The following is a 144179-nucleotide window of genomic DNA, read 5'->3' as shown; positions in this document are numbered from 1 at the left end:
TTTTAAAACCTATTTACCTATTAATCACCGATTCTTTTTTGAAATTTATCTCCCAGATCTGCCAGACACCAGGCAGTACTACTCCAAAGGCTCAAATACTTCAGATCCTCCAACTCTTCTCTGGGGCTCCATTCTCGTTTCCTTTGGTTGTTTTGTAAGAACAGCTGCCTCCTATGGATGTGTGTTTCTTGCTTCAGTTTAGATCAACAAACAGGTTTACAGGCCTAAGTCACTTTAGTCACAGTGGATCCCATTTCCCTGCCCTACAAGGGAGACAGGGTTTTCTGCATGTGAATATCCAGCTGCCCCACATCATTTCTTATAAACTGTCCTTCCCCCATCTCGAGTTCTTGGCAACTTCATTGCCGATCAAGTGAATGTAAAGACATGCGTTTGCTTCTGCGCTTTCGATTCTGCTCCATTGTCCTGGGTGTCTGTTTTTAGGCTGGTACCATGCTGTTTTGATGACCACAGTGTATATCAAAGTCAGGTACTATGATTCCTCTAGATTTTTGCTCACGATTTCTTTGACAGTTCAGGATCATTGCTGACTTCCTACAAATTTTAGGATTTTAAAAATTTATGTGAAATGGACCATTAGAATTTTCATAAGAACTGCAGTGAATCTGTAGCTTTCTGTGGATTTCTTCAGGTAGCATGGACATTTTAAAAAAGACTTATTTTTTAGTTGTCATTGGACACAATACCTTTGTTTTATTTATTTATTTTTATGTGGTGCTGAGAATCAAACCCAGGGCCTTGCACATGCAAGGTGAGTGCTCTACCACTGAGCCCCAACCCCAGCCCATAGCATGGACATTTTAATATTGATTCTTCTAATCCACAAGCATGAGATTTCTTTTTTTTTAATTTTTATTGTTGGTTGTTCAAAACATTACATAGTTCTTGACATATGATATTTCACACTTTGATTCAAGTGGGTTATGAACTCCCATTTTTACCCCGTATACAGATTGCAGAATCACATCGGTTACACATCCACTGATTTACATATTGCCATACTAGTGTCTGTTGTATTCTGCTGCCTTTCCTATCCTCTACTATCCCCCCTTCCCTCCCATTCCCTCCCCTCTTCTCTCTCTACCCCATCTACTGTAATTCATTTCTCCCCCTTGTTTTTTTTCCCTTTCCCCTCACTTCCTCTTGTATGTAATTTTGTATAACCCTGAGGGTCTCCTTCCATTTCCATGCAATTTCCCTTCTCTCTTCTTTTCCCTCCCACCTCTCATCCCTTCTTTTTATTTATTTGTGTCTGTTCCAATTTCTTTCAGTAATGTCTTACAGTTTTCACATATAGGTCTTTCGCCTCTTTGGCTACACTTATTCCTAAGTGTTATTAAAGTTTTGGTAGCTATTGAAAATTAGATTTTTCATTTCTTTTTCTGGTAGTTCCTTATTAGTATATAAAAACACTATGGTTTGAGCTTGTTGATTATATACCCTCCAACTTCACTGACTTAATCTATCAGTTCTGATAGATTTGGGTGGGGTCATTAGGGTTTTCTGTATTAAGATGATTTTGTTTGCAAATGGGACAACTTAGTTGTCTTTTCCAATTCGGATGCCTTTTCTTTCTTTTTCTTGTCCAATTTTTCTGAATAAGACTTCCAGTATCATGTTGAATATAAGACTGGTCATTTTGTTCCTGATCTTAGAGGGAAAAACTTTCAACTTTTTACCATAGAGAATGACATTGGCTAGGGGCTTGTCCTGTAGGACCTTCATCGTGGTGACGGAGGTACATTTCTTCTATACCCAGTTTGTTCAAAGTTATTATTATCAAAGGATGTTGGATTTTGTTAAAAGATTGTGGGATTGTGTCTACTGAGATTAAATAAAGTTTCACCCTTCATTCCGTTAAAAAATTTTAATGCTTAAGTGGACAGGTAGGCAGGCTAGCTCTGAAGTCCTCAGGGTTGGGCCGAGAGCCTTGCTCCATGGCAGCAGACCAGGTCAGAGCCGCAGGGTTTGCTTGGAGCTTGGTCCCCAAGAGCAGGCCTTGGAGCCCACCTCTGTGGGAGCTTGCCTGAATCCTGCGTCCACAGGGGCTGCACTGGTGGGGCCAGAGCCTGCAGATTCTGAGGCAGGCAATAGCATTAGTCTTGCACCTGGGTCCCCTGGCATGGGGCTAGAGCCTGGCTCCCAGGAAACTGGCCTGACACCAGGTGGCCCTTCAAGCCTGAGTCTGTGGCGCATGCTTGAGTTCTGGGTCTGTGAGGACTGACTTGTCGCCTGGGTCCACAGTGATGTTTCTGCAGCCTCAGTCCAGAGGACATGGCCTGCCACCCAGCTCTGCCAGATTGGGCCTCAGCTCTGATCTGGCAGAATGCACGGCCTCAGGGCCCAGCCTCCTGGACATAGCTGGACCTCTGTCTGTCCTACTATGTTCTTATGTGTCAACGTGACAATGTCTTCTTAAATTTACTAGTAATCGTATATTAATAGGAGGTTGCACAGAAATCTACAAGGAAGTATATTTCTGTGCATGTTTTCCCCAGATTCCCTAATGTGAATGTCTTCTACAAATATAGTATAATCTCAATACCAAGAAACTCTCATTTGTACAATCCACAGGGCTTATTCAGATTTTGCCAGTTGGGTGTGCACTTATTTGCGTGTGTACGTATGCAGTTTATTTGAGTCTAGGGGCTGTATAACTACTGTGATGAAGTACTCCACAGCACCATTACAAGACTCTAGTCACCCAGGATAGCCACTGTCATCCCTTCTCCATCCCATCCCCAACCCTGATAGCAGTCGCTATCCTTCTCCACAGCCAGTCATTTCATGATATTCTATGTGGAGTTACCCGGTCTGTGTCACTTTGAGCTTGGCCTCTTTTTATTCAGCATAATTTCCCTGAGGCTCTTGTGACCTGTTGCAGCTAAGAAGCATTCCGTGGTGGATGTAGCACAGTTGGATCAATCATTCATCCATTTACATAGCATTTTAGTAGGCAGTTTGGGGATACCACTAGTAGAGTTCCTATGCATGTTTGTGAGGCAATTCTTGTATGAAAATAAATGTTCATTTCTCTGTGATGCATCATGCCCGAGGGTACCATGGCTGGGTCAGGTGGCAAGTCCTTTTTTAGTTCTGATGGGAGCTGCCAAACTGCTTTTCCTAGTGATAGTCCCTCTGCATGTTTCTGTAACCAACGCAGAGGCAGCTCCATGTCTCTGCACCTTAGCAGCGCTTGGTTTTCCCAGCACATTTTCCGTGTGGCCATCTGTGTGTACTGATGGGTCCTTCCAGTTTGCCTTTGCATGTCTCTCAATGCTAATGATGTCAAACTGGTTTTATGTGTTTGTCACCCATGTGTCTTCTTTGGTGAAATGCCTGTGCATGTCTTTTGCTGATTTTCTAATTAAATCGCTTGTTTTTTCACGTTGCGCATTGAGATTAATATTCTACATGCAAGGCCTTGGCTGGATCTGCGATTTGCAAATATTTTGTTCTGGTCTGTAATTTGTCTTCTCACCCTTGGGGTGGAGTCTCTTGCCAAACGCAAGTTTTAATTTCAGGGAGGTCCAGTCTATCAGTTTACCCTTTTACAGATCATGCTTCTGGTGTGAACTGTAAGAACTCTTAGCTTTTCTGAGATTTTGACGAATTTTTCTCCTATGTTCTTTTCTAGAAGTTTTAAGTTTCACGTTAAAGTCCATAACCTCTTTTGAGTTATATTTTGAGTAAAAGTGAAGTGCCGGTTAAGATCATTATGATTATTTTTCGAATGATGGTCCAGTTGTCCAATTTACTGAAAAGCCTATATTTCCTCTGTTAAATGACTTTGACTCCTTTGTCAAAAATGAATTGAAGGTATTGATGTGGGTGTATTTCTGGGGGACCTCTGTTGTCTTGCATTGTTCTGTGTCTGCTTTTCTGTCAGTATCAATTTCTTATTTCTGTGCCAATACCTTTTTAATCCTTTAACTGCTTTTTTTTTTCTTTTTTTTTATTGGTTGTTCAAAACATTACAAAGCTCATGACATATCATCTTCCATACATTTGATTCACGTGAGTTATGAACTCCCATTTTTTACCCCAAATACAAGTTGCAGAATCACATCGGTTACACATCCACATTTTTACATAATACCATATTAATGACTGTTGTATTCTGCTAACTGCTTTTTTAATGTTTTTTTTTTTTTAAGCAAGGATTCAGCAGACACTGTAAGTAAGTGCACAGGTTTGGTCTGCAATCTCTTATTTTATATATATATATATATATATATATATATATATATATATATATATATGATTGTGTACTATTATATATACATATATATAAAGAGAGAACTACCTGTGGTAAAATGTGTTAGTATTTTCTATTCATGAAGATATTTAATGTATATTTTAGTTTAAAAAGCAGGGTAAGATCTATATACATTTGAAAAGTGACAGGTATGTGGCAAGTGCCAAAATGGCACAGAGTAGTGTCAAGTCCCGGAGGAGATGAGGAGTTTGGGCAGGTGGGAGGTGGGGTTCAGAGGAGGAGGGTCAGAGGAAGTCAGCCCACAGACCGGACCAGAGCTGGACGTTCATTTCAAAATATAGCCCCAAAGACCCCTGAAGAAAGAGGTAAGGAAATCAATTCACCTAGCTGCCTGCAACTACCAGACACAAAACAATGTGTGACATAAAGACACAAGACACTGGGCATCTGGCCCTAAGGACAGTGGTGCCTCAGAATCCAGGAATACCTTGGGGCCTCTGTGGCCTGGAGGAGGCAGCCAGGGGGAGGAGATCCAGGCAGGCCCGGGGTCTGGCTGCTGGAAGAGACGCAGGGGCAACCCGGGTGTGTGCCCTCGGGGGAGGGAACCAGGGAACTGAGAGCCGGAGGGAAAGAAAACTCCAGAAATCTGCAGAGGGCCCTGGAGCTCCATAGACTGCTGACCAACACAGGAGCGCGTCCAAGCGGCGACTAGAGCGCCCAGCACTCGGACCACCTGGAACAGCGCAGCCCTCCCTGGGACAGCCAGCCCAGGCAAGTGCTTCCTCCAGGGGTGCCCGATGGTTCCGAGAAACTCGCCTGTCACTGGGGAAAGTATTATCCCCCCACCTAGCAAAGCTGAAAATAAGGGGGACCCAAGGATTAGACTGCTCCCAAGAAACCAGGGGCAGAACAAAGCCAAGAACGACCAGGAGCACAAACTCGCTGGACACCTGAGGGTCAGCGTCGCGATGTCTGCCAACCCGACCAGTGAACATCCCTCAACAAGAAAAGGCAACTCATGGGAGAGGGAACCATCCACCGAAGTGGACCCTGGATGAAGAGGGGCGGTAGGACGTGGCTGCCCTGTCTGCCGAGGTCTGAGTGCGGGCAATCGGGGTCCGGTGGGGAGGACGAGGCACAGAAGGGGCAGTGGAAGTGGGACTCCAGACCCTGCAGTGGCCCAGATGCGATCCACACTGGGTTTCCCGCCACAACAAGAGGACGCCTTGTTTAAATCCTGAGCATGCAGTAGCCCGGGAAGGGCAGACTGGGGTCCCCAGGTCCATGCTAGCAGGAAGAGCTTTCACCTTAGAAGGGAGCTAGGGAGAGGCTGGGGTCACTGTGCCCCGCATTTGCACAAATACCCTCCAGGGTGGCTTAGAATTATCTGAAGAATCCCAGGACCCCATCTTCACACCCTGATCAGTACTGGACACAAAGACTTGGTCCTGATGGGTCCAGCACTCAAGCCACTCTTCCTGATTTTTCTCTCTTCGCCCTTGCTTAAGGAACAGAGAGAGAGAGAATAGATTATAAATGTAGGCTCTGCTCTTTCATGACTAGAAAGCCGTAAATAGACATCAGCCTTCTGCTGGGAGACAGAGCCATGTCCCAAACTCCCCACTATCCAGGTTCACTTGGAAACGATGTTTTGAAACTAAAATATATCACATTAATAAGCCTACCAAGGTTTACAGGGGATTTGACCTTGGCTTTGACTTTGATTTTTGTGTATCTAAGAGGGCCCACTGTCCTTGCTGCTTTGCTTTGTGTGCTTCTACCAGCACTGACCTCCCCACAGGACCCAGCCCCCAGACCCCAGGCCAGACCCCAGACAGCAGCTCCCTGAGGCCATTCAGGACCTGCTGGGAAAGTAAATCAACACAAAATAAAACCAACTATAAAAGCTGATTAATTCCCTTAGTAGGAACCAATCCTTAAACAATTTTCCTTCATTTTAATGTTAATTTCAATTTCTATTAAAGACAGCACACCAGTTGCTGTCTTTCTTTTTTGAAGCTTGAGTTCTGTCCATGATAATAATAAAAATTGCTATTATTTTGAAGGCAGTGAAGCTGAAAGACTGGACTTAATTGATTGCAGCTGGGAATAACGTTTTACCCTTCCCTAAGCAATAGCAGGTGGAGCTGTGAGATCTTGGACAGGTCAAGATCAGCATGGAGACTAAGCCTGCTGGGCCCTTGCCCTTGCCCACCAGTCTGCAGGAGTACAGAGCAATTAAAGTCCCCTTCCTGAGAAGCGGTATATAGACAGCCCCTCTCTAGGATATGACCTTGAAAGGACTATTTTGTGAAGCTACTTCAAGGTTGACAGGTAAACCCAAGAGACCTTGCTGAAAATCCTGCTGAAACACAAACACAAAGCTTCCATTTGCCCAGTGGTGGGGTGGGTTGTGCGTTTGGTCACAGTGCATGAGAGCAGAGCCTCCACCAGCTCCTTTCTTAATTTCCTCTCCTAGAAGGTACCTGGCCTCACCTTTAGTTCTGTTGAGCAAATACTTAAGGGGAATCCCTGTGGAGAGGTACACCATATGTACCTGCTTGGTGCGCAGCGCCCTCAAGCTGACCTCCATTAGGGCCTTACCTTGTGCTTCTGCAATTCCAGCCTAGCACTAAAAGGTAGGAACGCTGGCAAGGCAGGAGACAGGCATCTTGTTTAGACAGATGAGGAACCGAGCACACCCGCAGGCTCCCCAGGCAGTGCACAGTGTTTACTTCTCAGGAGGTTCTTTCCACCAGACCTAAGTACCTTCTAACCCCACTGATAAGAGTCAGTAACATCGTCCTGTGCCTCCTGTTAGCACGTTGTTTCACTGCTGTTTGGGGTTGATCTGTAAATTGAGAAATATCTTAGAGTTAAGAAGTCACTAGAGAAGATGGCAAAACCTGCTGAGAGCCACAGCCGAGTGGGAATGGCCCCTGGCATTTTGCCAACAGTATTGGTTGACAGGCGAGGCATTACTATCCGCCTCGGCCGCTACTTTGGAGTTCTCGCACTACTTTGGAGTTCTCGTGGGGATTCCCGGGGATTCCCAGAGAGTTCCCATTGGTTGGGGAAGTGCAGGAGGAGGGATTTCCAGAGGAGATATTTCCGGTTGCTGGTTCCTGGAGGCGCCCCGTGGCGGTCAGCAGATTTCCCTGGAGCGTGTGTGGAGTGTGCTGGTAGAGTTCAGAAATAATGTTTGTTCCTGCTTCAGTGGCTCATGATTTGTGCCCAGCCAGACTGTGGCATTTGGTGGCCCGTACAGGGAGCCCCGGGACACTCCAGGGTAAGTGACGGAAAAAAGCTGCCCGTCCCTAGATAGGGCGAGAGGAAAAATAGCCATTTCGAAAAAATGGAGAGGATTGATGCAGTATGTTTGTGTCTTGTTTTGTCTCAGTGTATTGTATTGTCTTTGTGATGAAAATATGGAAGGGGTGAGAAGTAAATTACTAAGGGAAAGAGGCACCCCAGTGGAACCAAGAATAGTTAGGGCATGTGTTGATAAAAGCCCAGGAACTCTAGTCAGAAAGAAAAAGAAAGTTCAGAAGAAAAAGGATTATCAGGAGAAAAGTTGCAGTAAAAGGCTATTACTGAATACTTTTCATTACCGGAGGATGTGTGAAGCGGCGCGGCGGCTGCCACATGCGCGAGCCAGTCATGGCGCAGCAAGGACTTTCTAAGCGGTGGCAGCCGACTCTTCCCTGCCCCCCACCTGGGGAGCGGGACGCCACTTTGAGAGCCCAAATCCAAACCTGACCCGGAGGCACAGTCCGCAGGCTCTTGCTCCCTGTGCCCGGTGGCAGTTTGAGTCCGGAACACTCCCCGGACTCTCCCCGGGGCCATCTGGGGCTGCCTGGGACGCTGCAGGTGGAAGACAGCCCGTGTCCCTGAAGTTTGATCATTTCCAAGGCCAGTAACTACAATGGTTCTCCCACACCTGGAAGTTAATGAGTAGTAATACTACAGGATTTTCTTTAGCCAGCATTGCCGGAGTTCCTGCCTTTGTCCCAGTGCCAGTGAGGACGAGGGTGGAAAAATTTCCGGTGTTGCTGAGAACCGGACGAGACTTTGGATCAAGCTAGCTGCCTGCAGAACTTACCTGGACTGTGATCTACTTGGATGTGAGTTAATCTATTGAGACTCTGCTTTATCTGAACTGAGACAACAAACTGTATCTTTGCTAACGGTGTCATTGCTGGTATAATTTTTCCAAGGGCTTCTTGCATGGAGCCATCAATTGGCTTGGTATTGTGGCATTTTTGTATCCTCCCCTTCTGCTTGTAGCAGATTATTTATGGTGTTTGTGTAAAAACCACTATGGTCATTATTTAAATCAAACAAAAGAGGGAAATGTTAAGGTCTGTAAACAAGTCAGGATGGCGCCTGGCATTTTGCCAGAGGGAGTGGTTTGTGAAGTAATGCCAGCGAGCCATTAAGTGTAGAGATTCAATATTGGTTGAGTGCTGTATCTAGTTTATGTTAATTAAGATAAGCTGTGTGGAAAGTATATATACCCCTCCTGTCCTACAATAAAGGGCTCCCACTCCTGCTGTATCAATCTACACAAGTTCCTTGTCACCGCCCCCCCCCCCCCCCCCAGTTAGTTTGCTGCAGCCTCACTGCGGCAAAAACCAGATCTTATTTTCTGTGTCAATTGGGGAAATAATAGCTAAACAATCAACGTCTTAGAGTTCAAGAAGTCTTACTACATCGAAGGTGTTCATCCTCCCACTTGGTGTACAGTCCTATGGCACCAAGGTCTATATTCTAGGCATCAGCATTGTTCGTGGCACTGGGGAAATAACAAAGAAGAAAACAAAGTCTTGGCCTTGTGAAGATGTCTTTGTGGAGAGGACAGAGAGGGTATTCTATTAATTGTTCCATGTCCACTGACACTGAGGAACTTGGGGAAGGACAGGGGCAGATGAGGAGGGATGAGCTGTTGGGGGAACTTGGTGGAGTTGCTGTTTGATTTTTCATACAGTGACCTGGGAATGGATCACTCAAAAGGGAAGATGAAAGCAGATATTAGTGAGCAGAGATCAGTGAGCAGAGAAGGAAGGAGCATGCATTTATTCAGAGGAAGGATTTCAGGTAAGGAGGTGCAAGCACAGGAACTAGGGCATTGGTGCATTCAGCCAACAGGGGGAGAACCAATGTGTGTCACTGAGGTCATCAGAGCAAGGCGAGAGTCAGGGGAAGAGGCTGGGAGTTGGCAGAGCATCTGAGTGCTCATTGTGGGACTTTTCTCTCTGCTCTGAGAGAGAGGGGTGACCATGGGAGGGTTCTGGGCAGAGGAGTGATGTGACCTGACAAAAGTTTTTGAAGTTTGCTTTGCTTCTGTACGGAGATCACACAGGAGAAGAGGGACAGGAGAGACGCAGAGGCCAGAGAGGAGCTGGAGAAGGAAAGAGGACAGCACCCTGCGTTGAGGGGCCAGGGCCTGCATGTGGTCTAGGTGGCTGAGCTGCAGGGCCAAGGGAAGAGGAGGATCAGGAGAGGACAGACCCCAGCAGCAAAGGTGCACTTGCTGCTCACTCCAGTTGGCTCCTGCGTCTTAACTAGCCATCTAGTTAAAGGCTCCTGATGAAAATGATATATTTCTGTGGCCAATTCACCTTTGGAAAAAATCTGTGAAATTGTTGCTTAGATAATACTGGAGGAAAAAGAATCTGAAGTGTCTCCTAAAATATAAATGTAAACACATATTTTCATACCTAAAAGGCTTGGGACCACATCAAGCATTATTATTTCCATTATAACTTATAATAAAATACAGACTGAAATAGAACAAGAAAAAAAATTATATAGACCCAAAAGGTAAAAGACACAAGAAGAATTACATGCTTATATGACAATCCAGGGTAAAAGCAACATACAGTTCAAAACAAAAGCAGGCACAGAGATCATACTGAATATAGCATTATGCATGTCTAATTATTTAGTTACAAAGTGGCAAATCGATAAGACTATTCTCCAAGACTTTGTAGCGTGAAGGAATATATTATGATAATAAAAAATAAACAGTAAGTATGGCTAATGATACACCAACAACAAATAATGCTTTTCTCAGAATGCTATTTATGTCAGAAAAACATTGGCACCTCAGTGCACAGACACCTCCCTGGCAGGTACCTTCTCTTCAACATGGAACTTGTTGCTAGAGGGCCAGTTCTAGGTACCACTGTGCTCACCTTCTGTGAAATCCCTTCTGAGACCTGCTACAATTGATTTTATGGCTGAGATGTTATTAGTAATATTCCTTTTGGTAAGCTTCACATTCCAACTCCAAACACTTCAGAAACATTTGATTTGGGTATAAATGTAATAAATTTATGTATTTTCTACATGCAATGAAGTTGCCTTAATATATTTTTATGCTAAAGTACATGAGCGGGTACAACTAAATTTCAGTAATCAATGGTTGTGAACACATTAGATCAAATTTGGGGAAAGATACATTTCTTCAAGAAAGTGAAATGAGTGCTTTTGTATGTTTATGTATGATGCTGTTGCTTCATTTGAGTCAATTTAGGACTAAGGCCTGGTGTGTGCCAATGTCCAGAGGTCGTGGCTGGGGCTTCAATTTCGCATTTCCAATTAGGAGTGGAAGAAATTACATCCTGTTTCTTTCTCATTTTCTCAACCTATATGTGCACTGTTGGTGACACAATTTTGGGTGGTCTTAGACAAATCTGTATCACCTCTTGAGGCCATCTGATGTCCAATGACATCTGTCTTACCATGAATGTGGACCAAAGAGAGATTTCAAGCCAAAATAAAACCCACACAGTGTGGCTCTTTGGCAGCTTCTGTAGATGCAAAAGTTGAATATGCATTTTCCGCAGGAGAGCAAGTTTTGTTCCAGGTAATAGTTGCTTTTTCTTGCAATGACCACCACACTGAAAAACAAATTTCTCAGGATGCACCATTGTACTCTTCCAGTAGAAGCAGACTTTTGCCTGATCTGCTTCTGGAACACCTAGGTTTTCAATGGGGAGTGATGCATTCCCTCCCCAGTGTTGGACCACAGCCTCAGCCAAACAATGCAGTATAGAAATCAAGCATGTGTTTACCGTTCTTTGAGAAAAAAAAGACTACCCAAACACATTGTGAGAAATAAAGAAGTCATTGGGGAAGAAGCTAAATAATTTTGCTTGTAGAAAAACAGTCAGAACAAATGTTGGCTTATGTTTCAACCTTGAACTTAAAATGGTCATGGTTTTGAAATGACTCTTTTTGTTAACCAGAGGCCAAGTAAAAAGTATGATTCCATGGCTTCCTTTAAATTTCAGAAGGTTTCTGGGGAACTAATAAAAGTGGTCTCTGAATTGATATATGCAAGTTCTCGGAGAAGTAAAAAAAAGTGGTGTTGCTCACAGCAATGGGTATCATCCATTCTCTTTAAAAGTTTCATGTTCTTAACAGGAAGAATGAACACTCAGAAACAAGCAGCTCTGAGCATCATGTACATCATGGGTGACCTGAGATCAGTAAGGGGACAATGTTCATATCTGTGGCCATTTGGCTTTGACTATTTCCCCAAGGCCAATGCTGGGGGTAGTCCCTAGTCCCCCGCTTGGTGCTGTTGGGAGAGAATAGAACCTTGAAGAGGTGGACCCTGGTGAAGGTCTTAGGTCATTGTAGGAACATGTCTTCAAATGAATGGTGGGACCTAAACCTTCTTCTTTCTTTCTTTCACTTCCAGGCTATGAGGTGAGTGGTTTTACTGTGATGTGCCACCGTGGTGTGCCCCTACTGGGCCCAGGTACCAGTCAGGAGAACTGCTCTTAGCTGAAGGGAGCTGCCCTTCCCCAGGTAACCTGTGGCTGGCCTGTGCCTCCAACAGGGATGTGGCAGCCTCCCCACCAGCCTCCCTGCCAGGCCAACAGGGCAGTGCTGTAGCCCATATCCAGAACCCTCTGTGTGTCTCTACAGCACTGGGTTTCACCCAAGAACCCATCCTCCTGGTCCCCGTCCCCCAGAGGTTTTCCTGAGGCGCCGGCCCTCAGTACAGCCCCTGCACCCAGGCCCGGCTCTTTCCCTGGGGAGCCCAATGCGGACAGTCACCTGTAGCTGAGCTCCTTCCTTTGCTCCTGTAAGCACTCTCTCAGCCAGTTGCATCCCTGTCCAGGGCTCAGCATGGCTCTTGGCCTACATGGGCACCCTTACTTGTCTAGGTCAATATTCCCTCTACCATGGATGATTTTCATTTTCATGCTTCTTTCTTTTGCTTTCTCCTCCTTTGTCTTTTCTTTGGGCCTCCCTGGTATGGCAATTTAGAAACTCAAGTGGGCATTAAGTCCTTCAGGGAAGAGAACAGTTGATACATAGAGATCATCAGAACTACCAATCCCCTTCCTTCCTGCATTTGACTGGAGTCTCAGGCCTTCTCTGTAGAGAGAGCTTGGGCCACTTGAGACCTTCAATTACCTAGGAATTTGCATTACAATTTGATAGAAAAATTATAAGCACAGAAATTACTTTAAAAATGTTCCTGTTCTGCCAGTATTTATAATGTGCATAAATTTCAATCTAACAGTTTAATTCTTAGGCTATTTTACGAAAAAAAAAAAAAGAGTATTCAATGTGCATAAGAGTCAGATAAAAATGTTTACTGCAGCACTGTTTATATGGTAGAACCGCCCTTAAGACATATGTTCTACTGAAAAATTCGTCACAGAACATCGCAACAGAAATTATGAACCAAATTGTATAAAATAAGAATGTATATTATATAATTGAATATTTATACACCCATAGTCCAAAACACTTACATGTTAAATACGTAGACAAAGATTTGGGTAAAATTAATAAATAAACTTGGTTAGTTTAAATGAAAAGAGTAGAATTTGGACAGTCTGATAAAAGGAAATTTTATTATTTATGTTATATGCTTACATATTCCTTGAATGCTTTTTTTTCTACAAAGAAAATATATTTATACAGTATTTCTTATATGAAAAATACCTTAGAAATCTAGTCATAGGGAAAAAAGTAAAAGGAAAAATCTCACCATATTTAATGAGATATCCATCTCAAATATCACCACTTCGAACAGCCTACCTCTCCCTCCTTTAATTCCTCTGTACCTGAGTGTGTATCTTTCTTATGGTATTTAATCAGTTAAAACATTTACTAAGACTCTACTGAGAGTCAGTTGTGTCCCTACCTCTGGGAATTTATGGATAAAAGAAAGAAATGCATTTAACAGTAAAGAAGCGAGCACAATGCCAGCATTCAGCAAGTGTGAACCAAGTATTATGGACGTCAAGGAGGTAGAATTCCAAGACAGACCTGAGATTCCCATTTGGTTTGCTCCTGGCCTTGGCCAGTGGGGATCATAGGCAGGAGGTGTAGACCAAGAGGAAGGGTTCAGGTATTCTTTCTCCAACTCTGCTCTGCTCAGCCACCCTGATGGTACGTCTGTCTCAAGGTCAGGGCACTAATCTGAGCCTATTACACATTTTCACCTCAGTTAGTCCACATAACCTACAGTGGAGTGGAAATTACTGTTACTCCCATTCGTAAGATGAGGTTAAGTTAATTGTTGGGAGTCATGGAGAAAAAAAAAATGGAGTTCAAATTCTAACTCAGTCAAACCAGAGGCCCAGATCATAGCCACTATCATTTCCTAGACTTAGCCTTACCCAGAATCATCAATCACTTCATGGAGGAAATACAAGCTTCAGCCTTGACTATGCTCCCTGAGTTATTTAAACACTGACGGTGTCATCAATGTTGGATTGGTTCCTTGTCACAGGAGGAAAGAGATCATAGTATTGGCATACTTTAAAACTTACCCACTGTTGCAATACAAAAGGAAAATTGTGAGAGGGCTCTGTTTTATTCTATTTCCAACTTGTATATCCTTCAGTGGAATATATTTGTATCCTAGCTTCTTACATGGTACTGAAAATTAGTATGTGGTGACAAATTTCACTATAATTTCATTTGATCTAACTATATAAAGCAATCTCAGGGGCTCATAAAACATGCAGTGCTTATCACTGTGAATTGGGAGTTTCTAATTATTTTGATGGAAAGAGTTTCTAATTTCAAACAAAATTAAAAGAAAAATGGTAATATGAAATTTGGTTCTTGAATTCAAGTTCTCTATCTTCAAGGTCCATAGCTGTTTTTTTAGAAAAATAATACAGGTATCTTCCCTCTCATTGGCATTGCTTAACTTTTTTATTTAACAATTTGTGTTATTTGTTGAAGCTAATTTTCAAAATATTATGCTTTAATAATTGAATTTGTGATATGTATTTGAAAACAAATCACAATTCTGTGGTTTGGATATGGGTCAAAGGCCTGTTAATTAAAAGTGTGAACTGCCCTTTTATGGGCCAACTGGTGATTAAAACAAGCAAGCAGAAAAAAGTTTGGGCTCTCCTGGAATGAGCTCCAGTCTGCTCATTACCCAGATACTATCTCTCATGAGAACAAAATTAGGAGTCACTACTTTCACTTAGGAACCTACTCTATAATGTTGGGCATGACTGACAGTGAGAATAAAAGAAAAAAGTATCACTTATATCACAAGGTCCCTAGTCTCTTGGGGAAGACAATGGGGCATATTATCTGAGTGCCACGGAGAGGAGAGCATACAGACAGAAAAAAAAAAAAATGCTTGGAAGCTACAGGGTGAGACCTAATGAAAAAAGTCTGACACCTGTGTTGCATATGGAGAGATCAGTAGGAGTTTTACATTAACTAAAATAAATGTGTTTGACACAGAGGTAACAGCCTATGCAGAGCCAGAGAGCAGCATGGATATGATCCGTTTGGGGAATGGTTAGGATTTCTTCATGATTGGGCTATGGATTGTAAGGAAAGAGGTGAAGAGTCACATGACTGTACAGTCTTGCATCAGAGTGGGAAGAATCTTGCATTAGGCTATTTGAAATTCATCCTGGAAGCACCTGGAACCTTTGGAGAATATTAAATGCTACATGAGTTCTTTCAACTGCTTCATGATAAAAACACTGAAACTGGAAATAAATGAGAACTTCCTCAACTTAATAAAAGACCTAAGAAAAGGATCACACATAAGAGTGAATCCTTCCCTCTAAAGTCAGGAAGAGGACAGGATGTCCATTCTCACCATTTTTATTTAACATCATGTTAGAAGAACTGGCCAGGGAAATTAGGCAAGAAAAATAAATAAAAGCTATCTAGATTGGAGAGGAAGTAAATCAATCTCTAATTACATATGACATTATCTTCTATGCAGAAAATGGTACAAGATTAGTGAATTCAACAAGGTTGCAGGATACAAGAAAAGTACAAAGCAAATCAATGGTATTTCTTTATGCTAGCAATGAATTATCCAGAAGAGAAATTTGGGAACATAATTTCATTTACCATGATATCAAAACTATTACTTAAGAATACATGAAACAAAAGAAACACCAAATTTGTACATTGAAAACTACCAAATATCATTGAAAAAAATTAAAGAAGTATAAATGAATGAAAAGACATTTCATGTTCCTGTATTGGAAAACCTATCACTTCTAAAATAGCAATAAGGAAATAATTCATAACTGTCCTACTGACTCCAGACATTTCCTATCAAAATCCAGGTGACATTTTTGGAGAAATTCAGATCAAAGTGCAAAAGACTCAGAATGGTTAAAATCATCTTTCAAAAGGAGGAAAAATTTGGAGAAAGTCAAAAGTTACTCAAAGCAATAGTATGCAATAGTAGATTATGCAGTACTAACATAATAGGAATGTAGAACAATGAAGAAGAAAGGAGACATGGCATAAACCAAACATTTATGGGCAATTGATTTTTAACAAGAATGCTGAAATCATACAATGGAAAAAAGCATCTTTTCAATAAATGATCATAGAACAATCAAATAGTCACAATCAAAACAAGGAAGCTGGACTTCATCTCTCGCCATGTACAAAAATTAACTTAAAATGGATCAAAATCTAAAGTAGTTAAAACTATTAAACCCTTAGAAGAAAATGGAGAAGTAAACCTTTTTTTTAATCTTTGACTTGGTATTAGTTTCTTAGATGTGACTCTTAAAACAGAATTGGCAGGTTAAAAAATAAAATGAGCATAATCAAAATTTAAAACGTTATGCTCCAAGTGATGCTCTCCAGAAAGTGAAAAGAACACCCAAGAATGAGAGAAAACTGTTTTCACATCAGGTGATAAAGATCTGACATCCAGATATATAAACAACTCTTACAACCAAGCAATGCAGAGATAAGCCAATTCTTAAAAATAGCCAAACAACTTAAATAGATATTTCTCCAAAGGAACTATATAAGTAGTTGATAAACCCATGAAAAAGATGCTCATTATGATTAGCCCTTAGAAAAATAGAAGTCAAAACCATAATGAAATACATTTTTATTTACATAATGTATGGCTATAATCTAGAAAAACCAGACATCAATATTTATGAGCAGCATAATTCACAATGGCCAAGCTGTAGAACCAACCTAGTTGTCCATCAATAGAGGAACTGATAAAGAAAATATGGTACATACGTGCAATGGAATGTTACTCAGCCATAAAAAAAAAAAGAATTAAATCATGGCATTTGCCAGTAAATGGACAGAACTAGAGACCATCATGCTGAGGGAGATAAGCCAGACCCAGAAAGTCAAAGGTTGAATGTTTTCTCTGATATGTGAAAGCCAGACCAAAATAAGGGAGGAAAAAGAAAAGAAAAGAGGGATGAGATTCTATCAAAATAGAAGAAAGATCGGTGGACTAGAGAAAGGGTATTAAAGGGGAGGGAGGAAGGGAGGGATAAGGGAATAGCAGTGGAATGAATCTGACCTCACTTTCCTGTGTACATATATGAATCTACCACAGTGACTCGCCATCAGGTACAGCCACAAGACACTAATTTTAAAAAGAGAAAGCAAATAAGTAAATAGCAGAAGATCAGAAAAGTAGAGGGAAGAGAACTGGGGGTAGGAGAAGGAGAGGGAAAATGCAAGTTCTGGGGGGCTGGGGATGTGGCTCAAGCAGTAGCACGCTCGCCTGGCATGTGTGCGGCCCGGGTTCGATCCTCAGCACCACATACAAACAAAGATGTTGTATCTGCCAAAAACTAAAAAATAAATATTAAAAAATTCTCACTCTCTCTTTCACTCTCTCTCTCTCACTTTAAAAAAAAGAAAAGAAAATGCAAGTTGTGGGGACTGAATCAGAGAAGATTATATTCCATGTTTTTATAATTATGTCAAAATGAATCCTAATGTTATTTTAACTAAAAAGACAACTTAAAAAAAAAGACAGACAATACCAATGGTTGATGAGTATGCAGAAAAATGAGACCCTCATCCACTGGTAATAGAAATGCAAACTGGGGCACCTGCTTTGGGAACAGCAGGTTGTCCTCAGGAAAACACAGGAGCCACATGCCAATTGCTCCACCTAGCACGCACCCCAGAGACTGAAAATAGGCTGACATCAAAACAGAATATGCCAACAGCAGCTCAATCCACAGTCCAAACAAAGGAAATGTTCCATGTCCACAACCAATGAATCAATAAAGAAAATGTAATCTATTCACACAGGGGTTGGATTCAGCCATGAAGAAGTGGGGGCCAGCATGGGTTGCAATACACCTAGAAAACATCATCCCACGGGGAAGGAGCCAGACACCAAACACTGCCCATTGCATGATAAGATCTAGATGAAATTTTTGGAATGGGTAAGACCATAACACAGCAGATTGTCAGTGGTTAGGAACCAGGGGACAGGGAGGTAAGGAATAACTGCTCATTGGCTTGTGGTTTCTTTTCAGGGTGACAACATTCTGGAATCACATAGTGACCATTCTCCAGTCTTGTAAAGTATAAAAACCACCCAATTGCACACTGTGAAAGATTAACTTTATGGTGATGGGCTATCTCAATCGAAGAACACATTGTTTCAATTCCACAGGAGTGGTACTGACTTGTAAAGGAGCCATGTGAAGTATGTGCTGATGGACAGTAAAATCTAATGCACAGTAAGTCTGCTTAATGACAAATTATAGAAAGCCGTAATTCACCAAGTACACGTAGGAATTTAAATTAATCATAAGTAGACTAGATAGGAAAACTGAAAATTAGATTATTTATGTGTATGGCAATAAGTATTTTCTCTGGAAAAGGTATCAAGATGTGTAATTACTAAGGTGATATCTAAATATAGTGTTGCCAAAAAATTACTTGCTAAAGGTCATTCACAATGACACTGAGCAAATACCTTAAGATTCCAGTGAAGAACTGCGATTCTTGCAATGATTTCAAGTTAATATAAAATTTTAAAAGGCATTAATCAGCTCTGCTTTGTAGCAAAGAGTGTAATCATGCTAAGCTCTGACTCGTTCTCCAGCGTATTCAGCACCTAAAATTAATGAAAAGAATCTTTGTCTTTCACCTCTCAGTTAGGACACATATTTTAAAAGTTGGTTGTATTTCATCCGAACTTATTTAGCTAAAGATAGTGATCAATTTTTACTTCATTTAACATGAATATGACATAAAATGGAAACTTAGTAAAGTTTCTCTGGAACTATTTCATTCCTGGTCTCCTAAGTTCCTTTCAAAACTGCTCTATTTGGGGTATGTGTGTATGTGTCCCACCAAACCAGGGTATGCATACAAATTATCAAGTGCATATTTGCTGGTGTATTTTCAAACAATTACCAATTAATCATTCCAGTTATTATATATTTCAGAAGAAAGAAAATAAAATTTTAACCATACATTGAAGGATATGGCTAAAAAGAAAACAAAAAGATACCTATTTTTAGGCTATATGATGCTATTAGCTTAATCAGAGAATATTTCTGTGTTGAAATTCACACATAAGCTTGCTCAAGCTGTGAATATATATTCTAGTTAAGCTTAATGCTCTTGGTGGTGAAAGGTGCATCTTTTTGACCTATGCTAAGCAGCCCTGAGAGGCACCAATCCAATTGCTCTGGCTTAAATCTAATTTCAATACCAATGTCTTGCTTCATGAAGGAGGGAGAACAAATGAGCAGTCCCCATCTCACCGGGCTTTGGTCCTTTGCAGAGTGATTTCTGTAATTCATCTACCGTATTCACCCAGGTGTCTGCCAGATTTGCAAGTCTCCACATCATTTTGAGCTCCTGGGGATGGCATTCATGCTTTCTGTTAGGTCTTGCTTTCCTTGGTGACATCCTCACGGTTCAGGAAGCACAATCATTAACAGCATGACAGACGGTTTTTACCTAGTCATTTTACTTTCCTACAAAAAAGAAAGAATACAGCCATGCTGCCTTCAGAGGGCCACTGCAGCCTAGACACTAGCTTAACTGGAACAGCAAGAACCCACTGACATACCCATTGGACTTCCTCGGGGCTCTTCGTCAGACCCTTTCATTTCTCACCTCGGCCAAGTGAAGAGCAGGGAGACATGGCCCAGGCCACAGTGGTGGAGCCAGGACGGAGCCTGGGCTCCTGGTATCTGCTCCCCGCCTGTCCTGCCAGAGCAGGGTCCCAAGTGTGTGGCATATCTGTAGCCATCCTCTTAAATGTGCTGATAAGAACACCAGGAAGCTTCCCCTCTTTCCTGAAAGTGTTCCTGGTATTTGAATTTACTTTGTAACAACCTGCGCCTAACTTAAAGAAAGAGATACTTCTCTCACTGTCATGGCAACTAACAAAATCAACTGTTCTCATCTCTCCCTAAACACTTCTAGACTCTGGCAATAAGCAGGCTTCGTAAGTCACATAATTGTCATCTCAATGTGGCCACAGCTTTGACCTCTCTTTTCTTAGTTTAAACAATAGCACACAGGTACTTTCTATTGACTCACAAAAATTTATACATAAATTTCATATTTCTCTTCTTCAGAGGCTGCCTGTATTTTAATATTCTAACATTCCCGAAATAACTTAGCTATTTTTATATATGGACACTAAGTTCCTTACATTTTTCCATTTAAAAAAATAGTATTGCTATTAATATATTTTGGAGCTCTTCCTTCAATTTTTGCATTATTGCCTGGGCCAATACCCTGATATGCAGTTAAGCAGATGACACTATTTATAGTTTTTATTGTTCTTGATTCTTACTATCACATTGCTTCCCTGAAGGACCCTACCAATTAAAATGCTGATGATAACACATGACCATACCTTTTATTGCATCTTCGCCAACAACGGGAATTATTTTTTTTTTTTAAAGAGAGAGAGAGAGAGAGAGAGAGAGAGAGAGAGAGAGAGAGAGAGAATTTAATATTTATTTATTTTTTTTAGTTTTCGGCAGACACAACATCTTTGTTTTTATGTGGTGCTGAGGATCGAACCTGGGCCGCATGCATCCAGGCGAGCGCACTACCGCTTGAGCCACATCCCCAGCCCCATCAACGGGCATTATTACTGAAGACTTTTTTAAATAGTTCTGATGTTTTAATTTATACTTATTTGTTTTGTGTTTCACATTTTCCAGATAAGGTTGATTATTTTTCTGTATGTTTTATGTATTAAGGATTCATTATCTCCTAAATATCATTACCTCTTTCTTGATCCAGTTATAATTATGTATTTATTTTAATATCATGTTAGATTTTCTTTAAAATTTCATTAACCAATCAAATATTTGGCAAATGGTGCACCTATCTGGTCCTATGCTAAGGTGTGAGATTTTACAGCCCTTCCCCCAAAGAGCAAGCATGGGTCATGGAATACAGAGTGTGATTAGGAATCCGGGAAGGGACAGTTGTCACCACTGCTTAGAAAGCTCCTTTTAGGGCAAGCAAGCTAGATGCTGCCTACCTGCAGGAACAGTGGGGTGTGCCTAAGAGCACAGTGCCCAAGATTGGGCACACAGAGAGCCTCCTGGCCTTCTCCTTTGTCCTTTTACAAACCGAGTCACACGCGTTCCAGGGAGAAGAGTCTCATCTCTACAGGTGTTTGCTGCTCTTAGGGGCTCCATACCCCAACACTGACCAAGATCCTTGTGCTGCAGAGGAACCCTGGGTGTGCTCATCCACAGCCAGGGCAGGCAGAAAGACTTCAGGCTTGCATACACGGGACCACTTCATGGATCCTGAGAGGACTCAGTCAGTCGATGGAGGTCTCTGGGCACAGCGCGGAGCAAGGCAGCCATCAGCAAGCTCCGTCTTCTTTTCTTACTGCATCTTCTTTCTACTGAGATGACGGTTCTCCGTGAAATGCCAACCCTGGCAGAAGGTGGCCACCTGTTGTACGTTGAGAATGAGGAGGCGAGGGAGGGTCTTGAACTGGGGGAGCTGCTTCACACACACTTCAGGTGCACTTCTGTCCTCGGAGTTCCTCCTGAGCTAGTAGCAAGGAGCTGTGCTCAGCCACTTGAATGTTCCCGGTCTCACAGGCCAGGACAACACGCCCAGGTGAGAAGCACTGACACCCTAGTGGTGGAGTGGAAATCAAGCTCTTCTCCTTGCTGAGATGTTGACTTCACATGGCAATTTCTCAATGAATAAAGTTAAATGACTGACAACTGAAAATGTGTTCACAGTATCCTCAGGTACTCCTAAGACTGGACAGGTCTCCGAATGGCCATACATCACAGGAGAAGAAAGAGTAGTTGCTTCTTGAGGGGACTGGTCTTAATCAAAATTTCATTTAATTGATGAAAGTTTGGAAAGTTTTCAAAATGAAAGTTCTTGGGAAGGAGAACAGAACAAAGATAGCTTGATTATTCAACATGAACAGAGAGAAAAAGAACAACAAATGCAATAATTATATGTTTGGATAATTTTAAGAAGAAAAAAACAAGTATGATTTTAAAAAACATAAAAATGTTTTTTTTCAAAATTGGAAATTCATATGAGAAATTTGATAATAACAAGGCCTAATTATCCACCAACTTCATTAGTCTTGAAGATACATATATTTTATGGCTTGGACCTGGAATGCCCCCCACCCAGGTCTGATGTTGAAAGCATGGTCCCCCAAGGTGCAGAGGTGGGGCTTTTCAACAGTGGTTGGCTCAGGAGGGCTCTGACTTCATCAGTGGATGAATCCACTGGTAGCTGAATGGACTCCAGGGATGTGGGACCTCCTTGGAGGACGTGGTCACTGCTAGTGTGCTCTGGAAGAGCTTATCTTCTCCCCACCCCAGTCTCCCTCTGTTTCCCAGCTGCCCTGGGCTGAGCGGCTAGCCTCTGCTGCCTGTTCTTCCACTGTGATATTCTGCCTCACCTCGGACCAGACAGAAAAATGGTGCTGGCCTTTTATAAGTTGTTGTTGTCAGGTGTCATGATCAGAGTGACAAAAAGCTGATGTGTATATGTGTGTGTGTGTGTGTGTACATGTAATTTTTTTTTCAGTGCTGGAGAGTGAGTCTCATTCATGGTAGGTTCGTGCTCTATCATCGAACTACATCCTGGATCTTTCTATGTTTCCCAGACTGGTTTCAAACTTGCATTCCTCCTGCCTCAGACCCCTAAGGAGACGAGATCACAGACATGAGCAGCCATGCCTGGCCACCCCTTATATTTTACCTAGAGTCTGAGATGGTATTTTTATGAGAAGGAGAATGCGATATCTTTAATATTAATCAGACGTCTGGTAACTTTGTTACATATAGGACTACACATGTGAAGTCCTCTGCCAACCTCACTTCCTCCCCACCATGTGAGGACACATGCCAGCCAGGAAGGGAGGGCGGCCCCAGAAACCGAATCCGATCAAACCTCATGGTGAACTTTCCAGCCTTCAGAGCCATGAGAAAATTTTTAGAAGCAAAACTGAAGGAAGGTATTTAGAAGACAGTGTTCATCACTGCACGTGACAGAGAAGTCACACTGCACACGGGCACTAAGCTCCAGCAAGTTGGCGGGGTGCTCCTGGAGGCGCCCCTGTGAGCATAGCTAGTCACATAACACCTGCATATCTTGTCACCCTGGGAAAGGAACATTCCTCTTTGTTGAGTCCCATAAGTGAAAACTCAGGTGATGGAGATGAGCTGAACCTTCCCTGTGAATGTCTCTTTAGCTGGGACCCCACAGGGCCTTCAGCGGGAGGAGAGCCAGGGACGCACCTCTCAGCCTTATTTGAAGAACGTTTATACAGTAACATGAGCAGCAAGAAATCTGTTCTGCTCCAGCTGGAAGAGTCACGCTGAGCTGGTCTATTTAATAACGACTGGCTAAATATTTACAACAATGGGTTGCTTTTGTTTTAAAGCTGAGAGTCAAGATATTTAGAAACTAAGATGGGTTTGTTTCCAGTGGTTACATTCATGAGTTACATTCTTGCCTTGAGGGAGAGATAACCTTATATGGTATAACATTTTGTTCTCCTTTTTTATTATTTTATTAGGAGAGAGGTCCTGATTGATTGTGAAATATGGAGTCCTTCTTTGCTAAAGTTTGCCAGAAATTCAAGGAATTCTTTCATGGTTAACTTGCTTAACTCTAAATTATTAGCTGTTCCCTCTAATATGTACTACTGATTAAAAATCTTGAACTAGTGAGCAATCATGTTAGGGCAGCACTGTGGTGATGTTATAGCCTACTAGCTTAATCAGATTTTATAAGACTGTGATTTGGTTCAATCCAATAGGAAAAAAAATGTAAAACTGGGTCTAATCATGTAACTATTTCTGTTTTTTTTTTTTTGTATTTTTTTGTTTGCTTGTCTGTTTTTTTCATACTGGGGATTGAACCCGGGGGCATTGAGCCACTGAGCCTCATCCCCAGCCCTTTTATGTATTTTATTTAGAGGCAGGGTCTCACTGAGTTAATTGCTCAGGCCTCGCTAAATTGCTGAGGCTCGCTTTGAACTTGTAATCCTCCGGACTCAGCCTCCCCAGCCACTGGGATTACAGGCATGTGCCACCATGCCCTGGTAACAACTTCAACTACTTCCTACTCCTTCTCCTCCTTCTCTTCTCCTCTTCCTCTCCCCCACCCTCCTCCTCCTCCCCCTTCTTAGTTGTCTTCTTTTCTCTCATGATTTAACTTCTTAAAATGAGATTTTACAGTAAAAAGTACACACTGAAGAGAATACTAAGAAAAAAGAGACTGAGTTCCTTCAAACAGTCTACTCCACGGGACCAGATGGCAATGTGCCTTGGAGCACAGTCACCACATGCTTCAGAGACTGGGCCCTGCACGCCTCTGGCCTTGGCTTTCTGGCTCCCCGCTGGCTTCCCTGCACCCAACCGCATCTTCCTGCCTGATCCTCCAACAGGAAGCTCCCCTTCCTCCTCAGGGAACTTGGGCCTGAGCTGGCCCATGACATCTCCCTTCATGGCACCCCCAGTGGCTGGCACTTTCAAGTGAGCAGCCTGTGTGAGTGCTCGTGTGTGTGTGTGTGTGTGAGTACTCGTGTGTGTGTGTCTGTGTGTGTGTTCGTGTGTGTGTGTGAGTGCTCGTGTGTGTGCTCGTGTGTGTGTGTGTATGAGTGCTCATGTGTATGAGTGCTCGTGTGTGTGAGTGCTTGTGTGTGTGTGAGTGCTCGTGTGTGTGTGTGAGTGCTCGTGTGTGTGAGTGTGTGTGTGTGTTTGTGTGTGTGGAGGGAGATATTACCTGGAGGACTGCACAAATCCGGAGCACACAGTTTGGCCACGTGTGACTGTCATTATTAGTGGTCTCTGCTGATGAACAGAAGCTCTTTTATTTCAGTGTTTTTCACTTTGTAATCTCTCTTTCTAGTCAGGGTTTTGTGTTTGACATTTCATAGACTCGCCCTGGTAGACCTAATGTCTCTGTCCCTACCCCCTGCAGAGTGACAGTATCAGGAGATGGAGCCTGTGGGAGGTGACCAGCTCAGAGACTCTGAGCGCAGAGTCCCATGGTTGGGATTAGTGCCTTCATAAAGAGGCCACAGAGAGCTCTCTGGGGCCTTCCACGTGAATGGGCAGTGTCTGTGACTCAGGAAGGGGGGTGAGCAAGGGGCAGAATCTGCCAGAGCCTCAACTTTGGGCTTCTCAGCCTCCAAGGATGATGGTTTCTCAGCCATCCAGGCAAAGTGGCTCCTCAGAGCAGCCCAAGCCAACCAAGACAGCCTGAGTGATGTCGGTATTCTTATGTTGCTTTCTCAGCTCCTCTTTGGCCATTTGCAATTGTCCAGGAGTTAATTTTCATATTGGTACTTTTATCGCTGCTATGAGGTAGAATTCAAGACCCTAGGCTGTCGGGATAGCCCACAGGGCTCCTGATGTCAGGACTTGTCTGATGAGGAGCGGGCTGGAACTGGGAATGGAGCGAGAACAGCACACGGGGCAGTCAGGCACTGCAGATCCCAGGCCCCACAGATCCCAGGCCCCGGGTAAGCTACTCAACTTCACTGGGAACACTCGAGAACCTACTAGAGGGTTGGGAAAAGGAGACTGTTTAAATAAGATTTGTGTCTCCAACAGTCACTGGCCACAGTGAGAATCACGACCAAAAGTGCCAAAGTTGGTGCCGGTGGACTGGCTGGGCGGATGCTCTCTTGTCCAGGCGGGAGATGTTGGAACCTGGGCTTGGGGTCTTACAGTGAAGGTAGTGCAACATGGACAGATGTGAGTGGCTTGGACATTAAAGCTAAAGGATTTTCTGATAGATCTGGTGTGGGTTGGAGGACAATATACCCAACATGATTCGAGATGATGACACTTACTGAGGTAGGAGACACTTGGTTAAAGTTGTATCAGCTCAGTAAGTCTCTGCTCCAGACTATGCGGTTCCAGAAGCAGAGAATAAAACGTTACCTTCTATTTGCTAATGACTTCCAAGAGTTAATGTGTAAGCTCATTGTGGTGGTTTGGATCTTAAATGCCCCTCAAAGGTCCACACGCTGAAGGTTGGACACCAGCCTCTGGTGCTATCGGAGTGGGTGAAGCCTTCAGAGGTGGGGCTTGCTGGAACCTCAGCCGCTGTGGCGTATTCTCCAAGGGGGTGCTGGGACCTGGCTCCTCCTACGCTCTGCTTCCCAGCCATAATGATTTTCTGCCTGGCCATCAGCCAAAGCCATGGTCAAGTGCCTATGGACCAAAACCTCTGAAATCACAAGTCAAGCTAAACTTTTTGGTACTCTGTCATGTGACAGAAAGCTGACTGACATCTTCACTTCTCATTTCTTCAACTGATTGTAATGAATAATTTTTAGTTATTGACCAAGCTCCAGCATCCCCTGAGGAGAGGTTGAACCATGACCCCCACTCCATTTTTCAGCTATGAAGTAGTAAATGTAACATTTTAATTGGTGGTGAAGTTGGATCTTCAACTAATCCTTTGAGTATAATTTTTGGCTTCTTTCACACATCTCGTGCAACTTCTATAACATCCATATCAATGACTGAACACAAAGGTCCCTCTTAAAATGTTTGCTAATTGGTTTGTAAAGTGGGACACACCTGCTGAGTCTGGGCAGAAGAGACTTTAGTCTTTCTTCCATTCCACCGATTACCCAGGAGGCAAATCCTGGAATTCTATTTCTTCTACTTAATTGCTTTATCTGTTTTTAATTAAGTTTATCTAGAAATACTTAACTTTTAAACCTAAATCTACTTTATAATTAAAGCATATGGACATGCCCTGGTATTGTATCTCCTTGATAGTTTTTCTGAATCTCTTTGTTTGAATTCTCTTTATGGAATAAGTGTGAACTGAATCACAAATAATAAAGAACAAAATGCTGGTTCTTAAAATGCTGAACTTAAAAATGCAACAGAAAGAACCTGTCAGCAGCCATTAGTGCTGAACCCAGATGGTCAGAGGAGCTGGACTGTCACCTGATGTTATTAATCTCTTAAGGGAAATGGTTAATGGTGAGATGGAGTCTTTAGAAATGTACCCCAAATTTGTTATTTTTCCAGCAAATTAATGTGATTAATTCCAACTGGATTAATTTGAGCACATTATCCTTGTTTATCTAATGAGAAAGAGTAGGTACAATGAGTCCTAGCATGGCGAAGTGAACACCACAAGACAGAACCCTCATATTTAACAGGAATTCAAGCAATAGCCGTTTAAAACCACGAACAGTCCTCTTGGGGCAGGAATCACAATCAGCTTTATGACTAGGCCTGGGATCATTGCTTTATGACTTTAAGCTCTGGTACTTATTCTGGTGTAATGTTCACTACTGTCCTTAATTATATGTGTAGTTTACACTCATTGGGTGCTTGTGGCAGGGACCATGCTGAATGCTTTGTTATATACAGTGTCCTTTTTGAATTTTTCCTAACAATCTGCAAGTTAGGTGAATTAATTAAAGTTCTTGATGATAAATAAGACAAATGGACTTTGCTAACTTCAGCAAAATAAAGAATGTATTAAAATTGGAGGCTGGAACCAGGGCAATTACAGTGTTGTCCCTGAATCCAACAAGTGCCAGGGTTTGCTCAGACGTCATGAGATATGTCCAAGGTTCATATTCTTGGGAGGGTCTGTTTGGTCTGCCTTGGATCTTGTTCCTTCCCTTCGCCCAGGTGTTTCAGTCTGTCCAAGCCTTATTCATGGGCTTTGAAGGCGAAACTAAAGGTAGGTGACTTTTCCTGTGACCAACCTGGTATTTACAGAGATAGTACAGTGTGCCAGAGATAAATTAAACCAAGTAGGAGAGTCCATTCTACCTCCCGGATTTCCAGACATGGTAGAGAAAATAAGAGAGGAATCCTAGGTAACATACAAAGGTAAAGAGGAGGGCAGGTGGGTCCTGTCTGCGGGTCCCTGAGGAGCTGGATCCACATCACTCCTGACGGTGAGTCCTGCAGGCTAAAAGGAAAGGGAAAGCTGGGAGCCCATAATGTGCAAGTCCAACCTCTGCACTGGAGAAAGGGCTCGCCACCCCTGTCCTGGGGTCAGTGTGTGAAGGAAATGCTGATTCCAAGAAAGAGCAGACAGATGTGGGAGGACTCTGGAGGAAGGGAAGCAATAGGATTGGGTAGTGTCATGAATGGAGAGAGGGTGAGCCTTCCATCAGCGTGCAGAGAAAGAGGTGATAAAATTCCTCTCCTCCCTTGCACACTGTGTTTAACCACTAAGAAAATCATTTCTACTTCTCCTGCCTCAGAATCCTGTGAGGACCGTCCCTGGGGCAGGTGACTTCAGAAGGGAAGTCAGAGTGGTGCTGATGCCTGGTGGGGTGGGAGTTGACGGAGACGGGTGACACCTGCCAGTCACAGGATCTTACTCTCTGCTGTGTCTCTTCCTGACTTCCAGTGTTAGTGCATTGCTCCCTATGGATCATTTGTGACCAATTCTGCCTTTTCCTGAGCACTTAGGGGCCAGCAGCTGTTGGTCACCTGGTGGCAGTGAACGGTGACCCTGGTTTTCTGTTGACTGCATCTTTCCTCCCTGGGAAATGACTGTTTTTTTCTCTCTCAGCTTGTTGATTGACACAGACAAGGGTCTGATCTTCAGATCTCCCTTTGTGTTTGTTCCTGACAGAGTGCTGCTAGCCTTCGAGTGATCTATGCTCACAAGCTAAGTTAACTGGAAGCTTATTAAGTAAATCTACTTTGAATATAAAAGAAAAACTGGAAAACCTATGTCATCTGAGACAAAGGCCATCTTTATTATTAACTAATCATGCATCACTCACTCAGGGTGAAACCCAAGCCACTACATTATGAAGTCTAAACAATACCATCAGCTGACATCTAAACCAAGGTGAAGGCCATTACTCCACTGTGGCTGCTTGTCAGGCAGAAATGATGGATGTGAGAAGACACAATGTACACGGTGTCTGCATCGCTGGAGGTTGGTGGGTATGAATACCTCCACTACTTTTCAGAGTCATACAGACCAAGAAGACGTATCTGTGCCTTTTATTTTCTTGATGTAACTTTAGGCACTGGCACTGCTGTAGCACATTGTCACAAGCACGGTGGTGACAGAAGGCTATTCTATCCCAGGTCTGGAGGCCAGACTCTGCCATCAGTATGGCTAGGCGGAATCAACGTGCAGGCAGAGCTGTGCTCCCTCTAGAGCTCTGGGGGAGAGTCCAACTCCTGCCTCTCCCAGTTCTGCAGGCTGTGGTGTTCTTTAATTGGTGGCCTCGGCTCTCCAACCTCCAAGGCCAGTGTCTTTAAGGCTCCCTCTGTGCTGTCCTCATGGCCCCTCTAATGTTTGAAACCTCCCTCTGTCTCTCTTTTTTAAGGACACTAGTGACTATATGGGGTCCACCCAGGTAATCCAGGATAATCGCCCCATCTCAGGGTTCTTTATCCAACCACGTGCACCGTTAGTTTAATGTACATTTAATTTAATCACATTGCATTGTATTTAATAGGACCCCTTTTTCTTAGTCACTTAAGGTCAAATTCACAGGTTCCAGAGGTCAAGATATGAGGTACGTCTTCCAGTCTGCACCAGGAACCTGCATAAAATACTCCATTGATAAATATGCTGAATTAAGCCTCTTTCCACTGCCTTCCCGGCTCCCAGGATCTCTGTCATTGACAGTACTCTGCCTCATGCTCACACGCTCTCTTGATATATAGACATGGTATTTGTATGTGTTTTCTCAGCGCTGTTCCTAGTGATCATCTAACAAGAGTGTTTTTAAGCAGTATGGTCCGGAAGAAGATGCCACAAATGTGTTATAGAATAGACCCAGATATGGGTCTTAAATTTTGATCCATGATGTGAACTAGCAAGCAACAGGAAGAGTTCATTTTAATATCTATCATTCTCTAAATCTACACATTTTTCCAGTCATTTCTCTGATGAATAAGTGAGGAAAACATTGAGGACTTTCATGACTTGAAAGAGAGCAGTTTCACAATTCAAAGTTTAAGTTACATAATCAACATGCTGTGAACGCCACCAGGAATATCTTCAGAACAGAGGTTTTCATAGTTGGAGAAATAATGTGGTTATCTCAGAAAAGGTATCCTGAGCATGTGATGCACTAGCATAAGTGTCGGGGGACACTACATAGTCATCTCCTGGTGCCAGAGACAATAATAGTAATTTGCCCTCCGTGTAGAACTGTTCAGAAGCAGATTATGACCTTGTCACGACTTAGTAGTCAAGGGAAAGTTGTAGCCATATTTTCCTGGAAAACTTCAAACCAACTACAAAATAAAGGTGAATAAGCTGATGGACTAGCAAAAATCACAACAGCAATGAAAGAACCTCAAGTTCTTCAGCACTGGGCCTGATACCCCCATTCTCATGGTCTCTGCCAAACAGATAATGAACAACTACAGGTGCCATGCATTCTGTTAGCCTCTAATCTACCAAAGGACTGACAAGAAGATCATAATGGATGTAGGTTGAATTGAGTAACTAGGCTCTGAAGATATTGAAATAAATACAATATTAAGTGAACTAAATGATATCTTTTTATCAAAAATAATGTGATAATATAAATAATAAGGTGAGTAATACAGATAAATTAGGGGTAGTGTACCTTCAAAATTTTATTGACAAAAAAAGGGAAAGAAAACTGCACATCTGAAAACAAAAAGCATTCCAGTATTGAGAGGCAACTGAACTTAGTGTGCGGTATTTTCAAGTGACAAGTAGTCTAATCAATAACCATACGTTCCCTTTATCAGGACAAGTTTAAAAGGAAGTTTATATTAATTAATTCCTGCATCAGACTGCACAGCATAAGCCAAGATGCAGAGACCTCATGTGCAATTGAAATACCCATTAAATTACTACCTGAAGGCATGGACTAGCTCAGCCATGGAGCGCTGGCCTAGCATGCAGGAGACCGTGGGTCAATCCCCAGTGCAAAGAAAAAACAAATTGCTATCTGAAGAAAAGCAGGTGAAAAGTCGCTCTAGAGAGCAGGTCTGAGTCACCAGATGAACTGATACACAACACGTATGACTCACCCCTATTTCAGGCTCTGAGAGTGACCAGACAGGCACCCCAGAGCCCCACCAAGTGAAATGCTCCTCAGCACTAGAGGTTTACGTCCACATCACCTGGGACCCTGGCTGTGTTGTGAGCTGTCTCATTTAGTGTTGATAGAGTTGGAACCCCTTCCAACCTCCAAGCACAAAATCTGCAGGAGGAGCCAAGTGGCTCTCCTAGGTCCAGCTGGTTGAGCTCTGGATGAGAACTTACTGTCACTGGTTCTGCTGGCTTGGGCCTTTCGTTCCCCCTTGGGAACCCGGTTTCTTTCTACATGACTCAGAGACAAGGTCAGAGCTGCTAAAGGCACAGATGTGACAGCTGACAGTGAGGAAGGAGTCCAAGAAAACACAGAACAGAAAACCACAGCTGTCCAGAGCAAACTGGCCGGGGCATTTCAGAAATCCCCCCGGGCAGGCTGGATGGCAGCACTGCACACGAGGGTCACAGGAGCAGCCTGAGTCATCAAGAAAATATCAACCTGTGTTCCAGTGTCCCCCTGTTGACCACGACGTGGGAGTTTTCATAAGCTGACTTAGACTGGGAAGTCTTGTCAATCAAGGGAAGGTCAAGCCTCACCCTCAAACCTCACTAGTCAGAGCCTGTGTTTCCTTATAACCCTGGTATCAAGCTTTCAAAAACAGATACCTGTGGAGTGCTCCCAGGTGAAGTCTGCATCCCTAGGAAGCTAAAAGAGCTTTTGGTGAGACCCACAGTGCCCCTAGTTCCAAAGACTACATCCACCATATTATCTGGAACTCACCAAAGGATTTTTAAATCAGCTTAGCGTTCCAGTGTATTTAATAATGACAACAGAAATAATAGCCATCGATACATTAAAGTTAAGCACTATGTTGATTTCCTTGTAGAGTTTGTTCGATTGACTTTCTTGGAACCCTAAAATATAGACATTATCATAAACTTCAGTGCATTGAAGAAAAATGATGATTCTTTGCCAGGTAGTCCCTGGGCTCACTGCAGAGAGGAGCAGAGGCTGGCCCTACAGATACTGTGAATCTCTGACTTGGTTTTCTACGTCATTATATCAGTTTCGAGTGTGTTTCTAAGTAATATTTCCTTTATAAAATGCGATTGCCATCTCCTAAAATAAGTTGATTCAGAAAATATGTATCTGTAGTTTCAAAGTGAAGTTGAATTTTGTGATGAAAAATATTTAGGAAGTTAAAAAAAAAGCCAGAAGAGAAAAATACATTTAGAATTTTAAAGTACGCTTTTCTCCAGAAGAAAACAATCATTGATGTGTGATTACATGAATTTCATGAAGTGTCACCAAACCTGTAAAATTTCATGTGGCTTTATTCAGTTGCTTTGTTCAATAATAGCCATATTTTAAAAAAAATTGCTAATTGGTGGAATGAAGAGTCTAAATCAGGAAATATGTGAACTACTGGGGAAATAAATTTTCATATTAATTACTTTCAAGCGAATATAATACATATGCACAGTAGGAACACAGCGTTATACTCTTTTTAATAAGATGTTCTGAAGTAAAGATTCCATGTTTTAAAGTTCTCTTTCAAAAAAAAAAGTTCACTGATTACTGGAGATAGATATTCTTGCAAAGTAGTTTAAAACTGAAATTAGTAGTTTAACTTCTTAGGTGCCCTGCAACTCAATTTCTTCTGCTTGTTTGCTTAGCAAATTCTTATTCAGAGATCTGTCCAATCCAGATTAAATTATCATGTATTATTAATTAGTGGAACCTGATGTTTTATGTTTTACAATTCCTTAAGTCATTATAGGTCTCTTGTTTAATAGACGGTACTGTGTTTGTGCTTTTGAATGTCAAAAAACAGAGAAGGAGGGTCAAAGAAAGGATCCAGAATTACCTGAACATTTTGTGTTTGTTTGAAGGCTAAAGAAAATTTCAGTGAATGTAATAGCAGAAAATTGCCCACTGATGATTCAGGCTCCTGTTTAGCTTGGTATTTTCAGGAAAACGCAGTTACCTTAGCAACTGGCATATCACATGGGACATGCTGCTGCATGCTGAATGTCTCCAAGTCAAAAGCTTTTCCCTCTGGAAGCAAACACACCACAAATGGGAAAATAAACAAACCAACATCTTCCACATAATGAATTATGTGACTCATCTCCCTGAAGGTAGAAAAAAAAAATTCTATTTACACCAGTTTTTCTTTGCTACAATCCTGTCAAAATGGCAATATGTATGTTTCATGGATGAGAAAAAAAATAAATTGTATATCAAAATTGTAAAAATAATAAATCTTCAGTTGGCTCAATGTCTGAATCTATATGACTGAGTAATCTTTGGGGGGATATTATAGGTAAGATACTCTTAAATTTTTAAGTGGCACATTATTATCATTAAATACCAAGAAATATAAGCATTTTTATTGTGGTGGCAGTAACTCCAGAGTTGCAAAATAATAGTGTGAGCTTTTTGCAAGTCAAAAACAGCCTGTTTGAGTGAAATGTGAAATCAAACTGATTACTATCTGCTTAATCATAGAGACTTAAATCTCACTAATTCAAAGAAAAACAAGGGCCTTAATTTACTTTCATCTTCCATGTGTGGATCTTAGGAGAAACACATATTGGCCATCAGCTTTCCTGGTAGGAGAATTCTCAGCAACGACAGGAAAAAGTGACTAGTTTTGCAGAGTTTATGTTCTAGTTGAGAGAGAGGGACAATAAAAAAGACATGAAATAAATAAGTCACATCACAGTAACGACATGAGGAATATGGAGCAGAACCCCTCTTCCTCCACCTCGTTCTCTTCCCTTCCCTTCTGGACACTCCAGTCCTAAAACTCAGCCACATGGGGCAGATCATGGGAGCCCCAGCAGGGAGGGTGGCAGAGATGGGACCCTGGCAGGATCCTGGGAGAGGTGGTGCATGAGAGAGAGCGCAGTGAGAACAATGGAAACCAGGGTACTGGCCCTTGGATAAGGGAGCTGTGTGTTTAGAAAATGAGAAAGCTGGGATGCATCTTGAATGGTTTGACCAGAATGGAAAACTTTCCCAGTGTCTGTGTAGATGACTATATAAATATAAACATGTAGAACTATATTTTAATAATTCACAAAATAGAGGCTGGGATTGTGGCTCAGTGGTAGAGAGCTCACTTAGCATGTGTGAGACACTGGGTTTGGGCCTCAGCACCACGTATAAATAAATAATAAAAAATTCACAAAATATCTAATATACATAGACATGCTACAATTGTTGCAATTCTATATTGTTGCATATGTTAGAATGCTACATTGCTATATATAATTATATACCACATAACTGTGTATTTTATATGTATTTGCTGGCTCTTTCCACTGAGCAGGTTCAAGCATTAATACTCCAATATCAGTGAGCACATCTGTAACCTCCACCCCACATCTTGGATTCTAAATGCTATTTTCTACAAAAAGCAAACAGGCTTGTTGAACAGAGGGCTGATTCCAGGGCCGAGGAAGGGAAAGAATAATATGGGCCCATATCCTGATTGTTCCAGAAGTCAAGGAGACACTCAGACGATGTGGGGAGTGTGTCAGCAGGGAAAAGAAGCCAGCTTGAAGTTCTTCCACTAGCCAAACCTGTGACAATTGGGTTTTCAAATGAATTAAAACACACTGAACAGTGTAGCTACCCAGTGCTTCATGCAGATATAGATAAATAAAAAAATCATCAAAAGTTTGCGCACCATAAAAATGATATTTGTATTTTCAAGGTCCCCCCCCCCCCCGCCCTCCAAATGCTCTCAGTACAATAGGAAATGAGTGACTTTAGAGTAGGGAAGACTGGTAGACACCATCATAACCCAGTGATCAAAGTGAACATCATTTGTGGAGGCTGGAACCAGACCCATGTGACCCCCAGGTGGACCACCCAGAAGCAGCATCCTTGTCTGATGGTTTTACCAACAATTCATGGCTGAATCCAATCCTAGGGAAATCTCAGAAACCCAATTGAGGGACATTCTAAAATTACTGGCCTGTTATCTTGAAGACTGTGGTTCCAAAAGTCATGAAAGAGGAAAGTTGCCTGATTAGAAGGACTGAGAACAACAAATCACATGTGATTTGAACTGAATATTTTGTTATAAAAAATATTGTTGAAATGGCCTGAATGGAGCTGAACAATGTCATGAAGTCATGTGTTAATACCCAGGTCTAAATAGTCAGGTTCTGGTGAAGAACCTCTTCCAACTCACAGAGGGCCACATGTGTGCTTACCTGGCCTATTCCTAGAGATAAAGAGAGAGGGAGAGGGGGAGAGAGAGAGAGAGAGAGAGAGAAAGAGAATATTCTATGGCATCTCTTCTTATAATGCCCCTAATTCTATTAATTAGAGACACTACCTCCAAGACCCCCTTCAAATCTAATTGCCTCTCGAAGACCCCACCTCCAAAAAACATAAATTTGGGGATTAGGGTCTCCACACACGGATTTTGGGGAACAAAATATTTGGTTTATAACATGCACTAGACTCATGTTTCATCATTAGTGAAGACTGAATCTCATTCTTTTCAGAACTTCGTTAGTGAAAGTTGGGTCTAGATGGCTCTGGTCTCAGAGTTGCTTGTGTAAGCCGCAGAGCTAGGAGAAGCTTGGCCTCCTGTAAGCTTGCTTTCCCCAAGAGGAGGAGGAGGAGAAAAGCTCTCCTGTGTTTGAAGCCATGGTGGGGAGGCCAGAATGGAAGGGTGGGACCTGAGGGGAAAGGCAGACACTGACTGAAATGTTTGTCCCTAGAAATAGCCGAGGAGGGTCCCCAAGGCAGAAGTGACTGTGGCATCTTGAGGCTGGTAGTTTGGCTGAGTGCTGCTTCCAGTGCTCCCTGAGCTACAGCAAAGACATGGAGGCTGCTCCGAGTGTTCATGCAGAGAGGCAGCTGAGTCTGGGTCCCCTCTCCAGACTCAGAGGTGTGTGGGAGTTTGCAGAAAGTGCCACAGTTGCGGGATCCATGTAGGGTGAACCAAAATGCCAGGAGGCTCCAGGACCAGAAAAGGCGAATCCAGACAAGGAGCTGGCTGAAGTCAGTGTTTCCTGGGTGAGTTGAGGGTGGGGTTCATGCACATTGGAGAGAGCAGCTTCTGGGAGACCAGGCAGGAAAGTGACATTCGGGACAGGCGCAGGAGAGAAGCCTGGATTAGCCAGGTTTCTTCCTGATGCTTTGACATCTGGGCTCTTGGAGAATCTGCCCCTCCAAAGACTAGCCAATTTCTCGAGGTGGTAAAGGTTCTACTTGCCTGTAGTGTGCCTTTCATAGGCACACCAAGGAATCTGTTGGGTTTAGACATGAAAGGCTCAGGTGTAAGACAATGTGAGAAAGTTGAGAGGTGAAATGACTGGGTTATAAGAGCTTCAACCTAATCATGCATTAATCCACTGGGAAGAGGTAAGGGGGTAATGTAGGCAGTAGGTACGGCTGGATGAGGTGGGTCACTGGGGGCACAACTGGGGGGTACATATTTTTTGAGCTGAGCCTAGCCTCTCTCTGCTTCCTGATGGCCAGGTCTTGAGCCACTCTCCTCCACGACACCTCTGCCACCATGATGTTCTGCCTTACCTAGGGCACACAGCAGTGAAGTCCATAGAAGGCCCTCTATGGACTGAGACCTCTGAAACTGTGAGACCCAAATAAACTTTTCCTTCTCTAAAATTGTTTTTGTCAGGTCTTTTGGTCACAGCAATGAAAAAGCTGACCAAAATATAGTCCAAACCCTCCATCTGAACAATGCCTCTAGGGCTATTACCTTCAAGACACGATTCTTTTGCCCTGGTCACGTCATCCAGGTGCCAGATAACTGGACTCAGACTTGCAGTCATCGTCTGCATTCCTAATTCAAACTAGCCAGCCCTAAACTTGCTCAGCCTGCCTGGCTCCTTTCTTCAGCATGATCCAGACTCTTCTGCATGCTTTTCCCCTGAGACCCTCATGCCTCTCCCCCAGCCACCTGTGTAGAGGACAGTCCCCTTCTCTCAGGACTAGTAACAAAGAGTCTTTTCGATGGCACTTGTCTCCTAGCTTATTGGCCCCATCATATCCAAATAAGAATAAAACCTATATTTTACAACAGAGACCAGGAACCAGACACCAATGAACAAGGCAGCATGTCTCTGGACCACCCTGGAGAAGTCTCCTCCTGGAGGAACCATCTCCCTTCTGCATCTGGAGAAGGATGGGGACAGGGAGACCCCTTGAGAGGGGAAAAGATGAAACACCTGTGGATCTACACAATATGTTTTTTATGAGACCCCTAAAACCAGGAGGAACTCAGATGTGCTTATTGGCAAATGTTTAAGCTCCCCTGACCCAGAAACAAACACAGTAGCCACCAATTGAGCAAATGGATTCAAGAGAAGGGGAAGCACAAAATAATATTCTGGCACATCTGAGCTGAATTTTCTACCCTAGTTAAATATCTGTCTTTAACAACTTTTAGAACGAATAGGTTGTGTTCATCAGGATTTATTTGTAATTACAAGACAGTGCATTACCCTTGCAGATGATTTTCTTTGATCAAGCCAAAGAAAAAACACTGTAGTGAGTCTCTCATCACTTTTTGGATGTGTCTCCTGATTTCTTGGTCCCACATATTTATTTTCCACAGACGAATGTAGCATCTGTATGTTGTATTAACATTAACATGCTTTTACCAACAACAGTTATAAGAAAATTAAATGGTCTTACTATTAATGACTTAATTCATTTAATCAATCCCCTGTTGTTGGCCATCTAGATTGTTTCTATAATTTCATATTCTGGATATACTCTGATGGATATTCAGGTACATAAAACTTTGTTGTACATCATTATTATTTTTAATTAGATGAATGTCTGCAATGTTCCACTTTCAATATTTTTTGATCTTTTGCACATAATATTGAATCTTTTTCTCATAATATTGAATTTTCTCCAGCTATATATCAATTTCTACACCAATCAGCAGTAAGATGTTTATTTCTCCCTTGTTCCAAAAATATGCTGCTTTTAAATTTTTATAAAAACTTTACTAAAAGAAAAATTTAGTATCTTATTTTTTTTAATATATTTATTTTTTAGTTTTCAGCAGACACAACATCTTTGTTTGTATATGGTGCTGAGGATCGAACCCAGGCCGCACGCATGCCAGGTGAGTGTGTTACTGCTTGAGCCACATCCCCAGCCCAGTATTTTATTTTTTTTTAAATAAAAGCACATTTCCTAATATGTCTATTGGCTAAGATTTTATTTAAATTGTGTATTCGGATGTTTTTCTACCTTTCTTGAGATATTTACCTCTTCCTCACTTTTTGCTAAAAATGTTCCCTCTATTTCTCAGAAAGTCAAGTGTTTTATTTTTTTCTCATATATGAAAGATAAAGATAAAAAAAGTTTTTTTAAAAAAGGTATCTCCTAGAAAGAAGACCATAGAGAAAATATAATATGTCACAATGGATCACATTAATGTATAATCATAATGTACCAATAATAAATAAATTAATTAAAAAATTAATTTCCCTCTATTTAAAGAATTATTAACCTTGTTTTTCATACATATGGTAATTTTTTTTCCTGGCTTAGCATCACCTTCTAATTCTGTTCTTTTAATTTTTATTGACTGGGATGGGTTTATCCCAGCAAGTTTTCTTTTAATTTGCAATTATTCATTGTATATTTTTAGTGTGCCTTTCTTGGCAGAGAGTGAGGATGCTGTAAATCAGGGAAACAAGTCTAAGCACACAGACGTGCCCTGATACTGCCCCCAGGGCTGCCCACATGGGCCCACACAGTCCCCACAAGAGCCTCCAAGAATCACAAGTTCTCCCAATGTGCTGCTCCTGGCTCTTGGGAGAACTGTGAATTCACATTTCAATAACTGTCTGCATCTAGGGTCCTACTGTGCTTTCACAGGAGGATCCCACATGACCCTAAGATCCTCCACTTTATCTCATCTCACAATCCAGAAAGAGCTTGGTGCCCTGCCCAGCGGCACCCAGACAGAGCAGCAGGTATGCCTAGCAGACACTCCTGGCTTTCTCCCACCTTGAATCCTAGGTCTCCTCACAGGATTTCCTTCCCAATGTCAAGAGAAGTTTTAAAATTTATTTCTCTAGATCAATTAGTGGTGACAAGTAAATTCATCCTCTCTGGGGTATTGTGTGAAAAGTGAAAGTTGAATACAGATTGGGATCTTGTAAACCGATGAGATTATTGTCAAGAAGTTTGCTTGATCTCAAAAGTACAGTTACTCTCAGAGCCCATGGGGCTGACTTGTAAGACTCCCACACCAAACCCATGGATGCTCAAGTCCCTGAAGGAATATGGTATGAACTTGACACACAACCTACACAATCTTCTTGCACCCTTTAATCATCTCTTGATTACTTGTAATACCTAATGCAATGCAAATGCTAATTAAATAGTTCTTACACTATATTTTTTGACAAGGAAAAAAAACTGTACCTGGTTCAGTACACATGCAGTTTTTTTTCTGAATATTTTTTTCATCTGTGGTTTGTTGAATCTGCAGAAACGGAGGCCCAGCTGTAACCTGAAACAGGTCAAAAATGGGAAACCTCACCTTTCTCATTCTAGAATCCAAAGCCTTACTTAGGAGAGTCCAGGTTGTGATGCTTCAGGTGCTGGCATGTTGGTGCCTGTTCACCAGGGTCACTGCAGGAGCTGGCACCCACAGGACCAGGGGGTAGAGTATGCAGGGGTTAACCGCTGGCCTTGTCCCTGACTGAAGAAGATCTGTGATGGTCCCTTCTGCCCTTCACACACACGCTTCTGCTCTCCATTTAATCCTGCCTCAGATTGCTGCATGACACTCCCCACTTCTCACATGGCATAGATGTGTTTGGTCCCTTGTCAATTATCTGTGTCCACTGCTGGCACAAGGTTCCAAGATAATGGGGACTGATTTGCTTTAATGTCATACCTTGGTCAGTCCCTAAGGTGGTGCCTGGAGCACAGTCAGCACTGACACAGCCTTAGCATAGAATTCATAGGTGAGGACTGAGTGGTGCCAGGTTTTCAGGAAGGGCCCAGGGGTCTCTTGCCCTCTCCTACCTCCGCACCAGGGTTATCTGTCATGCAGATTCTTCTCACCACTGGTCGCAGCCCTGGCCAACCCAGCGTCCTCCTACAACCCTCCACAGTCAGAAAGGTTCTTTGAAAATTAATATTTAAACGATAAAACACTAGTGTGATTATAAAGCACAACAGAGATTATTAAATTACAAAACATTTCTGTTTTTTTTTTCTATTATACAAAAATTAAGCATTGCCTATAGGAAACAAAATGATATTTCAAATGAACATGGGAGAACTTATTTATATATATCATATATGATGAGATTCCCTTTGAGTCACTGGGATCCCAAATAACAGTGAATTACAAGAGAGAGAAGCTTGTTTCTCTCCTATACACCAGCCTGGAGTCAAGCAGTCTAGGGCTTCCAAAGGGCTTGATACCATCGATTTCCAGGTGTGTGAATTCTACCTTGTCACTCAACTACTTACATGACCTCCCATCCCATGGCCCTCTCGTGAGTCAGAATAGCTACTTTCCCTGTAGCAATTGGGTTGCCTTCCATGCCATAGAAAGGAAAGGGGGACAAGAAGGTAGGGTGCATACTGATATCTGTCAAGGAAGATTCCAGGCTGCCTTGTAGTAATTCTGCTCATATTCAGTAGCCAAACCAAGTGATGTGACCTCAGCTTGCTTGGAGGGAGGGAGGGAGATAAACACAGCCTTCCTTTCATGTGGTCATGGATCCACATGAAACTAGGGCTTCTGCTACATGTAAGAAAGGAAAATGGATACACAGGACAAGTGATAGTTTTTACCACCACCGCGTCCAGTTGAGGTTTTCCTTTTCAGAATTGTCATCCCGGGAGGCTAAGTAAACTTATTCAATAATGCTGTCATTGCCACTATTTTTGAGCTGCCTTCAAAGTCTACAACACATTTTTATACATAGCCTCAGAAGAGTTAAATATTCAATCTAAAAGAGTAAATTTGATCTTTTTAAACATCAAAAAGTAATTTCAGATCAAGTTGTAAGGGTACATACAGTATGCAATAAAATTACCGATGGTATTTGAAGTCAAAATGTTAGATATGACTTCAAACTATGTCTCTGAAAACAATTCTCGGAGTTCTCACCTATGTTGCTCTTGACCAGCAATACTGACACTCCCCAACACTGCGAGCACCATTAGCACTACCCCTTAGAGAAGACTGGGAACTTTCAAGGATGGTGGTATTCCTATGTGAGTCTTTCTCCTTGAAATGTAGCACTCGAGGAAATTCATTTAATGTCTCTGAACTTTTGTCTAAATAGTATGTTCTAATAGCAGATGGTATATTGTTAAAAATTCTGATTATAAATTATGTTCTTTTTTTTCCAGAATCAAGAGAACCCTATTTCTAAAATTTGCATAAAAATGCACTAATTAGGATTTTATACTGTAAAAGCTACCTGGGGCTGCTCTAACCACCCTGTGATGTTCTGCTTCCACCAATTCACTGGATGATATCACCCTCTGGAGGCAAAGAGCTAATTATCTGTGCACTTTATTATCAGGCACCTTAAACATATTAAATTTTGTTCTTCCAAAAATTTGAAGTTGAGAAAAATAATAAGTATCAGTTATATTTAAAAGAATTTTCTAGAATTCAATATCAAATTTTTCCTGCTTTTGAATTTTTATCAATTGTTCCAAACCAGGAACATAGTTCTTTCACATCTTTGTAAATTCGACAGCATGTCGTGTCCCCCAGGATCTCTCCTGGAAGGAGGCGTGTCCCTATGTGTCCTTATACATGGCACCATGGTGTTACCTATTCTTCTTGTTCCTCTGTCACCAGACCTGTGCTTCCTTGAAGGCCCAGACTGTGGCATATGGACCATTTCTGCTTTCGACAATAGGTCTGGAACCTGGCAGACATTTAGTGAATCTCGAACTGCTTTGTAGTCTCCTATCCTAATTTCCAGGGGTCTTTGTACATGTACTTAAATGCTTTCAGCCACGCTTCATTGCAAGTTGCTTAGTAAGGACCCACAGTGAGTTGTCCTGGAATCTGAACTTCCTACCAATGCGAAACCAAGGAATAGTTATTGGAGAAGACAAATTGTAGAAGAGATACTAGTCCTCAGAAATTCGATTCCAAGTGTAGTTATAAATCTTAACATGAATTCTCAGACCCAGATATGTTTTCTTCAATAGGCATGACAATCAAAAAAGGCACAGCAGGATTAAGAAGAGTGAGATAATTAAAATATCTGAAAATACTGTGATATAATTGTGATACACTAGAAATTCTGTTAAGCAACATCATGCTAACAGGGAAAATATATAATGCTTAAACTAGTCCCAAAACCTAATTTGACAATATTCAAAATAAGGATTTTATAAACATCTTTGATAGAAGAAAAATTATATGCTTTAAATAATAATGCTTATTATTGCATACATACCTCTCTCAAACCAAAAGTTAGCAATAATAAGCTTAATGGTGAACCTCTCATAGAGGCACCGCCATTAACTGCCCAAACAAGAGGATGATGCCCTCTAATACCTCCATTACGTGCATTCTTTTGGTGTAATTTAGCAAAAGCAAACATATGAGAAGAAGTGAGACATAAACACTGAAGTGGAGGGGAAAATTACTGATGCTAGTAGATACAAAATTGCATACTCTAATAGAACCCAGAACCAGAAAACTAGACAAATCAATTAGGTGGATAACAAAAAAGTCACATAAAATATTTTTCCATGCAAAGAATAACAAATGTAAAACTATAATGAAAGGAAAATCCATGATTAAGAGAGTATGCAGGGCCAATTTTTTCTGTATAAAACTAAGGTCTTTCACTGATCTACAAATAACTGTCTACAAAAATGTGTGGACAATAGCTTTCATGTAACTTGGGAAAACTAGGATTGGATCAGATGGGGGTTGATCTCTGAAAGTCAACTAGATTAAGAAAAGGATTCCAGTTCTGCAGGATGCACAAAGGAAGTAATAGATAACTAAATGATCACATGGAATAACCGAGAATGAATTCACGACTCCAGTAAGATATTCTTTGTAGAAGAATGTGTTCCCAGGAATCAAAATGGAGATGTAGCTGACCAGAATCCCAGGGTTCCCAAATCGGCCAGAGAATGCTGTCAACAGCAACGGCCTTTGCTCTCCAGTCTGTGGTGGAGTTTTCCTTCTTTGCTTTAAGGCCATGTAGTGAGGTTATCTAAGAAGCATATTTTTATACTTCATACCATCATCATTAGATTGTCCACAGATCTATAACCAGCAGTGTTCCATGGACTGAAAACTGTATTTAGTAGTGACCCACATCAAGTAAGACTGATATGAGAGAAATCACTAGCATAGTGCAAGGAAGACACTTATAGTCCTGGATCACAGGTGTCCGGTGCCACCTGGGCACATTGCCTCTGCACTTCTCACTTCCTAGGGCTCTTTAAGTGACAGATAGAAATTTCCCTCTCTGTGATTAATACCCTGTTAAGAAAGCACCACTCTGCTTTACAAGTGTGACATAGTGATCTTTACAGATTGGAGGAGATAGTGGGAGACACCACAGGGGACATAAAGGGACCTCAGTAGGACACAAAGGGATGGGGCCACCCTGGAAGAACCTCAGTGATTCTCAAGTTGGTGTGACAGATCAGTTAGTGACAGCTAATTGATCATAGGATTCCCAGGACCGTCAGGACTCTTTGGGGCTGTGGAACTCATCTGTGAGCAGAGCACCCACTGGAGCCCCAACAATAAATCTGCCAGCTTCTCAGAACCAGTCCTGAGACGATTCTCAGACTCAAGAATCCCTGAATGCAGAGCAAGCCTGGTGTTTAAAGAGACAGCCTAAAACAGCACTGGGAATGTGTTCTGTAACACGCCACTTTGCCCTTTTAAAAGATAGCTGGCCATTTGCTAAAGTAAGTGCACACTAGAAAAAAAGAAATGCCCAGGTCTTAGGCACTCTCAGTTAGTTAGCTAACTTAGAATGTCACCCACCAGTGGGACAACCTTTAGAAAGTGGGTGACATATAGGATTTAGGCTTCAGACCATCTCATAGTGGGACTGGGAGATTTATCTATTTATAAACAGTTACCCATCTCATAAACTTGTTTTCTAAGTTTGGAATATATTGCCAAAAATAAGGTCCAGCTTCCTGTGGGTCCCTGCATGCTATCAGGTGTGTGCGGTCATTTAATATTCACAACCACCTTTGAAACAGAACCTGTTGATGTTCCGTTTTACGCACAGGAGACTGAGCCAAAGAGTAGTGTAGGTAAGCAGCTTGTCCTAGGTTATATGCCTACTTTGTGGTGCAGATGGAGGTGAGATTTGAATCCAGAATTGGAACTTTACTACAGATTGAGATAGAGTAAACTCATCCCTCCTCCTTCTCCAAAGATGCCCCCCCACCACACCCACATACACACAGGCAAACACACACACAAACACACACAATTTAGGAATATATGCAAGAGGCAAAATGTATTGGGTACTTTTGATGAGAGTAATGGGGTAGCAGTGAGAAAAAAGCTTTTCAGGTTTCATTTTATAGATTTTTTATACTTCTGATTTTTCTAATCAAGTGGATATTTTAGTCCTGTTTTAATACAGATAGAAATGCAATTGAAATGTGTGCAAAGGCTCTGAGGCAGGAAATAGCATTCTTTGAGAAACAGAAGTTTTCATGACTGATGCATAGAGATAGATCTAGAAAGGAAATGACGGCAGTTTGGAAAAGGAAAGCACAAGTCTTTGTAGACCCTTTTAAATATTTTGGATCTTGTCCTAAAAGTAATGGGAAATCATTTAGAGTGTAAGAATGGAGTAATGCTATCAGATCAATGTTTTTAAAAGATCACTGGGTCCACACTGTGAATAATAGATTTGGAGAAGGCCAGAGGTGGAAGCTGGGGACTCCTCACCAGGGAATTAGGTAGTGCAGAGATGATGGTGGAGATGAGAGGGACCGTGGCAGTGGGAGAAGTGGACAGACTGCACAGTGCCGGGTGGGCAAAGCCAATGCCATCTGGTGATTGACAGGACCTCGAGAGGCAGGGAAGAGGGGAGACAGACTTCCAGAGCTTGGGCTGTGTACCTGGGTGTGATGATGTCATTCACTGTCAGGGAGGAGGACACTGGGAAAGAAAGCAAAAGTGGAGGACGTCTGGAGGACGTCGAGGCCAAGGTGGCCGCTGGAAAGCCCTTAAAGGTATCAAGCAGGTAAGAGGATATAAGATTTGGAGCTCGGGGATAGGTCTCTGTTGGTACAACACTATCATCGTGAGAGTTAAACAAGAACACCAGGGAGAAAGCAGCTCAAGAGCAGAGGGCTAAGACACAGAGCTCTCAGAGGGCCCAGCCAGGAACTGCTGAGTGGCACATGGAGCAGTCAGGACACCCAGAGGTCTACCATGAAGAGTAGGAAGAGAAATCAGGTCTGCCCTGTAAAAGAGAGGGGGTAGTAGTTTACTCAGTGAAAAGAAGCCACAAGACAAGCTTCATCAGTATGAGATGATGAAGGAAGTATTTCAAAAGAATTCTGGTTTATGAGAGATCTGATCTAAACTCCAACACTCTTTACAAATATAATATTGTATAAGTGATAACATTAGTTATAGAATAATTCTAGGATGATGTGAGTTCTAGACTCAATGAAAAATTTCATTTGGGCCAAAATATTCCACTGGAAAATGTAGACTGACATATGATTTTATGATCTTTTACTTATTTAAAAGAATTTAAATGATCAGGTCAGCCAATCTTCAAAACAGATTATTCAATAAAAGAAATTTCAATTGAATATAAAATATAATGGGTGTAATTAAGAAGCATCATGGAGCTATGCATGGTGGGGCAGGCCTGTAATCCCAGCAGCTCAGGGGGCTGAGGCAGGAGAATCACATGTTCAAAGCCAGCCTTGGCAACTTAGTGATGTCCAAAGCAACTTAGTGAGATGCTGTCTCTAAATAAAACATTTTTTAAAAGGTCTAGGGATGTGGCTTAGAGGTTAAGCACCCCTGGGTTCAAGCCCTGGTACAATAAAACAAAAAAGAAAAAAAAAACATCATGGACTCAAATAGGCCGAATATGTGACTTAAACATGTGTTAGAATAGAATCCTGCCAGGTATCTCATAAATAATGACCAGTAGATTGATTGAGTCTGTGGTATTTTCATTCTGAAGTTTACTTCTCTAGTATTTCCAGAACATCTACCACTCAACAGTGTTTTAACGCAGAGGATGCCAAGGTGATTTAACACGAAGGCTCTGCTCTTGGGAACTGTGTGTTCTGGTGCAAAGTATTGTGATAATGGTCACTTTTAGCAAAGATACAAATAGGCACTATTACCGAAGAGGTCCAACCCTAGAGAGATGGCCTGTGGGGTTTGTTTAGGAACTGAATTTGAAGGCCCAGGGGTAGGTGAGCAGATGAGCTGGGAATCAGGTAGACCAGGCAGGAAGGGCAACCTAATCAGAGGAGCAGAAATACAGGAAAAGCTCCCTGTGCAGCAGAAACAAAACCTGCTAATATTACTAGAAGACAACCTGCAGGACTCGCAAAGAAGACACCTCAAACTGCATTGCCAGGCATGGGGCTCGGAGTCATGGAGGCCATGCCAAGAAATAGAGCCTCTACCATGGAGGTGAATAGGACCCCGCTAAGAGCCTTATGTCAACAAGTGATGGCCACACACACACACACACACACACACAGACACACACACATGCACACACACACAGACACACAGAGACATACACAGACACACACAGAGACACAAACACAGATACACACACAGACTCACACACAGACACACACAGAACAGACACACACAGACACACACCGACACAGACACACACACGCACACACACATGCGCGTGCACACACAGTTTGTTTATTTTACTTACATAAAATCAAGCCCCTGTGTTGACAATGAAGTGGAAAGGAAATAACTTGGAGACAGGCCGATGAGAACAGAGGCTCTAATGAATTTGGCAGAACAGAAGTGAAACAGGGGTGGAGAGAAGGAATACATCTGTAGTGGACTTTAATACCTATTGTCTGTAGTTTCTTTTTCTGAGTCTTCTTATAAAACCAGCTTTTCCATTTGGAATTAGGTCCCTGCCCACCTCCAGGCCTTCAGTGTGGTTCTAGCAGGGGCCACTACAGGAGCAGGATGACTCTTCTGGCTCCCCTCCCTCTCCTCCTCTGCTTCACCAAATAGCAGGAACTGGACACGCGGGCCACTAGAGCTCTTCCCAGGTGGAGTCAGCGGAGCAGGGGCCCCTTCCCTGTAGGAGGCTGTGGATCTGGAGGGCCGCAGCCACCGGGAGAGAAGCAGAAGTATGTGTGCGGTGGTATAAGAAGGGGAGCGAGGAATCTAGAAGAACCTGGTGGCATTTATTTCCTATTCCCAAATTGTGTTTCCTCGACTCAGGGTGACACCCATCTAGATAGTTTCCTGTTTGCAAAGGGAAATTGAAATTGGGTTTCATGTCAGTCACTTGGAATCCAAGGTGTCCTCACTTATGCAGAACTCAGGGAGTCTTTAGAAAATAAAATAAGGAAGTCCTCAAGACCAATGCCATCTGGGGACAAGAAAGCAAGAAAACAAGGGTAATGCCAAGACCCCAGTTAGTGGGTCAGAGCGTCCACAGAAGGACAAGCAAGTGTTGAGGAAGGTGGTTGGTTGAGCTTCACACATATCACGCCATCACGAGGACAGTCTGCTGACAGGGAAATGTATCCAAGTCTGAGTCCACTTACATCCAGTTCTGGAAAGTACAAGAGAATGATCATAAAGACGATGGATAAAAACTTCCAAAATGTGCAGAAAGAGAAACTCAGGGTGATGGGAATGAAAGTCTAAGGGTTCTAAGTAGAAGACATTAAGCACTTGGTTAAATAAATATCATAAAAATACAACAAGAGACAAGGATTCTCAGTGGCGTATGAACCAAAGAACAACAAATATCGTGAACACCTACAAGGAGGTCCAGTAGGACAGTGTCTGAAACATCCCTATGGCCACTGGACGGCCAGTGGTGATCTTAGAGAAAACTATGTCCATGGAATTGTGAGAAGAAAAGTCACTTCCCGTGGGCTGGGATAGACGGAGAGGTGAGGAAATTAGCTACGACTAATGCAGTTCTTCTCTATTTTTTTTTTTTTTTGTGAATAAAGGACAATAGGACATGGCTAGGAGGGGACCAGGAAATGTTTAAACAGGTTAGGGAAACACCAGTGGGGGGGACACACACACAATGACTAATATGTATTCTGGCCCAGAACTGCTGTGCTTAAACCTTATGGCTTTCTGACCCAGGTCAGTGTGTAGGGCTTCTCTATTCCTCCTACTGCCCTCTATAAAATGGGATGATAGGATAAGAACAGAGATGATCTATGGAATTCTTGTGAGGATTAAATGAACTAATAGATGGAAATGAACACAGAACCGCTGCGGGTGCGGGAAGCTCTTGGTGAACACTGCTGAGCACCACAGCAAAGGTCCATCTCAGGGAGCTTTGCGCTAGTTGGGAACTCCCAGTGCCGAGAACACCTTAGTCCAGCCCGCAGAACCCAGAGTATTGACTTCTGCCTTCCCTGTCCGTCTTTTTCCTTGTAAGTTATCGCTTCCTCTGAAGTGCGGCCCTCAGGTGTGTCTCCACCCCATCGCTAGTGGGTTCTGTGTCTACCCAGCCCCGTGTGCGGTCCTCTCACCCAGAGCGCTACTGCATAGCATCATCGTGGAGACAGAGGCTTCCTTCCTGAGCCAGTGGTCACAGGTGGCACCACCCAGGACTCTCCTGTGGCAACACTGGGAACTCATCCCTTGATGTGTATTAGATACATATTTTATAGGGAATGCAACAGTTCGACATTTATGAAGAACTATAGGGATACAATGTTCACACATTGTAGTCAGAATTAGAACCCAGAAATCCATCTACAGCAAGACTTCCACTTCCCAAATGTCATAGGCATGTGCTCTTGCCCTGCTTGAATACAGGCCGGGGGAAAAAGAACTGACATCTTAACATCACCTATGTTTGAGTGTCTGGTTTTATTTTCTCTATGATTTTACATATATTTGCAAATGTTTTTTTTTTTTTTTTTTTTGTTATTCTACAATTAAAGGGAAAGTTACATTTCATAGGGCTGGATATTTGGAAAGGTTACTGGCATTCAAAACCTTCCTCCTTTGCCTTTCTCACAGGCAAGTTAGCAGAAAACTTTGTGGTCTCAGAGCAGAGGAGTTTTGTGAAAACCACTCTGAAAAGCAGCACTGGCGATTTGTCCTAAGGGACTGTAAAAGAGTTTCCTCCATTTTTTTCTGGTCCTACTCAAAGTGGCTCCTACTTGTGACTTTAACATTCCTTATAAGCAGGTGTTTGTGTGTCTGTTATGTGCAGGGAGTAACACGGGTGCTCACCCGATTCCACAAAGGGGTAGTTAACTGCTATCTCATAATAGAGTAAGTATCACTTAACTGAGGGTGGGTACTGTGGCAGAGGGCATGTGCATTCATTTTCTGCCACATGTTTCACACCATCAGAGCCCTGAGTAGACTGCTATCTTTTTACCCCTCACTTGACTCTGACCCACTCTGTCCACACCGCCCGCCACTTCAGTGGCTACACTCGTCTCTCAGAATTCCTGCCGACTCTAATTGCCCCAATGCCTGCATGAGGATAGGTAGTGGCTGGGGTCAGGAAAGGGAATAAAGGAATTGACAAGTGTCAAGTTTACTTGCTGTCCCAGGCAATCATCATCGTCTACTAGGAAAGGTGATACTAATGGCCTCTCCTAGACGAGGAACCTGGTTTAGTGAGGCTCCGCATCACATCGAGGTCTCAGCCAGCAAGTGGCAGAGCTGCCATCTGCACCTCCTCTAACTGACTTCAAGCTGTGCTGCTCAGCGGGCTAAGATGCTGCAGTCTGGCCATAGGCAGGGTGAAGAAGGGCACAGACTAAGGGACCAGCTCAGTGATGACAGCCTCAATCCATCCATCTGTCACTAGTCACTTGTTGGTCTTGCTCTCATCATCAAGAACAAATTCCTTTCTTAGAAGTTTTTTGTTGTGGTGGTGGTGTTTTTGTTTGTTTGTTTGTTTAATGGGGAGAAAGAAAAGAAGCAACGAGAAGGTGACCTGTCCCCGGCAGTGAGACCTTGATAGGAGCTGGTCAGCCTGCTCTCCTCCCCCCTTTGCCTCTTCCACCTTTCATTTATTATCTATGAATTGGCTCTGTGCCTGTCTGTGGCACCCTGGCTGCTTGGTGACTTGATAGATGGAAACAGACGGGAGCTGGAAAGTGGACGGGAGATGAGAGCCACATGAGGAGAAACTGGGGGCTGGTGGGGGACAGAGAGCTCAGCCTAGGAGCTGAGGGGCCCCGGGACTCAACACCTAGGCTGGGGGCGGAGGCACAGAGGCCCACAGGGCTCAGGAACCGTGTGACCAGGGTTTTCCTCCTCATGCTGTCTAAGGATTCTGCCTCCAAGGCCAGCCCCCTACCCCAGCTCAGACCCTCATTTTTAATCAACTTTACTGAGTCACAATTTGATTTAAATACAATAGATGAGTTCTGACAAATATAAATAGCTATGTATGTCACCAACTCCCTGGTTTCCACCGCACAGAGAGTCTGCCTCTGCCACAGGTGGTCAGTCCCCTCCCTGTGCACACACACATCTAGTTCCTCACTCTGGATGAGTGTTCCCAGCCGCCTTTCCACCACCCACAGGTGTCCCCTGTGAGGTCTCACTGCTGTGACATTCGCCTGGATTCCTGGTTGCTCCTTGTTTCTCTGAAATGGCAGCCATGAAACCCAGGCAGCTGCAGAAGTGGTCTGCACAGGCGGCTGCAGAGCTCACAGTCATACCCTTCTGGGAGGCTGAGTCCACTGAGCCAGGCCCTGGAGCCGCCCAACACTTCTGGGAATGCAGTTGGGCTGATAGGGAGGGCCCTTGGGTTTCTAGGAATCACAGTCACAGTCGCCCAAGCAGAAACTCCTAGGTCTCCGCAATTCTGTTGGGTATTTATTGTTTTGCTTAAATTCTTATGAGAACTTTAGCAAAGCACAATTGTAAGCATTTTAACATTCAGGAAATTAGTATTCTCAATGATGCACTGTCTGGGAGTCCCAATACTACAGCCTTCACTTATTTGTGATGGTTACAGGAGATACGTCTGCTTTGGTGAGATAACTGGCAAGCGTATACATTGACCAACTGAGTCACAGTAGGCACATATTCCCACCTGTTAGGGACCTGTGCTCTAAGTGCTTACCATTCCCACGTCCACCTTCTGTAATGATGCTCGAATGGGGAGGAGACTGGACACCCCTATTTCTTCTAAGACAAGGAGCGGGAAGTTATTCAAAATCCACCAAATTGTATCACTTCTACTCAGTACTCAAGCCTTCTACTCCTTTGTGGAATTAACACAAGAATCACAAAGTCAAAGGAAAAAAGTAATAATCAATCTGGAGATATGGGGTCTCCTCAGTTAGAAGTGCTGATAAAATTTTTCCTCTTCCAAGAAATAACGTTTCCTCTCACTACTTTTCTCTGTACATTTATAATTGTGGTTTCTTTCTACTAATCTATAAATCTATAAAACTTTTTAGTATAGAAAACCGAAGTGAACCCTGCACATCCCAATATTGGTAAGCCTATATCCTGATGGTAAAATTAAAATGACCAGAAAGTTAGGGTGCCAGCAATTCTGTGTCTGATTTGCAAGGAAACCAAGGCCCTGCATTTCCAGCCCAACCTTGAACAGAGCACCCCATTTGTCTCTAAGGACATTACATTACAAGTACCATCTGGAAAAACAAAAATGAAGTAAAAGAAGACGGAAATGCAATCAAAGAAATCCCTGGTCTTCCAGAATCTAGCAGCTCAGCCAGTACTAAGGCCCCAAGACATTAGAGCTTCATTCTTTCAGACAGAACACAGCTCTCCTGGGCTCCTCTAGGGTTGTCCCTAAGGCAGCCCATTTGGAAGTGGCTGTTTTTCCTTCCTGGCATAGCTCTGTCCACTCTTGACATTGATTGTCACCATGACAATCAATGAGGAATTCCACTGGGTTCTGACTCCTGACATGATTCTCCCATTCATCAGTGATGTGTTATGCAGTCCAGTATATGAGGCCCTGTGCTGAAGGTACACTAAAACAAGATGAGGCAATCCTCTTAAAGTTGTTTATATCATGAAAAATATCATTTAATTTAGGTTTTTACTGTGAATTGAACAAGATGACAGTTTTTAAAAAACTGAGTAAGCAATGGCATCATGATTTGATCAGAGTATTAGCCCATTTTCTGTTACTGTGACAAAAATGTCTGAGGCTGGGTTTTTTATAAAGGGAGGAGATACACTTAGCTCACAGTTTTGGAGGTGGCAAGTTCAGTCAGCATGGCCCTGACCATGACACATCACAGTGGGTTGTGTCACCATGGGTGTGCATGACAGAGGCAGAGATGACATGGCAAGACAGGAAGCCAGACAGAGGGCAGGGGCCAGACTTTCTCTTTTGTGACAACTCACTCTCACGGGAACTAACTGGGATACCAAGTCCTCCCCAAGGCATCACCCCAGGACCAAGTATCCTGCTGCAGTCTCCACCTCTTACAAGTTCCATGCCCCCAGCACCTCCACATGAGGGTCAGGCCTCCAGCCACAGGCGTCTGGGCACAGACACACCATGTCCAAACCCCAGCAGGCCATCATGAAGGAATGTGTAGAGGGCTGCCCATGAGACCCAAGAGAAGGCTGGTAAATGGAAACGTGGCATTAAGCTCTCTAATGGGCACTTTAACTTTACTGTACTGTCAGTAGGAGGCAATCAGTGTATCGTAATAAAAGTCTGGTCCATTAAACAAATCCACGGGCCGGGAGAGATGACAGCTGGCAGCGGGCAGCGGGCACTGCCAGGCTGCAGGGGTGGGGTCTGCACCCATGAGTCACCAGTGGAGGGGCTTTGAGCAAACTGCTCTTTCCATGGTTCCCAAGGGTCAGCGGAGTCGAGTGAGAAGTGTTCTCAGCAGTGGTCGGCACCCGTGAGTAGCACTGTCCACTGTAGCCAGCACCGGGGGACCCAGGAGCCCAGCATCCCCTGCCTCCACTTCTCCTCTGCCTCTCTGATCTTCTGTGTTTCACTTCTCTCTCTTTCTCAGGCTGCAGACGGGAAGGCAGGTGGGGGAGATGCTGACCATGAAGAGCTCTGGCTGCAGGGCCAGAGCCCCCCAATCGCCTGCCAGAGCTCAAGGAGGCTAAAGCACGTGCAGCACTTGAGTTGCACCTCATCTCATCAAAGTTGCGCTCAAGACCTCTCTGAGCAGGTAAAGCATGAGGTATCTTTTGGATCTTGAAAAGATCATACATAGAAAGTGGAGAGGTTGAGTAAGCAGTTCACTACATCAATCTAAAATTCAGAGGTTGCAGCAATTAATTTGGAAATCAGAGCTTGTCTACTCCTAAACCATGAACCTGAGTGAATTCACCTAAGAAGTAAGAAGCCTGAGAAGCAGCCTCTGTACCAAGCAAGGTACAGAGGTGTGAAGGTGTGGCGTGAAGGTCAATAAAGGAGGTGAGACATGCATCTGCCAGTGAGGTGGGGAGTGAACCAGGGCGTCAGGCCTGTCCTCATGCAGCTGAGATTGCCCTGTAGAATTTTCACATGTGTATGTCCAAGTTAGCAAATAAATAATTTTTAAATGCACAGTGCACATATTCGGGCAGCCACAGTAAGCCTCATATTCTAATCTTAGAAACGCTGAGGAAGGACTTGAAGGCATCATTCACACCAATCTACAATCACCAGGAAGCAGCTTGGCCAGAGGGGCTGGCCTCCTCCCCGGGCAGTCCCCTGCCTCCTGTGGCCCGCTGAAAACCCTGTTGGCTAAGCACAGACGGTGCCAAGGTAGACTGGAGCTGACGGGCGCTCCCTGGGACCCCTTGGCATGTCTGGGCCATCTTGACAGATTTCCAGGTGCTCTCGCTCACCCCCCGAAATGTCCCTTGCAGTTCTCGCTGAGAGTCCCCTCCCTGCAGTGAGCACTCTCTGCCTTTCACACTCAGCCTCAGATCTCTCCCTCCAGACAGCCCTTCCTGCTTTGGCAGAGCAAAAACAGACTTCAGGGAAAGGTTTTCTAGAATTAAACAAACAGATGACATCAGCGTTTCCTGTTGAGAATTAGGGCAAAGCCGGGCCTTTGTCAAGCTGGCCCACATGCCCTCCAGCCGATAGGGGGCTGGCAGCTCTCCCTTGCAGAGAATGCTAGTGGACCCTGTCATTGTCACACTTGGTGGTTGTGATTCTGGGAAAAGCAAACAGGAACTTTTGCAGGCTTCTCTGGTAAGACCTCCATTTCCTTCCCATGCTACTCTCCTGTCCCCACACCCACTCTGGTGCTGCTGGCGAAGGACCGCTGTGCCATGCCCTGCCAGTCTTCTCCCAGTCCCTCCAGTTTTCAAGGTCATTATTCTCATCTTGTTTTTAAGCATGATTTCCTTTTTTAATTAATTAATTAATTTATTACAATGAGGTATATATGACAGCAGAATGCATTTTGATTCCTTGTGCACAGATGCATCACAACTTTTCATTTCTCTGGTCATACATGATGTAGAGTCACACCATATGTGCAGTCCTCTATGTACCTAGGGTAATGATGTCCATCTCATTCCACCATCTTTCCTGCCCATATGTCCCCTTCCAATCCCCTGAGCACAGGCTGGGCAGGGCAGGGGCAGGCCCACACCATGACTGTAAAGGACCATTATCAATAAACACTCAGAAAGACTGAGAGGAAACAGAAGGCAGCCTGCACCTGGATGGAGCATCCTGTCCAGACACCTTCCCACCGGGTACCCACGAGGCTCTGCCCAGCTTCTGCTCCCAGCACCGCCTTCAGCGTGGGTAGCCACGGCCAGTTCTGGAAGAGGCCAGAAATCCGCCCATGAGGTACTAGTGCAACATGCCTGGTTTAAGTTGTGGACATCTGTTTAGATACACTGTGTCCCTGATGTGTCTCCTTAAGGTGTCAACGGTGGTTCTCTCCTGATGATGAGTTGCACTGCAGATGTTTTTTCCTCATTGATTGATTTCTGGTATAATAAACATAATTTAGTTTTGTGGTTCAAAACTCTTATCAAAGTGAACTAACAACTCCCTTGAAAGCTTTCTGTCCTAAGTGCTCACCTGCCACATTCTTGGACCATCACCCTGTGGTTCTGCAAGGCCACCCTCACCAAGAGACTAGGGGACCATCCTGAGGTATGCTCAGTCCCCTCCAGTGGCCACCCATAGAGGATGACACGCACACATTCCTTTGGACCATGCACCTTGCACAAAAAAGGAAGGGAAGCAGGCCATGTCCACTTCTACTTTGTAATTTCAAACATCCTCTTTCCATATTTTTGAAATTTCTGGATTTTTAAGGCATGTGCATGTGGTAGAGATACTCTCTTGGCACTGGAAAGGAAGCTGTTAGAGCACACAGAAGAATGATTTGTCCATCACTATCCTAGTGCCCAGCAAGTGCTAGAAACTAGGTTAGGATTTACTGGATAAATTTTTAAAAATTGAACGAATTCAGGCCCAATTAAGAGGGCCACAGAGAGAGACATGCTGTAACACCACCTCAGATGTGGCTGCCCCAGGTCAGAGTTCAGATAAATTCAGATGTGCACTGGTCAGGAGCATAATGTCACACCGTCTTACAGATGCTGATGGACGTCTTTGCTCCAATAGCAACTTAAGAGCTTCTAATTTCTCATATAAATGGCTTTGGACAATGGCTTCTTTTCCACTACAAGCAAGAAAATTAAAGCTTATGGAAAAAAATTCATATTCACGGACTAGTGTTGCAGCCAACTTAAGCACAAAGCCACGGGATGAAAACAGGGCACTTCACAGAAAAGAGAGAGAAGCAAAGCCAACAATGCTATGCAAACTGCAAACGTGCTGCCATTCTTACTTCTAGAAATTATAAATGTAGGGAGCATGCCACAAAGCCCTGCGGTATTTCATACAGCCCAAATAAGCATCAAGGTTGCTAGACATGTTCATAGTGTTTGATACAGAGCTTCCGCCTCAAGGAAATAAACTATGGAAAAATAATCAATGCAAAGATCTATGCACAGAGTTGAACCTTGGGTTGACAGAAGACGTTTCTTTTATATGTGAATCAACTACAAATCAAGTGATGGGAAATTAGATATTAGGCAGGACTTTCTAGAGGAAATAAAAAAACAACAGGGTGTGGAGAGAGAAAGAGAGAGAGAGAGAGAGAGAGAGAGAGAGAGAAATTTTAAGGAGTGGACTCACGCAATTATAGAGGCTGGTAAATCCCAAATCTGCAGGGTGGGCCTGAGTCTGGAGGTCCAGGAAGGGGATAGTGCTGCAGCTCACCTGTGGAGGCAGTGCCCTGGCCAAAGCCCTTCTTGGAGAGTCAGTGCTTCTCACTAGGACCCTCAGCTGGTCACACATACTGTGGAGAGCTGCCTGTCTCAACCAAAGTTTACCAACTGACATGATTATTGCATCTAAAGAACACCTTTAATGCCACTCCAGATATGCTTGATTAAATACCCAGGCACCCCAGTTTATCCCAATTGACTTAAAATTAACCACCACACTGGCCCACATGGGCATTTGGAAGGATTCTCAGAAAAGTCAACTTGCCGAGCTCATCAGCAAGCAGAACAGTGGAATGTTACTTACTATTGACATCAACCTTTTTCTGAAGTCTGCAAAATGCCCTCAAGAGTTATAGAGCCCAAAGCATCCGACAATATGTTTTCTTCTGCTGCTTTAATTTTAAATACAGAGTGCTCTGACCCTCAACTCATGTTCTGGGGCTGGGCCTAGCATCACCTTGCCCCTGCAGCTCTCCATGCGTCGCTTTCCATATCACAGGTTCCAATACGCACCGTTCTCGGCTGAACCAAGAGTTGTGCTTTAGGAGCTCCATGAGAAAGTTGCGTCAACTAACCTTAAATGGTCACGGCAGTTTAAAAAACGTTAGCTAACCTAAAGTTCTAGACCTGTAGTGAGGACACTATAAATTACCCTATGCATTGCTAGAGAGAGAGAGAGAGAGAGAGAGAGAGAGAGAGAGAAATATAATCCTCTGATTTTCACTTCTCGCTCTACAAAATAACAGGATCTACTCATAATCTCTAATATGATGTAACTCTGCTGGTAGGCAAAAATTCATAGAAATGCCAAGGTAGTCTCTTCATGAAGGAGATGAAATTTTATAAAGGAATGTGTTACACAGACTCAGGGAGAAACATGGGCTATTGCAGTGAAAGAAAACAGCACCTGAAAACAAAGGGGTGGAAATATCTCAGGTGTGCTAACAGACTGAGCAGAAATGTAGTGAGAAAAGCTACAGGAAATGTGACTGAGAGTAGTGGTGAACTTGAACTTGAAGACAACGTGAATATGGTCCACTTTAAAGGAACAGGGGTATTGTGGATGGGTTTTGAATTGGGGCTTAACATAATTAAAGCGGTATCTCAAGGAGGGGAAAACATTCTGGCCACATGGATTTATTCTCTTAAAACTAGTAAACTTGATGTCTTTCTTCGGTCTCCCCTTCCCCTGTTTTTGTAATCACAGACAGAAAAACCCAGTTTCATGTTAACATTAAGCTGCAAATCCATGAAGTACCAAAAAAATAATTTGGAAGTAATTTTGTCATAAAATTGCTTCAATGCAGCTGTCACAACTAATACCTGTTATTGCATTTGTAAACTATCACTTGTCAGAGCAAAAACTTAAACAGGAAAACGTGGGCTGCAGAGCACCTCATTAAAATGAGCTATGGGTCTAGTATAAAGGGAAGAACAGATTTCAAAATTTAAAAGGAAGAGACACAGGCTGTACCCAGCTGTCACGTTAAATCTTCCAGAGAGGAAGTTAAGATTGGTGGCTTGCAATTTATCTCAAGTGGTAAAGAACTGAATTTTTTCTTACAAAAAAAAAAAGCAATAGGTTTTATTTGAGTTTAAATTGGCATAAAATAATTCTACATATTTATGGGGCAGAGTGTGAGGTTTTGATATATACATTGTCTGACGATCAAATTAAAGCATATCTTGATTGTGTTCTAATTCTTTGTGATGAGAACTTTCAAAATCCTCTCTTGTAGTTGTTTTGAAGTACACAATACAGTAAGTATTGCTGTCTGTAGCATCTACTCTGCTCAGGCACACCATGCACGTGCTCCTTAGCTGATCTATTCTCATCATTTGGTCACCCTACGCGCAGTCACCTTGGCTTACCACCACCACAGCTCTTCCCTCAATGAGATAACTGGTTTTAGGTTCCACAGAGAGTGTAATCATGCTGTCTTTCTGTGCTTGTCTGATTTTCTGAACGCAATTTCCTCCAGGTGCATTTACATTGCCACTAATGGTCAGATTCCAACACAATAAAAGCCATAAACATTAATGAAAGAAATTGATGAGGACACAAAATAAATGGAAAGATAATCCATGTTCATGGATTGGAAGAATTAACATTGTTTAAGTGTCTGTACCACCCAAAAGATCTGCATTGATTTATATATTTTATTAATTTCTATCAAAATATCAGTGGTATTCCTTAGAGAAATAGAAAAAAAAGTCTTAAAACTCATATGAAACCACAAAAGACTCTAAATGGCTAATGTGATCATGAGCAAAAAGGACAGAGCTGGAAGCTGCACACTCCCTGGTTTTGGAATGAAAACAAAGCTATAGTAACAAAAATGGCACCATATGGCATAGACCTAGACATACAGACAAAAGGAACAAAACCAAGAAAATAAACATAAATCCACGTGTAGCAGCCAACCAATTTTAGCAAAGATTCTAAGAACACATACTAGGAAAAGCTGTCATTTCAATAAATAGTGCTGGGAAAACTGAATATTGACTGTCCTCAAGGTAAAGAGGATACTCTGTCCCACCACCTCAGCGTAGGCAATAGCTACCTTTGCTTTCTGTTTGTATAGGTTTACTTATTTTAGACATTTCATGTAAATAAAATGTGTTGTTTTGTTTGGGCTTCTTCAAACTGGCCTAATGTTTTTGAGGGTCCTCTCCTATGCAGAATGTTACAGTACACTGTTGCTTTCTATTGCTGAATAATATTCCATTGTGTGGATATACCACATGTTTTCCATTCACCAGTTGATTAATATTTAAATGGCTTTTAAACTTTGGTTATCATGAATAATGCTGCTAGGTACATTCATCTTTGTGTGCATATATTTTTATTTCTTTTGAGTAGATAAACAGAAACAGAGTTTCTGGGCCATATAGTAAGTCTTTGTTTAATTTAATGTTTAAAAACCTGACAAACTGTTTTCCAAAGTGATGACAGCATTTAACATTTCCACAAGCAATACCTGAGAGTTTCAGTGTTCCCATTTGCTGTCCTCTGGATTCCAGTGATCTCAGTGGATACAAAGTGTAACTCACTGTGGTTCTGATCTGCATTCCCATAGAGAGTAACAATTCTGAGCAAATTAGCATTTGTCAATCCATCTACATTCTTTAAAGAACATCTGATCCAATATCTTGTGATATTTAATTTCATGATTCAGTTATAAGTGTTTTCCATAAATTCTGAATACAAGTTCTTTTATGATTTTCAGGTACTTTTCTCCCTATCAATGGATTGAGCTTTACTTTCTTGATCATGTTATTGAAGCACAAAGCTTTCCATCTTGTTTAGGTATACTTTATCAATTTCGGTTTTTTTTATTATTAATACTTTTAATGTTATATCTGAGAAGTTATCACTTAACCCAAGATCATGAATACTTACTCCAATTGGCTTTTATTATTTTGCAGGGCTTTTTTATATTAAATAATTTTAGAATAAAGACTGAAAATTTGGATGGGCTAGAAATAAAATTGTATAAATGGCATAAAAGAACACATGCAAACACAGTTAAAACCTGTATCATCTATTTTTTTTTCCTTTTGGTACCAGGGATTGAACTCAGAGGCACTTGACCACTAAGCCACATCCCCAGCCCTATTTTGTATTTTATTTAGAGACAGGGTCTCACTGAGCTGCTTAGTGCCTCTCTTTTTTGAGGCTGGCTTTGAACTTGTGATCCTCCTGCCTATAGCCATGCACCATCGTGCCCGGCCTGTGTTACAATTAATAGGACACAAAACATCCCCTTTCAAGTTACTTGTAGGTAGCAAACTCAAAGCTCAGGAAATCTGAACCAAGAGACTGGGGAAAGAAAAGCTCCCCAGTAAGGAATACTGTCTAGGAGGCCAGGATGTGTCCAGCGCTTGCTTGACCATGGCCAGACTGTCTAATTGGAGAATGCTCAGAGCACATAGTAAGATAGAGAGAAGGCAGGAAAGTGATTTCACCTCCTTAAACACAGTGAACACCAAGGACTTCAGTCATTCTCACCTTCCTGTGAAGTGGGACATGTTTGCGTTCCAGGACCCACAGAAGGGACATGCTTTACCCACCAGGGAAGACTGCCAAGGCCTACTCAGGGTATGTCAGCCCTCCAGCCACGGTTTGTCACAAAATCTGTTTCCACCGCCATCTCCTTGAATCTTACTAATAACTTTCCTATTTCCAAATCTGTATAGTCTTTTATTCTTTGATGAGTAGAAAAATATTATTACTGAGTAGAAAAAGATAACAAGAAATCTGAGACAAGTGTCTGTCAGTAGAGAAGACTGTTGAATTTTGAAGCAAAAAAATGAAGGCTATTTATAGACTAAGTTCTAGAATTTCACAGCTTAAAGGAACATTTGTCAAACAACCTCTTCTTTATTGGAGCAGAGGGACCTGGAGAGATTGTATAAAGATTAGAATCCAATCTGGCAAGTTAACTGTAGCATCACTTAGTATTCAAAAATGTATGGCCATGAATTAGTCAGGGGTGCTGGGGGCCATATAAGTCCATGTCTCATCCCTGGGCTAGTATCATAAGCTGTTCAGAAGAAGCACTCACTTTTTTTCTGATTGCTCAGCGTCCAACAGAGTGCTCGGCTCAAAAAACACTTGCTGAGTGTCACCTCTGAAGAGATGTTCAATTCAATCATCACTTGTCATTGTAGTTAGCCACCCTATAAAAGCTCAGCCTGTTTTCCCTTTGGAATTGAAAGATATACATGCAAACTTTTCATTCTTTCTGCTTTTATATCTTTCAACTTTTTTCTCTCTCTTATTGTACCATCTGGTTCCTGGTTGTTGCTGTTTTATTATTTCAGAGATAAACTAAAGAATTATAAAGCTCATTATAACATTATTTTTAAGCAGTATAGGTTAGAACAGGAAGATAATGATTATCTGTGGAAGAATCAAGTAAATTTTCTAGTCAAAAAGAGAACAAGAGATAATGGAAGAATTTAGTACATTCAGCTGTCACTAATTGAACTTTTCTTGTGTTTCACCCCCTAAGGATTTAACGGCAATTATGATATAATCCTCTTTCAAGAAACTCATGTATCAGTAGAAAATCAGGATTGTACAGTGACTTAATGTTAACTGTAACTTTAAAGCAGCCATAATACATATTGAGTACCAAGTCTTTGGTGTATAACACATTTAATCTTCACAATAACTTTATGAGGTAAGCATTTTACAGATGAGGAAACGGAGGCAGGGAGGGGTGAAATGATCAGCTCACATTTTAAAGCAAGTTTACTACAGGCAAAACTAGTACTTAGAGGTCCTGCCTCTTCATTTGCTGAAACTTCTCAGCTTTTAAAAGATTTTAATTTTATAAGCTATTTTTTCTTCCTTCCTTCCTTTCTCTCTCTCTCTCTCTCTCTCTCTCTCTCTCTCTCTCTCTCTCTTTAAAAATATAGCTCCAAAATTAGAAATTAAGATTTGTTGCTCATTGGACACTAAATCCACACATGACCTTTGAAAGAATTTGCAATGCAGAAGCAGTTTAAGATGGCAACTGCCTTTATAAATATATGACCTTATTGAAACGACAAAAAAACTATTTAAAAATAATTTGTAAGTTTTTTTTTTTGGGGGGGGTAAAGTGTTGAAATCATAATGAGAATGCAATACCACCATACTTGATAGCACTATATGCTAACTGCAAAGGAAGGAGGCCAACAGCAGGAGCAGAAGAAAGTCTGCTGAATCGGGAATGAAGCACGTTACCAGCAGAGGTGACAGTGGAGAAGCAGGTGCCGGTTGCACATGCTGACTGATGGTTTCCATCAGTGTCTTGTCGCTGTTTCCTTTGCACATGGTCCATCTCAGCAGAAGGCAAGGTGGGTGTTCTGCTGGGTGCTGTGTCCTGCTGTGGCTTGCTGGACCATTGTGGTGACTACACTGTGCATTCTGTGACTGTCACTGGCAGTGCAAGAGAACATCACGTAAGAATTGCTGATTCCCTGACCTGGCCTGAGACCATCCCCTCTTTACTACTCCTTGTTGGATTTATCCATGTTACAGGGCATGTATTGCTGCAGTCCGGCTGCAGCAAAATAACCGGGGGGTGACGAACAACTTGTGTAGATTGATACAGCAGGAGTGGAAGCCATTTATTGTAGGACAACAGAGGTATTTATACATTCCACACAGCTTATCTTAATTAGCATAAACTAGATACATCAGTCAACCAATAAGAAATCTCCACACTTAATGGCTCTCTGGTGTTACTTCACAAACCACTCCCTCTGGCATTTTGCCAGGCACCATCCAGACTTGTTTACAGACTCTAACATTTGCTAGGTGCCATCCTGACTTGTTTATAGACTCTAATATTTGCTAGGCGCTATCCTGACTTGTTTACAGACTCTAACAATGTATGGTAGCAGAAGCAGCTTGGAATGGATCACAGTGAGGGAGAACATCATGGCTTTACCAGTCAAAGTATTTCTTAATTTATATTTCTTCTTCCTTTTCTGTTAAACATACTTAATTTCAAATAGAGTTATTGGAATGTAGGCTATATCCTAAAAACTCCTGCTCTCCTTTCTCAGCAACAAGTATCTGCGGGGTCATTTACACATTTCTCTTTCCAAGTCTTTGCAATTTCAGCATGAATCCAAATTTCCTTCTTTCATCTCTATCAACATTAATATGAAATTTAAAATAATACGTAATAACTAGTATAGCCTCCATTCCCAATAGCCACAATTTAGGACTGAGGGATTAACTGAAGTCCAATATCTTTTAAAGAACAAAACAAAAATAGATATTTTTTTAAATGGCACTGCTCCTGATCACAATCAAAAGAAAATATTTTTGTCCAATTCACAAGAAATTCTGTGGATTACAACCTACTTATATAGTCAACGTTCATGTTACTATCAAAGCTGTTATTTGAGCAGCAAATTGTCTTTCCCAAGGCACCGCAACCAGAGTAAATGGGTAGTATTCTGCGGCGTTGTCCTGCTTTGGTCCCAATGAGGAGTGGGGGTTTCTTGTATTTCTGTGCCTTCCATGGCTGTGGGCTTGGTTTACTCATCCTGGTGAAAGTCCCTGCTCCTTCACCTCCTTCTCTGAACAAAGACTGATTTTCATATGAAAAGAGTTAGTGAACATTTTCCCTTGGGCGCTGGAGCTAGCAATTCTCAGAGGAGTGGGCTGTTGGTTGCTTTCTGTCATCTTTCATCACAGAAATGTCTTCAAAGGGCAGCAGAAACAGCAATAGTCAAATTGGTCTCTGCTTTCATGTAGCATGTGATAGAAATGAATTTGAAGCAATTTAGCAACAAATGTTTGCTAGCACACGGATCTAGATTTATAGTAATTAAGAGATAGGCACGTTTCCCTAGAATAGTGTAGCAGCCTAGCAGCGCTCCTCCCTCTTGGGTCTGAATGCTCACTGTTGTTTCTGGGCTCCCCTGGCACAGCTGATAATATCAAACACTCAACACCAGCCCTGCGGCTCCCAGCAGCTCAGGTTGAGTGATGTTACTGATGGCTACAAGAGTTAACAGAAATTCCCTGCGCTTGGAATCCCACCTTGGCTTGCTCCACTCTCTTTTGTTTTTATGTAGAAAGTAATTTTGTATCAGTGTGTTACTAATCCCCAGGAATTTTTTTGGAAGGGAACAAAGGATTTTGAACCTTAAAGATATGATGACAAAATGTAGACATGTAAAATTGTATTTGTTGCCTGTTGCAAGCACCTCTGACCTTCCACTGGTCTGTATGTGTGAGCAATAAATTATAGGCATTTTAAATGACTCTTAAGAGCCTGCTTGTATTTTAAATGTGTCGGATTCTTTACCACTCCTAAGAGCTGTGCCTCCTGCTTTCTGCATCAGTGTACTCAGCTTGGCTGGTTAATTCCCGTGCAGAGCTGCTGAAAGGAGGGAGGAGAGACTGAGTGAGAGCTTTCCCCTCAGTGCCTCTATGTGTCTTCCCTGCAGATCCTTACCTGGAAGCCTTAGGAAATACAGATGACATGGGAGAAAATGAGACTATGCACCCTAGGGCTCAAATTCACTCCCAGAGTCCCCCCAACCAACCCTAGTCTCAGCAAGTGACCTGACATTTTGCATCATGACCAAAGCAGACAGCTTCTAGGGGGGCTGACTATGAGGCAGCCACACAGCGTAAGATGAAAAAATAAACTTTGAAAATTCTTCATTAAAATATAGCTTTCTAGAACACTTTGGTTTTCCTCTAAAAAAATTATTAACTAGTAAACATTCAAATGTATCAATTTAAAGCTTTCAATTATAAAATGAATGTCTTGGAAATCTAGTGCACAGCAAGGTGGCTATAGTCAATAATTCTGCATTATTTGCTTCCAGTTCACTAAGAGAATATACTTCAAACGCCCCTCCTTCTCTCTCTCTCTCTCTCTCTCTCTCTCTCTCTCTCTCTCTCTTTCATACACACACACACACACACACATACACACACACAATGTGTGTAGTGATGGATATGTTAATTATTTTGATTGTGGCAATCATTTTACAATATAGACCAATACCATATCACAACATGTTGTGCACCTTGAACATATAAATTCTTACTTATCAATTTACCTAAATAAAATGGAAGAGAAAAGATAATATTTTTAAATGCATACATATATGTATATGTGTGTACATGTATGTGTATGTACATAAGCATATATATATATATATATATACATATATATATGTGGTGTTAAGATATTTAACTTTATATAACATTTGCATAAAAAGGAGTACTAAAATGATAATAATGAGGACAGCCAGAAAATATAAAAATCACCTTTTCTTGATGCAATACTGACCCAGCATGAGGCTCATTCCAATTGCCATGTACACACATTAGAGTTTAACTAGGAAAAAAAAGAAAGAATAAGAAAAAATTGCTCCATCTTAAAAGTGTTTTTCATTAAAAAATACCACCGAGTTAAAATTGTACTACAAATTCCTAGTTGTTCAATATTACTATTTAGAAGGTGTTAAAGGCCATCACACTTCTTTTGGTTCTGATATGATCCCCTGCAGTTGTTCCTTTGTGTCCCCTTCCTTTGAATTTGAATAGGAAATTGATGGACATAATTATATTGCTATACATGAAAACATTAAGAGGAAAATGCAAGACTGAAAATTATATTTATCAATGTTTTACCTTCTTGGGTTGGGCCAGTTTACCGTAGGCAGAGTACTCTGAGCATCTCTCGGGGCAGTGACGAGAGGCATTACTATATCCCAAATCCCTGAGGTCTCTCTCGCCTCCTACAGCAAGGTGCATTAGCCGACTAATAGTATTTCAAGACAGAAAAATGCAAAGGAAAATGCTGAGCGTGACAGAGAGAAGAGCTTAATAGACCTGTGCACATACATTAGCCTTGGATTGAGATTGATCTGCAGGTGCAGTTGCGGCTCCATCTCGGGGAGTCCATCATCAACACTTCCTCTGACCCTTCCCTCCCCTCCTGAAGCTTTCAAGCAGATGTCTTAACTTAATAGAGAATTTAAACAGGTTCAAGACGAACAAAGTTGACCTCATTTTTTTTTGGCTGATTTCAGCAATGTCATGTTCAAGCATATTGTTTTCTTTATAGTTCTCTATCTCTGTGCACATGGAGAATCAACTAACTAAATCCTTAAATGGCTAGAGGAACACAGGACAAGGACAATCCCTCCTTTGTGTTTACATAGTAACAAACTACTTTTTAAATCCTTAGTACTTTCATGAGTTTTTAAACAAACAAGTTAGGTACTACTGTGCTAAAATGGACCAGATGCACAAAACATAAAACCTAGTGATAAATTGATTTCATTTTGTTATCAAAATTGTTTTGGCCCTTCTCTTGTTTCATGTCATCCATCATCATGGGAACCAGAGATCTGACTGAAAATGAGCTGTTTTCTCTGTGTGAATAAAAAGTTGCTACCTCTCCCTTCCTCCCAACCATGTCCAGAAAGAAAATAGATGAAGATCTCCAAATTTAAACATGGAGATGTGCGTGGTGGTTTCTCATTACCCTTTTGTACTTTCGGAAAGACTGTAAAGGCACCACCTGTGAGAATCATTTCCAAGTGCTTCTGCTGCAGTGTTTTTTGGTGTTGTTGGTAGTGTGTGTGTGGGGGGGGGGGAGGTGATGAAAAAGCACATAACTGCCAAAGATGACATTAACTACTCAAAAAGAGAAAAGAAATAGGAAACCTATACAGAACACCCCTTGTTCAAAAGTCCTCTGCACTCCAGTGCTATTTAGGAAACAACTGGAGGTCTCATTCAAAACCATCTCCATTAGGATAAAAAACTTAGTATTTAATAATTGATTCACGTTAGCATTCTCAGGGTTGCCATATGGAGGGTGTGTTCCACTGTTTTATCAACAGTGTCCTGTGCGTGCTCGCCTTGGCCTTCTATGTAATCTGAGCCAGGACATTTGGTCCTCCCTCCTGTCCTGTGGGATAGCCTCGGTATCTTGCTCTCAGCCCAGGACACAGCCAGCTCCAACTGCTTCTGTCCAACTGGAACCTCCCTCCTCCACCACCACTCTGGCCAAGGCTGGGAGCACCCAAAACCCCTTGGTCTTTTCTACAGCTCGGCCATCTCACCTACCAGCCCTATCTTAAACCAATCCAGTACCCCAGCTCCTCAGGTTTGGTGGAGAAACCACAGAGCCATGGCACAAGCCTTGCTCAGCTGACACTCCCAGCCCACCAAGCACAGCAGGCGTCCCTACCATTACTCTGTGCTGAGTCAAAACCCCCATTCTGCACCTTCCCTGCTGCCCACCTGGACCTGGATCTGAAAGCAGTGCCCTTTCCTAGCAGCTCTTCCACTTCAGATACCCAGAGAACTTGTCAGGTTTTCCCTTCTGACTTCCAAGGCTCATGCATCTTCCTCCTTTAGACAGACTTTTCAACCTCTCTAAGTTCTTTTAAGAAATATTTAGCAGCCTCTTCTCCCTCTCCTGTGAATTCCCTTGTGTTCTCCCATGACCCCTGCCATTCTGTTGCCTTCAACAAACTGCTTTCTGATTTCTGCCTTCACTCTGCTGAAATTTTCCAGTGCGATCACCTAACATTGCTCCACAAAAACTGCTTTAGTTGACATCTCCCTGCTCTCTGACATGAGGCATGAGCCCATCCTTCCCAGAATTTTCTCCTCTTTCCTCCTCGACCACATGCTTCCATGGATCTCTTGTATTTCCCATCTGTTGGTTCCAGTCTCTGCCCTGATCCTCTTGACCCATTCATTCCCTAAATTGCTTTGACACCCAGGGGAATGAAGTGGTAGAGCCAGGATCTGAGACAGCCAGTAGCCCTCCAAAGTAGCTCTGCAGGGTCCATATTGCCCAGTGGCTCCACCCACTACCTTCACAGTTAGGGAAAAAAAGAGAGAGGGAGAGAGTGGGAAGGGGTGTCCAATACCAGCTCTGCCACATACAGGATGGGGCAAGTAATTTCTCTGAGCACTGCTTTTCTCATTTACAGAATATAGGAAGCAATACCTCCCAGAGGGACTTGGGGCGAGGAGTAACTGATAATAAATGCAAAGTGGTTGTTAAAGGTGTCTGTAAATTGTAGCTCTTCAAAAAAAGAAACCTATTATTCTTTTGGATTTTGCTTCAACAAAGACCTTTGTGCATGAGACAAAACACTGAGGAAGGACGCCTGGATTAAGAAAAAAGAGAGACGCGTTTTTACTGCCATCTGAGCGAGCCATGTAATGCAATCACCAGAGCCGCCCATTGGGGACCTGAGTCTTCATCCAGGTTAAGAAGCTTCCATTCTTTTGAGGGGCACGTTGACTTGAGGCACTTCCCAGGCACTGTTAGCCTGCGGCTGGCTGCTCACGGGGCCTCCATCCGGCACTCTGCAACGACTCCAGATTGGCACCTCCCAAAGAGCATTCACAGGTCCTCTCATTGCCTCTAAGACCATCTTTGAGTAAGAGAGAGTAAATATTTCACATGAATCTATTCAGAAAGTCATGACTTTTCTGATTTAGTGGAGTTCCTTTACCTACAGGTTTGCCATTCAAAGAAAACACTCGACAGACTGTTGAAAACTCTTGATAAGAGGTTTTCTAAAAAGGGAAAACTAACCCTGTCATACATCTGTAAAGCAAACATGTCAAGGATTTTGCTTAATTTGCTAATTAATCAGAATATACTATATCCATGTAAAAGGAGAATTCCTCCAACAAAAATATAAAGATCCCAGAAAGTGGCAATGAACATGACGTGAAAATGGATGGGCGGCTGCCCATGGACACCTGACCATCACTTCCTAAGCTCCACCACACACACATGTCATCTGCCTTTGTGTGGATAATTGCTTTTGTATCCTTATCAGTTCAAAGGCTAGGAAAGGAAGTGATAACCCCCTACCAGAACACCCAGGAATTTACTGTCCACTGCGATGTTTAACTCTTGAAGCCAGGAAGGATCCTGACTGCTCATTTTGATTGATACTCTACACAGACCAGCACTACTCAGCCAGCCATGAGACAGACTTAGAATGTGTTTCAGCTCCAAAATAATCCATGTCGTCAGATCCTGAATGGGTGGCAGTACCCCTGATTTCCCTCAGCACTGTGTGTCCCAGTTTCCTTACACGCATCATGATGTTTCCTTTTGACTTGTTTGTTTTCTTTGTGATTCTACTATCTTAGAATAGATGGCAGAATGTACGGAAGGGAGGAGCACCGACTTATCCCTTTGGGCTGTGATAGAACTTCTCTGCTGTACACAACTCCCGTGTCTTCTCCCTCCTATAATTCTGGGCCTCACTGCAGAGCTGGATCTGGCCTCCCTGGTGGGGATGGTGGTGTGAGCCATCATTGCCAGCCTGGCGACCACAGCCAGCTCACCAGGCAGCCGCTGCCAGAGCTCCCCTCTGCTTTGATCTCCATGCTGAGCATGAACACAGGCGCATGCCCCATGGCCCACCCAGGGGAGCCCTGGAGAACAGGGAAGGTGACATCAGCTTTGGCATTTGTGGACAGCAGGGAGGTGTCTGGTGAACTGTAGTTATAACAGTAGTTATCGTGTCTGCCTTTCCAATATTTCATCACTTTCACTTTAATAATAATCTAAAAAGAACAGGATTTTAATTCTAGAAACTGCGTGTCAGGCTCTCTCACACTCTCCCTGTGCAGCCCCCTAGCACTCCTGCAGAGACTCCATTCTTTCTCCAAGAATAAAGTTCCACCTGAGTTTACCACCACTAAACAACAACAGCAGTGACTGGACAGAATTGTTCACATTTCCCCTGCAAATCTAGTATGTTCCTTCAAAGGAATTACTAACCAGTGTTCCTTTTACAGGCAGACCCACAAGGTATGACTATTTAAAATGAAGTTAGTGCGCTTAAATGCACCATTGGAAAAGAATGAAGTCAGAGTAGGTAGACCTGGCAGAGTTTAAGCTCATTTAAATATCTGTCAGCCAATCCTTCCTCCTTTCATGAAAAATTAAATCCCACCATTTGTATAAAAGTACAGCAGTGCCCCCTTATCTACTCTTTCATTTTCTGCAGCCAACCACCGTTTGCAAATATTACATGGAAATTTCCAGAAATAAACAATTCATAAGTTTTAAATTGCACACCATTCTGAGGGCTTTGATGAAACCTCAGGCTCTCTGCTTCTTCCAGAAGGAACATGAATCATCACTTTGTACAGTGTGAACACGCTGTATATGCTACCAGCCACGAGTCAGGAAGCAGTCCTCTGGGTTAAGAGGTACTGTAATGGGGTGCTGGTGCTTGGGTCCATGGAACCCTTATTTACCAAATAGTGTCCCCAGATGCAAGAGAAGTGATGCTGACAATTCAGATAGGCCAAAGAGAAATCATAAAATGCTTCTTTGAAGTGACGAGGTGAACGCTCCCCACTCAATAAGAAAGAGACATGGGAAGAAAGAAGGTGCAGGCAGAGATTGGAAAGAACTGCAGTAAGAACGCGCAGGTCAGAAGACATTAATGTAGGTGAGATTCAGCACTCTCCACAGTTCCAGGCCTCCAAAGGGGTCTTGGAACAAATCCCTAGGAGATAAAGGGGGGCTTCATACTATCGCCATTGTTTTTTATTTTTTACTTGTTCTTTTGAAACATAAGCACCGAAGTATTTCATTGGAAAGAAATTCTTCAAAAAATACTGTTTCTGCAAACATGCACACAAACAAATATACACACACAAAACAACTCAAAGCAATTTGCATATTTTTTGTTGAATTTTGACAGGAAGAAAAAGAAACATTGGAAAACGATGCAGCTATTGGACGATGAACACAAATGGAAGCTCTCAGATGTGACCCAGCCCAGACCCTAGTCCTCAACCCTTGCACTCAGTTTTAGTTCCATAACCTCAAAGATGATTCTGAAACTTCTCACTAGTTCTTTCCTCTCATAGTGACAGATAACATGTGATGAGCATTCAAAAAATGCCAATAAATGCTCCATAAATGTCTTTCACATACATTATTTCTAATCCTTACAACATCTTTGGGAGGCAATTTTATTATAATTATCAGGATCCAACCCTTTACATGAAATAGGACATTAAGGACTTAAAAAAAATTATTATTTAGTTATACATGGACACATATTTTTATTTTGTTTATTTATTTTTATGTAGTCCTGAGGATGGAACCCAGTGCCTCACATAGGCCAGGCAAGCACTCTGCCACTGAGCCACAACCCCAGCCTGGACATGAAGGACTTGGGAGGTGAGAGCTCCCCACATCACTGAGGCATGGTGATCCCTTCCTCTGCGTGGTCTGCAGCTCAGTAGCGGGGCCCTGGGACTCCCAGGTGCAGATGACCTGGAAGCCAGGCCTGGCCCTGCGCTTCTCCTTAGGGTTGCCGCCCCGCCAACTGCCTGCTTTCACCATATCTGACTCCCGCTCCCAAGGGCTCCCTATAGACTTCACCTCCAAGGCCTTTCTTTTTTTTTTTTTAATTTTTATTGTTGGTTGTTCAAAACATTACATAGTTCTTGATATATCATATTTCACACTTTGATTCAAGTGGGTTATGAACTCCCATTTTTACCCCGTATACAGATTGCAGAATCACATCAGTTACACATCCATTGATTTACATATTGCCATACTAGTGTCTGTTGTATTCTGCTGCCTTTGCTATCCTCTACTATCCCCCCTCCCCTCCCCTCCCCTCCCCTCTTTTCTCTCTACCCCCTCTACTGTCATTCATTTCTCCCCCTTGTATTATTTTTCCCTTTCCCCTCACTTCCTCTTGTATGTAATTTTGTATAACGCTGAGGGTCTCCTTCCATTTCCATGCAATTTCCCTTCTCTCTCCCTTTCCCTCCCACCTTTCATCCCTGTTTAATGTTAATCTTCTTCTCATGCTCTTCGTCCCTACTCTGTTCTTAGTTACTCTCCTTATATCAAAGAAGACATTTGGCATTTGTTTTTTAGGGATTGGCTAGCTTCACTTAGCATAATCTGCTCTAATGCCATCCATTTCCCTGCAAATTCTATGATTTTGTCATTTTTAATGCAGAGTAATACTCCATTGTGTATAAATGCCACATTTTTTTTTATCCATTCGTCTATTGAAGGGCATCTAGGTTGGTTCCACAGTCTTGCTATTGTGAATTGTGCTGCTATGAACATCAATGTAGCAGTGTCCCTGTAGCATGCTCTTTTTAGGTCTTTAGGGAATAGACCGAGAAGGGGAATAGCTGGGTCAAATGGTGGTTCCATTCCCAGCTTTCCAAGAAATCTCCATACTGCTTTCCAAATTGGGTGCACCAATTTGCAGTCCCACCAGCAATGTACAAGTGTACCCTTTTCCCCACATCCTCGCCAGCACTTGTTGTTGTTTGACTTCGTAATGGCTGCCAATCTTACTGGAGTGAGATGGTATCTTAGGGTGGTTTTGATTTGCATTTCTCTGACTGCTAGAGATGGTGAGCATTTTTTCATGTACTTGTTGATTGATTGTATGTCCTCCTCTGAGAAATGTCTGTTCAAGTCCTTGGCCCATTTGTTGATTGGGTTATTTGTTATCTTATTGTCTAATTTTTTGAGTTCTTTGTATACTCTGGATATTAGGGCTCTATCTGAAGTGTGAGGAGTAAAGATTTGTTCCCAGGATGTAGGCTCCCTATTTACCTCTCTTATTGTTTCTTTTGCTGAGAAAAAACGTTTTAGTTTGAGTAAGTCCCATTTGTTGATTCTAGTTATTAACTCTTGTGCTATGGGTGTCCTATTGAGGAATTTGGAGCCCGACCCCACAGTATGTAGATCATAGCCAACTTTTTCTTCTATCAGACGCCGTGTCTCTGATTTGATATCAAGCTCCTTGATCCATTTTGAGTTAACTTTTGTGCATGGCGAGAGAAAGGGATTCAGTTTCATTTTGTTGCATATGGATTTCCAGTTTTCCCAGCACCATTTGTTGAAGATGCTATCCTTCCTCCATTGCATGCTTTTAGCCCCTTTATCAAATATAAGATAGTTGTAGTTTTGTGGATTGGTTTCTGTGTCCTCTATTCTGTGCCATTGGTCCACCCGCCTGTTTTGGTACCAGTACCATGCTGTTTTTGTTACTATTGCTCTGTAGTATAGTTTGAAGTCTGGTATCGCTATACCGCCTGATTCACACTTCCTGCTTAGCATTGTTTTTGCTATTCTGGGTCTTTTATTTTTCCATATGAATTTCATGATTGCTTTCTCTATTTCTACAAGAAATGCCATTGGGATTTTGATTGGCATTGCATTAAACCTATAGAGAACTTTTGGTAATATCGCCATTTTGATGATGTTAGTTCTGCCTATCCATGAACAGGGTATATTTTTCTATCTTCTAAGATCTTCTTCTATTTCTCTTTTTAGGGTTCTGTAGTTTTCATTGTATAAGTCTTTCACCTCTTTTGTTAGGTTGATTCCCAAGTATTTTATTATTTTTTTTTGAGGATATTGTGAATGGAGTGGTTGTCCTCATTTCCATTTCAGAGGATTTGTCGCTGATATACAGGAATGCCTTTGATTTATGCGTTTTAATTTTATATCCTGCCACTTTGCTGAATTCATTTATTAGCTCTAATAGTTTCTTTGTAGACCCTTTTGGGTCTGCTAGGTATAGAATCATGTCACCTGCAAATAGTGATAATTTAAGTTCTTCTTTTCCTATTTTTATGCCTTTAATTTCTTTCATCTGTCTAATTGCTCTGGCCAGTGTTTCGAGAACTATGTTGAACAGAAGTGGTGAGAGAGGGCATCCCTGTCTTATTCCAGATTTTAGAGGGAATGCCTTCGGGCCCTCCTGGTGTTTCTCTCTGTTCCTTCAGCTGCGCATAATTCTTACATAATACCATGCTTTTCTCCTCTGCTATTCCTTTACTTATGGGAAATCATTCCGCCACACCCTGGATGGGTTCAGCAGGGAACGAATTCTACCTCAAGGTGATAAACAGAAGGCTCTTCCAGAGAGCGTGTGTGGCCCTCCTGTTTACTAGCATGCTTTTTATTGTTGCCGGGTAATATTTCAATAGTCCATTGTTTAGGTAATGGGGAAGAAAGCCCTCATCATCCCAAACACAAAAATGAAGACATTTGTATCTCAAGAGGGTGAATCCTCTTCACTCTGTCTCCTTGGCTGTTTACACTCCCAGTGGGAATGAAGGCGACAGGCCATTTCCTCCCAGAAGTGCCTCCAAGGTGTGGGTGGCCCTCCACTGCATTGCACCTGGAGGTGAGGCTTGGTCACCAATGTGCTCTGTAGCCTGGCTTCTCTCTGGTTCAGTAACAAGCTTCAGGACAAGGAAGAGGAACCCTTCCACCATGTTAGAGTCCCTGGGCTAGATGCTACATGTTCGTCAGTACCGGAGACTGAAGCTTCTGTCTGTCACATTCTCACACACACACACAAACACATACACACTCACCCATACACACTCACCCACACACACACACTCACAGTCTCTCACACTCACACACAGTCACACATAACACTCACACACTCACACACAATCTCACTCACTCACACACACTCACACACACACACACACACACACACTGCTCCAAGATTTTTATTCATTCTACTCTTCTGCATTAACCTGTTCTGATTCTTCTGTTATCCAGTAAATGATTCTGAGGACTCCCTGTTTGTTCCTTTCTGGTAAGTAAGACTGAGTTCATGTCTTACTTACCAGAAAGATAATCTCCGGCCTTTAAGGAGCACAGTCCAGAAGACAGTGAAACTGACCAGGAATTTCTAAATAACACGTGATGGGCATAATGTTACTTTTGAAGTATGAAGTGATTCAAGAGCTGGGAAGATTCAGGCAGCCTGGCAGACAGGGAGCCAACTGTCCCATTCCTCCCCCATGGGGCCCCGCCTGGACCACAGTCATCATGCTGTTTCCTCCAAATCCAGGGAAACAACTTAGGGGTTCCAGTGCAAAGTGAGCATTTGCTTAGGTGCTAAAGTGGAGAACATCTTCCTCTCACTGTGGTCCTTGTCTCTGTCCTGGTTTTTTACATTTACTACCCAGGGTCACATTCCCCAGCCCAGGGATGCAGGAGCTGACCCTCCCAGGCATCCGGACCACAGGAAGGACACGTACACGCTGACTCAGCACTCCAGGTCCCAGACTCCCTCCCACAGCTACAGGACCTAGGAAACCTGGAGCAACGGCACACGTGCCCCTCCAGCCGCACAGGAGCCACCAGGGATCTCCCCCTCCCACAGGGCTAGCAGCCTTGCCCAGGGACCCTGTCTGGATCCCTGCTAGCTGAATTTGGCTACCTGCCTACATAAGAAATGGGCAAATATGGAAAAAGGAAAAGTGGACTTTATGCAGTTTGATCAAAGGAGGGAGAAGCAGCTGGACTGACTCTCCCCTGGCTCACAGAAGCATTTATGTTATAGAAATAAAGCCAGGTGACAGACACATGTAGACTTAGATGGCCTGAAGAAGGGCAGATGGGACAAAAGGCAGGAAGGGTACACAGGCAGGTTGAGCTGGCCTACACGGGCAGGAGGGGGCAGGGTGGATTCCATTATCAGCTTCCTTAGGCCACGGCAGGGGTGGACTTTAGCTTCCATACTCTGCATGAGAAAGCTACTTTTTATGCCAAAGGAGCCACTCCAATCCATCTGTTCTGAGCCCTCCATCCTACCCTGCAGTGGGCAAGTGACCATCAGAGAGCACGACCTTTGTGATGGGACCTGCTCCACCTGGAGTGGGATGCCCATCATGGCACTGCCACCGGGGGTGTTGACAGCCACTGCCCTGCTTGGCCCCAGGGTGCCCTGCAGTGTTCGCACCTGCCTGGCCCTTTCCCTGCCCCTGCCTCTCCCCACTCCCTTGCCTCCCACACAGGGTGGGAAGGAGAAGATGGAGAAGGTCAGGTGAGCATGGGGAGATGGCTGGACGAAGGAGCCTGCATGCAGGCCAAGGCCAAGGTCCACCGTGCCCTGCTGCTTAAGGTGAAATCATTGTTTAGAACCTCAAGGCAGCATCCCAGGGGGCATGGAGTCTGGGGAGAGGAGCATTGTGACTCCACCCCATGTGTCCCAGCTGGCCACCAGTCCAACTCCTCCCCAGCAGTCTCCAAGCCCATGGTGTAGCTGTGGCCACTGATTACCAACAAAGTACGATTTATCAATTGCTTTTTTCTTTTTGGAATTGTAATTCTGTAATTTTGGTGTAATATCTAAGAAATCATGTATAACCCAAGGTCACAACATTTTCTCCTATGAGGTTTATAAATGTATGTTTCTTTTGCTCTGACCTGCACATGTGAGAGAACATTCAGCCTTGATGTCCTGGGTCCAACTCACTTCACTTAGCATGATGTTCTCCAGTTCCACCAAGTAAATACCACAACTTCAGTCTTCTTTTTGGCTGATTAAACTCTGTTTTATATATATATATATATATATATATATATATATATATATATATATATATATATATATACCACATTTTCTTTATCCATTTGTCTATTTGTGGGCATCTGGCCTGGTCCCATAATTTATCTATTGTGAATTATGCTTTTATAAACATTGGCCACATCCCTACTGTGTGCTTATTTCAGATCTCATGTGAAAGAGATGGGATAGCTGGGTCATATTTCATTCCATCCCTAATTTTTTAAGGAATCTCCATTCTGTTTTCCAGAGTGTACTAATTTGCAGTTCTATCAACTGTGTATGAGTGGACCTCTTCACCCACATCCTCACCAGCAGTTGTTATTTGTATTCTTGGTAACTGCCATTCTGATTGGAGTGAGAAATCTTGGGGTAGTTTAGATTTGCATTTCCCTGAGTGCTGGAGATGTTGAACATATTTTCACATATTTTCTTGCCATTTGTATTTATTCTTTTGAGAAGTGTCTGTTTAGTCCTTTTGCCCACTTATTTGGTTTTGGGTGTTAAATTTACTGAGTTCTTTTTATATTCTGGCTATCAATCCCCTGTTGAAGAGCAGCTGGCAAAGATATTCTCCTGCTCTGTGACCATCCTCTTCATGATCTTAATCCTCTACTTTCCTTTGCAGAAGCTTTGTAATTTCATGTCATCTACTTATTGAGTTTTGGTTTTGTTTACATGTTCATAAGTAGTTTTGAAAGCAGTAAAGTCTCCTACTTCTTTATTAGCTTTTCTAGGTCTTTGAATTTCCATTTGGACTTAGAATCAGCTTATCAATTTCTTTTAAAAGTTTTATTTGTGCTTTGTTTGAGATTTATTTGAGTACATTGGTTTACTTGGGGAAAGTGTATGTTAACAGTGTTGATTATTCAAATCTTTGAATAAATATCTCACTCAATTAATTTAGTTTTTTAAAAATTCTCTAAGCAGCATTTTGTAGTTTTCAATTTACTGATCTTTGTCTGATTTATCCATAAGTATTTTTTATTTTGATGTCATTTTAAATGATATTGCATTCTAAATTTTCAGGGAAACTATACATTAGCTATATCACTCACTTTAATTTCCAATGCTTTGTATTCCACTCCTCATTAATTCAAATTTCCTCCCAGACTTTACAAGACATTGTATGGCCCCCTTTTGAAGTTCTAATAAATGTATCAAAGGAAAGTCCTACTTTCCTGCACACAGGAATTCCTGTTCTTCTGATGAGCTAACTATAGTAAAAATTTGGAAAAGGTACTTAAAAAGAAACCAGATGAGATGATTTACTAAATTGATAGATAGCTTTAGGAAATTTCCGCTTTGTGAATTACTAAGGGGAGTTCATCTAACAGTAATGCCCAGGAATGGGGTTTCTTCCAAGGTGGGACAGGAAGTAAGAACATTTTGTTTCAGTTTTCCTCAAGGACAATAATAAAAGGACCCCAAAGAACAAGTGCTTGTTCACCTGTATTACCTTAATTTCTGGAGACCAGAGCCTTACTGGGAAGTGCTTTTCCAGAATGCTGCATGGTGTTTGGGTCTCTGAGGGGACTGAGGTGACCCACACAGGTGACAGTCAACTCACCCCTGGGGACGTTTTCACCTACCCTCACTTTCCACTGGATTAAGTAAGGAGCGGGCACATTTCTCCCCTATAGGTGTGTCTGTTTGGCATCACTCCTTTGGTAACTTGACAGCATTTAAGAGACAGAATGAGTTAAGGAAAAGGTTGATTATGGACTTTGGCAGAAGCCATAAAGCCATTTAGGAAAAGTTCAGAATGTAGTTTATTTCTAAACTACCACAACAAGCCGAATGTGGTCTTAAGACCTACTGGACCACCATCAGAAATGTGGGTCTTGGAAAAGCAGAACTCTATTCAAATTTAACTGGGAATCTGAAAATAGAACCACTTTTGTGTGAATATTTATAAACAATTTGTCATATTCCTTTGTTCAGTCTTAGAGCCATTTTTACAGACTAGTGACATAAATTTGAAGTAACTTGGTAGTCAATTAAACATTATTTATGAAAATATTGCTTGTGATGATTTTTCTGAATCTCCTAAGAGATGTGTGTGTATGTGTGTACTATATATATATATATATATATATATATATATATATATATATATCACAAATACATATAGATCTCATATATATATTATGACTATACATAACAAGAATATAAATTCTATATGTGCAAGTAGATATATATCTCTGTGTGTGTGTGTGTATTTTACTGCCACACATATGCATCAGCACAATGAAAGGATTGAAACTGCTTGTTTGGACTGGAGTCCTACTTTCACTATAACTGACAGTTTGATGTTGAACAACCAACCTTCACATTAGTTTTCTTGGTCAACTACAGCAGGGTACCACAGCAGACTGGGGGGCTTAAGCCACAGTGCTTGTCTTCTCACAGCTGTGGAGGCTGGCATCTGCTGGGGGGTGGAGGGGCTGGTGTCTGCAGAGGCTTCTCTCTCTAATGTGCACGTGGCTGCTCTCTGGCTGTGCGTTCCAGTGTTCATCTGTGTGTGCGTGTCCATGGTCTTTCCTGTCTGCGTCCTGACCTCTTCTTATGAAGACATCAGTCATGTTGAACCAGGCCAGCCCTAGGAACCCCATTTTACCTTCATTTCTCTAAGGGCCACATCCAGGTGAACTTGGGGAGGACACAGTTCAACCCCTCATACCTTTGAAGCTTTTGCTTCTTAATTTGAAAAATGTTTGAATTGATTAAAACATGATGAAACTGTTCAAGGTGAGGAAAAGTTGCCATGTCTTTTCTATAACCAAATTTTGTGATTTTCATTGTTCTCAATTGCAAGCATCAGAAAATGAGCTTGGGTAATCAAAGAGATTCATAGACCGACTAGGGGTTCTGAGAGCCAGGAGAGCCCAGGGGTCCTGAGTAGTGAAGAGAAGAGAGCCCGGGAGCAGCAAAGGTGAAGGCCAGGGGCAGGTTCCCCACTGCTCTGCGCCTCCCTGCACACAGGGTGGGTGGCATCTGGCACCAACACTCCAAAACCACACAGTGGGGTCAGGGGTGCAGGGCAGCGCCGGAAGGAGGGTGAGGAGTCACAGCAAGATGTGTGAATGACAGAAAAGCCCCCCTCCACAACATGACAGATGCCCGCCCGCGTGTCATGGGAGCATCTTCAATGCTAAAGAAAATGCATTTGGAAGAGCCAAGAAGCAAGGAAGCAAATAGCCTCCTGACGTTTTGAATAGCTCCTGCCCATCACGTTTAACAACAGGTTTCCTAAATAAATTTCAGACTAGAAGTAGAAGTGGAAAGTGCCATATTAGAAAACTACACTTTTTTTTTCATTTAGAATTCTCTCTAAACTTTAGTAATTTTGTCTATAAAATGGGAACAAAATTTTATTAACTGCTTAAAAACAAGATAAATTTGGGGCTTACACCTTATGGCTGTAAGTTTGCGACTACTTACTGAAGACTCATGCTTTCCCTCCATCTCCCCCTGGATCCAGTATTCAGCTCTCACTGTTTCCAAACGGAAATATGAATTCTCCCAAGAAAGGAAAACTGCTCCTGATAAATTGATGTTGTCATTGATTTCTGTAACCCCAGTGTTTTCACAAATATTCTCTTGTGATCAATTCTGCTATGCATTTTTTCTAACAGTCTTCCTGAGAATTGCTGCTTAGTTATTAAAATGCTAATAATCACATTTACTTGCCTCCTCCTTTGTGGATTTTGTTATATCTCTTTCCTCACTCTGCTCTGAAAAAAAGAATGTTGTGTTCTTGTTGTTTTCTTAAATTTTAAAATATGGCCTCTGCTTTTAGCCCAAACCCTACATCCAGAACAAAGTCACTATGACACTCTAGCCTATTCAAAACTTCTCTTTATCCTGAGAATTTCAAGTTTTTATCAAACTCAGCTTCATAGCTTTTGCATTTCATCTTCAAATATTTTTAACCCTTTAATACTGTCTTATCATACTTATTTTTAGTCAAATAAACCAACACTAGAAACTTGATAGCTGTGTACTTGACCTTTCCTTTCCAGTTCCACTAGAAACGTGCTATCTGAAGTTCCCCTAGAGGGTCCAAGGATTGGTTCCAGGTTCAGCAATGTTCAGAGGCGGGGCTTTGGATTATCCATTGATGGGTTCATAATTGAATAGACTGATGACAGGTGGTGGCAACTGTAGGTGGGCTGGTTGGAGGCAGTAGGTCACTGAGGGCATGTCCAGGAAAGGCACATAGTCTCCCCAGCCTCCCCTCTGCTTCATGACCACCGTGATGTGAACAGCCTCGCTCCACCACAGCTTCCCCACCATGATGTTCTGCTGCCCCACCAGCCCTCAGCAGCAGGCCAAGGAGCCATGTCCTCAATCCTCTGAAACCGCCAGCCAAAATAAATCTTACCTCCTTTAAATTGATTTTTTTTCAATCATTTTGACACATGATGAAAAGCTGATTAACACAAAATATATGCTCATTCATTCAACAAATTGTCAACGAGCAACCTCTATGGGTTATTGCTCTAGATACATATAGCAGCTCATTAATATTCCTTCATAAACCAGGATTGCTGTGCTGTTTCTGTGTCTCACTTTTTGGTTACTAAGATTTAGTACTGAAAACAAAACCCTATCTTGTTCTACTGTTTTCATTTTTTTTCCAAATAATAACAAAGACCTTTTCTCATCACTTCTTACCCACGAAGAGGAAATTCTTTTAAATCTGAAGAGATCATTAAATCATCTATTTGGAAGAGACCTCATGGAAACTTTGACATCAGTCTTTGACATCAGTACTTTCTCCTAGTGAAATCATACTTAGGACTCCAGTTAATGGAAAACAACCAGAATTGATATTTTACCAAGACAAAGATATTGTGTGTATTAAATTTGCAACTTTTAAAATTCTAACATCTTTAAATAGAACAATAAGCCCAGTGTTGGTAAACACAAGAAACTGAAAATTGGAATGATGTCAAGGGTGGTATTTTCAATGACATTAACCCCAGTGTCTCATTTACTTTCGTGCATTTACACACTTTCACAGAGACAGGCATGGCATATCTCGTTTAGCATGGAAGCTGGAAAGAGGAAGTAGTTGGAGGTTGTCACTTACAATACCAACCATCTGCCCACTTTCCTCTTCAAAAATGACAAGTCTGACGAGTAGGCACACAGACATGCTTCAGGTGGACCCAGGAAGGCGCTAAATAGCTCTGTGTCTGTGTTTGCTAATGCATTCTCTTTTAATTGCATATGGCTGTGCACTTTGAGCCTGGCCTGCTGCCTGCTCACCTGCAATTGTGCAAGGGCTGCCTGAGCACAGCAGAGCCAGCCCAGCTCCAACACGAAATTGGACTTGGCACAGGGGTGCTGTGGCAGGGTGCTCACTCCTGCATTTTTATGTGAAAGAACAAGCACAGGCCTGAGTATTTTTTTAAAAAGAAAAGGGACAGAAAACAAACCTCCTTAATCTATGCATATTTGCAAGAAGCTTAAAACTAACAAATACAAGGACTGCCCCCTCCAGAAAGTTCACCCAGAAGAGCCATTTTACAGGTTAGCTGTGTTTCCAGAAACTCCTTCTGCAAGACCTCAGCCCTTAGCACTGCCTTCTCTTCACAGTGAGACACAGAGGGCAGGGTGCTATGCTGTGTCCTTTACTGAGACTCCACATACCTCCAGTCCTAACTGGTGGAACGTGCCAGGTTTGAATAGCCTTTCTCAGACACATGGACTCCGTGGAACTTTTCTTCTCCCTCAAATATCCTCTCTCTCCCTCTCTCAACTCACCTTAAGTTTTACATTTTAAATTTTAAATGTTGAAACGCACTTGATGCACTCTCCCAGACCCCTTGTTCTTGGTTGTCGGTGACCCCAGCTGCCTGGGACAGCAGACCTTGCACACTGGGCTCTGATCAAGTGGGGCCCTGGGATGCCTGCTCCACCCGGGCTTACTCACATCACATGGCTCAGAGGGTGCTTGATCCAGTGTAGTCTGCAAACCTTTTCATATTCTTAGAATTCTCCGTTTTTCTTCCAAGCTTTCCGTGTTGCAATGTTTTCTCAGCTGCTTTAGATCCTTTTAATCCCATTCTTTTAAAAACATTGATGTTTAAATTGGCAACTTTTACAGTAAGCAAGAAGTGCTACAAGAGATGTAGAAATGTGTCCACAGTGCCCTGTTAGCCTGTGTGCTTTGACTGAATTCTAAGGAAGATTAAACAGCTGACATGAGAACTGTGCTACACAGCTCTGTGTCTGTGTTTCCTAATGCATTAAAATTTTTAATATTTATTTTTTAATATTTATTTTTAATTGCACATGGCTGTGCACTTTCAGAATTCCCTCAAACCAACGCAAGATGCCACAGATCTCAGAAAGTCACTGGATCTTTGTGGAAGTTCCCTTTCTATATCAGAGAAGGAGTTTGGCGGTCAGCTTTTATCAGGAACTGACATTTTTGGAAGGGAAGGGCTGGAAGCAGGACAGGAGTCCCCAGGAGAGGGTTCCTGGCGGCTGTGGCCCATCAGGTTGCGTGTCTACCTGTCTCCATTGTCACCTGATGTGTCCTGCCTGGGAAGGATGTGTTCTCCTGCAAGGTGCTCTCTGTAGATGAGTCTAGCCCAGATAAATTTGACAACTGGGGCATCTTCAGAGGTGGGAAATCCCTCCTTCAGGGTTGATTTGGGTGAACACATATCCATATACCTCTCCCCAAACAAGGACAGAGATTACTTCCTTTAATTGTTTGAGGTTCAAAGACAGAGAAACAGTTGACCACCATCTAACATTCTGTCTCCCTGCGAGGCTTTTGATTCATGAGCCCGTGACTCCATTGGCAGGTATTGGGGACTATTTGTTGTGATTTCACAGCATCGATTACATTCTGGGGTCACAGTTCTACACAGTGAATCCTAGATCACATGACATTGGTCACACCAAAATTCCCAAACCCCTAATGCCAGAGTGTCAGGCTTATTCTGTATAATTATAATGTACTATAAAAAATAAATTTAAAAAAGATATCAGCTTTTGAGATAAGTAGAACTGGCTAATTAATGAGACCTCTAGAGGATTTACTCAGTTTCTCTGAGGATATCAACCATTTGGGGGGACTTGGGGGTTTATATCATTTTTCTTTGAAATGTGGCAATTATGGCAATGAGAAAGAAATGGTGAAAAATTAAGGTTATAAACCACTTGGAGGAATTTCAAATTAATCTAACTGGTAATGAGTTTGTCCCTAATAACAGTTTCTTGACACCTGTATTTGAATACTGTCAGATGTCAAAGCCTAAATGAGAAAAGTAGACAGGATTTTAATAATTCAAACATCACATTAATTGTGTGGTATTCATCAGTGTAGCTGGAAATTCCTGTTCCAAAGTTCTTCTTGAACATTGCTGACACCACATCGAACAATTTCTTTCTTTGGCTTTTAGCATGTATTTACATTTTAAAATTAGAAGGGTGAATCCTTCACAAAGAGGTAGTTATTGTACGTAAATCATCACCTTACAATAATAATCCTGTTAATCAAAGTTTGGGTTCTTCTTTTCTAATTACCTGTAAGACATTCCTTTGAGAGTTCTCAGTGATGAATGCTCTTGAACCCAAGATCACATGATAACCAAGAAGTGATGAAGGTTTCTCTGGACTGGCCAGAGGGCAACAGGAAGTGACCTTGACCTCCTGACTCACAGCCCTTCCCTGGAGTGAACTTGGAAATAAGGTTCTTTGAGTCATGGGTATTTTCTTGTTCAGGATTCTTTATCTCTTTCCTATCAACAAAACTTTTTTTTTTAAGAGAGAGAGAAAAAATTTTTTAATATTTATTTTTTAGTTTTTCTGTGGACACAACATCTTTATTTTATTTGTATGTGGTGCTGAGGATCGAACCCAGTGCCCCACGCATGCCAAGTGAGCATGCTACCGCTTGAGCCATATCCCCAGCCCAATCAACAAAACCTTTTTAAAAATACATTCTTATGAGCAGATCTTCATATGTGTGACGACAATGTGACTACACACTCTCCAAGCCTAAGATCTCCCTAGGCAGCTTTCCAACTGGTTTTAATCTCACAGGGATTATTCCTTGTCTTATCTTCTGTGTTTAATGATCTTTAAATGAATGAATTTGTGAATAAATTTGTAAGTAATAAACAAATGAATAAACATGGCCCTGGTTGTCATCTGGATGATGTGGGATGAACTCATGCACCTATGAACAGTCAACAGTTTTCACCGAAACCTTGCACATCTTCAGAGACATCCAAAATAAATTCCCTATCCTGACCATGAGCTATGCTCAGATGATTGCTCTTGCTTCATCTACATGCTCAATGTTCTTAAACTTAGAAATTTGAAACACACTTTTTTTTAAATAGGAAGCAGTATTTCAAAGAGAAATGGAAGGAGATTTTTTTAAGTTAAAATATTTCATTGGCTGTATTATTCCATCCTTGTACCTCTAATAAAGCAATTTTAAAACTCCTTTTCCCATTTCAATTTCTGACTTTATTGGTCTGGAGCCATGGTGCCCAGGTAATTTTCTAAAGAAGTGATATTTTTAATATGGTTACAAATATAAATCCTTTGCCTGGGTGAATAGTTGTGTGCATCTGTATGTATTTATTCTGCTTTATTAAGAAAGAGGATTGAAAGGGAAGACTGAAGAATACAATGACTCACTGAATTGCAGGAAATGCTCAAAGAAAAACTCTTTTAGAAAAAAAAATATGGCAAAATAGAAAGATCCATTTCAGGCACTGAGGAATGTTGTTGGCCAGGAAGGTCCATGTGTGTTCTGTGACTACAATATAAAGATAAATTGAGCTTCGACAGATATCCAGTCCAGAGAGCAAAGGCACAACCTCAGAGTGGAGTCCATGTGGTGGAACGTTTTGGTTCAGTGTTCTGCACTCCCCAGTTGTGGGATGTGGGTTCACTGCTACAGTGATGGTTAAAGAAGTTTTGGAAAGAAATTTGTAAAAGCAGTAGAGGAGGAAGGGGGAAAACCAATAGAACTCAAGTTTGCTCAGAAGTCCAGGATAAGGCTCTGTCAGTGTGGTAGAAAGGTTGACCCAGAAATTAAAACTTGTCCATTGGGCTTGGTGATGCAGAGATGAATGGTAGCCTTTGTTAAAACAATATCAGAGGAGAGAAAAGAAGGAGTTCAGACTGCACTGAATTTTAGAGAGCGTGGGCAATCAGGAAGAAGAGTAAATAAATAGGAAGTGTTCAATACCATGGATGAGAATGAAAAGAAAGAGTCTGGATAGCCCCCAATGGTAATGAGGAAAAAACCAAATTTATCTGATGAGCAAATGGAAGACAAAGAGCTAGGAAGTAAGGAGGAGCTAACAAGAGGAACGTAATTCAACGCTGGGCTCCGGGCTCAGCCTTAGGATACAAATCTACAGGGCCAGGGCTGGCACCAATAAAACACCGCTTTCTGCTGGACTCCTGGGTGCCCTGTTTCTCTGCGTGAGAATCCAACCACAGTTGGTTCTTCTAAATTTTGTTCTTTGAACACACCTTTATTATCAACTCTCAAAGGAATGTCTTACGCATCTTTATTATCATTATTATTATCAATAATAATAAGCCTCTATTATTATTATTATTACTATTGTTACATCCAAACCCATCTTTGTTGTAGCTACTTCCCTTTATAGAATGAGGTCAATCTTTTCTTGTTTCAGGTGAGATCTTGGGTCTTAGACCTTAGATAACTGGAAGGGCTAGAGAAGAAAATCTATGCTCCTTTACCATGTAGAAAAAATGTGAGAAAAAAATAAGGCACCAAAAAAGATTGATTGATGGGTTTCATTATCCAGCTAATAAGAATCCTACAATAAGCAAATCTAAAATAGAATAAAGAACTTTTTTTTTTTTTAAGAAAAAAGGCGAGCCTGGCACTGTGGTCCACACCTACAATCCCAGTCATTCAGGGAGCTAAGACAAGAGGATTGCAAATTCAAGGTCAGCCTCAGTAATTTAACTAGGCCCTAAGCAAGTTAGTGAGAACCTGTATCAAAAATTTAAAAGTGGTAGAGACTCCTGAGTTCAATACCCAGAAGAAGAAGAAAAAGTAGAAAGGAAATGGAAGTAAGAAATGTTAAGACTAAGAAAAAACTTAAGAATTAAAATCAAAAGACTGAATTTTGAAAAAAGTAGAATATACTATGAAGGTATGGTGGAAATACAATTGAAAAATTCAAATTGATTTATAGTCATAGTAAATCAATTATAATAAATATGAACAGATAAAAACTGCACGTGGATAACTGATTTTGTGTTTGGATTGTTTTAATAGCCAGATGTGGTTCATAAGAGTCATACCTAGAAAGTGAAAAATTAGAACTAAGCAATTTAAAAAAGTAAATCATACAATTCTGAGCTGAAAAAAAAAGTTAACGACTCTACTAGTGTCAAAAATTAAGATAACTGAAAGGAATAAAGGCAACTACCACATAATTAAAAAATAAATAATCAAATAAAAATAATCATAACCTTGAATGCACTTGAATAAATAACCTCAAAATGTAGAATCTAAAATAAATCTCTATAATTAAAAGTAAAGTAGGTCTAATGTATAATCACTGTGGAAGCATTTAACTTGACTCTGTTTAAAAGTGAGAGATCAACAAAGCTAAAATCAGAATATAAAGACTGTGACCAGCAAAATTCTGGGCAAGTGCGGGCGGCATAGGCCCGTAATTCCACCCCTGCAGGGACGCCAAGGCTGGGAATAAGGCCAACCTGGGGAGCAGCAAACAGTGTCCTCATCAGGCCACTCACTGAAATTGATGCAAGAAGAAATAGAAAATATTAATAAATCAGTAGTTAATGAAGAATCCCTCTGCATTTTACTAAGGAACAGACATCATGTATAAAAATAGTAAGCCAGGGCACACGAAAAGGCCACCACTGCCTCTGTTCAAGACCACAGTGGATGTCCTAGCCCAAGCAATAAAAAAAAAGCAAAGGAAACAAAGCATATGAACATTGGAAAGGAAGGGGTAAGACTGTGAATGACTCACTTCATTGACTAAATCTATGAGCTCTACAAACCAGGAGACACCTGAGCATTAAGTACTAACTGAAAAATGCAATAGAAGAGAAAGCAGAGGACAGCAAAATGTGAACAACCTGGGGAAACACATTTTTTTCTATATATAAAGTATTTAGAAGTGAAATTAAAAATAGTCCTTGGGCTGGGGATATAGCTCAGTTGGTAGAGTGCTTGCCTCGCATGCACAAGGCCCTGGGTTCAATCCCCAGAACCAAAAAAAAAAAAAAAAGTCCTGAAGCAAATAACTTCAAAAGTGAGACAGATAGTATGTTTTAAGCATTTGAAGCAATGGTGCTGCGGGTTCCTCTGGGATATGTACGTCTGTGGTAAAAGTATCTGGGAAACTGAGAATGTGGAAGGTGGGGAAAGGAAGGAGAGGCAGGCAGGATTGGGAAGGGGCAGCAGGTTTCTCTAGCAGACACTCCCAGAGTTCCTCCGTCACAGGATTGGTGGGGGGAATATGGGAAGGTGTGGTGTTGCTGCCCACAACTTCACATTTATTTCATGCGTTTTATAATATAAACATATTCCTGAGAACGATGTGTTCCTTTCAAAGAGTTTGAAACACAGAAGCAAAAAACATGAGTTATTGTAAACATTTTTAAAATCTAATAGACTGACAGCTTCATTATACTGAATTTTTTTCTTGTACTGCATATTCAAGGCCTAAATTTACTGAGCGTTCAGGTACAACAATACACACCATTTTATTTATGTCGACTGCATCGATTCTTTGAGTAATACTCACTCTTTTATGGGGGAAAATCACCCCATCTCCTTTTGCACCAACACTCTTAGCCTTGGAGGTGTGCTTCACCCAGCAGCCATGGGGGGTGTCTGATTGTCACTTGGTCTGAAGGGAAGCGTGCAGCCTGCCTAAGTGCTCAGGTTGTAGATTTACAGAGGCATTAAGTGCAGCCTGCAAACTTAACTAATGCACAAAACAGTCACTGCAGTAAAACTACCATTGCAACTAAAGGTTGGAAAGCTGCATTTCCCACTTAAAACTCCCAAGGGAAAGAGGAAGAAATACTGGGAAGGATCAAGCATAATCAAAAGGGTATTTTTTTTTTTCCATTTTTGTCTTATTTTTCAAATGTTTGGTTTTATAGCACATGGAACAGCCTGGAATCCCACTGCCTGAAGAGCAAGTGATATAAGAAAATCTCTGGTTTTCTAACTCTACCAAAGTGAAAAAAAATATTTATTAGAATAATTTAAAGAATAATTCCCAGTGTTGATTTGAAATATTTGGTATAACAAATTTCAAGTCACTCATACATTTGTGAAGTTACTTCTAAATCACTTTGACTATACAACTCTGATTTTATTTATTTATTTTTTTTAAGAGAGAGAGAGAATTTCAATATTTATTTTTTAGTTTTCGGCGGACACAACCTCTTTGTTTGTATGTGGTGCTGAGGATTGAACCCGGGCCATACGCATGCCAGGTGAGCATGCTACCGCTTGAGCCACATCCCCAGCCCACAACTCTGATTTTAGAAACTTAGCAATCACAGGCTACCCAAAGGGAGCTAGGATTTTGTGTATGTTAATTCACTCTAGAAAAAGAAAGAAAATAAAGGCCTGGGGGGGAGAATTTAAAGAGGGGAAGATCTCAAGAAAATAGAAGCAAGATCAAAAGAGCAGAGGAAAGGGACTAAGAGAGAGGGAGGAGGAGACAAGGGGAAAAACTGGGGAATGAAATCTACCAAATCGTGCCATGTTCATGCACGGATAGACCCGGGCGAACCCCAGCAGAGTCTGCAGTTACAGGGCTCTGAACAACAGCAACAAAGCAGGGGGGGGTGGAGTGGGGGTGGGCAGTGTGTGCGGAGCAGGCTTGGGGAGGGCAGAGGGGAGGGAGAGGGAAGGTACTGGGGATGAGATTGACCAAATAACACTCTGCAAGTGTGATTGTGGGGAATGAATTCTGCTGCTACCCAGAATCATAATGCACCGGGAAACAGGACAGGGGTCCTGCACTCTCTGCTATGGTCTCGGAGGTTGCTGACTTACACAGTGTGGCCCCCATGAAGGGAAAGTCCACAAAATACAGGGTGGACAAACTATAAAGGATTCAGTACTTGGTGATTCTGGCCTATCAAGATGTGATCAGGAGGCATGTTCTTCACGGTCTTCTTTCACAGAATACTGGATTTTTTTCAGCATTGTTCATTCTGGGAATTAATTGCTTCACTCTCTAATTTCAGCATTTATATCACCCTTCATCATTTTCTTGTGGTCGTATGGGCCTCAGTGTTATATCCCCAAATGAGAGTTCCCTGCCAGAGCTCTGCCAAGCCCCTGCATGAATGGACGTGATCAACGCCCCACCAATCCAGAGGTGAGCCCTGTCACTGCCCCCACTTCACAGATGAAGACATGGAGCCATCACGAGGTCACTCAACCTGGTAATAAGCACAAGGGCCAGAACTGGAGCTCAGACAGGTTGTCACTACAACAGTGGATGTTGACCACTTCACCAAAGCTAGGACCAGGTGTGTGTGCCTCGGGTCTCTCCCGGCGGGTGCAGAACAGTGGAAGACGTGTGGCTTTGTTTCCAGTCCTGCCTTTCATATATCATGGAATTAAATTCACCATAAATAACTGCCCCTTCTCACATCACATGGCTGGTAGGTGTCTGAGCTGGGGCCAAACTCAGGTGTGTCGAACGCCAGGTCCAGTGATGATCCCCTACCTCAATGCTACCTGGACAGCATGACCAGGAAACTGCCCAAGGTCTCGCCTCTTCCTGGGAGCACACGGAGGCTCTGGTCATGGAAGCCAAGTTGAAGGTTAATGCTAAAAACTGTAGAGGGAACAATTTGGGAGAAGAAAATGTTTTTCTCTTCATGTATTTGAGCTCATACATAAAAACACAAAATTGTACCTATTAATTGGCTACCACATGATGTTTTTATACATATATGTATCATGTAATGTTTAAATTGACTTAAACATATATCCTCAGACATTGATTGTCTGTATAATCTGTATATTGATTATCCAAATCTTTTCTTCTAGCTCTTTAAAGTAGACAGTGCATCTTTGCTGTCCACGGTCCCCTTCTGTGCAGTCACCCAGGACCTTTTCCTGCTCTCCAGCTGCAAGGTGGCCCCACTGATCAACCTTTCCTAACCCTCTCTCAACATTTTACCAAGCTACATAGAGGACACTTTATTTACATAGTTCTAATTCAGGAAACTGATCTAACGGGTTACGAATATAAAATAGGTGTCAAAGAAAGAATAAGAAAAATAACAAATGAAGAAAAGTCAAGCATTTGACCATCAGTTGCCAACAGTGACCAGAATCTAGGCATGAGGGACAGAGTTTCTTCTCCATAGACATTTCCAAGCTAAGATGCTATATTAGCTCTTTCAAATAACTATAAATACAGCAAGTTTTATTGAACATTGACTGTGTGCCACACCTTGTTGTAAGTAACGTACACGAATTGACTTACCTTTCCTTAATTCTCCAAAGAGCTTTTGAGGTGGGTACTATTATTCTCATGGCCTCCAGACAAGCAAAGGAGAGGAAAGCTCAAGGCCTGTGTGAGGTTGCAGAGCTGGTCTGGTGGAGCCAGGGTATCACTGTGAGGGCCAGCTGTTGCCACGGGGTTTAAGGACACTATTGTGCGGCTTTGCTGTGACATCAGCATTGCAAAGTAAAAGGCTCACCCCACTCTGCACACTGGAACATAAGGTCAGCAGTTAGGTAACCTGCCCAAAGTCATCCAGCAAGATTTAGAGCTTATATCAAGAGTCGAACCCAGAGCCACCTCAATTGGAAAGGCTCACTCTGTCCTCTGTACAACCCACCTCCCCACCCCCAAGTCTACCCGGACAAAGGCAGTGATAGCTTGTCACACTCGGCTACTACGGCTGTCCTCATGACATGCACATCCACTGCACAGAGAGGCCACTGACACATGATTTGGGGACTTTTATTTTAAAAACAACCATCTGTTAAATAATTTAGTTATGCTTTACATTTTGTGGGATTTGATAATATAGGGAAAACATTAGGGTCACACTACAAAAGAAACTATTTCAAAGACAAACTTAGACCCTATTATGGAGATTACTAAGAATATGACAACATCACAAAACCCATGGGAGCAGTGCTATGCCAATCTTGTTCCCAGCAACATAAAATTTGGCATGACGCTTCTGTGTTCCTGGATCTGACTAAATGTCAGGATGCTTCAGTGACATGTGATAAAAAAAGAAAACCCTGAACTCCCTGAGCATCTGTCCTCAGCACTATTAGACTTCTGTTGCTAAGTCCCCTGTTAATACCAATAAAGATAAGAAATAACACTGAATTGCCCATAATATAAATGTCACCAATATGGTCAAGGCTTCCTTGCTATAACCTGGGTTAGAAGTCTGACCAGAGCTGCTCATTGGCACCCTGTATGTGATGGCTAATCTGCATTTTCAACTTGATTGGATTAAGATATGCTGGAGATTAAGAGGCTTCTGGTGGTCTCAATGAGGGTGTTCCTAGGAATGAACTGGAGACCCTCCCTAAGTGTGAACATCACCACGCAATAGGTTGAGGCTTGGATGGAATACAAGTTGGAAGAATAAGGAAGCAGCAGCAGATGCAAGCTCTATTCTTCTTGAGCAGGTTCTTGATTGCTGCTGCCATTGCCTAAGGACATCAGACACCAGCTCCTTCACTCTTCCAAAGAAGACTCTCCCAGTGACTCTCCAGGAAGATTCTGGGCCTTCAGGCCTGCACTGGGGTGGCATCAAGGATACCTGGTGTTCTGAGGCTCCAGCTTCTTGGACTGAGTAGCTACTTGTTCCCCCAGCTCTGCAGCTCACAAATAGCCACCTTAGAACCATCCAGCTTCTGGTGATGTAAGCCAATCTAATAAATCTCCTTTTATAATCATACCTACATAAATGTCTATATCCTGTTGGTCCTGTTCCTCTAGAGAACCCTGGATAACACACCATCCTTTAAAAATAAAGAGAACTGATGTGGCAATGTAAGTCCATTGTTTTTAACAGAATGCACCCTTCCGGCATTACACAGGGAAAGTTGTATGTGTGTGGGGGAAAGGATATATGGGAATTGTATACTTTCTACTCAATTTTGCTTTGAACCTAATTTTGAAAGAAAATTTAAGCCTATTGAAATATCAAGAAAGAAAAAGAAAAAAAAAATCATAGTACAGGCAATTGACCTGCCACGTACACAACCAAGCTGTCTAAAAGAGAAGGAATCATCTTCAATGAGTAACTTGTGAACTCACCATTGGCCTGTGGGTGGGAACGTCCTTCTGAGACTTCCACATGGAGAGTGGGCTGACTTTTCCACAGGCCGACTTCCAGGGATGAGGCTGCCTTCCTCACCTCACCCCACAGTGAGACCGAGAGTGAGCCTCGGCATTTCTTAATGTTCCAAATTTAAAATAGAGTTAAAAATGAATGAGAGTCCAACACTAGGCAGAGGTGAAGGGAAGGAAACGGAACAGGTTTGCTCAGAGGGCACCGCCCTGGGAGCTGCACCAAGACTGCTTGAAAAATGACAATCTTCAGGTGGAAGAGAAATCCTGGTGGGGACACTAATCACATAATTGCCCTTTTGCAAGCAATCTTACCTCTTTAGGCTACTTTAATTGTACTTTCTAATGAGAAATATTCAGATGATGCTTTTTGTACCACAGTTCATCTGGACTCTGGGGCGGTGAGTTGGATGAGATCGTATTTGTCAAAGCTCCATGCACAGCTGCGAAAGCCCAGGGTTAAGAAAGATCACAACTCCTTCCTGGTGGTTCTTGTACTTGACTTTCTCTCCCTAATGCTTAATTATGCTTTGCAGAGCTCATCCCTTAGCCATGGCCTGATCCTCAACTTGTGGGCTCAGCAAAAGTGGAGCGAGCTTTTCTCCTCTCCTGTTCTAATTCTAGCTTCTAAGCATTTTCATTTGCTTAACAAAATAAGTAAGTGGCTAACAAAAGATGAATGCTGGGGCTTATTGGTTCTGTCCCTGAAACCACAGGAAACTGGAGACATCACCGCCAAACATTCAATTTTCAGTTCTTCAAACATTAGGCTGGTCAGAATTCTGATTCTTGCCTCAACCCTTCACAGTCATCCCCCAATTTTTTTTCTTTTAGTCTTACAGTTTCCTGAAATAACTGATGCGACGTGGTGCCCTCTGCACACATGAGGGCTTTGAGTCATTCCTGCAGAAGCCAAACCCTCAGGAGGCTTTTGGATTTTATTTTCGTGGTCTTGCACCTCAAAGACAGTAGATTGAGACCCATTGTTACCACTAAAGGGCCACTTAGAAGTTTCATTGTCACCCTATAGGAACTCCTCAACTCACCCACTCTATCTACAAACTCTCATTTTTATTATCAGGGTTCTGAATCTGGCTTGTAACACCCCTTTGTACATGTAAATGGAGTTTTGAAAATTACTCTTCAGACTGTCTTGTATTTATTTAATTTATAAATTAGTACCAATTTGTATGGTCTTTTTAGTTCTTGGGTTGTTTTCCAGGTTGTACCATTTTCCAGGTATTACCATTTGGGCCCTAGAGGGCCCATGGCAAAGAGTGTAGAGTAGATAGATAATTATCCTCAGACAGAGAGAGAGAGAGGCAGGCACAGGTCTAGATGGAGGAGCTGGGGAAGGTCCTAGGGAATGCAGTTGGTTTGTTCTGGGCACTGCAGGAAAAAAAAAAAAATCCTTGGTGCTGAGATTTTCTCCTTGCCATTATTAGGAGTAAGGCTCACACTGAGTCATCAAAGCTTCAAGTTCAATGTCAGTAACAGCTTCACTCGTTCCTGAGCTGCACAAAGAGCAAAGTCAGCCTGGTCACAACTTGTCAGAGAGGCAAATTGCTGCTCGGAGAGGTTGATCCACTTGGAACATGACAAGGCATGAACAGGTTGACACCCAGCGACTTCCCACAGCCACCCAAACACAGCCTGGAGCCCACAGCCAGCAGCAGATGTGCTGTTTGAGCAAGACCAAGACGCGCTTTTGCCTTAGATTAACCTAGCCTTGGAGTCTAGGGTGGAGAATCAGATAAACATGCACCAGCTCTCTGCTCCCCCTCCCTCCATCTTCTGCCCCTTTCTCCTCTCCAGTCCAATGATGGTCTCTTCTCTTTTCCTGGGTGGGTTAGGGAGTTTTAGACAAACTTTGAATGGTTCCCTTATTTGATAATTTCGCTCGGGGCTGGTGAGTTCTGCCCTTGGGGGTGCTGGCTCTGTGAATCGCCCCATTGTTTCCTGGGGATAGTGCGCAGCCGGGTGTGTGGGTGTCTGAAGAAAGACTGTGGTTCTTCAGAGCCCGCTTCTCTGCTGCTGCCCCAAGGAACAGGGTCGATCTGTAATCTAATCCGAAAAGGCTGTTAAACATGCACCAACAAAGGGGCCGTTTCACTTGTGCAAAAGGTCGCTTGTCAAAAGACCCATGGAATTTGTATTAATTTGGGTTCGGTCATTTTTTTATTTGGAGACCAGCATTCTAAGCCAATCCGCAATCTCTCTCTCTCTTTCTCTGAGGATAATTATCTACCTACTCCACACTCTTTTCCATGGGCCCTCTAGGACCCAAATGGTAATACCTGGAAAATGGTACAACCTGGAAAACAACCCAAGAACTAAAAAGACCATACAAATTGGTACTAATTTACAAGACAGTCTGATATTAATATTTTTGCTCCTGTGCTTCTTTAATCATACCACAGTCAAGGTCATTCCGGATTCTCTGAACTGAAGGATGCATTTCTTTATTCTATTTGCATTGAATTTGTATCCAAAACTATTGCCGGTGGTCCAGCTATGAGCAAGAAGTCCCCCTGAGAAGGAACTTCAGGAGGGTGTGGCAGCTAGGCGGGACCCCTTCCCACTTCAAGTTTATTCCACTTGCTGGAAATGACAGGAGGTCACTACTGCAGCCTGAAGGACGCCATTAAGTCCAGGGGAGAGCAGACTCGCCAGACACCCCAAAGGGAAGAGGCTTCAGCAGATGCCAACTCTGAGGCAGCCTGCAAGCACCCTGGCACAAAGTCAGAAGGACCACAGCTCCGCGAGGGCCAGCAGCGCCTGGAAGCCCAGAGCAAGCATCAGCAGGGAAGCAGGACAGCCTGGCCCACGCAGGACAGGCCGGCCCACGCTCCACCTTGCGTCCCCGCTGTACTCAGAAAGATGCTCTCCACAGACTGAGCCTCTGCAGTGCCGCAGTCAGTCCTGTGGGAGCATCTGCAGCACCGTCTTTAGACAGCGTCCACTCTTTTACCCTTGGCAGGAGTTTCAATCCGTGTCTGCGAATGCAAGTGGTGGACAGCAGTAGCCCCCGGGGGCCCTTAGCCTCTGATCTTCCCCTCAACCCGTTCTTTTCTCTATCTCAGTCTCAGCCTTCTGACCCTCCTGCACCTCCAGGAACGCCCCAGTGACCTTGGCAACAGCCACTTCTGGAAGTGCTACTGTTTGGCCTTCCTGCCTCAGGCCTGCACCACTGTGCCCAGCTAACACGGGCATCTTAGGCATCCTTGCTCCTCAGGTGTTGCTTACATTCTCTGCCAGCTTCACCCACACTCACCTCTTCCTGGGCCACCGCTTCTGTTCTTTGTGCTTTAGTTGCTAAGCACATGGGATGGTTTCAATGACACCTCTCAGTCCAGCTGTACTCAAGGCTCTCCTCCCACAGGCTAGCTCTCTCTCCTGGAAGGCCTGCAGGACTACAGAATGGGAATATCCAAAGGGGGCCTCCTCTCCTCCACTTCCAAAGGCTCCCCATCGCCCTGCCCCCTGTCTCACATAGGGTCCTCCCAGCACTTCCCTTCCTGTCATTCCTGTAGCTAGCCCATCACCACCGTCTTATGAAGCTTGCTCTCTAGGTGTCTTCTGAAGCCATCTGTTCTTTCTGTCCTCTGCCACCAATGCTACCTGAATGGCTATGGTTCTCATGCTCAGGGTCCCAGCTGCACAATACATCTTCCACTTGATGGATGGATTTAATAAACATCTAGCATAAGGTCAAGAAATGGATCCCACCAACCTTGGGACAAATTTCCAAATCCTAAACATGCTCCATAAGGCCTGGTGTGGCTTCTCCCCAGCTTCAGTTGGGGACACAGCTATTCCCAGGGGTGATGAGGCACCGCTGGCTTCTCCTGGAGCTGGGTATTTCCAGCTCAGGGCCTCTGATGGGCTGCTCTGTGGTGTAGACAGATTAACTCTTCTACATCCTTCCAGATACAAAGGAAGCCCCAGGTTACCTTGCCAAGGGCTCCATGCGGCCCACAAGGGTCCTTATATTGTGTCCTAGCAGCTTATTCTAAACTCTGTAAAGGAGATTGTGATTTAACACAGTCTGCCCAAGTGACTGAAGGCAAAGAGCCTCAATAAATGTCACCAAAGAAATATATATTACTGAAGAAATAAATTAATGGTTTGTATGTGCTTCTTTGTGTAAAGGTGAGTATAACTTATAAACAATTTTAAATGATTTGCTTAACTTTTGGTTAGGAAATAAAGTATGCCTTTGCATTTATTCCTAGAAGGAAGTACTGACATTTGTGTGCTGGCTGCTATTTAAAGGAGATAATAACAGTCCTATTTCCATCATTGTCCTAATATATAGTCATCTATTCTCTGTGAAACACTTTTGTGGTATGTGGAAAGAAAAGACTGAACCCACATGAATTGTGGCAAGATAAAATTTGGACTTTTTATTTCTTTTTTGTTGTTGTTGCCCAACTCATTCTTGTTGTTTGGTATCTCTCCTCTGCAGGAGGCAAAAGGTGTGGACCTCACAGTTATGTGAGCCAGCAACAGAGATACTGGGAGTGAAGGCCAAGGCCAGGGGCCACAGCAGAGGGTAGCTCGGCCGAGGCCAGAGAGGACAAGAGGGCCACAGCAGAGACGCCCTCCATCGGCAGGATCTGCGGATTTCTCTTCACCTAGATTCCAGGCCTGGGAGAAGGAAGGGGGAGTCCTTTCAAGAGAAACAGCTCCGCTGAGAGCCTGAACTTGAACCAGTGAGATAAAATCCTGCCTGGACTGAACCCCACCTGAAAGAGACCACCGCAAACAAAGGCACACTTGGCGACCCGCAAGCGAGGACGCTGATCTCATGACCTAGCAGGAATCACGCTCTGGGAGGAAGACGGGTTTCATTCTGGGGAAGCCAAAAGGCATCACATTCTGATCATCCGAACCAGGATGGTAATTTCGAATCTGATATAATAAGAACACTAAGTATTCCTCAGTGCAATGCTTAGGAGACCCTGCTATCGAATGAAACAGCTGGGCCTCAGCCACCTAATTGACTTGAGAAATTCTCAGTTTCAGATGTGAAATAGTACCCTTTTCAAATGGCCATTTTTGTTAAAATATAAATAAGGGCCATGAAGGGTCTTAAGAAAGCCAATCAAATGCCCACAAGGAAAGGACAGGGTGTCCCCCTGGTCTCCACGGGAGGCATCTGTGTTCATCTGCCTCTTTCCAGTAGATACATCTTCCCTCCTCATGCCCTCAGTCTCGCCTTTGCCTAACTCACTTTAAGAAAATGTATATGGGTAAAAATAAAAAAATAAAAAGAAGAAGGAGGAGGAGGAGGAGGAAGAAAAGAAAATAATGGACAGGTTCAATCCTTTGATATGCTCTTCTAGCCCCAAGGGAACCATCTTCAATACTGTTGCCTGGGCATATATACCATAGGTTGTGACAGGAAGGGATTAAGATAAAATGAGAATCCTACACCAAGTGTAGCTTGGATAAGAGACTCTCCCCTTGCCCACAGAAAGCTGATTGATGCGATTTTCTTTGTCAGTATTTAATATAAACTTAATCAGAACTAAGAAGAGCAGCATGTGGACTAATACTTGTCTGCAAAGCTAAACTCAGGGTTGAAAATGAAACCCTTGCAATTGTCAAGATTGACCAAAAATTTTCAGTGAGGTAAGTTTGTTCCACGGTTAGTAAAGTGGAACCTCCCCTACCCCATCCCGAATGTCAGAATTTCTGGATCAGTCTGTGGCCCTTAGCATCGTGAAAGGCCATGGTAGAGTTTCCTAATAATTTCTTTGAGAATCAATAAACAGTACTTTATTGAAGCAAATATGTAGGGAAACTTAAATGTAATTCTGATCGCTTCATCCCAGAAAAATGCACATTTTCATGTAGCAAAACCTTCATTGCTATTTGCAGCTCCACTGTATGGATATACCATAATTTGATTGCATAATTCCTATTGCTGGATCTTCTCATTATTAAAGTGTTTCAGAAAACCCTGTCTACTCTCCTTATGGTTAAATACTTTGGGTGCATTTATTTTAAAGTAAATGAAAACATATACTTTTGTCCAGAAACCCTACATAAAATAGATTTTAAAGGGAAAGTACTACATGTCATCTACTGGTAATGTCATTTGAGAACATTCTTTATAGAGATGAATACTTGCCTAAGGAAAAAACTTACTCCAGGAGTTTTAACTTTTTAAAAAATATGCATATTTTATGATAAAATAAAAAAGGAGAAATTTGCCGCAGTCTGGCTGGGCACAAAATCACGAGCCACTCACAGCCTTGTAGATTCAAACAGCAATTCTTTATTCCCGAACTCACACCAGCACTCTACAAACACGTTCTGGGCAAATCCACCGGGATGAATCCCAAATACTCTCTGAATCCTGGGAGAACTCAACGGGAACTCAAGGAGCAGGCGGGCGCTTGAGGCAGCAGGATACTCCCTATTCCCAGCAGGATACACCCTAAACCTGGACCCACCCTAATCCAGCAGGATCCTCCCTAAACCCGGATCCACCCTGGTCCTTGAGCAGGGTCACCTTACTCAAGCATACATGCAATGTCACTGCAAATGACCTGGGTCCAAAGGCAAGCCCATTTCCACAATGGAGAGTCCTTCCTCTAAGCAACATGGAGTAGGCTGACAAAGAAATTGCCATGCGTCATTCCCACTTGCCAATGGCTCTCAGCAGAAATTATTTTCCTTAAGCATTCAAAATATGTAAACATTGTCTTTTGTAACCTGATCCATTCACCAATGTCAATTTCTAGAAGTAATATCCAAGACAATAAAATTGTAAAGCACAAGAAAGCATCTGAAACATCCTTTCAGAATGAAAAGTTATCTCCTCTCAATGTATTTGTCACCAATCTACAGAATCTAGGTTTAAACTAATTTTAAAAATTAATTTATCAGGTTTACTTTTTAACTTACAGGTAAACTTTTGAAAAACTTGAGTGTTAATCTTTAATATACAATGCTGATTACATGCATATAAGTCTTCCAATTTCTTAAAGCCTCATGATATCTATTTCTCTGATGATTCCAGCAGATCATTGGAAAGGTTAATGAAATGAACTTTAAATACTGAAGACAATGACAATCAAATTGGTTGTTTTTTTTTTTTAAATAAAAATGAGCAATATCATGAAATTACCTCCTCATTGTTATTTTAGATAAAAATAATTCTGCATACTTTATTCTCTTTTAGCAGGGACATGCTATGAATCCATAGTAACTATATAAACCTAGCATAAGTGAAGGTTGATTTACTTTCAGTTCAACAGTCATCTCATCATATTGATGGCAAATGCAATCTGGTTACCTGTGTGATGGTGCCGTGTGTAGCATGTAATCACACGAGCTCACAAAATTAAGATGGTATATTCTTCAAGGACAAGCATAAGACTGCAGTTAGCACAATCGAAGCCCTTCAGCCTCTTTCTGAATACCTCAAGGTGCCCTCGCAGGGCCTGTGGAAAGTGAAATGGAATTTAACAGAAGGAAACATGGCCTGAATGCAACAGGCACATTTCAGCAGCTACTGGAATGCACGTCCTCAGGTTCCACCACCCAGGCCACCTGGAAGGCCACATAGCTCAACTCCAGGAAGAGGGGCCATGAAGGAGCGGGCTCACCAACGAAGCTGCGGAGCCCAGACTATCAGAAGTGTCTGAAGTCTAGTGCTTAAGACTCAACATGCCTTTTCCTGGAAGGTAGAGATAGGAGTTATGATTTGGAGAAGTTTATATTTTCTAAAAATTAAATACTAATGACAAAGGAAAGGAGGAGTTTGCAGTTGATCCTCTCTGTAATGACACAGTTTGAATGCAGGACTTCGTCCTCAGGCTTCTGCCTAAGAAGTGTGCAAGCATTAATACCGTGGTCATCCCAGCTCCCAAACAGACCTGTTTCCGTCAAGGCAGACTTGGAAGGCCTGCAGAGGTGCTGGTAGGCCTCCAGAGCCCCACTTCCGGCAGGGCCTGACAACAGCCACAGTGGCCCAGCTTGTGGCGCTCTGGCTCCTCCACTCTGACCACCAGCCAGGAACTGGGGTGGAAGAGAGAGACAGTACCAATAAAATTGCATCCAACTTTTAGAAAACATAACACTGAAGCTAACCAAAAATATGAGGGTGAGGCGAGGGGTCAGAATAAATGTTACAAATTATATCTTGCATTTGGCAGCAAAATCTCCCAACTGACAGGAAGTTTCAAGAATGCAATGAACATGCCTATTGCTATTTTTTCCCTCCAAAACCTAGTAGTGAGCTTATGCACTTAATAGCTGCTCAGGAAATATTAGCAAGGAATGGATGGCTACAAAGGACTCTTTGCTTGTGGTGTGGCTAAAGGGTAGAGACTTTATTCAGATAAAGGTCACCTTCTTATTTATTTTTCTTCAGGTTGAAAAAATATTACATATTGGTCTTATTTAAAATAAGAGGTTTAAAGTTAGGGATGTGGCTTGCACCTGTATGGGCTCAGCAACATCACTGATTTTGCATTTAAAGGTGAAAAGTTTTGAAACTTCACCTGCACAGTAAATGATGGGGAAGGACATAGGGAAGTTCCTCACAGAAGTTGCTGCAGGGTAGAGAGGTCAAGAGTCCAAGCAGGACTGACCAGCTTCATCCATTATTCACAGACCTTTGCCATTCTGATCTCCACTTTGTGTTAGTAGAGGTTGCAAAGACACAGACATCAACCCTGATCTTTCAGATACTCTGTGGACAGATCTCTGTTTCTTACCATATTTTTTTTTATTGTTCAATTCACTTTCTTCAAATTTCAATTTTTAATAATTAATTATTATTAAACTGAACTGTTATTATTAAACTGTGTTCAGTTCAACTATTAACACCGGTTTATATTTTTACATATTTGTTACAAATATGTAAAATAGGTATGCTATTTACATTTTAATGATTAAACATTTATTTTATTAAGCCCTTTTTGCTATCTTGGTTTTTATTTTTATGCTCAAAAAATAAAAAATAATGACAAAAGAAAGGAGGAGTTTGCAGTTGATCCTCTCTGTGATGACAATTTGAAATTACCAATATGAAATTTCACCCCAAGACACCTAAACTTTTTAAAAATTTAATATAGTTCTTTTAGAAAGAGACTTTCTACATGTTTTAAATAACATCTTCACATCTAACAAACATAGCAGCAAATTTCTAATATTAGTTTACATCAAAGTGATATTTCAATTTTCCTGTTTGTCACCAAAATGCTTTTTACAACCAGCCGTCTGTTTAACTGTGCACCATAAAATTCCTGCCCAGTTGCCTTCTCACATGAGCACACAGTTACACTCAAGGGCCACACTTGCATATGACAATAGATCCTTGTTTGCCTTTAGGCTACAAAACGTAATGATCTTATGAAGTCTGTCCCTCTCTTGCTACTCTCTCCGGGGGAACTTCCCCTTAACCCCTGCACTTCTTAGCCTCCCCAGGACAGCACAAAAGATTCAGGTGGTCAGCCTGATAATCAAAAGCCCATCTCTGAACACACTGTTCTAGTAATCTCTTTTCTGCTCCAAATCCAGGCCTAGGACTTGGAAGGCTCCGGCTATTATAGCAGCTCTCAAAGAAGCACTTGTATAATTCAGAAGAAAACTTCCCTTGAATATTGGCTGTATTTTTGTACTCAAGGAAGCACACAGGAAGGACAAACAGCTCTCGCTGTTACTGGCACAGATGATGAGAAGCCGGAAGAGTGTCCCCAGAAAGTCCTGCCCTGCTTTCACTCCTGGCCTTCCACAATCCCTTCCCTCCTGACTGTAGTTTCTAGAGCATCCACAGATCCCACAGTGCAGCTGGCTTGCAGAATGCTCCCAGCCATTGAGGAGCTGGGAGGAGGTGAGGTCTCACCCGCAGGGCCACCTTCAGACACAGCCCCACCCAGCCCTCAAGGTACCCCCAGGACACGCCCAGTTCCTAAGGCGCTGCGTTTCTTTTCCCCATTTCCCTGGAAGTGTTTTGTGAACCGATTTCAATCCTAAGAGGCAGTCTCCAGTGTCAGTGACCAAGTGGAGCAGCTACTGCTTCTGGCACAGCACGCAGCCTGAGGTCTTTGCACCCTGCCCAGCAGAACCCCAGGGGCGCCTCCCCGGGGTCCCCCAAGTGCACATACACACCCGACCCGGTGAGATGTGGAGTGCACAGCCCCGGGAGCACAGGGCACCAGGAGAAGTGGGGAGAACAAGTCCTGCACAGGCGGAGCCCTCCACGGCCCAGCCTCGGAGCACACTCCAACAGCCTGGCTTCGGGCGCACTAGGCTGGAGTCCAGAGCCCCTCTGCCTCCAGGGGTCACCCTGCGGTCCAGGTGAGCCACCTTCTCAGGGCTGTGTGCCGTCCAGGGTGTCCCATGGGTACTAAAGGACCTCAGCCCAGAGAACACTTCTGCAGCCTCTGGGCGCACAGCCTCCCGGGGAAATTGCCGGCAATGAAGCTCCTTTACTGGCAGGGGAGGTGCTCTCCCACCAGCAGGTGTCCACCTCGGGGGTGGGGGGGCAGGTATAGCCCTCCTCTCTGGTCCACGGCTCAGCACGGAGGAGGCCTCGGCCACGCTCGCTGTTCTGTCCCTGAATTCCTAGAGGACTCAGTCCCTGCGTGTTGCCTGCTGTGGAGACACACTCTGACACAGAAGTGACCCTCTCGTGCCTGCGCAGCACCGGCAGTGTCCACGGCCTGCTCTGCGGTAGGCTTAACAACTGTTTGCCAAATCCAGGGACATGGAAAGGAAGTGAGGTACTGGACAAGTCCCCCGCCCAGGGAGCAAAGGGGCTCTCTGCATGCTGGGCCTGGCTGACAGCCACCAGGCAAAGATGGTGCCCGTGCCAACCATGCAGACACAAGCCTCTGTGCCAGCTGTGTGCTTCTGAGATGAACAGCAAGGAGGAAAGGCCTCGATGGGGTGTGCTCAGGAGCACGGCAGACCTGCCCCAGCCTCAGGCCTCTCTCTGCGGTCGGGGTCGGAGGCCAGACCTCTCTCTACACTACCTCCCTCTCACACAAGTGCATTCTTTATTTGTGACACAGGAATTAACTTTCCACAACCCTAACCATTGAGAAAGCAGATGGTTCTAGGTCCCTTCAACCTCCTTAAATCTAACTGTCTGGGGTGCAGCAAACCTTAAAGCCTTCAACCTCTTTTCTGTTACATCTTAATGGAGATGATTACATGGAGATGATCTATGTCCCATGCTGTAAGAGCGTAACTCTAGCTAATACACTGAAGTCATTTCAACATGGCAAAACATATTTCAAGCTTTTGGACAAGAGCTTAGAACAAGGAAATAACTCTTGTGAAACAAAACTAAAAAGCACGTTTCTATAATTAAAACCAAACCTCCTGTAACTGGAAGGTTTTCAGAGAGGTTGTAGAGGGAGACATTGCTTGGCCAATTGTCCCCCCAAAATAAATAACCTCAAACCTTGGTTAAGATGAAAATGCAAAATCTGTGTTTTTATTCTTTTTTCCCACCCCTTTAAATCTATGGGCAGTGCAGATGCAGGGCTTAGACACAAAGCTATGGACTGGGGGAAATGTCAGCTCCCTTCCTGTGTGAGTCCAGAGCCTCACCGTTTGGGGTCTGTATTCTTTGAGCTCAGCAACCTCCCATCCCTTAGAACTTAGAGGACATTGCTGTAATTTGGGTCACAATGGACTAAGACTGCACCAAGAAATTCAAAACCCTTTTCAGTCCCCAGTACTGGGCAATCCTTCCAGGCCCACAGTGATACTCCACCCACTCGGACAGCTTATCTGATCCTAGTCATTCTAAGAAACTCTGGGCACTTAAGGATAGAATGTAACCTATGATAAACCCTGCCTGGGGATTTCAAAACTTCTAGTGACTGCAGGACCCACTAGAAAAGCAGTCAAGCAGGGGGAGCACTCTCCACTGAACAGGTGGGATTATTTTGCATTTCCCAGAGGAGCTACTCTCTTGATGTTTCTTGAAACATGTGATCCTGTTGGCATGGCCTGGCATTTGTTACCCTCCCACTGGGCCAGACATGAACAACAGAGAAACACTTCCAATACTGGAAGGACACCGGTGTGAGGGGATGATCACAACTGCTCCCTTGCCCCAGGCGTGGAAAAGGAATGGGTGGAAACCTGTGGGGGTCCTAGAAAGCCTGGGTCCTGTTCAGCAGTGGCTGGGGCTTCTCAGTCCAGTGAACTGAGAAGTAGGTCAATTCATTGTTACCTTATCTTCCTATTTTTCAAGAAAGATGAAAATCCAGTTTGCAGGTAAAATTTTCCAATTTTAAATTGCTAACTTCTTTGAAACTCATGAGAAAACTCAATCACGGGGCAGTTGTTACAAAGGCTTTGAGACTTCTGGATTTCAATGCATGAGATTAAAGGGACTCCAATTGTTCTTGACATTCACACCAGCTCAGAACAGAAAGCAGTGAGCAGCAGCCTGCGTTCCCATGAGGAAGAATTTGCTTTCACCTGTGATGTAAAATCCTTTGCTATTTTTATTCCCTGAGAATAAAAGAATAAAAATCACCAGTGTCTGTGATTCTCTGACTTATTGCTAATAGCTTTTATTCAGAGTTCAACATTTGTAGCCCATACTTGGGTAGAACATGTTCTATCTTGCCATGTGCTCCCATTCTGGATATGTTTCTGTAGCTACAGAGCACTAGGTGAGAAAGTCCCTCACTGTTCCTCCCCTGGATCAAGAATTCTACCTATGCTGCTAATAGTTGCTACATGAGTTCATGGTAGATGCAGGATGTATATTTAAAAACCAGGACCATACAAGTTGTCAGAAGGTTCATATACCTGTTAAAGATATTTTCTGAAGCCAAAAGCCCAAACTGTGGGTCTCCCAGGGTCACCTTTGTGCATTTCCAGGCAACCTGGATGATGCTATGTTACAAGAAAGAAGTCGATACAGGAGGATCAGTGCTGCATGAGCCCACTTATATGTGGGATCTAAAAACGTCGAACTCGCAGAAGCAGAGAAAAGAACGGTAGGTTTCAGAAGTTAGGAGTTGGAGGGCTAGGGAGTGGAGACAGATTGGTCAAAGGATATAGAGTTTCAGTAAGAATACATTTTGAAGATCTATCGTACATCATGATGATTATGCTAATGTTAATGTTTACTTGGTTACTGCTGAGAGAATAGACATTTTTCTATGTTTCTATTGGTGAATTATACTTAAACTCAATGGAGGGATTTGTTGTTACGTATTCATACATGCACATGATTTAACAATACAACTTGGCCAACATCATTCCCCAGTATTTCCCCCTTCCCTCCCCTCCTCCCCGCCAACCCCATTCTTTCATCTACTCTGCTATTCGCCCTTTGATTTTCATGAGATCCACAATCACCTTTCTTTTCTTTCTTACTCTTTAGCTTCCTACATATGCGAAAAAGCACAGAACATCCTGAGTGGGTCTGATTCACTTAACAATCTCAAGTTCCATCCATTTTCCTGTGAATGACATGATTTCACTCTTCTTTGTGGCTGAGTGATATTCCATTGTGTTTACATATCACATTTTCTTTACCCATTCATCTTTTGAAGAGCACCTAGGTTGGTTCCATAAATGGCTGCCATTCTAACAGGAGTAAGATGAAATCTCAGTGTAGGTTTGATTAACATTTTTCTAATTGCTAAAAAATTATTGAACACTTTTTCATATATTTGTTGGCATTTTGCTTGTCTCCTTTTGAGAAGTGCTGGTTTAGCTCATTGCTCATTTATTAATTGGGTTTTTATTTTTTTCCTGTTAAGTTTTTTGAGTTCTTTATATATCCTGGATATTAATCTTATGTCACAGAAGTAGTTAAAAATGATTTTCTCTCATTATGTAGGATCTCTCTTTACATTCTTGTTTCCTTTGCTCTGTAGAAGACATTTTTTTTTAATTTGATGGCATTCCATTTATTAATTCTTAGTTTTATCTCCTGAGATTTAAGAGTTCTTTTGAGAAAGTCGTTGCCTGTGCCTGCCTGTATGTTGGAATGCTGACCTTGCATTTTCTTCTAGGACTTGCATCATTCCTGATCTCATCCCAGTCTTTGATCCATTTTGAGTTGAGTTTTGTGCAAGGTGAGAGGTCAGGATCAAGTCTCATTATTCTACATATGGATAACCAGTTTTTCCAGAACCACTTGTTTAAAAGGCTTTTTCCAACAAACATTTTTTTTAACCTTTGTCTATAATCAGGTGACTGTGTCTTTGTGGGTTTTTCTGTGTCTTCTATTCCATACCTTCGGTCTATGAGTCTGTTTTTATTCCAAGATCATGCAGGTTTTTTATAGAGCTCTGTAGCATAATGTGAAGTCAGATGTTATAATATGATGCCTCTTGTATTTATTTCCTGGTATAGAATTGCTTTGGCTATTCTCCGTCTTTTATGCATCCAAATGAATTTGAGGAATTTTTCTAGTTCTGTAAAGAATGTCATTTGGTATTTCCATAGCGATTGCACTGAATCTATATACGGAATCTATCTACGAATATTGTGTTGTCTTCAATTTCTTTCTTCATTGTTCTGTAGTTTACATTGTAAAGGTCTTTCACCTCCTTGATTAGACTTATAGTTTTTAGGTGTTTTTTTTTTTTTTGAGGCTATTGTGAATGGGATTGTTTTTCTGATTTCTTTCTCAGCAGATTCATTTTTTTGTTGTGTATGAAAGCTATTGAGCTTCATTTGTTGATTTTGTAAACTGCTACTTTGCTAACATTTTTCTGGTGGAGCCTCTCAGATCTTCTAAGTATAGGATCATATGTCATTTGCAACCAGTGATCATTTTACTTCTTCCTTTTCTATTTTTATCTCTTTTATTTCCTTCTCTTGCTTACTTGCTCTGGCTAGAATTTCTCATATTAGGAATTTAATAGGAGTGGCGAGAATAGAGATTCTTTTCTTGTTCCGGATATTAAAGGAAATGCTTTCAGAATTTCCCCTTTCACTTAATGTTGGCTTTGGGTTTGTCTTATATGGCCTTTACGATGTTGACATAAATTCCTTTTATCCCTAGTTTCTTCGGTATTTTTATCATGAGCAAGTGCTGACTTTTGTTAAAGGCTCTCTATCTGTTGACATGACTATGTGATTTTTGTTCTTAATTTTGTTTATGTGGGTGAATTATATGTACTGATTTACATGTAAAACCTTCCTTGTAACCCTGGAATTCAACCAACTTAATCATGATATAAAACATTCTTACTAAGTTGTTTAGCATAATTTGCTAATATTTTGTTAAGGGTATTTTTTTTTTATTTCTTACATTCATGACAATAGTGGAATGCATTACACTCATAGTTATCCGTTCACCACACAATTTTTCGTACCTCTATTTATAAAGAATGTTCACGACAAATTATGCCATTATACATGAGCTCTCTCTTTTTTTTGCATTACAATTCTTAATACACCTTTATACCACCACTTATCATATCTCTGTTTGTATATAAGGTATGTTGACACCAATTCACATCTTCATACATGTATTTTGTATAATGATGACCATCACTTTCTACCATCCTTGCTATTCCCCTTCCCCCTCCCTTTCCCTCCCACCCCTCTTCCCTATCTAGAGGTAATCTTCCTCCCATGCTCTCCATCCCTACCCCACTTTGAGTCACTCCCCCCGCCCTTATATCAGAGAAAACATTTGTCATTTGTTTTTTTTGGGTTTGGCTAACTTCACTTAGAGTTCATCAGGGATAATGATATGTAGTTTTCTTTCCTTGATATAGTCCCATCTGGTTTGGGTATCAGGGTGATACTGACTTTATAGAATGAATTTGGAATTGTTGCATTCCTTCTAATTTCATGAAACAATTTGAGGAGCATTGGCATTAGTTCTTCAAAGGTCTGGTAGAATGCAAGAGAGAATCCATCTGATACTGGCCTTTTCTTTCTTAGAAAGCTATTTATTTCTGTTTCTATCTCATTGTTATTTATTTGATTATTTAGATTTTCTTTATCTTCTTAATTCAATTTATGCCTATAAATGTATCCATTTCTTCTTGGTTTTCCAAATTATTGGAGTAAATCTTTCAGAATGGTCCTTTATGAATCTCTGGATTTCTGTTGTTTCTGTGGTGATTTCTTCTTGTTCATCTCTAATTTTATTAATTTGGGTCTTCTCTTTTTTTCTTTTTTGTCAATTTGACTAAGGGCTAAACAATATTCTTATCTTTTTAAAGAGCCATCTCTTTGTTTCATTGATCCTTCATATTGTTTTGTTGTTGTTGTTGTTGTTTTTGTGGTTCTCAATTTCATTGCTTTCCATGATTTCTACTCGGATCCTAATTATTTCTTTCCTTCTTTTGATTTTGGAATTGGTTTGTTCTTGTTTTACAAGGGCCTTGAGATGCTTCATTATGTTATTTACTTGGGATTTTTCTGGGTTTCTTATGTAGGCACTTACCGATATAAACTTTCTTCATAGAACTGCCTTCACAGTATCCCAAAGGGTCTGAGAGTTGTATGACTATTCTTGTTTAATTCTAAGAATTTAAAAAATTTTCCCCTTGATTTTTTTAATCACCCATTCATCATCAAAAGGATATTTTTCAATCGCCATGTGTTTATGTTGTTTCTGTAGATTTTTGGGGGGTGGGGGCAGGGTGTGTTGCTTTCTAATTTCATTCTATAATGGACAGAAAAGATATAAGGAATTATATCAATTATTCTTATATTTGCTAAGAGTTGCTTTATGGCCTAAACTATGGTCTATTTTGGAGTCCATAGTTCAATGAGCATTTGAAAAGAAAGTGAATTAAGCTATCGTTGAATGAAATAGTTTATAGAAGTCTCTTAAAACCATTTGATTTATAATATTGTTTAGGTCTGAAGAGACTTTACTTGAATTTCTGTTGTGGTGACCTATCTATTGGTGAAAGAGGTGTGTTGAAATCAATATTATTGTACTGGGATTGATCTGACTCTTCAAGTCAAGTAGTATCTGTTTTAGTTAATTAGGTGGACCAATATTGGGGGCATAAATATTTACTATTATTATATATTCTTGTTGGCTTATTCCCTTTACCAATATGAAGTGATGTTTTTGTTTCTTCTGATTGATTTTGGCTTGAAGTCTGCTTTGTCAGGTATGGGAATAGCTAGTCCTGCTTGTTTATGGGCTCCATTTGCATGGTGTATCAATTTCCATCCTTTTGGTTTCACCCTATACTGTCAGCCTTACAATGTCTTGCCTGCAAGATGAGAGACCCTTGCAGTCAACTTACAGTTGGGTTTTGTTGTTCAAAATTCATTCTGCCAGGCTATGTCTTCTAATTGGAGACATGAGATCATTTATATTCAATGTTATTATAGAGAGATGTTGATTAATTCTTGGCATTTTGATTTATTTCTAATGTTTAATTTGGCACTATTTCTCACTTGCCTAGCTACTGTCCAAATAAGGCTTGTCCATTTATAAACTCAGGATTTTGTTCTTCAGTTTATAGAATTTCATGAAGTGTTTTCAGATGTGATAGGCTAGTAGTAATGAATTCTTTTAGTTTTCATTTATCTTGGATGGATTTTATATATTCTTTGATTCTGAAGGAAAGCTTTTCTGATATAGAATGTTTTTAGTTATTTTCTTTCAGGACTTGAAACATGTCATTCTAAGTTCCCATGGATTTTAGTGTTTGTGCTGATAAATCAGAAATAATTCTGTATGACTTGCTTTTAAATATGATCTGACATTTTTCTCTTGAGGCTTTGAAATTTCTATCCTTGTTATGTATATTAGGCATTTAAATTATAACATTAAATGGAGAGGTTCTTTATTGATTTTGTCTAGTTGGGGTTCTGAATGAATCCTGTATCTGAATGTCCACCTCTTTCTCAAGGTTTGGAATTTTTTCCATTATTATTTCCCTGCAGAAGTTATCCATGCCATTAACCTACATCTCACAACCCTCTTTAATTCCAAAGATTCTTAAATTTGATCTCTTAATGTTGTTCTAGAGTTCTTGAATATTTTTGGTCACAATTACTTATTTTCTTTTCTTTAATACTATCTGAATATTCAAGACTGCCCACCTTATCCCCAGATCTAAGACTTAGTCTTTAACATAGTCTACTGTATTAGAATTATAACAATGGACCATTTTATTTGTCTTTCATTTTCAAGATTTCCATTTGTTTTTTCAATATCTCTGTCTTCTTATGGAATTTCCAATTTATATCCTGTACCAACTTCCTTAACTTATTTGGTTATATTTTGGTGTTCTCTTAGAATTCGTTAATTATTTTCATAACCATCCTTTTGAATTCTTTATCTGATAATTCATTCAATATATTTGAACACACTCAAAGGGGAAGTGAGTTGTACTTCCCTCTGTATGTCTGACTGGGATCCTGGGTACAGTCTTCTGTGTGCCTTTCTCACATGCTGCTGGCCACACCGTGGCACTTGTTGGGACAGTGTGGTGATATTTGTAATGACCTCTGGGCTCCCACAGCACCAGGCTGCAGCAGGGCCTCCTCAAGATGCCCCACCTCAGCCCTCTGGCTGCCCATTGAGAAACTCGGGGCACTTTTCAAACACCACTCTGCCACACAGCCTCTGGTCAGCTGGGTCAGCTGCTCGTCTGTCCTGCAGGTGCATCCCTGTCGTGTTGGTCTGTTGTTTCTCTCTGTTTTCCCTCCCCTCCATGGTTAACCAACCACTACCATGACTGGCGTGGCTCTCGGTTCTCTTTTTTGTCCTTTTTTCAATGTGCCCAACTTTCTGAATCTCTAAGAGTCTCTGTCCCTTACTGAACTTCAGTGGATTCCTTCCCCTGCTCTCCCCGCTGGGAGGTACTACCCTCTGGGAATCCCAACCAAGGATCAACTGGAAGTGCAGCCCTCCTCTAACCCACCATCTTGAATCTCCTGGTCAAGAGAGCATGTGTTAACTGTCCTCAACACAAAAAATGTAAGTACGTAAGTTAATGAATGTGCTAATCAGCCTGATCTAATCATTTTATAATGAGTGCATACGTCAAAACGTCACATTGTACACCAGAAAATATAATATTTATTCATAAATTATAAATAAAGCTGGGGAAGAATAAGATATTCCAGCCCAACATACATAATGTTACTGGTGTGAGCCTTGGGCATGAGTTTATCCTGGTCTCCTCCCCTCAGTGGGTGGGCAGAGCCTCCCTGGAGAACCTAAGGGTATAGTTAGCACTCAAGAGGAGGCTGCCCTCCTCCTCATCCTCATTGACTTCCGTTTCCTGTGCAAAGAAATAAACTTTTCTGGGCCCCACCTAATCTCCTCAGCTGTGTTAGAACAACGAGACAGGGTGGTCAGATTCCTATCTGAAACAGAGATCAAGTAGAAAACCTTTCTTCCTAAGTTTTGGCTTGGTACAGGTGAGCAATGGATTCTTCCTTCTTTGGAGTCACTGTCTTTGGTCCTACTTGGACTTGCAAAGGTGGGGACATCTTGAAAAGAGAACACCTCACAATTCACAGTCACAAAGTATCTGAAAGTCCCTCTCTCTGACCTCTTTCTGGCTCTCTGTTCTGCAGAGCTCACTCGCTTCTTGTGTCATATCCTATAATTGCCAACAACACAATGATACAGCACAATGGTGATAATTCTTACTTCATTGGTTTGTGCTAAATAACAGCAAGTTCCTGCGCATGAACCATGTCCTCGGAATCTTCCAGCACTAATTCCTTTCCCCTCTCCCCAGGCACTGACTGACTGCACTGGATTTATCAAGGGAGTCAATTCCAAATAAGTAGCAATTTTTTGAAACTCCAAATCAAAATAAAAAAGTAGCAGGTAATAAGGAAACAAGAGAAAAAAATCCAAAGTTCGCATTTGTTCTTAAGTTTAGTTCAGTGTTTCACATATGGAAAAATTTTTTAGTTGAAAATTCTTCTCGAAGTTTCCAACTTTTAATCCACAAACTTTGTCCAGGCATTTTAAATCTTAACCGTCTCTTTATGAATGACCCAATTTCAGTTTCTTTTCAGGATCCTTCTCTGTGCCCCAAAGGGCATTGTTAGTTGTATAGCCTGACCTCAGAGGGAAAATCCACCAATCTATCACAGAAGTACACCAATCCAGGTTACGTTTTTATTAACTGTTGGCTTTTACCAGCAAATCTGCAAGAACTGGGACCTTGCTAAGTCTTCAAGAGATCCCTTACAACCCGATCCTTCTGCAGATAGGAGTCCAGAAGGGCTGACTCGCAGCCCCTGTCCATGTGCACGTCCAGAGACTCTGGAATGGTTGTTAGCTGTTCAGCTCAGCTGTGCTGACTAGGAGGCTCACACCCATGTCCTAGAGGGAACATCTGTGCACAACGCAAGAGAAGAAGGAGGACAGGGGCAGCAAGGAGCACTCTCTGCCCCGTGATCAGAGGTTGCTGTGTCCTTTCATGAAGGTGCTCCCAGTGTCAAAGTCAGGGTCAGCCCCTGGGAACGCAGCCTTCAGGTGAGACTCAAAAACACCAGGTTTTCTGCTCTTCCTCTGTCAGCCCTGGGGAAAATGATGGGTTCCCACGAGCCACGTAGGACAAGTACTTGGATTATCAGAAAAGAGCTGAGCCATTTGTACTGAGAGGGTGGGCATTGTGCCAGTTGAAACATTCTTGCACAACCTAGCCACTCGGGGTGACTCGTACGTCTTGGAACCAGGCACCGTAAGCAGCTGAAGATACTTAGAGCTGAGAAAGGAAAACAAAGGATGTGGTCTCTCTGTGGCTTCCCGACCTCAGGGATCTGTGTGGCTTCCACAACTATAAATCATCTTGAAAAGAAGTTGAGTTTTAGGTCCAGAGAAATGATTCTAAGCAGCGGGAGCACAATGACCAGAATGCCTTGCCAGAACCTCAGACGGTGCTTGCTTTTGCTTCTTTTCAAATCTTGTTGTTATGTTACTTTTCCTTCTATATGACACCTTTTGGCTTGGCAAAAATGAACTTGCAGACTGTGGAACATCAAGGGAGTGACATGTGAGCCTCCCAGCTGTGTTGCTGCTGTCAACCATTCAATTATAGCAGGGACAGAAGGGGTTCCAGAGCCTACTGGGTAGTGCACATCCCACTCCCAGCGGGAGGGGCACGCCTCAAGAGCTCACTCTGCTCCCACTGATAAGGAAGTGTGCTTCCTGTTTCTCTCCAAAGACAAGAAACTTAAAGTAGCATTTCAGCCAGCATCAGAGAGTTCAGACACTTTTACTTCCTAACTTGAGAATTAACTTTTGGTTTTCAAAAAGCAGCCTATAAGACCATGGGCTCTTCTTCAGCTGCTCAGTCTTGCTGTAGAGAAGAGAAAAGAGATTTCTGGTCTCCATCTCTCCCTCACACCAGACTAAGCCCTTGTTGATTATCAGAACTGAGAAGCATTTTACTTTGCTCAGCTAACCAAGGACGACTGCAGAACTATTTTTATAGTAACATGCTTTTACCACAAAGCTGATTTATCACCATGTACAGCCCCTCAGACCTGTAAGGAACTGGGTCATTCTCTCAAGATGACATCCGACCTCAACCCTCTATCTGTAAGGAAGTCTCCACCCTGTGAGCGTTAGTAGGACCCAGGGGCTCCTCCCTTTAGAAAAGGAAAAACAAGAGAAAATTGTGTCCCTTGAAGCCAGGTCACACCGAGGGTCTTGGGCTTCGACAATTAGATGCTCTACTAGGGGATTAGAGTACAGAGGATGCAAAGGCCTGCTCATCAGGTTAGGGTGACACAGGCCTCAGTCAGTGTCCCCAAGGTGCCTATCAGTCCTAGGAGCTTCGCAGTGTGCCTAGAAAAGGTGGCAGCGGTGATTGTGTAAGACAACTCTGTGTGACTCGATGTCAGGCAGTACAAAGTTGAGCTCAGTTCCTGGGTAATGCCTCCAAGCCAGTCGTTCGGCCCACTGGGGATAAATGATGCTTCTGTTTAAGGGAATAAGTTGATTTCTGTTGCTTACAAGTTGAAATGTTGATGGATTCGCCTCCTCGGCCTCAATCAGAAGCCCTGTGGCAGGCTCCCTCCCCTGTCGCCTCCTCTGGCTGCCCTTCCACCCCAGCCCGCGTGCTCTCCTTACCTCTTCCCTCCCCATTTCCCTTCCTCTCTGCATCCTGTTTCTCTCTCCTCTCTTTCTCTCCTCTTTTCCGCCTCCTACCTCTCCCTCCGCTCTCTTTCACTCCCCTCGCCACCATTATTTCAGCTCTTACTGTCCGTCATTTCTAACACTCCTGTCTTGAAAGCGGCTGAAGTGAAATTTCATATTCCCACTGTGCAGTTGATGAACCTGAGACTTGACAGTTTTGAACCCGTCGTCACATACAGCCGGAATTCTGGTGCCTTCCTTCTAATCTACGCTCACAGCACCGCGTCATCACGTTACCAAACAGTACACTTGATGTGTCCCCTGGAGATGACAGGCTATTGATTTTATTTTTACAGAAATAAGGAGAGACTTAAAGTAAAAGGAAACTTATAAAATACATATTTCCATATTTCCCCATTGTCTTAAGAGGGTGGTGGATGGCTATGTGTTTGCATGCTGTCCGTGTTTATTTGACTTGTGTGGTTATGAGACTATGCAAAAAAACTGGGTGGAGACCTGGGAAATCACCTCTGTGGGTTCAGCAGATTAAGGGTATTTGTCCTCCTTATTGGTATTAAAAACAAGAAAAACCATATGCCAGTTCGTACAAACATTTCGAAACAATAAGTGACGCCTTTCTCTATCTTAAGCTCCCCCCCCCACTACTTTCCACTGCACTTGGACTAGAAACCGAGGCCTAAGCAAGGTGACCCTGTCATTCCTTCTCCACTCCACGATGCTGGGGAGATGAAAGGGTCCCTCTGGTCAGCAACAGGCCCACAGGAGCCAACTGAGACTGGAGCTCAGGAGCAACAGCAGATGCATGGTGACCACCCACACCGCCCGTGCTCTTTCTGAGCATGTCAGGGTCCTTCCAGCGCCACTTCCTTCCAGCAGATTCTGGTGGCCTTCCTTTGCAGCTCATTTCCCCTCCCTTTGATTACCTAAGCTAAAAAGGTCAGAGTCGGTGCAGTTACTATGCCTCTGCCTGGACCTCTCCCTCCCTGTCCCCCTATCTGCCTCCGTGCCATGCTGGCTGAATGCTGCAGTACAGTTGATCTCCCAGGAATGGACCTTCTGACTATTCTAATGTCGCCCACCCCTCCACCTCCCCTTCTAGTTATCTATTATTTGAAATAATTGGATTTACTTAGTGATTTAACTTCTAAATATTTAAACATGAACCTCATAAAAGCCAAAGCCCTGGCTCTCAAGTCCACTTCCTCATCTGAAGGGTCAAGGACAGAGAGAGTGTCCTGCAGCAGGCACACACGTATGTTTGTCAAATGACAGGACCTAGAGCAGAATTAAAAAAGAACATGATGACCACAGATGTCCCACACCCCACAGCACACAGGAAATCCCTCCAGAGTTGCCTTCACATTAAGGCCAAAGGCACGAGCCTGTTTGAGTTCCATGTGTCACATAGAGCCCAGACCAATGGCATGGAGACAGACTCAGGACCTGGTATCAGCGTTGAGGACTGGAGACTCATATGTGGCTATTGGTGCAGGTCTCTGGTCTTCTTTTTAATATTCATAACTCATAAGTCCCCTGTCCAATAGCACCTGGATCGCTGGGAGTTTACTAGTGTTTGCTGGGCTGAATGGAATTAAATTACAAAAAATATGTCAGTATAATGGAAATATTCCCAAAGCAGTTAACCATGCACTTAGGAACAGCCCTAGTCACGTATAAAACAAGCACATGGCCAATGTCATGCTGCTGATTTATAACTGTCTGGCAAAGTTCAAGACACTGTGCTTTCAGTTGGGCTGAGGGCCCTTGTCTTCCTGTCCCCACTCTGCAGGGGACGTCTCTCTGGGGGCCATATCGCATCCCACAAGCCAGGAGTATCTGGGCCTCCACCGCCCAGATGCTCCTGAGGTTCTCCCTATTTCTGGAGTAGGCTGGGTCAGGACTCAGTCCACTGTGGTTCCTTCTCATGTTTGCATTTCAGTTTTTAAACTTTTCATTATGGAAATTTTTGGACCCTCAAAACTAGAAACACCTCTCATTGAATTTGTATGCCTGCTTGGCCAGGTTCAAAAGCTTTTTTTGTCTACATCATGTACAACAAGAAAAGAGAGAAGTTACACTTCATTTAGGTAGGACATGTCAAAGTGCATTCTACTGTCAAGAGTAACTAGTGTAACTAATTAGAACAAATTTTTTAAAAAAGAATTTTTTCTTTCTGCTTTTTTTTAATCCCTCCCCAAACCTACCCAAATTTATATTTTTCAGAAGACTTTAAGTTTCAGGTAGCATATTATTTTACTTTGTTGCTCCGATGTGCATACCAAATAGGCCACGTGTGCCTCCCAGCATAGACACAGCCCTGTCATCACAACTAACAAGGTCAATAATTCACTAATACCTACTGTATGGACCAGGGGCGGTCGCCTCTAATTATTGGCCACACAATCCCTCACATTCAGGATTCAGCCGACCATGATCTCCACGTGTCTTCATCTCCCCCTGTTTCCTGTAGGTGCATAGTTACCAACTTGGAGAGAGCACTTTGGAGCTCACACTTCTGCTGACATCACAACCCATTTTTTCCCCATCACCCCAGATGTGGAAGACCTAGAAAACCTTAAGGGTAACATATAATATATAAATTTATAATATCTACTATATAATAAAAACAATCATTAAATTTTAAGCTAATAATTATTATAATACCTATTATTATTAATGATTATCATTATATGTAAGCTCTAGATTATGATTTCCTATTTTAATGCACCTGTATCAATTTTGTTGCAATATTTGCAGAATTGAAAACCTGGAACTTAATGGGTTAAGAAGAGCATAACTCCTGTCTCTCACAACTTTCAGGGGCTGTCATTAGATGTCACTAAGGGTCATCGTGGCCTAAATCTAGGACTTCCCTGGGAAGTTCAGCTTGGGGTGTTGTGAGGCCCGAGGTCTCTCTCTCTTCTCCCAAGAGACCTTTCTGCAGTGATCCAGTTGCCTTAAAATGTGTTCCTATGGAAAAGGCAGGACTAACCCCGGGGCCTTTGGCTTCACTGCAGACAGGAGCTCTCCCACTGTTGGCCAGCAGGAGGGCCTTCCGGTTTTGCAGCTGGGTCCCCGACACCTCCCAGTTCCTCTGAAAGTTTCTTCACACTCAGGCATAACATGGTCCAAACTCGCCTTGCACATTTCTTGTTGCAGACCTGGAATCAGCAGTTTTCCAAGGAGCCTTGGACCCTGGTAGCAGGAAATGTAAATCTTTTAAGCCACAGCTGGGCACCAAGAGCACTCGTTGTCTGGTGGTCATCGCTTCTAGGTTTTATAGTAGAACAAGTGAAAAATTTGTATTTTTTTTTAGAAAAACAAACATTATTCCCAAGTTCATGCTCATATTTTAACCAATTCAAATGAAAGATTCCAGTGTTTGATGTCCTTGGCTTTTATTAGCTCTTTCCTTTCCCCTGAAAATACCTTGGTTTATGAAAATATTAACCTAACTCCTATTTGAGATATGTATTTAAAAGTTTCAAAATAACAATAGTCATATTTCCAGGAATAACAAACCTATCGAATACATTTAAAAATATCTTGTGGTTTCTTTTTTGTCCTTAGAATGTACAGTCAAAATATTATGGTTTGAAATTCGTTGAAATGAATTTACCCTTCGTCATTGCCACCTGCGTGATGTATAGTATAGCTCACTTGCTTCAGATGTTTCTAATTATTTTTGCAGGGATTGTTTCTGACATAACTTTTTAATTCGTGTGAAATATAAGCTTGATTTCAAATCGAAACCATAAAACAAGGTGCACCCAGTTTGAGAGAAGTTGAGTTTCCATCTCTTCCCCATCCTGTTCTCACCCTTCCTCCTGGGTAACATATTTATGAAATTTTAAGTAAATTAAGGCAAAACTAATAAAAATGTGATTAAATTATAAATAAGCAACATACAGAATTAAAGCGATATGCCTGTGTCTGTGTGTTTCTCCCTTAGTTGCACAAAAAGTAGTCATCTTCCCTCCTTCCTATGGAATTGGCTTTTTTAAAGAAAGTCTCAATTAATAATACCTCCTAGCAGTAACTCCATGGAAATATATATATATATATATATAGAGAGAGAGAGAGAGAGAGAGAGATGGGAGAGAGAGACTCCTCATTTACATAAGGCTGCACAGTATCCACTATTTCAGCACGCTTCATTTATTTCTTTTATCCTGCACTGACGAGTAGCAGGTTGTTTCTGACTGTTTTCTGACAAAGGATGGACCCTTTCAGTGTTCAGACTATGTCTCCCTGAGGAAGCTATTGCTATAGCTTGTTCTGAAGTGTCCCTGAAAGTCCATGTGCTAAAGATTGCCCCGGCTGGACACCCCTGGGAAGAGGTGGAAATGGTAGGAGGCAGAGCCTGGTGTGCGGTCTTCAGGTCACGGGGTGTGCCTTCAGGGCAACTGTAGGACCCCAGTCTCTTCCTCTGCCTTTTGTTTCCCAGCCATGGATGAGGAGCATGGTTTTGCTCCACTGAGGGCTTCCACCAGGATGTGCTGCCTCACGACAGGCACAAAGCAAGGGACCAACTGGTCATGGACTGAAACTTTCTAAACTGTAAGCCAACAATAAACATTTTCTGTGTACAAGCTGGTTTATCTCAGGTGTTTATTATAGTACCATACAGTTGACTAGCAAAGCTAGGGACAGCCAGGCTGTTATAGTCCACTCAGCCAACTGTACTGGGTGCTCCCCACCTGGGATGTCCCAATGAGGTATGCACATGTACTTGTGTGGCTCTTGCCTACAGGAATTCCAACTCCAGCTGCAGCAGGGATTCCAGATGCATTTTCACATGTGACTCTACCCCTTAGTGGCTGTGTGACTTCTTGGTGTGTGATCTCAGGCAGAGTCAATAGTGTGGAAGGGTCTATTTTCTTGTCTATGAAAAATGAAAACTAGTATAGACCTCCCAGGAGTGTCAAGAGTATGAATAAGATAACATTTTTAAAACTTCTTAAAACTAATTTTAACTGATTCACAAAACATAATTCTGCATATTCATGAGATGTCAGGAGAGGTTTCAATACATGTATACCTTGCATAATGTTTAAATCAGGTTAAAGGTATGTCTCCTCAATCGTGTTAAGTTTCTTTATGATGAAAACATTCATAAAAGAGTCAATCCTTCAGAAAGAATCATTCTATGCACATGATAGGTGCCGAATGTCATTGATAAAGGAATGCAGAGTTCAGATAAAACATGACCAGCAATAGTTAATATCACAATAATTTTTAAGTAATGTGGTAAAATAGGAAGAGCAAGCACTTTGGCATTGGTCAGCCTGGCATAACTACTAACTCCACGACCTCCTCTGGCTGCCTGTACCTGAAACTTCAGCTCCCTCGTGTATTCAACGGGAAGAACACAGTCCATCCAGCTCTGGTTTGGGGACAATCACAAGAAGCTGCACTAAAGACAACTTCTGACACAGAGTAAGCAGATAATAGATATTGCATTGTGCCTGTACCCTACTTTAAAATTCTGCAATACAAAATCTTAAACCTGCCATTGGAATCATGCCAGCATTCCAAATGTGGCCCTGAGCAAAGCATCTGCTTAGGGCAAAGCAGAGGGCACCAGGGTAGTCCTCCTACACAGCCCACAGGGAACCAGGTGTTTTCCCTTTGGAAAGGAGAACATTTCCTAGGATATCTCAGGACCTGTGTCTCTGCAGAGGTGCCCTCTCTTCCTTCCTCCTGATCGAATGCAGCATGTACGCTGACTGCTCTGTGGGAGGCTGAAGACTTGGGATGTGATTGACAAGTCAACTCTCAAGGCAAAGTGGCTTTGAGAAAAGGCTCTTGATATGCACATGATATGTGCTGCATGCCATTGCACCTTAGGGCACAGGGGAGCTCTCAGGATCCCACCCCTGGAGTCCCTGTCATTTATCTTTAGGACATGTGTGTTGCCCAGAGGCAGTAGAGCACCTGCAGACCACCCTACTCGACTCCAGGAAGATAACAGCCGGGTCCCTTCGCCATTCACCTAGGGAGCTGTGATCCTTCCCTGTGTGCAGGTCACGGTCCAGCCCGTTCCCCTCCACTCTGTGGCTCGTTTCTGCTCCACAGTGGTGAGGAAGAGATGCTGTGTTGGACCTAGATGATGATGGCCTCCCTTCACTCTGGATGTGCTGTGAGCCCCTAGGCAAGGACTGGAGTAAACGCTGCAGGGGGATGCACCAAGAGGCAGGTGCTCAGGTGTCTCCCAAGCTAAAAGGAGGACACCCAGCCAGCGTTGTCCCTGGTCACCCCAAGTAGGTGTGGGAGTGAGTGCAGCAAAGGCAGTACAGGGGGAGACACTGGCAATAACCCCATGTTATTTAACACCCTGTGAAAACTTTACCAGATAAATACCATTTTATTCCAATTTTACAGATGAACAAGTGAATTACAACCCTGAAATCAAAGAGGTTGCGTCTCAAGTCCAGCTACCCACTCACTAGCTCTGAGCCTCCAGCTCCCCCTAAGATCAATAGCACCTACCTTCAGAGCGCCATGGACAGCCGGCAAGTCCAGCCTACCCTCCCTCGCCCACCTGGGACAAGTTCTTTTCTCCAGATCCAGGAGCTCTCCTAAGTCACACAGAGGCCTTCTATAGGCTACTGGCAGCCAGCCAGCCACGCTGTGTGGCTCACACCTTTGTCAAGATGAGAAGATAACTACAGAGCACCCAGTTCATGGAAGGCGTCTAATTAGTGCCCGATCTCTTAGCTCCCTGCAATAGCTCCACGGTAGATTTTTCTTTCCACAGAAACTGTAAATGGCCGTTAACAAATTGTACTCAAGATGACCCTGGCTGGCTGTGTCCTCTAAGCAGAGATATTTCCAGTCCAGAGCTCTGTCTCTTGGTGGACTCTGATCCTGTGCTAGTAGCAGAGCCTCCCACGTGCATGGGTCCCCTCATCTTCTGACCACATTACGCTTCATACCTACCTGCCTATTTACAGTGAGGTGATATCTTCATTTAAATCTGAAAAACCCCATGACTGCTAATCTCAAGACTCCAACCTGCCACCTCATATATTAGAAATTATCTTTGCCAATTGTCTGCCAAAAATATTAAAATAAAATTGCCAACTCTATGAGTTCCACAGAACTCTCTGTGACCTAAATAAAAGACATGAGCACGATTATAATGTACACCACCACCATTTACTTTGACTGCACTGAGCTTTGTGTACTGCTCTGTAGATTCAGATGACTTAAGCATATCTTTGCAGCCTACCTCAAAGTAAGAGTCACAGGGATAAGAAGTTTGGTCCCATTACAAGGGGCTTGCAGGAAAGACTCTGTTTCCTTTTCTATTAGAAGTGCTTTGTGCCATTGATATTTTAAGTCTGGGTCTCCTAGTCAGCACTCATTTCAGGAGCATAGACAGTAAACATTTAGCAGAAGAGAACAGAACACAGCATAAATATATTTTCTTCTGAACTAGTCAACAGCGTAGCAAGGCTGCAGAATGCCAGCGGCCCTTGGGCTAAGGAACTGGCTGTTCCAGCAATGGTGGAGCACTGGGAGCTCAGGGATCCCTTGCTTGTGGTAAGGCCAGAGAGCATTACTAAGAGGCTGTTGTCCGCCCTGCTTTCTGGGACCTCCTGCTCCTGCCTGCGAACCTCTCACCTCAGGTTCTCTGGAGTCAGCCACAGCACTTTCTCCTTCTCTTTCTGTCCCCATTGAGTCTAGTTCATGCAACTACAAATGTTCTCAGAAAAGGACACCTTTCTCAGATTCTGCACTCTCTTTGCTATTCCCCTCAAAGAATAAATTCCATGATTTTACCATTTCTCAGTTCAACCCCGTGTTTCCATAGTGTGAGCTCCAGTTGTGTGGGCAGCACAGCAGGCCAGGGGGTATGAGTAGTCCTCTGTGACACAGGACAGAGCTCTATCCTCTGGAAGCATGGCCGCTTCTCAGGCCCTATTGGAAATACCTGTCACTTAGTCTGTCTCCCACCATGAGACTGTGAGTCAAAGGCAGAAGCAGGACCCCTGAGTCCCCCAGAGCAGGAGAGGAGGGGGTCAGGAGCCTGGAGACGAATGTGGAGAGACTAGTCCCCAGTGGTGCGTGAAGTTCAAGCACGACCCTTCACAGCCTCTCAGCCTCTCTGGGACTTTCATCGAGACACCAAGTCACTACCAATGGCCATAGCTACTAACTCCTTGGTCCAGAATCAGGCTCAGCCAGGCCCAGGTGAGGATTTTCTGAATTGGGAAACTCAAAGCACTTTTCTAAAAATCCATTTCTTGAAATGATGAAAATTAGAAGGAAATTCTTAAGAGTTAGATTTTAAAATCACAAATCTATCTCTGTTCACCTTTGGTTTGATAGGATCTATGATTTACCCCAGATAACTGTTCTTTGTGTACTGTTTAAGATAAGTCCAACAGTTATAACTTTTCAGATAAGTTAAAAAATAAAAAACTTTGTGTGAAGTAGAATCTCTGGGAGGATGTTTCTCAACACAGACTTCTGGACTCTCCACAGATTGTCTGGTTCAGGAGGCTTAAGCTGAAGTTCCAAGGCTCTGCGTGCCTGGCCAGCTCCCCTGAGATGATGCTCTTACCCTTCAAGGACCCCTTTTGAGAATCCTTGCAGTAGACAAATTAGTCCTGTCCATATCTAAAATCTGCACTGCAAAATAAGGACAGAAGTCCATTTCTGAAACTGTTTTGAGGGAGTTCAGACCTAAAAGGGAGAATAAAATCACATTTTACTAATAGCTATAATTCCACGTTGTCTATTATGTACATATCAAACTGTTACACTAGCCCTGTGGGTTGTGTAGAATTAATGAGGCATTAATAGCTTCTTTTTACAGAAGTAAGCTGAAACAAGTAAGTCATACAGATGGACTGATTTCACCTAGCTGGGTCTGGACCCTGCAGTAAAATGCTGGTCACTCAACTGTGATAGCCTTCTTTCTACTGAGGGAAAGGTTCAGATCTGCATGTTTAGAAACAGCATTTTCCCCCAGTGAAACTGAATAATCAAATGTGGGAGGAGTTGTTATTTCCAGGCTCTGCGGTAATTAAGTGTGGGGAGACGAGCTCTGTCCAGATAAACTCCCGACCCACGGCTCTGGAAATTCACATCACCCTCTGGTTCTCAGTCTCCATGTCTGTGAAAGAAAGGAGTTGCCATCCTCCTAAAGATTCTCACCTGCTGTAAGCAATTGTGGTCTTCAGTGTAGTCACCAACATTCGAATGAACAAATGTGTCCTCATAAAAGTTGCCCAGGAGTTCGAAGGTCCACTACGTTCTCTTTCCACAGGAAGATCTATGCTAAAAGCTGTCTGCATTGGAAACCATTTCATCAGAGCACTGTTGCCAGAACCAAGAGACACATACTATTTTAGTGGAAAGTGTCATCAGGTTGAGGTGGAGACTGTTTTTCCCGTGTTCCATGAAACAACAGCATTCAAAGGGCATCATGCTACTTAGTCTGGAGATCTATTTCAGAATCTAATACATTCCACTCGTCATTTCCCCATTGCCTTCTGCTGAGATTATATAATGAAATGCATCTAGTCTTTCATTACATGAAGGTTACGTTTACCCCTTGAAATCAGGGAGATGCTGCCTTCAGGAAGCCACCTGCAAACCAGCCTAGGAGCGGCTCTGTCTCTCTGAGTGGCGACCTTCGCTGAACTTCAGGAATTCACATGGCCCTGTACCCATCACCACCTGCTAGGGCGACACCCTGTCTAGGAACAACAGATTGTTCATACTCACAACACGGAGACTCTGGATCCAGAATCAGACCTTTTCTTCCCAGCCGTCTGCGGCCGAGCCCAGGAGTGTCTCCCGTGCATCATGTTTATGAAGCGACCTTTCACTGTAAAAACAAATGTATTATCCCTGTGACGTGAAGGGTGGGTGTGTTAATCACAGAGTCCAACGCCAACACCGTAAATGTGGGGAAAGATGGCCTCGGTGCATAGCTTTTCTCATTTAAAAATATCACCTGGACTTTTGACTTTAATTCATGTAATATATATATTTTTAAAACTTGCAACCAGCATCCAGGTATTTTATTAGGAATAAGAATTTCAAAGTAGAGTATTTGTAGATTTTTTTTCCTTTCTTTTTTTTGGGGGGGGGTGTTTGTTGGTGGTGGTGTTTTGGTACTAAGGATTGAAAGTAGGTGCACTTGACCACTGAGCCACATCCCCACCCTTTCTGTATTTTATTTAGAGAGAGGGTCTCACCCAGTTGTTGAGGGCCCTGCTAGGTTGCTGAGGATTGTATAATATTTTACACCATGAAAGGTCTGAAAATGTGTGGGGATGGAGGAAGGACATGATATGCCATGTGTTAGGCATTGCCTGGAAATGTATGGAGTTGACTGAGCTGCCGGATCAGAAATGTAACATGGAATAAAACGAACGGAACCAGAGTAGGAAAATCTCTCATGTAATAAGATAAACCAACATGTTGTGAAAATTTTGTTTTAGTTATGAGATTACACATGTGTGAGTGTGTGTGTGAGTGTGTATATGTGAGAGTGTGAGTATACATGTGAGTATGTGTTTGTGAGTGTGTGAGTATACATGTGAATGTGTGTATGTGTTTGTGAATATATGTGTGTGAATGTGTGAGTATGTGTGTGAATGTGTTTGTGTTGAGAGCATTAGTGTGTGTATCTGTGTGAGAGTATGTGTTAGTGTTTGTGAGTGTGTGTGTTTGTGTGTGAGAGTGTGTGTGAGTATATGTGAGTGTGTGTATGGGTGTGTGAGTATATGTGAGTGAGTGTGTGTGTGAGTATGTGAGTGTGAGAATGTATTGTGAGTATATGTGAGTGTGTGTGTTCAAGGGTGTGTGAGTATATGTGAGTGAGTATGTGTGTGAGTGTGTGTATGTGAGAGTGTGTGTATGTGTGTGAGTATATTTGTGAGTATGTGTTTGTGTGTGAGTGTGTGAGTATACATGTGAATGTGTGTGAGAGAGTGAGTGTGTGTATGTGTTTGTGAATATACATGTGTGAATGTGTATGTGAGAGTGTTTGAGTGTGTTTGTGTGTGTGTGTGAGAGGGAGTGTGTGTGACTATATGTGTGTGAGTATGTGTGAGTGTGAGAGTGTGTGTGTGAGTATATGTGAGTGTGTGTGAGTATATGTGAGTATGTGTGTGTGAGTATATGTGAGTGTGAGTGTGTGAGCATATGTGTGACTGTGTGTGAATATATGTGAGAATATATGTGTGAGTGTGTATGAGAGTGTGTGTGTGTGAGTACATGTGAGTGTGAGAGTGTGTTGAGTATATGAGAATGAGTGTGTGTGTGTGTGAGTATATGTGAGTGAGTGTGTGCGTGTGTGCACTAGACTGAACTGTTAGCGCACCCCTGCTGTGGGTGGTGGCCCTCAAGCGTTGCTCTCTTGGACAGCCTGTGTCCTCTCTCAGTGGGACGAGGAGGCTGCGGAGTGGTCCCTGTTTCCCTCTTCATTTGTGGTCTATGCCCAGACCCAGCAGGAATTCCGAAAGGGCACACACTAGTCCAAGATCCAAGATCACACAGGGAATATCGTCTGGAATTTGTATTACACTTTTGGAAACCGTGTGCCCTGGCTTCCAGAGTGAACGGCTGCTCACGCGTGGTTTCAGTGGCCGTTTGTGCTCTGTCCTACAGACAGCTGGTCACCACTGCTCCAGAGACCACTCCTGCAGCCAGGATCACACAGGCATGAGAAGAACCCACGGAGCCAGGAGAGGCCGAACCAGTACAGATTGGTCCAATGGGGTTTGGAGGAAAAAATGCCCAGCTTACCAGGGACAGAGGCTGGAAGGAAAGGAGTTATGTGAGCCAAGCAGAGGTGGCCCTGAGAGTGGGCTTACTGGGGAATGGTGAACAAAGACACAGGAATTTTCTTGTTCTGTCTTATTTATGTGACGACAAAGAGGGCATAAATGTCATAAGATGACTTTTAAAGAGAGTTTTGTAAAGTGTTCGGTTTATAAGGATTTTGCCTGCTGTGTGTGGTTAGCCTCTGGGTGGAAAAGCCATAATTAACATCTGGTTGGGACTGCCCCCTTGCCTGGCCCTGCACTGGATGTCATCTGAGTTATTTCATTTGGTTCTCACCTCTGCAACCTCATAGCATGAGTGATACAATTTCGTTTTTATAGTTAAGAGGTGAGTCTTAGAATACCTAAATAACTTGCTCAATCTCCGCCATTTGAAAGTAAGGGAACTCATCTGGCCCTGAGTACAAATTGCACAGAGGATATCTGTTGGTATTTTTATTAGACTTTTGGAAAATGTGTGCCCTGGCTCCAGAGTGAGCAATCACATGGCCATTTCAATCACTCCACTCTTCTGAAACAACCCTCTTCTCCAAGAGAGAGAGCAGTTGGAAAGTCCCCTGGTTGCCCACTTTTGAGGGCTGAGCTAAAGGTAAGGAGAAGCAAGATTTTCTGAAAATAAATTTTTTAATTAAAAAAATCCACCTCCATAGGAGTTAGCATCACTGACCAAGCTCTTTCAGATACTCCAGGGAGATTTTCCAGGTTGATAATTACCAATGTCAACTAAAGTCACAAATGGAAGGAAAAGTTGGGCAACCACTCTTCTTTATTGAAGGAATTTTGTTAATGGCTACTTTCTCGATGGTCACTCTACTCTTTATTTGAATGACAAATTTTGAAGGGTAGTTAACCCAGGGTTTTAAGATAAGAAATGGATATTTCAAAAACAACTTATTTAGATCAAAATGAAACAGACTTCAAACTATTTGGTCACTGCTTTGGGTTTGTTATTATTCCCACTTAAAGTGATAGATTTTCTGGTTTCACTTAACTGAGAAACCTCTACTTGTCTGAGAGGCTAGGGAGGAGCCTCCTGGGACAGGAGAGCCCCAGCAGGGGACATGGTGTGCTCTCAGTTCAGCTGTGAAAGGAGTCAAACGAAAATAACTGTGTTATCTTCCTGGGAATGTTGAACACGATGTGCCTTCACTCGGGTTTCTTCAAAGTCCTCTGGCACCAACAACTATTCCAAATGAAAAGAGGTTTTTCCCTGCAACTTCAACATTTTTATTTAATCACTGCCAACATAACTAATATTTATTACTTACTTTGTGCCAGATATTGTTTTGGACATAGTTTGTAATTTAAATCCTCTCAGGAATCTTTGAGACAGATATCCTTATTATTATTTTTTGTTTGTTTGTTCAAAAATTCGGAATCACAACAAGATTAAATGATTAATAAGCTAGAAAATGGGATTTGCACCCAGGTCATTTCATTTCAGCACAGAAACTTTGAGGTTGCATCTTTAACATGTTTCCCAAACTGGGTTCCAGGGACATAGTAGCTCTGCATGATATTGGCTTTATTTTCCAAAATAAGATTCCAATTTCTAAAAAGAGAAAAAAAAAAAAAGATTCCAATTACTAAGAAATTTGCTAATGCATGAAAATATATTACTCAATTTTGCAAAACCTATAACAAACAATAGGCATTGAAAATCTTCAAGGAAAAATATTGTACAGTGTTTCTAAATATATGTGTTTATATATACAAATACATGTAGCTGCAGGTGCCCTGGATACATGCAATCCTATTTGTATTTATATGACTATCATATAAATTATAAATATTTAGGCGTATGTTTTCCACAGTGTATTCATAAGGTAACATGGGTCTCTGTATTTATTGGTGTTCAAAGTAGTAAGGTCTTATATTGACTTGCTTACTTATGTCATTTCTATTCCTCCTCTCTACAAAGTCACATAACAAGACTAAGCTCCTAATTTTTTTTTTAAATACAGCATAAAGAGAACATTTTGCCATTCCAAGGTCTGCTGCATCAGTTCCATGGGATGTAATGCTCCAGGGTGGGTACCAATGCCCAAGAGTCTACCCAGTGGGAGGCACTGGGATCATAAGAGTGCACCTTCTAGTCAACCCTTGACTCTAAGAATTCACAGACATCTTCAAGACAAATGGTTGATATTTTATAAACTTTCAGTAAAAAAAAAAAAACTTACATAATTTTAATTTTCAAACTCTTCCCTGAGTTACTTTGACCAAGTGTTTCTCTCTTTAAAAAAAAAATCCTCACCAGCTATTTTTCCCAAGTTATTTCCTTAGAGCAAAGTTTTGGAGCTCTAAACAGAGTCAGGGAGGATTTAGTCCTAATTCTATCAGTAAAGCATTTTTTTAATTTATTTTGAACTGATACACAAAATTGTAAGTGTTACATATTAATGGGGTACCATGTCATATTTGATATATATGTACGTCATAAAATGCTTAATTCAATTTAAACACTCCTTTTTCTCCAAACATTTATCATTTTTTTATGGTGAAATCTGTCAAATCTGGATTCTAGTTTCTTGAAGTGTGAAGCACACTACTGATATTTAAGTCACTCTGCTATGTGATAGAACACCAAATTACTCATTCCCATCTAACCATAGCTTGGCACTTGTTGGTCAACTGTCTCCTACTCTCCAGCCCACTTTCAACTTCTTTGAGACCGAATTTTTTAGATTGCACGTATGAATGAGATCTTGGGGTACTTGTCTTCCCATGCCTGGCTTCTTTCACTCAACATAATGATCCATCCATGTGGTCACAAATGGCAGGACTCCACTATCTTTATGGTTAAGTAGTTTTCAAATGTGTAGGCACACCAGGCTCTTTTTACACATTCATCAGCTAGTGGACACTAAGGTTGTTTCTGTTTCTTGGCTGTTGTGAATGGTGCAGCAATGGACGTGGGAGGCCAGATGTATCTTGGACACACTGATTTTAATTCTTTGGATGTGTATTCTGGAGTGGGACTGCTGAATCATACAGTAGGGCTGTTTGTGACTTTGGAGGAACCCTACACCATTGTGGTAAAGTACAGTCACTGGCTGAGGTAAAGTACAGTCCCACCAAGAGTATGCAAGGGCTCCTCCCTCACCCTAACCCGCCAGCACTTGCCATCTGGTGATGCCCATTCTTACTGGGTGAGGTAATCCTGCAGCATGGTTTTGATCTGCCTTCCCTGACTAGCGATGCTGAGCATTTTCTGTGCACCTGTTGGCCATCTGTGTGTCTTCTTTTGAGAAGCATCTACTTAGATCTATTGTCCATTGGAAGAGTAAAAGGCCCAGAATAGCCATAGCTGAGTGACAAGAGTGAGGCTAGAGGTAACATAATACCTGATCTCAAATTATGCTAGGCAGCTATAGTAACAAAAACCCATGGTATTGGCATTAAAAGCAATATAAAGACCAACAAAATAGACTAGAAGACACAAAGACAAATCCACATATATAGAGTCATCTTTTATTCAACAAAGATGCCAAAAGCATAAGTTGGGGAAAAGAACCTTTTTATCAAATGGTGCTGGGGAAACTGGATATCCATATGTAGAAGAATGAAACTAGATCCCTCTAACCCTGCACAAAAATCAACCGAAAGTGGATCAAAGTAGTAGAAATTAGACCAGAAACTTTGCAACTGCTAGAAGAAAACATAGGGCCAACACTCCAGCACATTGGCACAGGAACTGACTTTCTTAATAAGAACCTGAAAGCTCAAGAAGTAAAACCAAAAATCAGTAAGTGGGATAGCATAACATTAAGTTAAAAACTTCTGCACAGAAAAGGAAACAAGAGCCTGAAGAGAGAGCCTACAGAATGGGAGAGAAATTCAGCCAGCTATTCTTCCAACAGGGGATTAATAACCAGAATGTATAAAGAATTCAAAAAACTCAACACCAAAACAAACCCCTAATAACACAATCAATAAATGGGTGAAAGATCTAAAGATACATTTCTCAAAAGGAAAAATACAAATGGCCAACCAATATACGGGAAAACATTCATCATTAGCAATCAGGGAGATACAAGTCAAAAGTACTCTGAGATTTCTTTTCACCCCAGTTAGAATTGAAATCATCAATACAGATGAAAATAATTGATGGTGAGGATGTGAGAGAAACATAACTTATACATTGCTGGAGGGATTGCAAAATGGTACAACCACTTTGGAAAGCAATATGGAAATTCTTCAAAAGACTAAGAATGGAACCACCATATGACCCAACTGTTCCACTCCTTGGAGTTTATCCAGAAGAACTAAAATCAGCATACTATAGGGATATACAGGCACATCAATGTTTATAGCAGCACAATTCACCACAGCCTAGTTATGGAATGAATCTGTCTGTCAATGTGTGAATGAATAAAAATTAATGGGGAAATTTCAGAAAGAAGTAAAGAGAGGATTAAACTAAAATTCCAAATGTGTTTTACACTTGTGTGTGCTGTGATTGTGTTAGATCTGGAGTTCAGAAAGAAGACACATTGTTGGGGATTAGTTGGAGAACCCCTTATCATGGAGGACAGTAGCTGAGTGTTAATTACACACCACGACTGTGGAATTCTCAGGGTAGACAGGTATGTCTGCCTCCCACTGAAGCACAGGCTTGGTTCTTGTGAGGTGGTTTCATTGTCCCACACTACTCCCCTAAACATAGTAGTTTTACACATCAACACTGAGAAGAGAGATTTTCTGCAAAATGACAAAATATGGTGGAAAAAATAAGACAACTCATTATAAATATGACCTATACATTTGTAATCTGTAAATCTGTGGTTTTGTTGAGTTCTAAGCCTTTGAGACCAAGGCCAGTACAATATAAGCTCCAAGAAGCTGTTTTGCGGTTTTCCTCACATCCCCTTCCTGTCTCTTTCCATGCACGATTTCTTTAGAGGACCTAACTGTGCAATCATTTGACTGAGACTCTAAGACCAAAGGAGTTTTGAGAAAACATTTCACATCACAAATCCTGTTGTGAGAGGGAGAAGAGGAATATTGTTCAATTTCTTTTCAGGTTGGTTGTTGAATGCCTTGTAAGGAAACTTGAGGGTTCCATTTTCCATATAGGGCTTCCACTTAAATATTCAAATTTTGAAAAAAAAAATAAAGCTGAGTTGATACTTCTAAAGGGGAAGTGTGATGAGATATGCCTAAGAGTACAAGATCAGATTCTTCGAAAGTGGTTTTCTATTCTCTTCCTACTAAGTACAGGTAAGCAGAGCAGCCTTGGAAGAGAACACAATCTAGAGTTCATCAGAAAAGCAATGGCCCAGGGTTTCTATTTCTCCCTATCCTCTTTCTAAAAGATATTGGGACCCTCCCGCCAAACAGGAACCACATGGAGTCAACATCGGTGTTGGCCACCAGGTGGCAGCGGTACCTCAGGCACATGCTAGAACAGTAAGGCTGGGTTTGCTGAGCTTCTCCTGTCCAGGTCCCTAAGCTCAGGTTTCCTTGTCTGTAACTACTGCTAGTGGAACAGTGAGTCCTGTTTATAGTGTCACTTGTTTCTATCCCCATCTTTAGGCTCTTCATAATTTCTTGTTTGTTTCTTATCACTGCTTGATTTTTTTCTTCCTTCTATTCCACTTTTTGCTGTCTCCCTGGGCATTAAGGTCAGCCTTGGATGTCTCTCCTGGATTTTCCTCCTTTCTCTGAGAAGAAAAAGATGAGTTATTTGCTGTTACGGCCCTGTCCTGGATCTGCCAGATCAGGCCCTCTCTCCCACAGAGCAGAAAACGAAGTCAAAGCCACAGAGCACAAATCTCCTATGGCTCTGTCTTCTCTACTTGCCTTCAGGGATGTTGAGCTTCACGCATTCCTTCATTGTCTCTTCATCGGGGGCTGGGTGAAGTTCATAGCCAAGGGTACCTCTTTAATCAGATGTTCCTGCCAACAATCCCTTCCCATATCAGCTGCCTTAGTTTAAAGGGCTGTGCCTGGGCTGGGGATGTGGCTCAAGCGGTAGCAAGCTCACCTGGCATGCGTGCGGCCCGGGTTCCATCCTCAGAACCACATACAAACAAAGATGTTGTGTCCGCCGAAAACTAAAAAAATAAATATTAAAATTCTCTCTCTCTCTCTTAAAAAAAAAGGACTGTGCCTCTCAATTAAAAAAAAAAAATCAAGCTACAAAATCACAGAGATACAGCTGAAGTTCACTTGGAAACGATTCTCCCCCAGCATCTGCAAGCTCTGTAGAGGACATGTCCTTGTATATATTCTCCAGAGCCTGCAGGTCAGGCAGGTGGGGTTTGGTGAAGCTTTGCCAAAATCAGTCCAATATTGGGATAGATCTGAAGGGACAGCAGTGGGTTCTGTGACCTTCCCAGCAGAGAGACTGCAGAAGTCATGGGTGCTGGACTCATGAGCAAGGGCAAAGAACCTCTCAGGTGTGACGTTTTAAGTTTCATGAAGAAAGACTGGGTTGTTCCTTATTGTTATTAGCCAATATTCTCTTAGCCAAAAGGTGACTTCTAGAAGTGTTGCACACGCGTCCCGAAGTAATATGTCTAATTATGAAAAGAAAACTCTCAGGGATCGCCCATCTGGACAACTAGCACGTACCTGCATTACATGTGATACCACATAGAGGACAAGCACCTGTCGCTTCCCTTCTAGCAGTGACAAAGGGCCTCAACACAGGCTCCAGTGAGACACATCTGAGACAGAGCTCCGCTGACGTAGCCAGCTTTACGCTGTTGACTTTCTGAGTTTAGTTTTCCTCCCTGTAAAATGGAGCTAGAATAGTACCTAACTTGTGGGCAAAGTTCTTTTGGGGACTCTATTGGCCAGATCTGCTACACAATGAATCTCAGTACATGATTAAAACTATTGTAAAAGATTTTGGAGTAAAATTGATGAAACAACCCCAAAGGGAGGATTGAGCAGAGCTTTACGACCTATCATTAAATACTCCAGGAATATCATCTATGCACGCTCTTCTCTAGAAGAAATTTTTCTGTAGAAAAAATGAGAGCTGAGTATTCTTTCTATTGTTTTGGCAAGAAGAGACTTGTTTATAAGTGTGATAATGGTTGTTAAATTCAACAGAATTTTCAGTAGTGTTTACTTTTTCCTTTGTGGCACTTATGAACTGAATCTAGGGCCTTGCACTATGCTAGGCAAGGGCTCTACCATTGAGCTATATCCTAGCCCTAGAATTGTTCAACATTCATTTTATAATTTAAAAAAAAATATTGGTTCTTTTTAGTTATAATAACAATGGGATTCATTTTAATATCATTATAAAAGCATGGAATAAAATTTGTTCTAATTCAGTCCCCAGCACTTCCCATTTTCCCCTCTCCTCCTTTCCTGTTTCCTTCCCTTTGTTCTTCTGATCTTTCTGCTACTTATTCATTTATTTATTTTAAATTGGTGTCTTGTGGAGGTACATGATGTTGAGATTCACTGTGGTATATTAGTATATGTATGTAGGACAGATAGGTGAGACTCATTCCACTGTCATTCCCTATCCCATCCTTACTCCCTTCCCTTCATTCACCTTCCTCTCCTCCATTGATCTTTCTTCTATTATTTTATCCCCCTCACCCCCTTATTTTAGATAAGCTTCCATATATCAGAGAAAACATTCAACCTTATCTTTTGGGGACTGGCTTATTTCACTTAGCATGATGATCTCCAGTTCCATCAATTTATTAGCAAATGCATCCAGTCATTCTTCTTTAAGGCTAAGTATATCATGTATATATACCACTTTATTTATTCATCTGTTGAAGGGCACTAGGTCAGCCAGATAGCTTGGCCATTTTTTTGTGAATTGTTCTGCTATAGATATTGATGTGGCTGTGTCATTGTAGTATGCTGATTTTAACTCCTTTGGATATATACCAAGAAGTGGGTAGCTGATTCAACTGGTGGTTCCATTCCTAGTTTTTAAGGAATCTCCATACTGCTTTCCAGAGTGGTTACACTAATTTGTAGTCTCACTAACAATGTATGAGTGTTCCCTTGTCCCGACATCTTCCCAACATTTCTTATTACTTGTATTCTTGATTACTGCCATTCTGACTAGAATGGTGTTGAACATTTTTCATATATTTGTTGACCAAATTTTTATTTTGAAGAAAAATTTGACTTATTTGGTTGTTTTGTTTTGGTTTTGGTGTTAAGTTTTTTGAGTTGTTTATATATTCTGGATATTAATGCACTATCTGAGGAACATGTGGCAAAGATTTTCTCACATTCTGTATACTCTCTTCACACTCTTGTTTTCCTTTGATGTGAAGAAGCTTTTTAATTTGAAGCTTTTTAAATTTTATATCTTGCCCTTTAGGAGTTTTTCGAAGATAGGCAGTTCCTGAGCTGATATGTTGGAGTGTTGGGCCTACACTTTCCTCAAGTCGGTGCAGGATTTCTGATCTAATTCCTAGGTCTTTAATCCACTTTGAGTTTTGTGCAGGGTAAGAGATAGGGGTAAATTTTATTCTACTATGTAGGGATTTCCAGTTTTCCAAGCACCATTTGTTATAGAGCCTGTCTTTTCTCCAACACATGTTTTTGGTACCTTTGTCTGGTACCAGATAACCATATTTATGTGGGTTTGTCTCTGTGCTTTCTATTCTACTCCATTGGTCTTCGGGCCTGTTTTGGTGCCAGTACCATGTTGTTTTTGTTCCTAAAGCTCTGTAGCATAATTTGAGGTTCAGTGTTGTGAGACCTCCTGCTATCCTTGCTAAAGATTGCTTTGACTATTCTGGTTTTTATTTTTCCAAATGAATTTCAAAACTGCTTATTCTAGTTTTCTGAAGAATATCATTGGAATTTTGATGGGCTTTGCATTGAATCTCTGCAGTACTATTGGTAATATGGCCCTTTTGACAATACTAATTCTGCCTATCCAAGAACTTGGGGGATCTTTCCATCTTCTAAGGTCTTCTTCAATTTTGTTCTTTAGTGGTCTGTAGTTGTAATCGCAGAGGAATTTCACCACTTTTGTTAGATTGTTTCCAAGTACTTTTGTGTGTGTGTGTGTAGTTGTAGATGGACAGAATGCCTTTATTTTATTTGTTTATTTTTATGTGGTGCTAAGGATCGAACCCAGCGCCTCACACATGCTACGCAAGTGCTCTGCCACTAAGCTACAGCCCCGACCCTCCAAGTATATTTTTGAAGCTATTGTGACTGGGATAGTTTTCCTAATTCCTTTTTCATCAGATTAATTATTGGAGTATAGAAATGTGATTGATTTATGAGTATTGAATTTGTAACCTACTACTTTGCTGAGCTTGTTTATTAGCCCTAGAAGTCTTCTGGTGGAGATTTTTGGGTCTTCCAACTACAGAATCATGTCATCAGAAAAAAAAAATAATGTGTGCTCTTCTTTCCCTATTTGTATTGCTTTAATTTCTTTCTGTTTTCTGATAGCTGTGGCTAGAATTTTAAGGACTGTTTTGAATTGAAGTATGAAAATGGGCATCCTTGCCTTGTTCCTGTTTTTAGAGAAAATGCTTTTGATTTTTCTCCATTCAGAATAATGTTGGGTTTGGGCTTGTCATATATATTATCTTTACAATGTTGAGGTAAGTTCTTTCTACCCCTAATTTTTTTTTTTAGCATTTTAAGCATGAATGGGTTCTGTACTTTGTCAAATGCTTTTGCTACATGTATTGAGGTACTCATATGGATATTTTCCTTAAGTTATTTATGTGGTGGATTTATGGATTTCCATCTGTTGAACCAACTTTTTATCCCTGGGATGAAACACACTTGATTATGGTGCACTATCTTTTTAATGTGCTTTTGAATGTGGTTTGGCAATAGTTTATTAAGAATTTTTGTACCTGTATTCATCAAGTATATTGGCTTGAAGTGTTCCCTCCTTTTCTATTTCATGGAATAATATGAGGAGTATTGCTATTAGTTCTTCTTTAAAGGCCTAATAGAACTCAGCTGAGAATCTATCCAGTCCTAGGCTTTTCTTTGTTGGAAGGCTTTTGATAAGTGCTTCAATTTCATTACTTGATATTTATCTGTTTAAGTTTTCTATGGCCTCGTGATTAAACATGGATAGGTCATATGTCTCTAGGAATTTGTCAATATCTTCAAGATTATGTAGCTTATTGGAGTATAAATTTTCAAAATAATTTCTGATGACCCTAGGGATTTTAATAGGGTCATCATTCTGTGATGTTTTGTTTTTCAGAGTTTTTTTTAATTTAGTTTTTCATTTTCATTTGGTTAGTTTGGCTAAGGGTTTATCAGTTATTTTATACTTTCAAATAAACCAACTCTTTGTTTTGTTGATCTTTTTTGCATTTTTTTTAAACTCAATTTCATTGATTTCAGCTCTGATTTTAATTAGTTTCTATCATCTGCTGATTTTGGTGTTGGTTTGTCTTTCTTTTCCCAGGGCCTGGAGATGCAGTGTTGGATTATTTATTTGGTATCTTTCTATTGTTATGATTGAGCTCAGGTCTATGAACTTTCCTCTTGGAACTGCCTTCATATTGTCCCAGAGATTTTGACGTGTTGTATCATTATTCTCACTTACTTCTAAGAATTTGTTTTATTTCTCCCCTGATTTCTTCTGCTATCCATTCATCATTTGAAAGTGCATTATTTAATCTCCAGGTATTAGAATGGCTTCTGGCTTCTGCCTTTTATCTTATCATTGATTTCTAATTTCATGTCATTATGATCTGATAGAATGCAAGTTTCTCTCCCCCCCCCTCTCTCTCTCTCTCTCAAATTTGCTAAGATTTGCTTAGAAAATGTTCCATGGGCTGCTGAGAAGAAAGTAAATTCAGTCTTGATGGATGAAATATTCCATAGCTGTCTGAAAGTCCATATATTGTATTTTTTAGTTCTATAGAATCTTTACTTAGTCTTTGTTTGTATGATCTATCCAGGGGTGAGAGAGGCATATTAATGTCACCCAGTATTATTGTGTTGTAGTCTATTTGATTGAAAAGATTATGTCAGCCTTGGGCTTATATTTCCAAGCCTTCATATATCCCAATTAATCTTAAATTTGGCCTTTTAATGTTATCTGAGTGTCTTGAATATTCTGTTCACGGTCTCAACATCTTTTCTTTATGGTCAACTTTATTTTCAAGATTATACACTTTGTCTTTGAGGCCTGAAAATTCATCTTCAAAATGGCTTAATCTATTGGTGATGCTTTCCATTGAATTTTTAATTTGGTTTATTGAGTCATTTCCAGGATTTCCATTTGGTTCTTTTTTGGAATCTCTATCTCTTTATTGAAATGACCTTTCACCTTCTGTATTTTCTCTCTGATTTCACTCCCTACATCTTCTAGATAATAGAACATTTTAACTATGAACTTGCTACATTTCTCCTCTGACATTTTCTCCACTGTGATGTTAATAAAGTCAGTTGTTGAAGCATTGTAGTTCTTTGGGGTGGTGGGTTTCCTTGATTTTTTTTTTTTTTTTGGTAGATTGTAATGTCTACCCATCTATTGGTTCTCAGTTCTTCTTTTAAACAAAGGACTACATTGTGAGCTTCTTTCCCTTAAGAGCCCTGGGTTGGGTGAAAATCCAGATAATATTTTAAGTCAATGTGTGATCCCAACATCAACACCATTTTAAGAGATGCCAGTGAGCCCTATTTACTATAATCACTTAAGAGCCAAGCCTCATTCCATTCAATCGTATATAAGTAAAACAAAACAAAACAAAACAAAAACCTCATTGCTATTATTCTATGAGGTTCCTCAAATCCAGATATAAACCCGTAATAAAGTTCTGGAATAGGTCAAAATATCAATTGTTAAATTTAGTAAACTTACTATAATCTTAAATGAGAACTTAAAGTGGGGAGTCAGAAAGATTGGGTAAAAAGGAGAGGGAAAAATAGAAAGGAAGGAAGAACGAAAGAAGATATAAAAGAATAATTTACACATAGGGAGAAAGGAGAAATAGAGGAATGGTGAGTATTTGAGGCAGTAGCAGATAATGCAAGAGGAAGACTAGTGGGTAAGAGGAGCAAGTATAAACCAGAAGTAGGAAGACAAAGATAGGAAGATTGATTCCAATTAATGTTCTAAGCCATTAGAGGAAGCACATTCACATGTGTTGAAGGTAGGATGTTGGCTGTTGGGTAACAGTTATCATTCAAGTTGAAACTTTATTTATATGTCCAAAGTTGATGTCAGAGTAGTGTATAGTAAACCATGTTAAGGTGAAGAAAGTTCGTAGCGTATGCCCATCTTTGGCTGTGGACCTCTCCTGAGTTGCCGGGCACAGGAGCCAATTCCCTGAATGCCATGAACCTCCTACCAGCAGCTTCTGTTGTGTCAGCTGAGGGCCCGAGGGTGCAGTGTGTGGCTTGCCTGTTTCTGTTGTTTACAGGAGTTCAGGATGCAGGCTCTGGAGCGTCCCTGGGACTTCTGAGTCACCTTGTCGCTGCTCCCCTCTACAAGGTCCTTTTCGTGGTAGTGAAGATCCTGGTGACTGCTCTGAGTGCAGGGATTCTGGTTGCAGGTTCTCCGTGGGTGTGCTGTCATGCAGAAATATTCCCCTGGCCAATGCTGCTCTCCAGATGTTAGAGTAAAGGGTCTCTGGTGGTTCACCTGGACTTTAGTTTCCACTGCCCAGGTGTGAATGCAGGCATTGATTCCTTCTGTTTACTGAGTCTCATGCTCAGCCCCCCAGGTATCTAGATAAGGCCTTTTTACCCTCTGGTTGTGATCATGGGCCAGGCTTGGTGCCATTTAAGGCTGCGAATACTCACTTTGTGCTCCCTAAGCCCTGGTAATTCTCCACCTTAACTGATCTCCTCTGTCTGCCTGTGGGGGTGCCTCTGCACTAAGTTTCCAGGAATACTCAGGGAACTTACCTTAGCAGCCTTCTCTCCATGGCTGCCACCATCTAGGAACTGGGTCTCTATGTCACTGGACATTCAGGCAGTGTCCCTCTGGTATGGTCCCACATGTCCCTCTGGTATGGACATTTCCACAGGTCCCCTGGGCTTCCCATGGGTCCTCGCCTCCACATCAGTGGTCACTGTGGTCACTGCCTGGTGAAACCTCTTCCCTTTGTTCAGGGCCAAAGCTGCGTGCATCTTACTATCTGTCTGATCCAAGCACACGGATGCTGTACAGGGCTTCTCATCCTGGATGGGTCACGGGCTGAGTGGGGCTGGGGGCACTTCCCCGCACAGGTCCCTACCAGGCCCTCACTCCCTTTGTTCACCATGAGGGGGATGGAGAGAGGGTCTCAGCAATTTTCACCTAGTGGTGGTCCTTCCAGAAGTTCTTTCTGGCCAGATTGTTTTAAGAAGTCCCACTGCAGGGGATTCCCTGTGCCTTAGTTGTTGACAGCTCCCTGGGTGTGGGAAGACACGAGATGCGGTAAGGGGGTCACCTGTGGGCTACAGCTCCACAAGATGTGTGCATACCCAGCTCAGCTTTCTTCTCATAATTTGGTTTTAAGCTTTTTGCTCTGTTTTAAGGATGGTGCTGCTGCCATCATGCTTTAGATTTTGTCGGTCTTCCCAGATGTTTCCAAGTGGGTGAGTTTAAGAGATTCCCCTCCCCCTTCTCTCTCTGATGCTCCTCCCACTCCCCATCTGCAGGGTCAGGTGCAGGGCTGGAGTCTGAGTCTGTTTTCTACTCTGGTAACTCATCTTCCAGTCTCTCCAGGTCCCAGACCTTGAGCCTTAGAGCTCTATTTTGTCACCCACCTTTCCTTGGTGCCCACTGTCTGAATTGGGAGGAGATGAGAACTCATTGACTCCACCATCCTCCCCCCTCCATTCTTTTTTTCTAACTTGTTTTCATTTTATTAATATTTTTAAATGCACTTAAATTCAGTTAAGATTTGATTTTTTGAAAGCAAAATCACAAGTAAGAACACATAACTAAGGACATACATTTTTGTTTAAAATATTTTTTAATTTGGGGATTAAATTTGATATTTTTATGCTTTAGTGCTTAACAGATATATATTATAGATGTACAAAAAATTACTGAAGTTTGCAGTTATAAGGAAAGATATTCAATTAATAGAGTAAGTACCCAGTAGATTCACTGAATATCCAATATCTGTTAAGGTCATAGCTTAGATACTTTGGTCGTTAAGATAATTTCCTTAGACTAGTGACAAAGTAAACAATAAAAATTGATTTGAAGAAAGAAGTGGCCAGGACATGATCAACACATGCAGTCTCAAAAAATTCAAAGAATGTTATTTTATCTTATAGAAAAAAATTAAAATGATACTGAGTTCTAAAGCATAATGCATTTATTACATCTGAAAACTAAATTTATTCTTCCTCATGTTTTTCTCATGTTCAGAATTAAATTATAATCCACTCCATTTTTATCATTCCTTTTAGAGAAATCAGAAGTAAAATTGTGCCCTTAATCTGCCCTCATTGTGGTCAATTGCTATAAGTAATAAAAACTCATTTCAATCACAATACCTCAAAATATATTCTTGTGAATCAACTTGAGGAGGTTTTATCAAAAAGATATGGATTGTTTAAATCAGAATTAATAGGTAGCTCTGTGACGACAGCTTAAATCTGCTGAACAAAAGAATGTAAATTGCCATTTTTTTTTTTTGCAAACCTCCTGACAACCTGTATATTTAGATACTGTAAAAAGTTAAAGAACAAAGAACATGTTTGAACATGAAATATGTATTGCATTTTATGAGGAAACTAATTTATTCTGTATGTATATGCCTGCTGGTCTTTGAAAAGTAAAAATGCTAAAAGCATACATCTATTCTAGCCTCACAAAAGATTATCTTTTGGTTTCCATAAAGGAAGAATGAATATCCTGAAGTTCAATACAATGGGAATAAAACAGCAAGACAGAAAATAGTTTTCTTATTCATAAAAAACATCCAAGATAATGAGATGTCATTTATAATGGTAGGCATATTTTTGGACTCACACCCACCAAAAATAAAGGAAGTGAGATTTTCAGAGAAGTTTAAGTGAACAATGGGATCCACACTCTAGTTTTCCCATTGCTATTTTTAGCTGGTTCATCATTCTTTTTACTGAACAAAAATGGGAGGGCTCTACAGCCCCAAGGTTCAGATCAGATTGTCTGCTTCCTCACATGAAGCATTTCCCATATTCAGAAGTCAAAGGCCTTATGAGGAAGTGGTATTAGAAGACAGCCTGCACACAAAAAATGATTTCCTAAATGGGGTTCTCTAACTCTAACCAAGGAGGCAGTGGGGCTCTGTTCCCTTTCAAGGACCAGATGGGATGATGAGGCTCGTGAGAGGAAGATGGCAGGGCAGATGCAGGCAGCAGCCCTCCACCCTCCACAGCCCAGAGGGGAAGTGGGGAAAGAAGGCTGATCAGAAGTGAGTGACACAGCAGACTCTCTGAAACACGACCCGGGACAGCTTGAGACTTGAAGGGACTTGGAATTTGGCTTTTGGAGCAGAAAATATGGACAGAATTCCTTGATCCTGAACCCTGGCCAGAGTGGGGTCAGAGAAGAGGAGTAACAAAGAGAGAAAGAGGAAGCCCAAGACTCAGCCCCGGGCCCTGCACTTGGCACCCAGTCCCTGCCCCTCAAACTGGGTGGGTGTGGAGGGCAGCTCTCGGGGACAGCACACAGGTGCAGGAGCCTGGTGTGTAGAAGCCTGCCACATCAGTCCTTTGCCTTTAGAAATGCTCTGACACTTTCAAGTGGTTTAAGGATGGGATACTTCTCTGTTGCTCTAGCACTCTTAAGACTGAACCCCAACCAAAGATAACCCATTCCATGGGATAGTTGACATTTTCAAGTTCCAGATGCATTTTCATCAAAATACACAGAATCATCTTACCCCCCTTTTTTTTAAAAAAAAGAGGATATAAATTCTTTTATTTTTAATATTTATTTTTTAGTTTTCGGCAGACACAACATCTTTGTATGTGGTGTTGAGGATTGAACCCAGGCCTCACGCATGCCAGGCGAGCGCACTACTGCTTGAGCCACATCCCCAGCCCCTTACCCCTTTTTTAATTGATTTAGAAACAAAAGAATAAAAATTAGTATAAATGAAATCATTGTTATGGAAAAAAATTAGCCAAAATATTATCACCAGTACTTCTTTGCTTTGTTGGACTATTTCTTGAAGCAATTTTTTTGTCTCATTGATTTCAAAAAATGACAAAATCATAGAATTTGCAGGGAAATGGATGGCATTAGAGCAGATTATGCTAAGTGAAGCTAGCCAATCCCTAAAAAACAAATGCCAAATGTCTTCTTTGATATAAGGAGAGTAACTAAGAACAGAGTAGGAACGAAGAGCATGAGAAGAAGATTAACATTAAACTGGGATGAGAGGTGGGAGGGAAAGGGAGAGAGAAGGGAAATTGCATGGAAATGGAAGGAGACCCTCAGGGTTATACAAAATTACATACAAGAGGAAGAGAGGGGAAAGGGGAAAATAATACAAGGTGGAGAAATGAATGACAGTAGAGGGGGTAGAGAGAGAAGAGGGGAGGGGAGGGGAGGGGAGGGGAGGGGAGGGGAGGGGGGATAGTAGAGGATAGGAAAGGCAGCAGAATACAACAGACACTAGTATGGCAATATGTAAATCAATGGATGTGTAATTGATGTGATTCTGCAATCTGTATACGGGGTAAAAATGGGAGTTCATAACCCACTTGAATCAAAGTGTGAGATATGACATATCAAGAACTATGTAATGTTTTGAACAACCAACAATAAAAAAATTTTAAAAAAAGAGATGTTGTGACGATTACAACACAAAGAATGATTTAGAAAAATGAAGAAAGATTTTTAAAATTGTTGATGGAGTCTCTAAACAATGTAATAAGGATAACTTTAAGTCCAGTTGGAGATCTCACAATGTGGAGGGGTAGAAGTCTGTAAGGTACATCATTGCAGTGTCCCCTTATCCTGAAGGCAGTGTGAAGGTGCTGAATTGCCTCAAGAGTGTGGGAGAAGAAACGCAGCACTCCTGGCTTCTGAGAGCAGATGCACAGATAGATGGAACCCTGAGTCACACCTTCTTCAACCACTTCCAATGACCATGTTTCATGAAGAATGGACCTGGAATGCAAACTTTGCCAACTCTTGGTGTGAATTTGGGAGCTCTTCACGGTGAGTGCTGCTTCTCAGCTCACCTATGGGATGGTGCAATTGGACTGTGAGAGAAATCTGAGGCCACCAAAGAGAGCAGAGTGAATCCTTCCTTGCTGCCCAACAATTCTGTGATCCGCAAGAAATGCCTGGTGCCTTTCAAGCACCATGACTCCTCCCGAAGCATGTGAGCAGAGTGTGTGTTGAATGTTGTGGGGCTGAACTTCCTCCTACCATTTACTTATTTTTTTTTAATCTTTCATTCCTTTTTTTTTTATTGTTGGTTGTTCAAAACATTACATAGTTCTTGATATATCATCTTTCACACTTTGCTTCAAGATACCATCTCACTCCAGTAAGATTGGCAGCCATTATGAAGTCAAACAACAACAAGTGCTGGCGAGGATGTGGGGAAACGGGTACACTTGTACATTGCTGGTGGGACTGCAAATTGGTGCAGCCAATTTGGAAAGCAGTATGGA

The sequence above is a fragment of the Marmota flaviventris genome, chromosome 8 (genome assembly GCF_047511675.1).
Source record: "Marmota flaviventris isolate mMarFla1 chromosome 8, mMarFla1.hap1, whole genome shotgun sequence".
In the NCBI taxonomy this organism is placed as follows: Eukaryota; Metazoa; Chordata; class Mammalia; order Rodentia; family Sciuridae; genus Marmota; species Marmota flaviventris.
This window is presented reverse-complemented; position numbering follows the sequence as displayed.